Source organism: Mytilus galloprovincialis, chromosome 4 (assembly GCF_965363235.1).
Source record: "Mytilus galloprovincialis chromosome 4, xbMytGall1.hap1.1, whole genome shotgun sequence".
In the NCBI taxonomy this organism is placed as follows: Eukaryota; Metazoa; Mollusca; class Bivalvia; order Mytilida; family Mytilidae; genus Mytilus; species Mytilus galloprovincialis.
Genome location: NC_134841.1, coordinates 24,879,712 through 24,994,815, shown reverse-complemented (window position 1 = coordinate 24,994,815; position 115,104 = coordinate 24,879,712). Strand labels below are relative to the sequence as shown.

Sequence of the window (115,104 nt, the reverse complement as noted above, 5' to 3'; positions counted from 1 at the left end):
CTCATCGGATTTTGTCAAATGTGTTGACGTCTTTTCTATTATATTCATGTGTTATGGTAAAGCAAATTAATTTTCGCCTTCATTTATTAGATTTTATATTGTTCAACGTAATTTGTACGATGTGTTATGTTTGCAGTTAGATTCAAAACAAACCGGGCATAGCTATATAATATAGTTAATTGCTACCTTAGTTTGCTATTAATAAGTATTGCAATGTGCATTATTATTAAATGTAATATCAGTATTTAGTTCAAATATAATCTTAAATCAATCCTAACTCTATCTTTTTTTTTGGAAATAGTTTTAGTCATTCAAATGTGACGTCATTTTTTGTGTGCTGTTTCAGAATTTCAAATGTGGCGTCATTTTTGTCCCTTTTCACAACCCCGTATGTGACGTCGGGTGTGTCTATTTTTTTTTTTTTTTTTTTTTTTTTTTTTTTTTTTTTTTTTTTTTTGTGTGTTGGTTAATGTAATGTTTCCAGGTTTTGTTTTCTATAATTAGTTAATACTTCAGTTGTATCATGTATATCTTTTATATTCATTTGATAAAATTTACTGTTTGCAATAGCATAAATTGTTCTAAATAATAAGGATGTTCTTTTTCCCAAGCAGAAACCGTAGCCGTATTTGGCACAACCAGTTTGGACTTTTGATTCTCAGTGCTGTACAACTTTGTACTTGTTTTGACTTTCGAACTTTTATATCTGGGCGTGACTGGTAAGTCTTGTGTGGACGAGGCGCGCTTCTGGCGTATAGAATTTTAAACCTGGTGCCTTTTGTTAGCTATTATTCATGTGTTTTTTTTTGTTTTTTTTTGTCTAATATGTTCTCCTATTTATTTGTATTGTAGTCCTGTAATGTTATGTTGTCATTTTATGTTATATTGAACATTGCCATTAAAGCGGGAGGTTTGGCATGCCACAAAACCAAGTTCAACCCACCATTTTATTCTTTAAAAATGTCCTGTACCAAGTCAGAAATATGACCATTGTTATATTATAATAGTTCGTTCCTGTGTGTGTGTTACATTTTAACGTTGTGTTTCCGTTGTGTCGTTTGTTTTCTCTTATATTTGAGTGTGAATTCACATTACTATAAGACGTGTCACGGTACTTTTCTATCCCAAATTCATGTATTTGGTTTTGTTGTTATATTTGTTATTCTGATCGGATTTTGTCTAATGCTTAGTCCGGTTCTGTGTGTGTTACATTTTCATGTTGTGTCGTTGCTTTCCTCTTATATTTAATGCGTTTCCCTCAGTTTTTGTTTGTAACCCCGATTATGTTTTTTTTGTCCAACGATTTACGAGTTTTGAACAGCGGTATTCTACTGCTGCCTTTATTTTTTTGGTTCTGGTGCTTTAGCATCTGAGCATATGATGAATCTATAACATAAACTGTCATAATTATTTTTTGCAAAAAAAAAACAACATTTCAAGTCGTGAAAGCTTAAATTTTTACATACAATATAATACGTTACAATTGTGTTATACAGTGTAAATGAAGGTTGAATGTCATAATGTTTTAGAACATGTTCCGATACTTGTTGATTGAATATGCACGAGATTCAGTGTTACATAATGACAAACGGTCCAAATATAATACTTTTCATGTGAAATCACGAACTGCAACATCAGTTAAGTAACATAATATGTGGGAAGTCAGGACTTTATTTGCGTCTATTTCCTGATGAGAAATATTACTTTAAAAACGAAGCAGCTATGTTCCAAATATATATATAAGGTCTTGTACATAAATGAAGAATGAATGTGCATATGTTAGTCCATTTTTTTTCAATTCGAAAGAGTATCAACGACCTTTTCAGAAGGCGTCATCTCTGTTGTTGACTTTTCGAACCGGAAAGTAACCAACTCTTAAGAACAATTACTAACATTGAAAGTTTTCTAAGCTCTAATTCGAGCTTTAGCGCAATTTGCCCGAGTACAATCATATCTCTTTTAATTTGAAAACATTATGCTTTAAATTGTTTGGAGTCTTTTCAAATATGTATAGCTGTAATTAATACAGTTCATTTCCGCATATCAAATATAAACTAACCCTATGAAATGATAGAATGATTGACGTTTTGATATGCTTCAAGGACAAAATAGATAGAAACAGACTGATTAGTTTTATGTTCCAAGCAGCATTGTTTGTCGAATAGGTTAATTAGGTATATGTAGGTCTATAAAGTCAGACCAGAACATAATAATCTTATCTGACAATGGTTCCAAAATATACATTAAACAACACTTTATCATTGATTCTGATGCCTGTCGCGCCGTTTGATTTGTTAAGGTAATGTAATACAAAAAGTATGAATGGTTTTCAAAGGACGATTGATTCTTTTAAACAGATATGCTTAACAATAGAAGTTTTCAGTAAAAAACGTGGTTTTATCGAGAAAGATATATAATGTTGAACAAGGCTTGAAATAACCAATATTTTCTTATTCCCTAGAAGAAAACCAAAATACTGAACAACACTAACCCTATTAACCATATATGTTAGCAGGATATATGACCATAAAGTGCAATATTAAGGTTTATGACCAGAAAGTGTAAACTATTACCACGTTGTGTAAGATTGATATAAATGAAAGCAGGGTATTTGGCCATTTTCAGTTTTGAATAAGGTTTGTGTGGCATCGATCAATGACACCATAACAGGATTTCACGGGATTGTTCACTTGTCGTTTTTTTGTGTGTTCAAACTTAAGAAAAATAAAATCAACAGAAATGCTTCATTTTAGCAATAATGCTACACACCGGAGAATATAAATACAACATTCTGCTACAATATAATTATTTACTCACTACAGATTATTTGTACATAATGGAACGCTTTTAAATTGTATTGTCACTTTCAAGAAACGATGATATCATAATCCTTGCATGATTGTTTATCATTTGTCTTCATTTTGACCCTATGCAAGATAATTCTTTTTTTAAACAGACAACCACCGGAGTATTGATGTACATTTTGTAGGTCAATTTGACTAAATAACTTGTTATTTTCTATAAATGTTGGTTTTATTGTCCAGAGGCCATAAACATTTGTATTATAGGAAAACTTTAGAAAATGTCAATTTGCTTTATGTCATCTTGCACGCAAAATTAAGATTGTTGAGAAGTAGCTAATACGAGTAGACAGTCTTCGCGGTTTTTATTTCTAGATAACGACATTGCTAAACAATGTAAGGTTACAACCAAATTTATTTTGTCATGTAACTAGGCGTCTGGGGAACTATTATCTAACTCTAATAATTATGTTTTGTTCTTTATGTTATTCCCTGTGAAGTGTGTAGGTTAGAGAATAGACGGGTAACATGACCATATAAGACAGACGATTAACGTAACATTTAACCTATACATCCGTTATGTAGGTTACAAATTTGCTCAAAACAGGGGGAATCAAGAGGACCAATCAAAATCCATAAGAAAAAGACCTATTAACGTTTTTCAAAATGTTGACACGTTAAACAATCATAGTCATTTTATTTTGTCATTTCGAAGAATATTGTTTTCGTCCATTGAAATATGTTTTGAATCATATCTTTATTTATCATGATACAGTTATTAGATAGGCGTATTATCACCATGGCAAAAATAACCGTCTCCTACAAGGGTCCGAGTAATTGAAAGCAATGGGTTTTAACTAACTAATAATTTCATCGACGGCATACTTTGATTGGGTTTCATTTGGATTGTTCTATGCATAATGTAAAATTAAGGTGACTACGATATTTCAATGCATTTATTTCACATCAGCCATTATATTTTAATCAACTAAGAGTTTAGTCACATGCTTTTGTATATTAAGGATGTACACCTCTGAGGAGCCAAAAATTTCTAGAATTAAACTTTTTTTCTTAATCTGATTTTTGGATTTATAAGACTGTAACAAACATATTGGTGAAAAAAAAAATCATATGGTGGTGCACTTCTTTTTTGCTACAGCCCTATGAAAATGCCCAATTTTAATGATTTTCACATTTTTCATCGATTTTTACCTATTTTGGGGCTATATATATATATATTATCGAGAAAAAATCACAGTTCCACAATTAACCTTTTTTCATACTTTCTATGGAGATGAAATGGACCAATCTGAATAAATTTTACTTAAAAAAAACTATAGGTAGGTGTTAATATAAGAAAGTTTTATCATATTTTGACGCTTTTTTGTGCAAAATTTACCATGCTGTCAATTTTGTATTTTTGTGATTTTTCTCAGTTTTAAGAACGAAATGCATATTATTTCAACTTTTTTGTTATAAATGATTGAAAAAATACATATGTAAGAAATTTGAAAAAACCAAAATGATATGGGATGTACATGATTCTTGTAAAATCATTTTTTGTATCCCTAACCCATTTTCTCAAAATTTTGGCTAAAAATACTGACTTGATTGGTCGTAAAATTTGAAAACTTGATTACTCAAAAACCATTCATTTTAAATACACAATTTTTTCAAAGAGTTATGTTTGATTATAATATTTTTAGAATTCATTGATATTTTCCACTTGTATCACATGTTTTGTAAATAATTCAAGAACGAGATTTCAACGAGACTGAACGAGACTGAAAAGTCAGAATACATCCTTAAGACGAAATTTATTGTAAACAAACTTTTGATAATGAATGTATGACTATATATATTGTATGTCTTATATATTCGAGGTCACGTTCATACTCGAAGACTACAACAAAAATGTAATAAGGTTTATACTGTAAAGTGATCAAAGTTACTACTAGAGTTTCTCTGTACTTCTGGCGCAGCATGAGTTACTACTTGAAAGGTATAGGAAACTACTGGCGTGGTATCAGATACAACTGAAGTGATACGAAGTTTTACGTATACTACAATGGCATTATTTAATATAGGAGTTGCATTATATACTACTGACGTGATACAAAGTACTACTGTTTTGGCATTTATTACTGGAGTGACACGTCGTTATAATGAAGTGGTATTATGTATATCTGGAGTAAAACGAGCAGCTAGGAGGGTGATACAAGAAACAACAATATGGGCACGGGGAATGATACTACTGTAGGGATTCGATGTCCTTCTAGAGTGGCAGTAGGCGGTACTGGAGTGACATACCAACGATACAATTGGAGTGGCAGAATATAATATTGCAGTGGCAGAATATAGTATTGCAGTGGCAAATGTACTACTAGAATGTAGCTAGATACTCTTAGAACAAAGGGAGTCGCACTAGTTACTTTTAAGGAGTGACACTAGGTACTACTTGAGTTATACGTAGAACTACTGCAGTGACACTAGCTATAGATGGAGTCGAACTAGGTACTGTTTTAGTGATACACAGTAATGGAGTGGTGGCACCAGATACTATTGAAGTGATACTTGGTATTACACGAGTGGTACCAGGTATAAATTGAGTCGCATCAGTTACTACGTATACTGATACAATGTACGACTTAAGTGATAAACGATCATAATGAAATGGCTGCAGGTACTACTGGAGTTGTACATTTTCAATGTATATCATCGTATAGAAATATGTAAGCTTAACAAGATTGTAATAGCTAACAATTGTGTGACGTTACGATTTAAGAGGAAGTTTAACTGTAATAACCTAGTATTTACCTTGGTGCAAGATAACAATTCAGAAATATTTTAGACCTGTGCGAATATATTAAAAGTTATAAAACTGTCACCAGAACACTTTATCAGAGTAACTTCCTTGTTGTTTGCAGGTTGTATCGATAATTGGTAAGGTAAATATAATGTATAGATATATGTGATATTTGCAATGATTATAAAAGATGTTTTAAAAGTTTTCCTTTACATGTTAATTTCTTGTATTTCAGTGTTTTGTATTTGGTGTTCATTCACTCATGTGAAATATAAACGTCAATATCATCATTTTGGTTTGCTAATTTAGTAATGAATAGATGTAAGAACTATATGTCCAAGAGTTAAACTATTTTTTTTTCAAACTGTGTTTAAAATGTTTAAGTGTGATTTTATTTTCGTTTCTCTATATTGATGATATGAGCTAATTTAAAAGTATCACGAAAGTTAAAATTGACCCTCAATGTTTGATGCTGTTTAGTCAGGTCACAAAATTACAACTTTAACTTTAAGAAAAACTTGTGACAATATTATTAGCTTAATCCAAAATAAAATAATTTGGGGAACCTTCTTTTAAACTTTATGAAGCTATGACCCCTTAAATAACTTTATTTGAATTTTAACTTTAAAGGTCAATTTTGGTATTTTTTTTAAATAATTTTAATTGTTTTAAAATAATAAACCTTGGCCGCTATGTACGATTAAAAAAGTGTTTTATATGGATGAATTCTGTATCATTTACATTTAGGAGTGTAGGTGGCGGCCAAGGCTTTCCTAAGCTTTCATCTCTGAAAAATGTACAAAATCATCATATTTTGACAAAATGTCCAAAATGGGCTAACTTTGAAGAACATATATGAAAGGAACATTCTTTATTCAGCATTTAGGCTTTTAAATTATGCTCATTCACGAACCAAATTGTGACCTTTTTATGTTTTATAATATTTTAGGCAATTTTTTGCCATAAGTAAATCTTTTCTATATTTGTACGGTTTTTTGGGTTGTTTTTTTTTTTTTTTTGTACGTGTGTTTTGGTTTGTCTTTGTTTGTCTATGTTTTTATGAATGTACGCACGTGTGTTTTTGTTTGTTTAGGTTTGTATTTGTGTTTTCTTTTCTTTTCTATGTTTGAATGTGTTTTGGGGTTTTTTAGGAGGCGTCGAACGTTGTGGTTGATGTGGTCTGTTATGATGTCCAGTATTTTATATCATTCCTGTTACCCTCCTTAAGGTGGAATGGGAGTCTAAAATAAAAATGATAGAATTTGTTCATAATTTGCCAAAACGTAGTATAAACTTGAGAAAGGAAATGGGGAATGTGTCAAAGCGACAAAAACCAGACCATATATATTGATATATGTTCAAAAATATAATAAAAGTGATTTTCTTATTTTCTCAAGCTACAGGTTGTGACAAAATGGCAGATTTTGTATGGGGTTATACATGAAAAAAACATTTATATTTGATTAAAAGCTAAACTAAAATGATAAAAAAAATTGTAAAATAAAATTCGAAAAGATAGCTTTTCGACACTGCAGTGATAATATAAAAAGAAAAAAAAGGGTCCCGGTACGTTTTTTCCGGCTAAAACAAAGAATAGGAAAATTCCATGAGATTCTTTCATAAAATGCAGTTTTAGAGTTACCTCCCCTTAAAATGCAAATTAAAAAAACATTTAAAATAATCTTCTCCTGAAAAAGTTATAATCTTATAAATTCGATCTTTTAAATGAATTCACTTTAGTTTTCTGCAATCCTGCATCAAATTTTACTAATTTGTTTTAAAATCGGGACCTTAGGTTTTCTGTTTTTATAATCCAAGATGGCGAAAGACACCCATACAACTTAAGTATCATTAATTTTACGCATTCCTCCAAACACAAGACCGATTCAAAAGTCTTTTTAACTTATATTGAATTTATTTTATTTCAGACATTCCCAATGGATATTACACAATTCCCCAGCAAATTTGATGAATACTTTTACTACGTGATGAAAAAGACCGAGATGGAAACCCCGACAGAGGAAGTTGAAGAAATTAAGGGATCTATAAGACATATGATATCTCAACTCTGGAATGCAGCTCTCAGTCAAAAAGGAGATTTTATGCTGTCAGAAATTATACCAGTCGGGAGCATGGAAGAAGGAAGCAGACTTTACAAGGCTGATGAGTTTGATTTTATGATGATTCTGAAGATTGCTGATCTCGACGTTAGCAACCTTCGATTAGAAGTTGGCTGTAAGACGGGATACGTTAAATTATTTTCCAATAACCCAAAGCACCAATGGAAAGGACTTTTCAATAACGGGCAACTCAATTCTTGGAATTTTCGAACAAGTATATTGCCGGTTTTGCAAAAGGTCGGAGACATTCCACAGTTGCCAGGTCAGTTGAAATTGGCAAAGCGTGACTTTGCCGTTGTAGAGAAATACCAACATTTCATGCTAGAAATTATGGGAGAGCATGAGAAAGAGGCATGGAACCTGGCCCTCGAGTGGAACGGTACTGACATAAGTGTTGATACTATGCCGGCAATAGAATTAAACAAATCACAAGTTACTGATCTAGAAATAAGACTGGGAACATCTATCTTCAAAGATAACCATAGTGGAGACCGAGCTTTCAGCTACAATCAAAAGTGTTATCTGGTACCCAAAGGATGTCAGAAAAATGAGGACAATGAAGGATGTGGATGCTGGCTTGTAGATTGTGCTCCTTCTGAAGTGTCAATGTTGAAAAAGATGGACCCTGTTCACAAGAATTGCCAGAAATTTTTGAAATACATCATTGATGCATATCATGGTTTACCTTCGTATATGATCAAAACAACTGTTCTAGAACACACCAACGAATGCAATGACGCCGGTAATCAGTGTACCATCAAAATGTTACGCCATATATCTGATTGTTTAGACAACGCAATCATGCCTGAACACTTCTTGAAAGACCTAAACATATTTGGTTGGAAAATGGCAGACAAATTGAAAACAAAATCGCCTGCTGTTATGGCTATCTTATTTGAGCATCATAACAGAGTTTTTAAAATGCTCTGTAAAATGCTGCAAAAGATGGTCGCTAGTAAGAATTGGGTGGTACATCCTACTCCAGATCTCGACTCATGGACAGCAAGTGTACAAATAGTCGAAAACGTTTTACCTCTTAATTTACATCTCATCCTAATGCACGAATTCGTCGATGATCTAACCCCTCAAGTCGAAAAAGTTATTGAAGAAAACATGTCGTCTTGGTGCAACATTTCAGAACTTCGACTAGGAACAAAGGATTTTTTGGGGAAGTTGGAATGGGATCCTATTGAAGATTTCATAGAATTACAACGGGCATATCTTACAGAAATTCCATCATTAAAACCACTTCTTGGGAATAACAATCAATAATCGGTGTAGTAAAAAGAAAAAAGTATATTCAAGAATTATTTTCGTGTACATTTTTGACAAACTGAATAAACATGTTCCCAAAAATCATATGCTGATGTCAATTTTCGCATCTCTTGATATTAGTGTTGTACATTCTATTCAAAATACAGTGTACAAAAGGCTACATGTTACAAAAAGGATAAACCGATCTTCTGTGTGTGATATTTCAGTGTTTCATTCTAACTCGTTATTAATCCAATAATGGTCATCTGCAAGATGTCACTGTTTACATTCGTTTTCAAAGCATAAAAAATACATTACATTCTAAGTAGTTTTGGATGCTTTCCTCCTCTTAAGAAAAATAGTCTTATTTTGTTTCTTTACTTGGAACATAATCGACAATTTGTACGATATAGAAAATTGAACTAAAGTATAAATATATATTTTAACATTTATGTTTTTATGATCCAACTTGGTACATGTAATTCAAATTAGGTGTGCCATTTACAACTCATTTATATGTTACTATGTAAATTGTCAATGTATCTGATAATACATCTAGCAAAATTGGATAGCTATCAGATAAATTATTGTGATTAAACATTTATCTAACTGAATATAACAAAGGTTTATCAAATTAAAGCATCAACAGTGAATAATTCTATATATTTCTGTATGTCGTTTTCTTTATAGTTTTAGCATTATTCTGTGTTACTGCAAGGTATTTGAAATTGGAAACAAATCACAAATACAACTTACAAACATTAACTAAAACTATAAAATACAGACATTAGAATTATCCGCATAGCCTGACGAACTATATCCGAATATGCATTTTGAATGCAGCGGCAAAACAAATCAGTATCAAGACAATGGCATTAAAATAGTGTTGGCTTTAAGTTTTATTGTTCAGGGGTCAATGCCATAGTCCGAGTGTCCAGATTTGGGTATATTTGACTCCCCCCACCCCCAATGATGTTTTTGTATGTACAGTTTTGTCATTAAAAGAACTACGATGCAAAAGTTATGCACCATCCACACACCACACAGTGCTTTACTTCCATAGTGCACGTGTCAACGGTCAAATACGAGTTCATTATAATGCATCTGCAAACAAAGTTTTGAGTGTTACGAGACAGAAGTTATGTATTAGACGTATATCAGATAATGCCGACTGTACTATCATACGCCTCACATCCTCATTCCAATAATTCCATGACTCATCTGTATGCAACATTTTGTCAAACGTCAAGCTGTACGGTATAACAGTAATATACAGGAGACAAATCGTATAAGTGTTTGCTATCACATGAGTCAAAGTTACGATAGCTTTATTTTCAAGGTGCAAAGTTATGATCCTGACAAGTATGTGACAATGTTTTACTACAGAGGTCATAGGTCAAACTCAAAGTTTGTATGATGCTTCTGCATACAAAGTTCTGTTTTTTCTATAAGTGCTCCTCTTGAAGTCGACACAAAAAAACGTAGAAAATTGACAATAAACAACATCATAGTGAATAGTCTTATTTTCAATCAATCTAAAAAGGGTATTGACCATGCATGACCTGCTACTCTGTCTTATCTCATGTCAGATCTGCTATAGTGTTTGAGATATATTATCCAACAAAAGTATATTAACCCTTTCGTTTATTTTGAACAAAAGCCATCATGTTTGTTGATGGATATTATTTGAAAACCATATACTGTAAATTCAGAAATTAATGCGAGGTTTTTATTACTGCATTAAATGCGTAAAAGTTGTAAACGCAATAATTTAAACTTGCATTTTGAAATATCATATATAAATCAAACAGGATTTTTCTCAAAACCGTAAAAATAATCAAAGCGCTGTAAGCGCTGAAGGCAGTTAACCAAAAACCAGGCAAACGTAATTATGTGCAGTACGTGGCGGATCCAGAAATTTTCATAAGTGGGGTCCCACTGCCTGCCTAACAGGGGACCTGCTCCAGTCATGCTTCAGTGATTCCCTATATAATCAACCAAATTTTTTCTCAAAAATTGAAAGGCGGGTCACTGAAAAACCCTCTAAATCCGCCTCTGATGTGGCATCAAACATTCAGATATTGTACATTTATGTTTATCTAATGAATTAATTATTAAGGCAGATAATGTATATGTTATCAAGGTTTCAATAGCAATGAATATATAAATGTATATGTTTTATGGTGAGTCTGCAGTGGTACAAGTTCGCAATGATTGTAGTTGTTCTAGTCGGTAGTTAACGTTGGTTTTAGTTGACTGTTAGTAGAACGTGTTGACTTAGTACGAACATGTAATAGTATGAATGGACTGGTTTCCCTGTAAAGAAAACTGAGTATGTGTTCTATAGTACAATAGTTATGCGACACAAATCAGACAAATGTTCACTACTACAAGGATCAAAGGTGAGGTCTGACTGACCTGCCCATAGTAAATGTAAATGATTTGTTATATTGTCCCATACATGAATATATATGGTTTAGGGGTGGGGATCTCGAGGGTTTTCAAGTTCTAAAACAGGAAGGGGTAGGATGACTCCAGGGACTTCCCCTATATTTCATTTGATTTGTTATATTGTTCCATACATGAATATATATGGTTTAGGGGTGGGGATCTCGATGGTTTTCAAGTTCTCAAACAGGAATGGATAGGATGACCCCAGGGACTTCCCCTATATTTCATTTGATTTTTAATATTGTCCCATACATGAATATATATGGTTTAGGGGTGGGGATCTCATCGGTTTCCAAGTTCTCAAACAGGAGGGGGTAGGGGGACTCCCCCATATTTCATTTAATTAGTTATATTGACCCATACATGAATATATATTGTTTAGGGGTGGGGATCTCGACCGTTTCGTAAGTTCCCAAACAGGAGGGGGTGGGTCACCCCATGGACTCCCCTTATATTTCATTTGATTAGTTATATATATAGTCCTTACATGAATGTATATGGTTGAGAGGTCATCCGTTTCAAAGTTATCAAACAGGAGGGGGTAGAGTGGCCCAAAGGACGCCACCTATATATCATATGATTTGCCTACATTCAGGTAGTTATTTGTGAAAATAAAGTAAGAATCTTCCAGCTACTTTAACTGATCCTTCAAAATTGAGAAAAAAAAATACCCCTTCAAAATTGCAGTAATAAGTTTACACTTTAAAAGCATCTTACATGCATTATCAACATTTATCACTGATAAAGAAAATTTAAACTGTGACCAGGAACATATATATTGTTAGATCTACTGTTCCCAGCTGTCACATTGTATTGGATTTTGACTTTAAAATTTGTCAAAAGTAATTTTGAGTTTCTGTTTAAAATATTTTCTGCTTTTTCTTTCTTTTACGTATATCTTTTGGTTTTCAATTCTAGTGTTTATATTCATTTACCATGCATAGATGTATTTTGTCACCTGCCTGGATTCGCCAAAACCCCGGAATTACCCTTATCCGCTTCCGGAATCGGATCCGAAATTGTTATTGTCTTTTCACGGCAGCTATTGTCATTGTGTTCCAATGTTGTTTTTGTCAGTCAGATACGATTTTACTCGTATTAACACATTTTTTTGTCGGCGATTTTCTGTATACAGCTAGCGATTGAACAAAATTGACATCGCTGTCATGAATAATAATGATTAAAATAAGTTTTGAGATCGTTGATTTGGAGACTTTGGGGAAAAGGTTTGCAAAGCTATTTTTTATTTTCTTTCAAGTGGAACTGAGACTACTATAACTGTGATATAGTTGTCTCAGAGTGGAAGGCCCGTCGGTCGTGGCTAGTAACCAATTCGAAAGTGGAAGGTCGCGGACCTCGGACCACCGCTAATTTGAACCCCTGCCTCCAAATCGAAAAGATACGAATTTCGTCTTCTAATTTGAAATTGCTGCCAACAGCATGAACAGTTGAACTTATTGTATAATAGACTACTGACGTAGTTGTACTACGTATTGACGACTAACAATATTTCTACGACTTTTGCCATTTGGGAAATCTTAACTACTTGTCTAAAAAGATTTTCGGCGATTAAATATTTCGTACAATTGTTTTTTTGATATCTTAGCCTAAAGCACAAATGATAACAAACTACACAAGAATTCCTAATGAGCACTACTTCCTATGTGCAACTTCAAAACTTTTGGGAAAATCGACGACCATTTAACGTTTTTAAGGTAATATTTTTTTATATTCTAGAATAAAAAGTATTAAGAAAGTGTTCAATTAGTTATATATAACATAGTAGCAAGCTAGATAATAACAATGGCAAGTATTTCAGCATTTTTTTGGTAGACCACAAATCTAGGGTGCTCGCATAATGCAGATTAACTGCATAAAAATCACATTTAAGTCTACAAAGACAAAATCGCAACAAAAATCCACGCGATAATTTCTGAATTTACAGTATACAAGACACACAAGGTACCTTAAAGTTTGGTTACATATGGACGAGTACTTCTTTTTTAAAAGTTTATAAGCATGGACAGACCAAGGATAACAACGACTGACACAAGTGATATCAAATAGTATCTGGCTGAAAGGTAGGTGAGCTTCAGTGGGCAGGGGTTCACTTGATCCTGCATCTATAAACCTGTCAGGTCTGAAGGTATATGTCCATAAAATCTTAAAAGATCAATTTGAATGAAATTTCAACAAAAACTTCAGATTCTATAGAAATTTTAAATTACTTGTTATTGTTAAATTTGGTAAATCATATAGATCACAACTTTTTTTCATATTATTTAATTTTCATGGTTTTAATTGTGAAAGTTAAAGACTAAATTATAATCTAGGGAAAGTATTTCAAGACTGCAAAATCACAAAGGAGTGGGTTTTCACAAAATAACCTGATTCTAATATAAAATAATTTGCATTCTTCTAAAACCAAATGGAAAATTGTATAACAACAAAATTAATCTAACATATAATTATTTGAAGAGAACTCAAGTCATGTTTTTAGTTTTTTTGTTTAAATTGTTTTACATTTATTTCAGGGCCTATTAAAGCTTGCAATGAGGTATGGGTTTTGCTTATTGTTGAAGACAGAATGGCGACAAATGGTTGTTAATTTCTACATAAGTTTGTCTCTAGTGGAGAGTCGTCTCATTGGCAATCATACACATCTTCTGATCTTTACAGTTAACTACCAGAGCATCAACTTTATTGGATAAAATATTTTCATTGTTTTTATATTTCATGGTAAATTCCGTTAGAAAGTGAAATTCTCTATTTCCTCCTACATATTCTAACCTATAAATGGGGGTCAGTGTTATGTAAGATTGTCTGAGGATTAATGACAACGTCTACAAGTAATAATATACAAGGCAAATCTAAAACAATAAAATTACAATATAAATATGATCTCTTTAATCTTTAAAACAATAATAATTTTTGACTTTGATTAATAATCTTAAAATGGTATTACAAATGTTGACTGTAACAAGTCATACTCTGGAATGTTTCAAGATATGATATAATAATATACAATACCAATAATAACTATATTTTATATTGAATAATTGTAAAAATCCAATAAAATTTCTACTTTTATTTAGCATTGCCAAGCTCAATGTCTGACATACTATATAATATTCATTAGGATTTGGCACATGAGAGATGTAATGGCATAACTCATTATTGGAAAGGAAATTATAGAAACATAAAAAAAATGTCATAAATCAGAAGTACACACTAAAGTTTGGCCTTGTCTGTTATTACTTCAAATGAATAAAAGTCAATAGTAGTAAGTACTTTAGATTTAGTAGACCCGTTTTGAGAACTACATTTATTCCAATGGTCAGAAAATATTTAACAGAATTTTTTTCTGACATGCACATACATCAGTCATTTCTACTTATCATACTTTTTGAATTTTTCCAACAACTGACCAGAGATTTTGGGTCATGTGACCTTTTGACATTGGCAGTCTTGTAGTATTTTCATCAATATTGTGCAGCTATCAAAAGATTCAAAGTTCAATTAATCAAACAGATCACTTAGTTTTCAGTATCATACTTCCAATTGTTAACTAACAAATAATCAAACATAAATTGGTCTTTTCATGGTAAATATTTGTTTACCATAAATTTTGAAAACAATAAGAAGCAACCGAATGTTATATACAAATGTTTTAAACAGAATTGATCATGTGCAGATCTCTGGCCTTAGAACACATAGTTATAATGACTGCAACATTCATAGGTGTAGCTCAAATTTCTAAATTTATGAACAGTAGTTTAGTTTCAGTGAAATAATCATGAAGTCATGATCTTGTGAATTTGAAAAAAATAACCTTTCTCAATATTTAGATTTCTGGTCCAGTACATTTCTTGAGTAAGAAGTAGGTAATATTTGCATATATTAAAGAATGTAAACATTTTTAAAATCATCAAGGTTAGAGATATTTTTTACTATAACATACAGATTTATTAACAGTAATACTGTCAATTCATCCCAAAAGAAACATTAGTCTCATTTTCAGTTGTCAGAATGTCACAGACAAAAAAAGTTGAAATTGCATAAAACACTTTTTTATATTCTAATAGTAAATTGAAACCAGAAGATTAAACCAGTGTGAAAAAAGGTTCAATATACATCTCGAGCTCCTGAAAATTAGTTAATGCATAATGAATACACAACTAATTTAATATACAATATTTTGCACCAATTTATAATATAACAGACTCATTTACTCAACAACTCTGAACTCCATAAATAGATTTCTTAAATTTGACATTTTTATCACAAATTTTATATTGCACTAGTACTTTAGAGTGGTTTTTAACATTTTATAATTTCACCTGCATCAAAAGAGATCAGAGTCTCTGAATTTCCATATCTAGTATTGATATATTTAACATAGCTGTTTGATATAATACATTGCATGATATGTTAACAGTATTGAATTTTCAACATTAAATAAATGCACATACAAAATGTTATAACAAGGCCTGAGAATACACCTCAAAGGAAATACACAAGACTTTTGGTACAATGTATTGTTAAACACAGCAAGCAGAAGCTTAAAATACATTTTAAATGGTTTGGATCTATATGAAAAGAGTCTTTAGCAAATAGAGTACACAATTTATCAATATATCTATAAACATAATGCATGCACCTTATATATATCAGCTTTCAATAAAAAAAGCTAGATTATTTCTAATATACTACTTTTTTTACATTGGAATAATGGTAAGATTATGAATTTACTGACGCTGCATTTTCAAATAAAATTACCTAAAGTCTTTTATAACATAAACCTCTTTTTCTTGGTTGATTGTTTAATCAAAAGAGTAGGTTAGATAAGGCATGATACATGTTAATGAGTAAACATAATTTTGCATAGGACTTGATATTTGTAGCCCTTATCACACCTACCCCTTTACATAAAAAAGCATATCATGGTTACATATCCTTAAATTATACACGTCTTAATCACTTTCACAAAATCTTATTACCAACACAAAAATTAAATTACGTTTTTTTTTTGTAGAGCAAGCATAGATTTTAGGACAAAAAGTCTCCATTAATTTTCATGTTGTATCAACATTTGGCTATCCAAAGAGTTTAATTAAGAAACTGGTAATTTACATGGAAACTGTTTTCTATTACTTGAAATGCATTTTTGTTCATCTTTTTTTGTTGCTATATCTCTTAATAAACATAATTTGTATGCACATATTCCTAATTGTGGTGGATATCTTTCAGTTATCAAGTTATCAATATAAATTAAAAAAATGTTTACTTCTACACAATTCATAACATAATTATATAGCTTACATTGTAAAAGTCTTGTTTAGAAATTTGAACTTTAATAGAAAAATGCCCTTTTTTATGTAGTTTTAGAGTGTGATTTTTTTTAAATAAGAAAAAATATGACAAACTTCAAATGTTTTCAAGGGATATGTGAAAGTTGTAAGAAATTCCTGTATGTGAAATATAAAATTTATACTTGACATGTAATTATTCTAAAATGATTGAGTTTTAACCTATTTGAAAATTGTAACAAAATTGTGTGAAAGTGTGTAATATATAACATATGGCAGTATAATGACAATGAAATAGTATCAATCTGAGTCTTCTTCATCTCCATAATCTTGTGACGTTGTCCGTGGTGCAGCTGTAATAGACATGGTAGAGGTCAATAAAATACACAATAACATACATTTATATCATACACAATAATATACACAAAATAAATAAATAAATACTATATTGATAATAGTTCAAAGTTAATACAAAGACACAGTGTTCAGAAATGTTAACATATACATAACAAACATTACAAACTAGACACATCTAAAAAACTATTCAAAAAGCAAGTTGAAGAAGATTAAATCTCAGCCTTCCAAATAATGACTAAATTATATAATATAATCTGGTCCCTATGTCATAAAACTCAACTTGGTTCTTTGAGTACAAAATTTCTGCTGGAAACATTAAATCAAAAAAATTGATTTCTGAGTCTTGAGTATGATAATTGTGCTTGAATGTTTTATGACCACAAGGCCTGGTGTGTATATGAAATCTATGTAGTTATCCATATCAAATAAGCTTTTGAATTAAGAGTGTGGTAAAGGGGGGTGCTTGCACGAAAAAAAAACTTGAAATAAGACATAATTTCACGTTGAACGTGAAATAATTTCTTTAATGAATGTTGCACGAAAAATAAATACTTTTATGTGAACCGTTTGTGACTGAATCACTGTCTTCTTGTGTATATTAACTATTTGTTTTTCTTGATATTCCCGATTTAGTATACACATTTATGATATAATTGGTTTACGGGTTTTAAAAAAGTATTTCTTGACTATCCCTGCCAAGTGTTTGAATTGTATTTGAAAAATACCGAGCACGCAAAATAAGACTTTGAAAATCACGATGCACGTAAAATTAGATAAGTAGAACACGTTGAACGAGGCACCCATCTTGCACGACTGAAAGTCAAATAAAAATGGTAAAAATACGTTGAACGTGAAATAAAAAACGGCGATCACGTTGCACGAAAATAACCCTTTACCACCTTCAATTAAGAACTTCTTATTCTTAATTTTTTGTGATTGCATAGATGAACACTTGTTATGAAAATTAGGATATCGAGTCAGTGATTAAATAACAGAACCAAATTAAGATGTACCTGCTAATTTGAGTTGTGCTAATGTTTCAGGATCTTTAGCTAAATCATAAGGACGTTTTCTTTCATTATTTCTCACATCGACCTGAGCACCTAAAAACAAGGTTTTTTATTCGTTACTGATATCATGATCAAGGGTCAGAAAAAATTTCATACAATTCTGGTCATCTTTTTCAAACTGTCCAAATCATTCATAAATTTGTGAAATCAGAGACATATCATGCTGTCTCTGATGACATCAATTAACTTGAATTGTTGGTTTTTTATTGCATTTACCAAAAGAGGTTTATGGGCTTTTTAACTAAAAAACTCAGACAGATACATGCATTTGGACTACAGAGTAGTTTTATTTAGATCTCATCTTTTTAATTTCAAGCCTTAGAATATTAGATCAAGATACATTTAAGAAATTACATCATTCAGAACAGAAAAACAGTATTTAACTTTTATACGAGGTAATTCCATTACAATATAAATGTTTACAAACCTACCATGTTCTATTAATAATTTAACCACTTCTGGGTGACCTTTCCATGCTGCTGAGTGTACTGGAGTATCTCCTATTTTGTTCTAAAATTAAAATTATAACTAAAATATTTCTAATAAAAATAGTTAAAATGTTGTAATTTTTCATATATTTGTTTCTCATACAAGTCAATCACCTTTGAAAAGTTTTCAAAATTTATGTATAGGGAGACAGTGTACAAGTAAATGAAAATAACAGATACTTAACTTTTATAAAGCAAACCAGAAATCTCAGTCTGTACTTAAATTATTCATAATTTATCAAACAAATTTATTAGACCTAACATTACATACATAGTAACACCATATCAATTTCCTTTATTTGAGTCAAACTTGGGTTGACATGAATCTAAGTACTTACATGTCATTTTCAGCCTTTAAATAAACAAATAACCAACAACAATTCTGATTTCATTGAAACAAAGTCAAAGAGGAATAACCTGTGTTCCCAGTTTATATAACTTGTCATATATTCTAATATAAAGAGGATTTTTTATTTGATTTTTTGTGTATAAACACAACTTTTAAGCACCCCATTTAGGCTATTTCGTGGCCAGTTTTTATTGTCAGAGGAAGCTAGAGTGCCCAGAGAAAACCACTGATCTTCAATAAGAAAACTGACAATCCTAGTAAACTAAGATTGGAGTCGAGTGCACCTGCATGAACGGGGTTCAAACCCACAACCTCAGAGTTGACTGGCTAGTAATTACAGTAGTAACTACTAAGACCACTCGGCAACCTAGGCCCCTACAATATAAAGAGGACAATGACTTTAAAATCTAATATAAAGTAAACCAGTAACGTTTCAGTACAGTCTAGTTTAAAACAAAAAATCTATAAAGGACAAAAATTCTCAAAATCGTTTAAATCTTTATGACTAATGTAGATTTAACAGTATAAGTGTTTATCTTCAATAATGCCATGGGTGACATATACATGTATTTATATCTTACATAAATTCATTATGCCTACCTGAACATTTACTTGACAATTAGGCACAGCTAGTAAGATCTTTACACAGTCTATATGGCCTCCATGTGAAGCCCAATGCAGAGGTATTGATCCAGCTTTATCTAAACCATTCACCGAAACCTGTAACATACAAGATTTTATTAAATCTCAAATCATTTTACATCTTTATATCAAGGGAGATTGACACTCTCAATAAAATGACATAAGCCAATTCAGGTCCATTACATGTATCTTGTACCTCATGTTTAACACCACTTTCAACACTATTGCTCTATTTCATTGGGGCTAATTTTTATTTGTGGAGGAAGCTGAAGTGCCTGGATCAAACCACCATCCTTATGTAGGAAAATTAACAATCCTAGTCAATTAAGATTGGAGTCAAGTGCACCTTGCTCGTACAGGATTCCACTCATGAAATCAGTGTTTACTGGCTATTTTCTTTTTCTGAAACAGCAGTTGGACTACTTTCACCAGTCTGCCTTCGAGGCCCCTGTATTCTAGGAAGGTATGGTAGCCTGCTGTAGGTACATGTTTGGAAAAATATGCTTATTAGACTGTTGGTTTTCCTGTTTGAATGGTTTTACACTAATAATTTTTGGGGCCCTTTATAGCTTGCTGTTCGGTGTGAGCCAAGGCTCCATGTTGAAGGCCGTAACTTGACCTATCATGGTTTACTTTCACAAATTGTAATTTGGATGGAGAGCTGTCTCATTTGCACTCATACCACATCTTCCTACATTATATCTATTTGTCTATCTATTAACAATACAAAACTTACAAATTTTTAGATCAAACTTAGCAATCCAATTATCATGCCCTTATTTTTTATTCTATATTGAAAATTAAGGAAGTGATTCGTATGGATCAATCAAACTAACTTTTTAAAGATAAGAGTACAACATATGAATATACAAACCTCTACAGGTCATAATTGATGAACCAGTAATGAATAAAATAACTATAACAGATAGAAAAATGTGGCCTGATTTTTTTAAATACATTGTACTTCTAGTATGTTTCAGAAATTATAACACAATAGATGTAGATATTGGTCATCTTATTAAAACACTTCGAGTAATAAATTTACTTACATTATTATTCAAACATTCCTGTAGGAAAGGAACATTGCCTCTCTTTGCTGCTTCATGTAAAGGAAAATCTATAGATTCTGTACTAGATTCAACTAAAATAGAAAAGTGTTCAATGAAGGATAACTCTATAATTCTGGAAGTTATTGAATAATACATAAGATATTCTTGTATTAATACAACTCCAGTTTCCACACAAGCATCCCCATAGAAAATATCACTGGTATTCCAGTGGAAACCAGTGGTATACCATTGGAATCCAGTGGTATACCACTGGACAACACTGGAATGACTTATTCCAGTGGTATTCCAGTGGAGTTACCATTGAAATTCCAGTGGAAAGATGCATTCCACTGGAATTTTGAATAAATTATACCAGTGGAAAAAAAAATCAGTGGAATACCAGTGGGAAAAAAAATCAGTGGAATACCACTGGACCCCTGCGAGATGAAATTCATGAACTGATGATGAACCACCATGAACTGTTCATGAATGTTCATGAACAATGCATGACTGTTCATAATGAGTTCATTAAGTTTGTTCATGAATTTAGTTCATGAATAGTTCATAAAATGCAGTTCATGAATATTTTCTGAACTTTAATGAACTGTGAGTCAGTTCATAATGTTCATAAATTGTTCATAACACATGTTCATGAACATTTTATGAACTTTTAATGAATAAATGAATTCATTAAGTTCATCAATAAATTCATAAATTTGACTGTCATACAAGTTCTCATAAACATCTATACATTGTATTATGACATCACAATTAAAGTGCTTTTAGCATGACCTCCAGGTTATTCATTTACAGATCTTGAGATCATTTTGAGACAAAATTCAGTTGAATAGCAAAAGTGTAAATACATGTACATGTTTGTTTATCAAAAAGCATCAAAAATATAAATATATAAAAAAGAAGATGTGGTATGATTGCCAATGAGACAACTATCCACAAAAGACCAAAATGACACAAACATCAACAACTATAGGTCACCGTACGGCCTTCAACAATGAGCATTGAGCCCATACCGCATAGTCAGCTGTAAAAGGCCCCGATAAGACAATGTAAAACAATTCAAACGAGAAAACTAACGGCCTTATTTATGTGAAAAAATGAACGAAAAACAAATAACACATAAACAAACGACAACCACTGATATACTCACTTTTGCTGTGCTGCGACTCCCCAAAAGTTTAAAGAATTGAAACCAACTTTGGGACGTACATGTACATCTATACAGAGGGACAAGGGTAAAACGTATTGCCCCCTCCGCTATGGCAGAGGCAAAATTAAAAAAAAATCATACAGATTTGATTAGTTCCCTTTCACAGCATGCAGGTAGAGCCTCATATTACTTCAATACATGTGATACAAATGTGTTTAAGCTTAAGTAATTATAAGCAAAAGTATGTCCATAAAAAATATTTCCTTTTCATTGAACAACAGAAATTAGCTCAGCACCTTTTTCTTTTTTTTTTTCATACTACACCAGAAGAGTGTTACATTTTGAGAGTCATACAAAATTTGGGACTAACTTTGAAGTTTTGTAACTTACTTTGAGCTGGAGATGTTTCTCATGTTTCGTTTTTACAATCATGACAATGGTAAACTTAATTTCTTTCTTCTAAAGATGTAATTTCTGATTGTCTCTCCAAGTTCAAACATGTGCCTTTCTTAACCATCATACGGCACATAGAGGAACTTGGAAACAAAGCCCAGATTAATGACAATTCATTCTTTCCCAAACATTGCAGACCGGTGTCAATAATTATCATATTTAATGAATTACGTTTACCTATTGTAAAACGCTTCAATGACTTTGACAAAAGATTGCAATGCAGACAAATGATTACAAGTGACTGGGAATAGAAAAACGTCATAATTACGTCAGCAAAATGGTGGTTTTGACGCTTACAATACAAATGAAGATGAAGTAATATAGCTGTCAAAATAAAGCAGATTTGTTATCAGATAAGTAAATTATATATATTTTTGATTATTTTTTTTTGCTGAATAACTATTTGTTGAAGCATTATAATAATTATTGATTAATTATAATAAATATAAAACATATATATGATGAGCAAGATAATGTTAAAAAAAGAATATATGTCAACGAGGCTCTAACATTAAAGCGTGCGACTCTATTTCGAAAAGCAAGACAACTGAAACACGACAAGCTCATAAACAGCTGCTGGACTCATGATGGGAAAATTCTAGTACGGAACTTAACCAAAGACCAGACATTTCAAATTAAAACTGAGAAAGATCTTACTCAGTTCCTTAAACTAAAGATTTCTTCCGACGTCCCAGAGACTGATCACCAAGCTAGAACACCACGTCCAGCCTATGCAAAAAGTTCTAAGTCCTTAAGTGTCAGCGCAAACATATTTCGACCGTTAGCAGGACTGACGTCAACACCTGTAACCAACGAGGTCCCATTGAGAGCCCGCTCATCATCAGCTAACTCTATTACAAGTTATTAAAAACAATCTGTACATAATATTTCAAAGACAATCTGAATTATATTATATCTAATGCTAATCTAACTATATAAATTCTATACATATATTAATCAAGGCAAACTCCACAATTAAATTGAAATTCTTTTTTCCTTTATTCCATTTTTACAAATTGAGTTATTCCTCTTTGTACTAGTTTCGGCAAAATATCAAATTTCCGGTTCGATGAGTCATTTCATACCGTCATTTGGATCTAAAATTTATTCTAGACTGAAATCAAAACAATTCCATTGGCATACTTTCCCCTTTTTTTATCATCGAACATCATAACACACATGCAATAACTTAATGTACAATCCTTTTCCTATTTATCCCTAGCTGCATGTACCTCTACATGACCCAGTTTATAAAACTCCAACATGTCTGGTTTTTGGTGTGTTACATGTATGCAGTGAGTACTCCCCCTTCTCCTTTTCTCTTTCAATCATTTTTTATTTTATTGAGAACGAATAAATGCTGGATTTTATCCATTCAAATACCAGCACAGAGTGGTTATGGTTGTAGACTTATGCTGTCAAACAGTATGTATAATATTGATGTGACAAACTTTATGGGCATTATCCAAATAATTTGTAGTATGCTTACTAACTCATTTATTAGTGATCATGGATAATACTTTATTACCACTTTATAATGTCCATATTGATGATAAACCTAGTATCAGAACTGTATATATCTCCAACTTATTTTTTAGTCTTATTATTGTATTAATCTTACTACAAAGTAATGACATTGAACAAAATCCTGGACCAAACTCATCAAGATATAGCTATCAAAATATTCAAATAGCTGGTATTAATGTTAATTCCTTACTTTATAAAACTGACTTAATTCATTCAGAACTAGGTGAATGTGATGTGATTTGTGTATCTGAAACAAAACTGAAAGCAAATGTTGGAAGCACTGATTTAGTAATGCCAAATTTTCATAATCCTGACTTATTTAGAAAAGACAGGTTAACTGACGGTGGAGGAGGAATTTTGATCTATGTAAGAGACAGTCTCCATTGTAAACGCCGTAGTGACTTAGAAATAGCTGAATTAGAATCAGTTTGTGTTGAAATTGCAACAAAAACTGGTAGATTCTTAGTTGTATGTTTTTATAGACCTCCAAATGCACCAGTCACATCACTTGACCATTTTGAAAATTTATTAGATAATGTAATAGATACTGATAAAAATGTAATATTGCTTGGTGATTTAAACATAGATTTACTAAAAGCAAGTCCGACTAGTAGGATATCAAGAATCTGTGAAAGATATGGCATAGAAAATGTTGTTAAGGAACCTACTCGAATAACCCCCTCAACTGCAACACTCTTAGACCCTATATATATGAATAATCTTAGTTTACTAAGAAATAGCATGGTACTACCAAGTTTTTGTAGCGACCACTCTCCAACACTTATTGAGATTAATTTTTCCTCTGCTAGACAAAAAGCTTATTCAAAAGTAGTTTATGACTATGAGAGTGGTGACTATGCATCAGCAAACATGTATTTACAAAGAAAAAACTGGTGTGAATGCTTTAAAAATGTTCATGACATTAATAAGATAAATGGTCTAATTAACCAAGAAGTTCATCATGTCATGGACACATATATTCCCAAAAAAAAAGTATTGGTGAGACCCAGGGACAAACCTTGGATCACAACCAGTATTAAAGTTAAAATGCGAAAGCGTAACCGTGCTTACAAAAAAGCTAAATCAAGAAATTTAATTTCAGACTGGAAAAAATTTAAAGAACTTAGAAATGAAGTGATTGATCTAGTAAGAGAAGCTAAACGTCAGTACCTGATTAACTTGCATAATTCCCTAGTCGATAAATCAATCCCACCAGGGAAGTGGTGGAGAATAGCTAAGAGTGTTTGCAAATTTAAAAATAAAGAGAGTCAAAATTCTCCCATTAAGGTAAATGGAGAGATTCTTATTCACCCCATTGAGAAAGCAACAGCCATAAATGATTATTTTTGCTCAATATCTAGATTTGACACAGAACCTCAATTGCCTAATGTCCCACCTTTGGCACCATATGAGCTGTCTGACATAGTGATTACAGAGCAGGATGTAATTGACCATTTCCAAATTTTAAATATTAACAAACCAGCTGGACCTGACAAGCTACCTCCAAAATTTCTTAAGGCAATTTTCCCATCACTGGTTACACCTCTAACATTCATATTTAATAAAAGCTTACAATCAGGAACAGTTCCCAGTGATTGGAAATTGGCTAATGTATCAGCTATCTACAAGGGTAAAGGAGATCAGGACAATGTTTCAAACTACAGACCTATCTCGGTTACTAATTGTTTTAGCAAAATATTGGAGAAAATTATTTTTAAGTATTTACATAATTATATACATGATCATGCAATATTAACTGATCAACAGTCCGGGTTCCGAAACAAGGACTCTACTATAAATCAGTTACTTTTATTATATGATGAGATTGTAAAAAATCTTGACAAAGGGAAAGATGTCAGATTTATTTTTTGTGATGTGTCAAAGGCATTTGATCGTGTATGGCACATGGGACTTCTATATAAGTTAACAAAATATGGAATAAAGGGTAATTTGCTTAACTGGTTCAAAAGTTATCTTTCTGATAGACAACAAAGGGTTGGAGTAAATGGGTTTTTTTCTAACTGGAATACTGTCAAGGCAGGAGTCCCTCAAGGATCCATCTTGGGCCCTTTTCTGTTTTTATTGTTTGTGAATGACATAGTAGATGCGGTTACAAACAAAATAAAACTGTTTGCAGATGATACTTGTCTATATTGTGTTGTACATGATGAGAGATCAGCAGCTGAATCCTTGGGTCAAGATCTAGAATCATCAGATCAATGGGCAGGGGAATGGGGTGTAACCTTCAATGCAGACAAAACCAAATCTATGTATTTTACAAGAAAAAGAAATATTGATGTCACATCACTATGCATGAATGATGCACCTCTAGAAAATGTCTCAGAACATAAACATCTTGGTATAACCTTATCTTCTAATGCCAAATGGTCTAGTCACATACAGGATATTTATTCAAAAGCTTGTAAACGTCTTAATATTATGAGATATTTAAAACATAAGATTGATAGACAGTCTCTTGAAAGACTTTATATTGCATTTATAAGGCCTATTTTAGAATATGGGAACATAATTTGGGACAACTGCACACAAGAAGAATCAGATCTAATTGAGTCTGTACAACAAGCTGCTGCCAGAATTGTAACTGGGCTTCGAAAGGGAACTCCTAGATGGAAATTATATAAGGAATTAGGTTGGGATTCCCTCCAGAATAGACGTCAGAAAAACAAATTATTGTTTCTTCATAAAACTATTTCTGGAGATATTCCTAATTATATTGCTGCTGATGTCTTGTCATGTACAAACACTAATGACCAGTATGGTCTGAGAAAAAAAAAGGGAATTTAAAACTCCTCAGTGTCGAACCACAGCCTATAAAAACAGTTTTATTCCACATACTCTTGAAAAGTGGAATTCACTTGATGGAGAAGTTAAAAATATTTTAAGTTTCACAGGATTTAAAAGAAAACTGAATGAGGACATAAGTCCTTGTCCTGTTTTCTTTTCCACTGGTTCACGTAAAGTTAATATAATCCACTGCCAATTAAGAAATGAGGCTAGTGATCTAAAAGATCATCTCTTCTGTGATCATTTGTCGGACAGCTCTATGTGTGCATGTGGAGATCCAGTAGAAGATAATTTTCATTTCTTTTATGTTTGTCCATTTTACATTTATCAGAGATATGAGCTCTTTCGAAAAATAAGTAACTTTAAAAATGTCAATCTTGATGTCCTACTACAGGGTTGCTCAGACTTAAATATTGATGAAAACACAGAGATATTTACATATGTACAACAATATATTCATGAAACTGGAAGATTTTTATAATATTTCATGTGATATTATACTGTTTAGAATCCAGCCTATAACCACAGTGTACCACTCTTTAGTCTTAATTAAAGACAAACCTAACTTTTAACACAAAAAACAACTAATTGTGTTTAGCATCTTTTTGCAAATAAATTTATATATATTTTATTTTATTTTTTGTATTAGTAATTATATTTTCAAAAATCAAGAAATTAATAGTCATGTAATAAGATGGTACACTAAATTATTTATGTATTGCAAAAAAGGGCCAATCAATTCTTTTTATTCATATAAATAGAACAACTTTGTTGCAGTGAGCTTGTGAATTTGAGTAAAAATCACTTTATGATCTACTTGATTCCTAACCAACACTTATTATTTTGGTATAAAATTCGACAGCACCTTCAGTAGGTCTTGCTTTAACTTTGTTAACATAGTTATTTATATATGTATACACAAAAAATACTTCAAGAAGTGGAGGAACTGCCTCCCTGACTCACTGCAACAACGTATGATCTATTAACTTATCAGAAAATTATATACTATCATGCATGTTATTCAATCCATCTTGTATGGGAAAGGATTTGTATAGGCACTGCCTTTTGTCCAATCCCTTTGTTTAAATGTACATTTGATATTTGAACAATAAAATATTTTGAATTGAAAAATATAAAACACCAGAAAGTGAAAGTAACCTTTACATTTTACAGTGTTGGTTTAATGTTTTCCATTCAGGAATAACTGATAGATTTGTACAATATATTTTATTTCAAGGTAAACATAATTCATGCTTCAGCCATTCTTATGATTGTGTGTGGGCAAATTAAAAGGGGAAAAGGGGGGGGGGTACATTATTTGAAATGTCATGAAAAGGCAAGTAGTATTCATGTTATTAATCTTACTCTATTGATATTTTAATAAAAACAACAATTATTAAATTAAATTATTACATTGTATTATACCTGTTAGAAACTGTTTAATCTTGAGTGTTTATTTAAAACAAATATCAAGGACTTTTGATTCTTTGTGGAGTGATTTTTGATTTTGCAGGGGGAAACTTAGATGCATTTATTGATTAAAAGATCTGTTCAACTGGGAAGAATTTCAAGCAGAACAACTTCACCAAGATGTTATGTAGCATTTCTAGTTGGAAGTCCAGCAATTTCAATTACAGACAGGAAGAGAAGTTTACTTATGATAATAACACAAAAATGAATATTCAAGAAAATCCTTTTTAATAATTTCATGAACTTTAGATGAACAGTTCATGAACTACAAGTGGACAAACAATGTTCATGAATTAAATTACTGATGAACAGTTCATGAACACAGTAGTTCATGTGTTCATGAATGATTCATGGACTGGTATATTTCATGAACAAATTCATGAATCATTCATAAAAAATTCATGAACTATACATGAACAGGACATGAACTACAAATGGACAAGCGTGTTCATGAACTATAAAATCATGAACAATTCATGAATAATAAAAGTTCAAGAACTATTTTTGTTCATGAACTTTAATGAACCAAAGAGTTCATGAACACTTTCTGTTCATGAATAGTTCATTATTCACTGGTTCATGAACATGCATGTCCATTTGTAGTTCATGTCTAGTTCATTAACTGTTCATGAATCTTTTATGAACAATTCATGAATTGTGTTCATGAATCATTCATGAATCATCCATGAACATTCATGAATTATTCATAATCATTTCGCAGGGGGCACTATCAAAAGGAAAAAAAAATATCTTATTTTAAATGTACATATAATTAAGTTATAATTGAACAAACAATATAATATATAACAAACAACATGCCCTTTTTAAATTTATATAATTTAAGTAAATCTATATGAATTATAAACATAAATACTGATACAATGCATAGATCCCAAATGACATATGTACATTTCTAATTACAAAATAAAAAAATACAAAATTAACGTGTAATAATTGAACAAACAATATATATATATAAGGCCTAAAACCAGAGGCTCCCTGGAGCCTGGAGCCGCACACCTGGTAACCTGTTGGATACCCAACAGCAGCAACCGTCCATGTTTTTTGACAAATTGGAACAAAATGAGCAATCTTTCCCCTAGGGTCCAATGTTAAACTATGTTCCCTGCTGGTGGCCATAATGGATCAGGTGTGGACATGTCGGATACAATTTTTAAAGAAAACCACCTAAGGACCATTGTCACCAAGTTTGGTTCCAACTGGTACAGTAGATTCAGAAGAGGAGATCTTTGAATACATTTTCCCAAAATGGCATCCATCTTGGATCATGTGTGGACATGACGGATACAATTTTGAAATGGGACCGCTCAAAGACTTTTGTGACCAAGTTTGGTTCCAATTGGCCAAGCGGTTTCAGAGGTGTAGAAAACAATAGGGGCATCCTCAGGGGTTTTCTTCAGAGCAAGGGATGACGGAGATCCCTCTCAATTAATGCCCCTTCAAAAATGGTGTATTCTTTAATACAATTTAAGAACAAGGCGGGCTTGTGATTATATCCCCATCTGAACAAATTTTCTGAAGAAAACGCTGATCCTATGTCTCATAACTTTTTAGTTTTTTATTTAAATTGGAATTTTCATGCAGTATAATTTTTATAGTGTGGATATTATAATTGCTTCATTATATTTGTACTTTCAGTAGAAATGAATTTTTTATAGTGAAGATTAAAGAATGATCATACCACAAAGATTTATGGTTGTTTTTGTTAAACTGTGAGTTAGCATGATGCATGATTTACTGAAACCCTAATTTCCAAAACAAGTACTGTGACCGCAAATTATTCAATACAACAATTTTTTATTGGAATTCCACTGGAGAGAAATTGTCTGGCATTCCACTGATCTACTGGAATTCCACTGATTGACCAGTGATAATTCCAGTGGAATCTACTGGAATTCCACTGATTTACCAGTGATAATTCCAGTGGAATCTACTGAAATTCCACTGATTTACCAGTGAAGATTCCAGTAGATCAGTGGAATGCCAGAGAAAATACCACTGGAATTCCACTGGAACTTGTTGCATTCCACTGGAGTTACCACTGGTAAATCAGTGGAATTCCAGTAGATCAGTGGAATGCCAGACATTTTTTACCACTGGAATTCCACTGGAATCCAGTGGTTAATCCACTGATTTTGCCAGTGGCTTTCCAGTGGAATTCCACTGGAATTTTGTCATCTTTTTCTATGGGGATATAATGAGTGAAATAGAAATAAGTCAATTTTTTCCATTTTGTTTTTTACCATATTTTTGCTGTTTGATAAAAAGTTTAGGCTGAATTTAAACATGTTAAGTACCGGTCTTTGTAAGAATCATGCAGGTTCCTGTTGATGGGCGATTCATGACCCCTCTTCGAATGTCTTTATATTTTGTTTATGATGAAGGTATGGTATGAAAATAAGTTTTCTGTATTAATTTTTTCTTTTCAACCTTGGTTGCCATGGAAACCATCCTTACAAAATTTTGCCTAAATACGTCTATAAGTAGCCTTTGAAAATTGAAATATAATGAATTTTAAAGAACCATAGAAATAAAGTTAATCAATACAAACAATATGTATATTTACAGTATTGACAAACACAACCCCAAACTATACAAAAATGTTAAAATTTTGAATTTACTAAATAGTTTGTTTCCATAGCAACCATTTAAAAATGTGTTAAAATTCAAAAATGAAAAATTTCAAAAACTTTAAAATTTTAAATCTGTTTATCTCCCAAGACCAACAATACCATGACATGTCATTGACAAATTTTGAAAGACAACACTCTATATATTCAGAAAATAAAAAGAAAGTCGTGTGTTTTTTTTTCTTTAAAAAAATAATTTTAGTCAAAAATTGTCAATTTTCACCAAAATTCAGATTACCAAACAGATGAATACTGAAACATTTTGAACTTAAAAAGCTAAAAAACTTAAAAAGCATTCCTGACACAAATTTGGTAATTATAAATGAGAAAATATGATTGATAGAGATATTTTTGTAGAGAAGGACATTTTTTCTTTCTGGGCATGGTGCCCCCCCCCCCCCCCCTTTTTTTTCAAAATTCAAAAAATTATTAAAAAATTTAAAAGATAGAATTCAATTGTGAACATTTTGAGCATTAAAACATGAAATTTCTTCAAAGGGTGATGGCAATAATAGAACCCCCTACACCATTTTTATGTAGACTCTATTAGATTTTTTTTTAGAAATGGGGAATGTGTCAAAGAGAGAACAACCCAAACAGAAATTTAAAATCTTTAGATGCTATTTCATGGTCTTAAAATTGACTCTAAAGAACCTGAATCGATCACCTGTAATTTTTGGTTAAATCTTGCATCAATGATTATTTGTCCCTTCAATATATATCAATGAGTGGCTTAACAATTCCATTTAAATGTTCTTTGTATCTGTCGTTTTTTCTTCAAAAGCAAAAAATGAATTTTACCCCTATGGTCCATTTTAGCCATAGTGGCTAAGTTTCTTGAAGTACAAGGAAATAAAAAACTAAATTTATACAAGATTATAACTCCCAAGTTGGGCTGAAATTGATTAAGCATATTCAGAAGAAGATTTTTTTTAAAGGAAGCAAACTAGATGAACAAATTGTGAAAAAATTCTTTAAAGGGCTATAACTCCATAAGGATTCAATTGACAATTCTGGTCATATAAACTTATTTGTAGATCCTACTTTGCTGAAAGTTGTGCTGTTTACAGTTTATCTTTGTCATTAATAATATTCAAGATAATAACCAAAACTGCAAAATTTCCGTACAATTAACAATTTAGTGGCAGCAACCCAACAATGGGTTGTTAGATTCATCTGAAAATTTGCTCTTAAAAGGCTTTAGTGTTTGAGATATGAGCTACACACTGCATTTTACCCCCATGTTCTTATTTTACCCATGGCGGCCATGTATTTTTACAAAATAGAAAATAGAACACAAACTTTATTCTAGATATCCTAAGAATCATTCAGTTTATAAGTTTTACTGGAATTGGTTCAGTAGTTTCAGTGGAAATGTTTCAAATATTTTACACCGGACAGATGACAACGGAAGCAAAGTGATGGCAAAATTCACAGTTCCTTTGAAACGGTGACCTAAAAAAACTACGTCCGTTCTATCAGAAATAAACTGAAAATAAAAAATAAAAAATTTGTACCATCGAGAGCGCTAACAAGGCCACTTTTCATATATTTTAATATTTTTAAGGGTCATAACTCTTTAAAAAAAGTCAATTGTCCATGATTATAGAACTCATCCGAGATATTGTTGATATTAATCTAGTGTATAAGTTTTATTAAAAATCTGGCAAGAATTGTACCTGTGGGAGCGTTAAAGGGGCTATTTTCCATAAATTTATTATTTTCAAGGGTTATAACTGTTTTTATAAAAGTCGATTGACCACCAATATTTAACTTGTTTGAGATATTGCTTATAATAACCTAAAGTATTAGTTTCGTAAAAATCTGACATTATTTGTACATGTGCGAGCGCTGCAAGGACAGCCAGATGGGCACAAGGACGGTTGGCAATCAACATTTTAAGCGCACCATGTTTAAACGAAAAAAATTAAGTTCTTATTTCGATTTTTTTTAATTGAAAATTTTTTGGTCGTATATTGGTATCACGTTGGCGTCTTCGTCGTCCGAAGACATTTGGTTTTCTCACTCTAACTTTAGTAAAAGTAAATTGAAATCTATGAAATTTAAGCACATGGTTTATGACCATGAAAGAAAGGTTGGGATTGATTCTTGGTGTTTTGGTCCCAACAGTTTAGGAATTAGGGGCAAAGAAGGGCCCAAATAAGCATTTGTCTTGGTTTTCGCACAATAACTTTAGTTTAAGTAAAAAGAAATCTATGAAATTTTAACATAAGGTCTCTATGACCACAACAGGAAGGTTGGGATTGATTTTGGGAGTTTTAGTCACAACAGTTTAGGAATTAGGGGCCAAAAACAGGTACCAAATAAGCATTTTTCTTGGTTTTTGCATAATAACTTAAGCATAAGTTAATAGAAATCTATGAAATTTTAACACAAGGTTTATAACCACAAAAGGAAGGTTTGGATTGATTTTGGGAGTTTTGGTCCCAACGAATTAGGGACCAAAAGGGTCCAAAATTAAACTTTGTTTGATTTCATCAAAACATTAATTATTGGGGTTCTTTGATATGCCATATCTAACTGTGTATTCAGATTCTTAATTTTTGGTCCTGTTTTCAAATTGGTCTACATTAAGGTCAAAAGGGTCCAAAATTAAACTTAGCTTGATTTTAACAAAAAGTGAATTCTTGGGGTTCTTTGATATGCTGAATCTAAACATGGTCATAGATTTTTGATTATGGGCCCAGTTTTCAAGTTGGTCCAAATCGGGGTCCAAAATTATTATGTTAAGTATTGTGCAATACCTCTGCGGTCGTATAAAGCTGCGCCCTGTGGAGCATCTGGTTTATTTATAAAAATACTATTTTTGATATAACAAAAATAAAAAAATAAAATATTTTTTTTGTCTTATAATAAATCAGTGGTTTTGATAAGATAATAACATTCTGTAAAGATTAGACAAATGGGACAGTTTTAATCTTGGTACAGTGTTTCCAATTTCATTATCTATGGAAAATACATTGCCTTGTATCGTTTCTTTTGTGGACTAGTATACTATTGCGCAGAGTCAGATTATAATGGCTGTTACTATTTACCTCCCATGTAAATCGACATGTATCGAAACCTTTATGCAAACACTTATTTGTCACTATGTCGATTTAACTGTGCTAAAATTGAAATTGAAGAAGAACTACAGAACCTTTCTTTTTATTCTAATATATAATAATCTAACTTATCTAAAAGATTTGAAATAAATGCTGAATGTGTCCATTGGACACAGATGATGCTCCCGCTTCCATATCATAAAAGTTATAAACGGACATGACTGAAGACACTTACCAATTGTGTACTAACTTTTATGGTGATAAGAATTGTGTAAAAGTTTCGTAACATTTGGTTGAGGCAAACTAAAGAATGAAATACAAAACAAAAAATTCAGCAACTTTTTCCCTCTATAAAGAGGCATTGCATAGAACAGTGAAAGTTACACCACCAAAATTCAAAGTTGATCTGCATTTGGTGGTTTTAAGCATTGTGTATAATTTTAATAACATCTGGTAAAGACAAACTAAAGTTAGAGAACAGAAACGGAAATTCAGCAATATTTCTATTTGTAAAGGGGCATAACTCTTGGACGGTTTAAGTGACACAACCAAACTTAGTCTTGTTTTATGGTAATAAGCAATGTGATTAAGTTTCATAACATTTGGTTGAGACAAACTAAAGATAGAGAACAGAAACCAACGTTGGGACATACTGACGGACGGACAAGGGTAAACCTTAATGCCCCCTCCGCCACTGCGGGGGCATAAAAATATGTAAATATAACAATTGATTAAATTAGGCAAAATTCAAGAATGGTCATTGCACATGGTTGTCATAAAGGTTTGAGAATCAAAACAGTATACAATAGTTCGGACCAGCAAATTTTCCTTAGGGCCACAAGGAAAATATTTTTGAGAACCATATTAAAACGCGATTATTCTGCGGTATACAAATAATAATTCAGTTATTTAAAAAAAAATAAAAGACAAGCTGTCCTTTTCCACCATATACAATAGAAACATTGACAAATTCTTGCACAATTTAATGTAGATCGTTGGTATATATTTCCTCAGATAGAACATGTAGAATTTGTATGCCCCCACTGTAGCAAAGGGGGCATTAAGTTGTACCCTTGTCTGTAAGTACGTCCGTTTCAGACTTATACCCTTATACAAATGGAAAAAAATGCTGACTTTTTTGTTTCCGTTCTCTAACTTAAGTTTGCCACAACCAAATGTTTTGAAACTTACACACAATGCTTATTTCCATAAAATTCAGAACAGTTAGAATGTTATTGGTGTAACAGGTACTGTCAATAAGTTATGCCCCTTTAAAAATGGAAAAAATGCTGAATTTTCCGTTTCCGTTCTCTTTTTTTCGTCTGTCTGACATAGTTCATCTTACCCTGACCTCATTTTCTTAGAACATTGATAATGTTAAGTTAATATGATACTTGTATTAAAATCTTTACATAACACTTGCAGAGTTTCAAAAGTAATTCAATTATAAATAAAACCAACCAGACATTTCAGGGTGAGTCTTTTTGTTTAGTCTAGGATTAAAGTTTTTAAAACATCAATCTGTTTCAAAAACCAACAATGAGTTGCATTAAATTGTTACTGTAACTTCTTTATAGCCATTTTGAAAGAGAAAGGATCCTGAGCTATTTTTTTTTAAATGTTCATTAAGATTTGTTTTATAGATAATCATGTTATGCTCATTGTTGAAGGATATACGGTGATCTTCTTTTGTTTATTTCTATGTCTTTGCTCTCTGGTTGAGAGTTAATTGTCTCATTGACAATTACAACACATCCTCTTATCTTTATACATAGACTTACTAGTAATTAAGTTTTGGATTCAACTTTATTCTTTTTCACTGACAGCATCAGTCTTAGACACGACAACGGGTTATGCGTATTACCATTTTTTTTTAAACTTCTGAGAAATCTTACATATAAGATTGAAGGGAGGGGGTACATATGCTGCCCTCAACTTTAGAAGTTGTGTTATGCTTAAATTCTTAAAATACTTAGTTCACAAGTAAACACAATGAGATATTACATTTCTTTCAACAAATTTTATAATTTTGACAAAAAAAAAAAAAAAATCGAAAAAAAAGGGGGGTGCACCATACCCAGAGTGATGATTTTTCATTTTGTACAAGTATATCTTCATTTATCATATATTCTCGTTTAAAATTAACAAATGTGTGTCAGAAATGCACATATAAATGGAATGTTTTAGCTTTTTACGTTCAAAATTTTTGATTATTCATCTGATTGTTAATCTGAATTTTGGCGAAAATTGACAATTTTTGACTAAATTTTTTTTTTAAAGAAAAAAAAAAACACATGACTTTCTTTTTATTTTCTTAATATATAGAGTGTGGTCTTTCAAAATTTGTCAACGACATGTCATGGTATTGTTGGTCTTGGGAGATAAACAGATTTAAAATTTTGAAGTTTTTGAAATTTTTCATTTTCGAATTTTAACACATTTTTAAATGGTTGCTTTGGAAACAAACTATTTAGTAAATTCACAATTTTAACGTTTTTATATAGTTTGGGGTTTTGTTTGTCAATACTGTAAATATACATATTGTTTGTATTGATTAACTTTATTTCTATGGGACTTTAAATTCCCTTATTTTATATTTTCAAAAAGGGTCTTTTTTCACATATTCAGGCAAAATGTTGATTTGGTGGTTACCATGGCAACGGGCATAATACAGGGAAAATAAAGACAGAATTTTGACCATCTACCAAAGTTCTTATGATATAGGGCAAAAAAAAATAATTCTGTGACATGCCATGAATCACCTTCTGCATGATTTTTACAAAGACCGGTACTTAAACATCTATCATAATGAACAAAAAATGTTGCATCTTTTTTCGGATCATCAAACAAGGAACAATGAGGAAACTCATTTTAAACTGGAAAAATATCATGATTACTGGAAATGTGGTGGACTAGTGAAGTCAGCAAATTAAACAGAATGTAGAAAACAATAGTGATGACTTTTAATCTTTGTGGCACTTTTATATCAATAATTACAGTATCACGTTACTACATACATGACATACATGATATCATATGTACATTGTACAAGGAAAATTTTTTTTTATGTAGCTCTTTATTTCATGAATTCCTTTGATACTCAAGTATAAGTCATATCTAACCATAAGCCCTTTTCAACTTCAAAGTTTGACCCTCATATCAGTCAGACAAAAAAATTTGGGCATTTTTTTATGTTGCTTTAGTTATATGTATATATCAAATGGCCTCAAACACAGCAATTAAATTAAATCTTTTCAAAATTAGGTAACTTACTACAAAGTTTAATTTTGAATGATTCATTATGAGTTATATTCAATGAAAATACAAGCTAAAACGTTTAAACCCGCTGCAAATGTTTGAACCTGTCCGAAGTCAGGAATCTGATGTACAGTAGTTGTCATTTGTTTATGTAATTTTTACTTGTTTCTCGGTTTTTATATAGATTAGACCATTGCTTTTCCCGTTTGAATGGTTTTACACTAGTAATTTTGAGGCCCTTTATAGCTTGTTGTTTGGTGTGAGCCAAGGCTCCATGTTGAAGGCCATACATTGACCTATAATGGTTTACTTTTATGAATTGTTATTTGGATAGAGTTGTCTCATTGGCACTCATACCACATCTTCCTATATTTATATTATGTTTCAATTACTGGTTTGATAATTTTGTTGACACAGCCAACTGTTACTGTCTATAGATACGAGACACCAGTCCTCATGGTCCTATCTCATAGTCATTTGAGGAGGTATTACTTAATTGGCACACTCCTATCACCTTACTCACCATAGTTACTAGGTATAAGCCCTACTTTATTGCCACACTTTGCTTTCCACCAATCAGTACTGCTAGTCATATCTAATATATATAATGTATCACCTTCATCAAATGATAGTTCATCAGTCTGCAAAGAAATGAACAGTACATAGACTCATTCACTCAAGAGTTGTACCTCCCATTCAAATTCATAATCCCAAGATCTTATAAATTAAATAAAGGTCAAATTAAATATCAACTTTTTTTCATAAAAGGATTGTTATTTCATAAATATATGTATACAAACAATTATTAAAACAAAAGTCAAGCATACAAAACTTCATCTCTGTTCTGAATAGATACTACAAAGTGCAGCAGAATGGGTGTAAAGGAGAATTAAAAGATCAAATTTCTACATTTTTGAACTATAAAAAAATTGAAATTTACATGAAAATGTAAAACATTAAATTATAAACCAATGTTTACGTACAGACCAATAACTTACATGACTAATGATGACTTACATGTATGTTCAAAACAATATTTCAGCAAGATTAAGATCATGATATACTAAAAGATGCTAATACATATAAATGCTTACCTGCTGAGCAGTGTATGGATATAAAGAACGAAAAACTTTGACCTGACCTGAAAGTAAACAAATACATGTATAATGTGATACATTATAAAATGAAACAAAAGGCATGTTTTATAACTTAAGCATGTAAGGACGGTATTTCATTAGACATGTTAGAGGAATAAATTATCAGTACATATTGTGTAGGATTTTAAATTTTTAAAAAATAAGATGTGGTAGGATTAGGTACAGGTCATTTCATAAACTGTTGTTTGTACCTATTGTATTTTTAAAAAAACCTACTTTCTTTATCAATTTTATTAAGTAAGTAGGTCTTTTTTTCACATTCTTTACATTATAAAATATGATGATATGAGTTGTAGGTCATACATCATGTACATGGAAGAAAGGTTAAATAGATATTTTAATTACAAAATATAAAAACACTTATTGACACAATATTTGTTGGACGGGCAAATATCCATTTTCTTAAATGGAACGATCTCCGACATCCCACAGCAGGGCTTTCCGTTTACGGTGGCTTCAAGTGCCGGCTACTTACAGTCAGGGGTACTACTTGTACAAGTGTATTTTATTTACTTGAAGAAGTAAAAAAAAATATACGCATATAAGTAAATTTGTAGGATACTTATACAAGTGAATTTTATTTACTTGTATAGGTAAAAAAAAAATTGGCTTAGTTATGTCCCTTAGGCATTCAGATTTTTTTACTTGTATAAGTAAAAAAATCATCCTTTCTTCTTTTCTTGAATTCTTAAGATTTCTTTGCTCTAATAGAATTTTAAATTGTGTACCCTTTACAGATGTCTTTACTAATCATTTAAGTGTAATTTCATGGACAATGAAAATCCCATTTGTCTGTTATCTTCATAACACTGCTCATTTACAAGCCCCAAAGGAGCAATTTTTGATTGCCTTGCGCAAATATACAAGATCTTTGCTCAATCAGTTTCTTTGATGAATTTATGAGATGAAACATTGAACTTTAATGAAAAAATTTGAGCAAACCTGGGAAAAATCATTAAAGGCATGATTTTACATCTCAAAACTTGAGGATTTTTGTGGGATTATAAGAAAAATTTACTTATACAAGTAAATTTTTTAGAAAATTAAGGGGAGATTATTCAAACATTATTTATTTACTTATATGTGTATATTTTTTTTTACTTCTTCAAGTAAATAAAATACACTTGTATAAGTAGTACCCCTGACTGACTTAACTGACAAAAATATAAATTCAAAAAGAAAAAAATATCTTTTTTAAATGTTTACAGGCAGCCGAGAGACTATTGTCGCAATGTCGCGGTCATGATAAACAAGGATGAAAAGTCAGTGTTTACCTTGGGCTAGATATAGTTCTGACACATGAATTCAGGTCACTGATTGGTTGTCTATTTAAAGTCAAAATGCATCGTTTCTTTTCAAAGATAACAAGAGAGACGTTCCGGTGGTCATTAAACGATTACAATAGAGACGTTCCGATGGTCATTAACTCGTTGGCTTTTTTTTGGCTTTTTAAAACATGAAGACAATCAGATGGGATGACAACATTATGTTATGGAATAATATCAGTCAAATTAAAGAAAGTGCAGTAGATCATATTGTTCAGAATCAGGAATCTTTTGAAATTCATTTTTCAAAGCCCATGTGGTGTTCAGAGAATCAAGGTCAAAAACAAAAAAGTAGAATATTGTCGACTCGACCTCAAATAAATGACATTTCCAAATGATTGATGTATCCGACTTATTGAACAGTTTACAAAAAAAAGAGAATATCAGAGGTTATATCAATTTTATGTCAATGCTTGAGAAATAATTGTATGATTTAAATATGCGTAACAGTCTTTAGAGAGAAAAGGGGGGTCAGGTCATTTGTTTACAATTGCACATAGTTATGCAAAATAAATTGATCAAGATTTCTAACAAAACGGATTATTATATAAATGAAACTCCTGTAAAAGTAAATGAATTTTAAGCATAAGGTAATGAAAATAAAAAACTATAACATAAAAAAAAATGAAATTTCTTTGAGATTTTTTTTTTTATTTCTTTAAATTCATACATAAAAAAATGGTCATTTGAAAGATGAAATTAGGTGCCAGGAGATTGCGAGAATGCAGGATTTTGCTCTATTTATGCCAGAGCTATTTATGTCAGCAGAACCAGATAACAAGTAGAAAGTCCACAATACCCTTAAAGGATAGCCGGACAGAAAAACCCATACATCATCATCAGATAACTTTGGTCAATCATTTGTCAGTAAAACTGGTCAAGTTAAACACCTTGCATACTTAAAAACGTTGGTTAGTCTTGTACACGTTCGAAATCGTGCAAGATTTGTAATTTTGAAATAAAAACACAACACTACACAAACAATTTTAGGCAGATTGAGGGATGTCGGCCTGACAGATCAGTACAATTTAGCAAATTAACACAACTGATCACAAATTTAAATTGGAAATTGGGTATGACGTTTGAAAACAGGATCTGTACCAGGTTTTGGAACGGGTGGGGGAGGTCTGCCAGGTCGTGGTTTCGACATTTCTGTGAAGTTTCTGTAAGTTTTTTCTCTTCCTTAGGATGCAACACGGAAGTCGGAAGTTTACAATAACATCGTACCGGACATGCGCACTTACAGAAAGCCACGCCCACTCGAATCGAAAGTTCGAAACTGAAAGTAGAAATTCTCATGTGAGGGTCTCTATGGGTCTTCATTTCTGTTTATTTTGTTTTTATTTTTGTATGCCCTTTTTCTCTATTCGCATTTACAAGCCCATTATTTCACTCCCCATAATGTTCTATTTATTATTATTATTTTGCCTGTGACTGTTCAAAATAATATGTTATGTCACAGTTTTGGTCAAGTTATTTCTCAGTATATTATAATTGGGGGGGGGGGGGGGGCTATAATTGTTTGGCCCATTTATTTTCTATTCTGTGACGTGTCAACACCATCTCTAGTCCTATAGGTTCAATATTGGGGTCTCACTAATTAGCGACAACAAGCGCCAAGAAGCGACAACAAGCGACAACAAGCGACAAGAAGACTATTTAGCGACAATAAAACATTTTTTTTTATTAGATATTAATTATTGAATGAAATTATTAAAAATAAATTTGTCACAGACATCAAAGTATTATATTTTTAATGCATGAATTAAAAAAAAAACTGTTAATATCTATAAAAATAATAATGACAATAATTATAATAATAATGATAATACTAATAATAATTATAATAGTTTTTCTTTAATAACAATTCATAATTTTCTGAAAATACATATCAATAGTTAAGTATACTTATCTGAGACTGCATCATGCTCCAAAAGTGTTGATCCGTAAAACATACGATTTGCATTCAACTGGTGACCGCAATTGTGTACATTCCTATTTTATATACCATAATTAAAACATGCTTTTTTTTACAATAAATAATGCATATACAAATAAGAATTAGAAATTAGTTTTTTTTATCCCAATAAATCTTAACATAGTGCTGAAAACAGAATCTAAACAGTATATAAAATTCAAAGATCATGTAAAATGCATAATAATATCATTTTGGTATTCCACACATTTTTTACTTAAAAATAGAGTCATGGATATCTTTCTCAAAATTATTGTTTATCATCTTACATATTTATTGTTTAAGAGGGAATTATTTACAATATCAGTGTGTTTATTTTTCACATGTTCTGTGAAGGTTTAAATTACTATCACATTCATAATTATGTTTTTTATCATGCACATGCATATTTGACCTAGTTTCATGAAAAAGTCATACTATAAACATGCCATGTTAATGATAAAAATAGACAACATAATTCATTCTTTTATCATTCCAGACTTTTAAAATGATAAATAAGTACCTTTTACTGTTTTAACAGTAAGTAAAAAGACTTAATATGTGTTTTCAGCCAAGCCTAACATTTTTGTTAACAGGTAATTATCTCCCTTATCATCTATGGCTACACATTTGTACAATAATAAATTCCTTGAAATGGCATTATTTCAGTTGCAAAAAAAATAGTGTTTGGCAGTCCAGATAATTGTAGATTTTTGATATATTGTTTAAACTGTCCAACAATGTATTTCTATGAAAAAAATATTCTGTTGCAATTTGTTTAAGGTTAACTGCTATATTGATTAGACTATATAAAGAAATTTGTATGTAATGTTTTTATTTTAAATATATGAGCAGATATGTCTAATTAAAATGTTTTATTATATAGATAAACGAAGAAAGGAAACATTTGTGAGGCCAGAAGAAAGAGATTGTGAAGTTTATATTAGTATATTGGTAGATGAAGAAATTAAATATTTGTGAAGAAGAAAGAGATTGAGCTTCTTTTTTTTTATTTTTAAATATGAAGAATATGTATAAGATAATGTATGTATCTGTTTTCATCAAAGTCAAAGTATGAATAAACGAATGGAGATATATATGGAGCGGGCATAATGGAATATAATATTTTGATTCATTTGCTTAATACTATGCTCTAAGTGTACTCTTGTTATGTCAATACGATGCTTTATTTGTAGAACTCTCAGCCACGCTTTGCCATCTTTATTATTTAAGCGTGTTTCCAGACCCCACGACGAGGACGTGGTTCTACATTGGGGTCCATATAATTTTTTTTTTATTTTTTTTTAATTATTTTTAGTCATTATATAGTAATATGTACATTCCTATCTAACATAATATTTATACATTTTGTACATGGTGGTCCCATTTTGATAAGCCGTAGATTTTTACCACTAAGGTTCACTGTATTTTTGCCCTTTTTGAAGTTGTAGTTTTAGCATTTTTAATACGTTTCCGTTGGCAAGGTTTACGTGCACATGCACTTGTTTTGGGGATTGTCAGCCCACCATCTGTTGAAGTGGTGGACTCTGGGATTGCGTTTAACTTTCTCCCGTGAGTCAAGAATTTTTGCAATGCAAAAGCCTTTTCTTTTTCCGATTTAATCTGCCATAGAGCTTTTGTGCATTGAAAATGGCTTACTGAGGAGCTTAGCTCAAAGTCTCCATGTCCATAAAGTGCGCCATTGACAAGACTTTCTTGCAACTTTATTTCTTTGTGAATTTTATTAATTAACTCTGGAAGTTTCTCAGGCTTCCAATCTTGATTTAGTTTCAAGATGTGATTAATTGATTCACAACTATTGTTTTTCCATTGCAATGGAATTCTCGACTCTGTTTTTCGAGCATTGTACACGTAATCCCTTATAGTAGGAATAACTTTTTGCGTACGATATGGACCAACGAGGTCTTCATATTTTCTTTCAATATCAGTAACCTTAGTGGACAAATCTACCGTCGTATCTGCTTCTATCAGACCGTTATCCCCAAATAAGTCTGATAAAATTTGTTTTGCGTTCTTGTCATTTACGCCAACCTTTGTTCTCAAATGCCTTGTAACATTTTCACTCAAGTGCCTTGTGCACAATGTGAGTTCAGATGTTGGAAAACTGTCTTTGATAGCTTTTACTAAAGCCTTTTCCTCATCTGAACCAATCACAAGATTGCTATAACTATTAAGCAAGGTATCACTTATTGTTGTGTCAAGCACTGAGGCAATATGAGTAAAAAAACGTTGGTAGGTGTGGCAAGCACCATCCCAATGCAAATAACTTGATAGTAAAAAAAATATCCGATAAAAAACGTTGAATGTTATAAATGATATGAACCTGCAGATTCTTATGTTATAGGACTACGCCATATCTACTGTCATGATGTAAAGTGTATCTAAGCATGTGTAAAGAACAGATTTGAAATAAAACATATGATTAGTATTTGAGAGAAAGAGACCGAGACCTATTGACGGGGTTGGGGAACTGCTCTCGGAAGCTCTCAACTGTATTTACAATGAAGAAATTATAGAGGGATATCATATACAATATCGAACCATCCGCCAATGACGTTAGATATATATATGCAACTAGAACACACCCGTGATATCGCGGGTCCGTGACTGAATTACAGTATATTACTATACATAAGGCTTATTTTAGTATTGGTAATGTCATCTGATGAAGTCGTGCCCGATTAAAAGATACACAGCTTTCTCTGCTTTCAAACTCTTTCTGTGTCAGTGAACCCGTCGACATGGAATTTATCAATTATTGATAACATTAATTCTTTTGAAAACAAAAGGTCCTGGAATGGAGTATTTTTTAATCAACTGCATTGTCTTATATTAGTTATAAATAAAGTTGAATTCTTTTATTGGCTGTTGTACGTACGTCATGCCCGCTATCAAATTTAAAACTGTACCTATACGCTTTAATTATTTGAAGTCCAGAATTTTAGTATTCGTATAGTTATCTTAGAAAGTCTAACTGATTAAAATACTACAATAGGGAACAATTTGACAATGATTGAATTTAGTAGTGTCAACCCTGTGATTATGACCCGTGTATATACATGTAGCAAACTCCTAAATACACCGTTTGGTGGTGCGCCTGTCAGATGCGGAACGTACAGATAAGATCATAGGTAACAGGTGAACATACTATTGGTATCGGTATCGGATTCGACCCGGAACTTGTTTATTATTGGCAATACTAACTATGTGGAAAACAAAAGGGTCTGGAGAGGTGTAATTTTTAATCTACACCATTGTCCTGTATTAGCTATATATAAAGTTGAATTCTTTTATTTGTCGTTTTTACCCCATGACGGCTGACAAATTGGACCTCTTTATTTTAGTATAATAAATTATAGATAGCACTTCATGTCATTCAATGACATAAAACGTTTCGAGTCAGTATTTTTAACAAGGAACATCTAAAAGGGATGCACAATGCCAGATCTCGAATACAAGGAAATTGTTTTGCAACAAAGTAATACTATAATCTAGGTATTGTTTTAGACGATCTTAAAATAATAATTTAATTTAACACTTTTCCCAAGTCGTATACACAAATTAAATTCTTTATCTGTATAACTGAACTTTAATTGGATTTAAATTATACAGTATTTTTATTATAAACAAACGTTTTGGTCTGTTTAACACTAGATCTATGTTATGGTATTTAAACTGCTCTTTTAAACATTGACAATGGTAGAAATATATACCAAACGTAAATATGAATTACTTCTTATTGTTCGATTTCATTTATATGAAGGTTTAAATGTGTTTTCTCAATAACATTGATGACATAAAAGTGAATTTGTTCAGGTAGCTCTTTGATATTGACGAAATAATTAACACTTTTGACTAAAAGGCGAATAAACGGAATGGTTGCAGGTAAGATCGATTTGGTATTTTGATGCATTTTTTGTTCATTTTGAAAACAGAAATTAAGTTATACTAACACATAACTTTACTGTTCAAAAAGTTGTAGTTTTCTCCTTTATCAAAGACGTTTCAGTATATTTTGAGACATGCATCTTTGCAAGTTAAGAAGTGTTTAATGGACTGTTTTTTGCCTGTTCTTGTTTTCTTTTGGCCATTGTGTTGTCTGTCTTTTTTGAATTACCCCTTAGCAAATTATCTCGGTCCTTTTTCACAACTAATAAAACTCGTAATGTTATATCTTAGAAACTTCCAACTTATTAAACACGTCGTATTTATTTGTGTTTAAAAGCCAGCTGAAGCCCGTCTCAGGGTACGGGATTTCTCGCTGTGCTGAACACCATGGGGTGTTTCCTGCTTTTTGGGCGGGTTGTTGTGTTTACGACACATCAAGTCCACCATACCCATTCTCAATTGTATACCAAATAACTAATGCGGTAGAGATTTCGATAGACATTCGTTTTCTAAAATTTCCTATTTGGCTTTGCTTTTTCTACTTCAATATAAAATCCAGTTGTTATGTTTCATCAATGAGACAGGAACACGAAATGGACAAGTACATATATATAGAGCCCAACAAATGAAATTTAATGTATTAAAGCTTGACTAGGGGCTAACATACCGTCCGAACCAATGTCAATATGGCAAGTAAAAAAATATTTTGAGTCTACAGCAATGTTGTAGATTGAAAAAGGGGCGAAAGATACCAGAGGGACAGTCAAACTCATAGATCGAAAATAAAATAACAACTCCATGGCTAAAAACAAAAAACAAAAACCAGACAGACAAATAATAGCACCAAAGACACAACAAAAGCCTAAGCAACAACGGGGGTGATCTCAGGTTTTCCGGAAGGGTAAGCAGATCCTGATCCACATGTGGCATCCGTCGTGTTGCTACAAACGCGGTAAATAGTCTGAAAACTGAATGCAAATTTCAAATATGACCAAAAAAAAGTACATACCCCTAAATATTTACCTCTGATTATGCAAGCAACACTTTAATAATAATATTGAATTAGAAATGTTGATGGAAAATTATCAGTGTGCATGTGATCCGGGCCTTCTCCAATGTCCTTTTTACATCAAATTAAAGAAATATCGGACGATTTTGTTGAAAATAAATTTGATATTAATCAATCTTTTAAATTCAGGAGATCAATACTTATCTATCAAAAGTACTATAAAACTTAATAGCCATATAAAGCGTACTATTTCAATACACGGTGACGAAAAAATGTTCTATTTTTCACAGCTTGACAACGAATCTTATGGTTATATAATTTTCAAACGAAATGCACCTCTTCAATATTCGTCCGTACAATAGAGGTATTTCAGACACACCATTATCATAAAAGAATTTAAATCTCAATTAAAAACATCTGAGTAAGGTAAGATATTTAAAAGAGTGACAATATAATTCACAAATATCATGTAATTCATTTTTTTTAAAACATTTTATAGTTTGGAGTTCTACATTTATAAATAAAAAGAAAACATTAGTAGTTTTATAATCAAGACATTTATAAAAACTGTACTTGCATATATGCCTTAGTCAACAAATAATTTGAAACTTCAAATTTCACAAGACGTCTATTTACTCTTAATAACCTTACTTAGTATATGAAAACAACCTTTAGTTACATGAATTTGAATATTACTCTTGCATGACCCCTTTTTGACGTATAGCTCTTCATATGTTTAGGTTCTTATTCTTATTGGAATATTTATGCCCGCGTCACACTGTCCCGATTTTTACGCCGATGGCAACACGATAATGGAAATTTTCAAAATCGGGACTGATCGTATCTAGATCGGGCTATTCGTAGTGCTATCTTTAACCATCGTAGAACCATCGGCCACTTTTTCTAGGCTTCGGGGACAACTTCGGGAAGGGTTCTAAATTTTTTAACATGTTAAAAAATCCCCGAAGGTGCGTCCGATGTTGAGGGTTCGTATTGAGTTCGTATCACCATCTTCACCATCGTAATGTCACCGGGCATGCATCTTTGCACATCGTATTGCATTCGTGTTTCCATCGTTTCCATCGGGCAGTTTTGACATTACGATGTCTACATGAATGAATCACGAAGATACCCGAAGGTCTTACGATGGCAACACGACTTCGTGAAGACCTCGTAATCCCGTCGTGTTGCCATCGAATAAAAGTACGAAGGCGACAAGATGGAACTACGACGGCAATAAATCCAGCTAAATGTAAGTTAATTTTTGCGCTAAAATACATTTAAAGTTCTATGCGCGATATGCACTGGTCAGTCTAATACGACAGTTAAGAAAGACGTTCACAAAACATGGAGCTCATATCATATGATTCTATGAGAACAAGAAAGGCGACAGCGTTGTTTCTATTAATTCAAATGGAACAAGAAGAGCAGCTATTACAGGCTCGGGATTTACTTTTACAAGTAAAATATTATTTTTTGTCAATTTTTCATATCAAGTAACATAATGAAAATCATAAACGCGCCTCGTACACCAACACTGCAGGTACACGTATATAGGGAAACCAACTTTGTCTTCATTATTCTGATTTTTTATGTATCGTCTGAGTTGTTGTCACACGAATGTTTACTCCATAACCATTTTGTTTAGTATATGACATATTTTGCCGCATTTGTTGCTTTCCCCACATCCTTCCTTTTGTCTATATTATTATGATATTCTCCTGGAAAGAGCTCTTCTTGAATAAAAGGGATTAACGAACCCATTACCTTACCTTTAAGATAGATCAGTAAACATGGGCCTAATTGTGGGTGATTATTCAGACTAGTGCATACATTTTACAGTTCAAACAAGGCAATGCCGAGCGTGGCATCCCCTCGTATGTAACATATTGGGGACAAATATGGACCCTATATTTGTATATGACACATGCAGAAAATGGTAAATTGAATATGCATATTTGATACATGAACTATTTAGAAATCAATCAAAACATTCAGTAACTGGAAATACCTTTAATATTGTCTTTAGAACCAGCAGGTAAAAAATGAGCAACCAATTTCCTGTGTATTATGCTATTTCGAGGAGAAAAAACAAGTCCATCTGCATGACCTTGACCTTTGGCCTTGAACGTAAAAAATGTCAGATCATTACAAGGAGGAACAATATACCAAATGTGGTTAAAATCTTTTGAAGCATATTGGTTTTAGAGTGTCCACAAGGGTGATATTGCCTTGTATTACAACTGCCACTGTAACCTTGACATTTGAACTTTAAAGTCAATAGCGCTTAAGATATTCCTAACGAGTAACACCATACCAAGTTTTGAGCATTTTGGTTCTAGAGTGTCCATAATAATTTTATCTACACGCAACTTACATGTAGTAGGCGAGGGGATAATAAACTAAGTTTTATAAGAATTAGACAAAAAGATCGATTTCCTGCCATGCATGGCAGACTTGTACAGAAACGATATGTTGTCGAAATTCTGTTCGTATCGTTTAGACATCGTATGGCCATCACGCCATCATCGTAATCCATCGCGTAGCCTTCGTAATCCATCGTGTAGCCTTCGTGATCCATCGTGTAGGTTTCGGCTGAGATATGAAGCTTAAATACCCGTCTTCGGTTAACCTTCGTATGTCCATCTTTTGCTATCGTATATAATTTCGGCACCATCGTATAGACTTCGTTATTCATCGTGCTTGCTTCGGTCACTTTTTGGTATTTTAAAGAGATCGGGACCAACTTCGTACGAACTTACAATTTTCGCATTCGGGTGTCCATCGTATATAAAAATCGGGACAGTGTGATGCGGGCATTAGCGTTGAACTTTCCTAATGAAAGACCATCCAAGAATGAGCTTCGAACGCAGATATAGTACACTGCTATTTTCCTTTATTTTATTACAAGTAATCGATTTTGAAAACTTATAAGTATGATCTTGTATTTAGAATAAGCATCACAATTTTAACAAAGAGAATAAAAAGTCATATCTATAAATAGCAATTTAATTTTGCATTTACGGGTGTCACTAGTGGAGCAGGAACTGATCGCCACGGTGTTGATTTCTCTAAAATATTGCATTCTGATTTATTTTTTATTTTTCTTGTTCTTTTTGTTTATTTGTTTGTTGTATATGTGTTTGCGAGTGTCACATGACACGTATAAACCACACGCTCCTTCTTTCTTAATGAAATTTGGTTGTCTACATTCCCAAGTATTAGATATTCGATAATGTTTTTGTATAGATTTACAAGTACGAATTCCATGGCCTTTAATATAGTTGATCATGATCTACTCTCACGGTTTGTTAAAAGTAAAATTGGAGGTTTATTGACAACTTAAACAACACATTACATAACTTATCAAGAGACCTGCACTACTTACACATATAAATCTTTACAATTTAGGCATGAAATCAATACACATCATTAATAATGAAAGAAATCTCAATTAAATATTTAGTTATCTGAGAATCAAGGTAAGATGTTTTAAAATTTTCAGTATTTATGAATCTTAAAAATACAAATGACCTTTGACGTATTTTATATATATTTTTTAAACTGTATATATTGAAGCAACCTAGCTACAATCTGTTGCTATATTCTCTTTTAGGTTTATAGCATATATATCAAATGTATGAATACGTTATATTAATTCATACACAACATGGTTGATATATAAGTCATGGAAAAGCATTTGTTGAAATTGTGATTTTAATTATATTTCATTCATTGCGAGTACATATTGATTTGGTACTTTTTCTCCGTTGTCTTTATCAATAATTGTTTTTGTTCTTAGTACTATTCTGATGAGTCAAGACCTTGCCAATAAATTGAATTTATAGTATGTGTTTATGTTGTGTTAATAAACCACTGTCTCATTTGAAGGAGTCGAGCGTCCATAAAACGTTTTATACTGCAACTAGTTGTGTTTATTTCCTAAATATAGTAACACAGCTATGTTTTGTACAATGTCAATTTCATCATGGAACACTTTTTCCTCAGTCAGGGGTTCATTAAGGAATGAATATAAGTTTAGAATTTGCGTCAATTTTAAAAATATCTATCAATGTATTAATTTAAGTTGCAGTATAAAAACAATATTAGGTCCATGTCATAAAAATATAAACTTTTTTGTACTCGGCACAAAACTGGGGAAGTGCTCGTCCTTTGGTCTTTAGTTGTTTCATTGGCAACAATGCTACATTTTCCCTTACATTTACATAAAAGATCACTAGAAACGAAATATACATGCACGGGTTATGTTTGTCTCATATATCTTATGATAGTATGATACTAAACCCCTAACGGGAGCGATTTTCTTTTGTTACATCTTTTGATATCGGATTCGGACTTCTCAAGAATTGAATTTTAATGTGCGTATTGGTATACGTTTACTTTTCCACATTGGCTAAAAGGTATAGGGGAGGGTTGAGATCTCATAAACATGTTTAACCCCGCCGCAATTTTGCGCCTGTCCCAAGTCAGGAGCCTCTGGCCTTTGTTCGTCTTGTATGATTTTTAATTTTAGTTTCTTGTGTATAATTCGGAGTTTAGTATGACGTCCATTATCACTGTACTAATATACATATTTTTAGGGGCCAGCTGAAGGACACCTACGGGTGCGGGAATTCTCGCTACATTGAAGACCCATTGGTGGCCTTCGGCTGTTGTCTGCTCTATGGTCGGGTTGTTGTCGCTTTGACACATTCCCCATTTCCTTTCTCAATTTTATTTACTGGTGTTTCTGCATACATAATGTACAATTGTATCGACTCTTGGTGATTTCTACAGCTTTATGTGATATAGATACATTGGTGCCTTTCATTGAAGACTTATCCAATATCTCCTTTTATTTATACACCTTAAAACGGTCGAGCTATTTAGCAACTGGCATCATTTCATCATTCGGCATTTCTCGGCAAATTCGTACGGAATTTGTAATGGTTCAATCTAATTAAAAACCGATCTCTCATCGCTCCTGTTTCTGATATGTCGCGTGGGAGATCTAACGAAACCGGCTTTGAGGTCACATGTGAGTGAACTAAAAGTTATGAATTTATAAAGATATGCAAATGAGTTGACGACCTTTTAATAAGCCAATCAAAAAAGTTTATGAATTATTTTAACTAACGATTTCGTCGTAAATAAAATGAGTTACATCCCTTTGCCTTACGTTAAACTTCCAAGATTGTGGAAGACTCAACTTCATTGGTCGAAAAAGACACACCTACGAGGTCACTCACATGTGACCTCAAAGCGGGTTTCGTTAGATCTCCCACGCGACATATCAGAAACAGGAGCGATGAGAGATCGGTTTTTAATTAGATTGGTAATGGTTTAACGACTGGAGATATATATACCAAAATATAGTATGTTCCTTTTCTGACTTTTTATACATATAGATAAGCATAAACATAATGATAAATTTCCGTTTATGTTTCAGTGACGGATATTAGATGAAATGCCGAAGATAAAAGTAATATCATCTTTGGAAACATCAGAGAAAGTTGTAAAATCCCTTCTGTGTTTGGATAAACCTGTCATTGGAGTGAACTGTAAAGGTGCTGATTTGGGACCACATGGTATGTGTTATTACTAAAGAGAAGAAATAATACATGTATACTAATGATCTGTGTTTTTTCATATCCAATATATATGATGTATTGTTCGCATGCATGCTTTGTAAACATCGTTATACTCTTGATCAACTTGAAAATCATCCCTTTTGTATATTTAAGCAAATAAAATAAATTTAAACAAAAGAACGTTCTGAAACGGTCAGTCGAAGTGCTTGCAAAACTCATCTTGATATTTCTGCCAACAATTTTCATGATAGATCCGGGTTGTGGGATTTATTAAACTCGTTATTTTAGTTTGATACTTGATGTTTAATCAACATTTAATTGTTTGAGACAATATATAATAATCACCAAAATATTGCATTATCGTAAAAACACGAAAAAAAGGCATTATATTAAGTTATACCACATATTTCTGTCTTCTGGTATTGCTATTTTTATGCATCATTTTTTTTAATCTTTCTCATAGGTAGGATAACGCAGGTGACAATTAGTACCTGTTGTGATGACGTTTACATCTTTGACGTTAGACGCCAACCAAACATAATTATTGACGGAGCTGTAATAAGACTATTCCAATCCCGAGAACTAGTCAAGGTAAAATAAACGAATAGTGTTTAACAAAAAAAAAAATACTACAAGAACTACAATTACGATGTGAAATGAATAACATCTTGACTAAAATTTCTATCTTTTTATTCTCAAACACGAAGAAAGTATTAACTGTGCAATCAAAACCAAATTTCGCAGAAAACCAGACAACACCTCACGAACTTAGTCCCATAACTACTACATAAAAACATGGAACATCCAAGAGAGATACTCTTGAAAGTAAGCATATTATGTGGGAAATGTGATTTTTTCCTAAGACTTAGTCACCAATGTCTGGAAGGAATTTATGTAACGTCTCGTTCTTTTTCTAAAACGTTCGTCGGAAGATACGAAGACCTTTTTGATAACGATTCTGTATCAACTTCACAAATAATAAGCTATGGACTTTAATTGATTTTGTAAATAATGACTTATAGTGCGAGGTTTAAATAGCTATAAAACATGTTTAATCCACCATTTTCTACATTAAAAAAAATGACTGTCACAAGTCAGGAATATGATAGTAAGATGTTATCAATTCGTTTGATGTGCTATAGCTATTGATTTTGCTATTTAATGGGGGGCTTTTTGTTTTGAATTCCCTCGAAGTTCGGTATTTTCGTTATTCTAGCATATGGAGTATATGTGTCCCAATTGATACGTTACTCTAGAGCTAGCTCAAAGTACGTTGATTTTGTTGAACGAGGAATACTGCTTTCTCAAAAGTTGCTAAGACAGGGTTATGAATCCATCAAATTAAGGTCATCACTCAAGAAATTTACGGTCGCCATCATGAGCTGATTGGCCATTATGACAAAAGTGTGTCAGAAATCATTTCAGATATTCTTTCTCAGTCAAAATAACCTTCCATCATTACCGAACTGAACAAAGAAATAACACGACGGGTGCTGTATATGGTGCAGGAAATGCTTACCCTTCCGGAGCACCTGATTTCACTCCCGGTTTTTAACGGAGTTCGTGTTGTTTCTTATTTATTATTTATTACTGTTGATGTAAATGTCCTTTGATTTTTTGAGTCTTTGTTTACTCCTTGGTTTTGATTGATAGTGTCGTCTACTTTTTGTTTTTAAATACATGTCTTTGTTTCGTCTTTTTTAAATTTTATTTCAATTTTGCTTTGGAATATCAAGATTATTGTCGCCATCTTAAATCGCAGTGTTCTTCAAGGATTTTGACAGAATTTGTTAACTTTTAATATTATACTGCAGTTAATGTATTTACATAAATGTTCATCTAAGAACGACATTCATTGTAAAACAGAAGACAGAATACACCAAAGGGAAAACCAAAAAATTACAAGTTGAAGACAAACCATGTCATAAAACATAAAACGACACAAAAAGACAGCCTACATATTAACGATTACTACAAAGACTGAACAACGTTTAAGAGTAATCATGGTTTTACACATTCTAGCTTTGATTCCTATTATTAATTTTATTTATGAAGAGAGATAACCCAGATAATTGAATTGTATGTTATAGTAATCTGTAGGTTTATCTATTTTGATCCTCCGTAGAAATAAAACGAGTAGCTTTAACTATGCTTTTTAATACATTTGTTGACGTATTTATTAAGCTCCTTTCGTTTCTTTTTTTCAAAATTGTATCCTTAAATTTTTGTAGCTGCAGCTTAAATAAGCTCTACGATATATTATTTTTATAACATCCTTGGAGATGACAAGATAATTTCAAACACTACTATTTAGAAATGCCGGAATATGCAGTCTTCTATTTGTATGTGCCCAGACTTATTCTACAATTATTAACAACCATAGACCCGTTCTGCTTTTTACAAATGCCTTCTCTGGTATGTGTTTTAATATCATCTTATTCATTCAAGTTTCATGATTTAGGTAATTACTTTTGTCATTTCAGGTCTTCCATGATTGCAAAGCAGACAGTTCTGCATTAAAGAAAATTTACGGCGTTGATATCAATAATTATTTTGATATACAGGTATAAAATCCTCACAATTTCATGATATAATCTTAAAAATGATTAATTATCACAAGATAATTTCTCTTGACGATTTGAAGTCCTTAGTAAATAAAGGCAACAGTAGTATACCGCTGTTCAAAATTCACAAATCGATTGAGAAAAAAACCCAAATCCGGGCAACAAAGCAAATTCGAGAGAAACATCAAATATAAGAGAGCAACGACACGACAGAAAGACTAAAATACAACACACACAGAAACGAACTATAAAATATAAAACCCTATAGGAAAATAACCATTGATTGAAAATTTCAAAGCTTTCACATAATTATATTGACAGAGAAACGTAAATTGCATAGGCAAGATATGATAGTCAATCTGTTAGAAAAACACACTGGACATACTATTGGCTTGGTACAAAAATATGATTTTTTATTTTGCATGTTCAGAAATATTACTTATAATTGTTAAACGTCTTGTTCCATTTGTGGATATATTAATGACTGCATGACCATTATTGAAAATGGATTAGGACTTAGGTATTCGAACTTAACTTTAAGTTAACAGTCAAATGTTCAAACTCAACAGGATGTTTCTGTATGGCCCCCAGTTATATATTGATTCAACGATTACTGTTTCATGTATACGACTCTTATATCGATTAGTTCGGACAAATACTAACAGAAAATGAAGAATATATCATGCAATCATTCTCCATGTATTCATCCAGTTTATGTGTTGTGTGATTTCCCTTTAATAATTATTCAAACATAACGATATTCTTAATTAGGTTACAGTCAAACGCATTTTCAGACTCTATATTAGTAAAGTAAATACAGAAACTATAATTAGTTAAACAATCAAATTTATTTAAATGTAAAGTTGATTTGTGTTAAACATTTGCAGTTAGCATTTTCCACTATTTTGGAACAACATGGCTTCCCACCAAGAAAAGTATCACTATCGTATCTGTGTGATAGATTTGGAGTTGATAGATTTATGCCAGATCGTGCTCAACAGGTATGTTAATTAAGGTGACAGTAGTTAACCGATGTTCAAGTATCTTACATTCTTTTAGAAGAGACAAAATGAAAATAACAAACGAAATCTGAAGTAATCGCAGAAACCCAAAAGTAGTGAGACTGGAATGGTCGATATGACTCGCAGCAACTGCTAATCATGCATCCCCGCCATGTGAATCAACACGAAGTCAACATATATAATTACCGATAGAATAAAATATCTTATGATTATTCAGGTATATAAATAGCTATAAGACCGAGCTAGCATGTCACTACTGAGTTGAGACCTCGACACATCGCATCGGTCAATCAATTCGTGATGATGGCTGGAAAACTTGTTGGATTTTCCTGATAACTCTTTTCAAACAGTTTTTCGTGTGAGGAACATCCCTATAAATGTAGTCCGTAAAGTGTAATAATACACACCCTTCAAGTATTGATTGAATGATCATTTGTAAACGACATATCAGGTAAACTATTTTAAACTTTATGTCTTCCTAAAATGACAAAGTTTCTTTTATGCATAAATGCCACTGTTAATTGCCACTGCCACGTTTGTGTTGAAATTGTATAAGTATAGTTTGTTTTGACTGTAAAATTGTTGTACACTAAAAGAATTATTTGTTCTCCTCTTATATTTGATGCGTTTCCCTCAGTTTTAGTATTCTCAATCGACTTATGAGTTGCGAACAGCGGTATACTACTGTTGTCTTTATTTTGCAGATGAAAATGACCGACATGAACTATTGGGCATTAAGACCATTAACCAGTGAAATGATTGATGTATCTTCAGCTGATGTGCTACCATTAATACCCGTGTACCACTCTTTGACACAGTAAGTATAGGAGAACAACAATTCCTATTCAACATATATTACAAGGTTAAAACGTCAAATATAGGCCTAGTATATCCTTTATAATACGTTTTACAAGATTAAGATAATGCAATAAGTATTAATTATATTGAATGTAGTTAATATTTTTAATCTTTAAATAGCTACAGTATTAATAGAATCAAATGACTACAAAGGATTGTTCCGTAATGCCAAAGTTATGTTTAAGTGTCAAAATAAAGTGAATGAATAACGTAACACACCTACACACTGTTTTTGGTTATGGTTTTCAATTCATCTGTAAAAGAATCAAGCGACAGCGGTTCAAACGACAATATTTCAGACTCAATAAGAAAACAAAAATGATTAATGATCTCTGAGTAATAAAGATCTGCATTGATAGCAATATAAAACAAATCTAAAACAATATATAAGCAAATGCAAAATGTGTTTCAATAAGAAAGGTGTAACATGAAGACAGTTGGTATTTGTTGGTTTCATGTTGTTACATCGATCAATAGTTTTATAGTGCAATGCTTTTGTTATTGTCCGCATTGTCCTTATCCTTTGATTTAAGATACTTTATTGCTATTTATGGTATTTGCCTTTTTTAAAACCACATGCAACACTCATTGTGATGAATCCTTTCGATGTCAATGATGCTGGTTCAGTTTGTTGTATACGTGTGTCTTTTCCGTCAAAATAAAAAAAAAAATTGACACTGGATGTTAAAACAGCCGTCCATCCATTTATAAACTCGTTAGAATACTTGATGAAATAAGCATAAACATGAATGTAAAACACATCTTTGTGCAATTGTGTACTTTCAGGGATTTATCTCCAGATATGTTCAGCTGGTTTGAATGTCAAAGTATCGATAGTAAATTCTATAATCCTAACAAAGTCAAAAGATCAGTTCCAGTGTGTGAAAGAATGAAGAAAATAAAACATATATGAATTAGATTAAGTATGTTAGGTTCATATTATGTGACTATTAGATTTAGTGAAAAGAAAATGGGAAGTGAAATAATTCGGACAGCTTTATAATTCTACAAATTGGTAACAATTGCAAATCATAAGTCTTAGAACTAAATCATTCACATCATTTAATTTTCATTTTTATCATAGTAATTTTAAACTACATTGAACGGAACTTGTTGTGCTAAAAAGAAGAATCGTTTTACTTAATATTCTATTTGTAATAAATGTTGAAAATAAAATATGTGTTGCTTAGTTTGATCGACTTCAGAAGAGAGCATTCGTTTTTTTTAATTTTCTTTGTTGTGTTTTTATGCCCCACCTACGATAATAGAGGGGCATTATGTTTTCTGGTCTGTGCATCCGTTCGTCCGTTCGTTCGTTCGTCCGTCCGTTCATTCGTTCGTCCGTCTGTCCCGCTTCAGGTTAAAGTTTTTGGTCGAGGTAGTTTTTGATGAAGTTGAAGTCCAATCGACTTCAAACTTGGTACACATGTTCCCTATGATATGATCTTTCTAATTTTAATGCCAAATTAGAGATTTTACCCCAATTTCACGGTCCACTGAACATAGAAAATGATAGTGCGAGTGGGGCATTCGTGTACTGAGGACACATTCTTGTTTCCTTATAAATAACAAAATTACTAAGGAAAAAATACAAATCGCAAAGTCCCAGATGCCAAAATCAAAAGCTCAAACACATCAACCGAAGCGAATCAAAAACAGCAGTCGTATTCCTGAATTGGTACAGTCATTTTCTTGTGCATAAAATGCTAAATTAATCCTGTCCTGGTTATGACAGTCGAATAAAAATTTACTATACTGACTACAATGTGTAAACAATACAAACAGAAATATCAATAGGTATAATTGGTTATCAAAGGTTACATGTTTATAATTTGATACGACAGACGCGCGTTTGTCATCAGTGATGCTCTGATCAATCTAGTTAGAAAGCCAAACAAGTATAAATATAAATGATAGTGTTATATTCTAATTCACTATAAAACAAAAACATATGTCAACCAGAAAAGAAACAAAATAAAATATAGACAAAGCACATACAAAGAAGTTGAAAGACAAGAATGCAAAAAAATGACTACAGAAAAACAACACATAAGTACCGAGCAACGCCAAAAATATATAACCAAAAACGGAACTAACAACAAAATGTAATAAAATACAATTACAATGTGAGAGTGCATTATAAATTTGATGAATATATATTACGTCTGGTCAATAGAAGCCTCCACGTTAATCTAAGAAATGCGCATCTGGTGCAGTAAAATTGGTGTTGACATGAATATCAATTATAAGGTATTTTTTATATAAATTTCCTGTTTAAAAAACTTTGAATTTTTCGAAAAACTAAGGATTTTCTTATCCCAGGAAAAGATTACCTTAGTCGTATTTGACACAACCTTTGGAATTTTGGGTCCTCAATGCTCTTCAACTTTTAACTTGTTCGGCTTTATAACTATTTTGATCTGAGCGTCACTGATGAGTATAAAGTAGACAAAATGCGCGTCTGACGTATTTTAAAAATCATAATCCCGGTACCTGTGATAAAATGTTAATACAAATAATGATATAACCAATGTACAGTAACTATCAGTTTGTCGATTCCTCTGCTGGAGGACTTCAATTCCCAGAGGGTATCAAGAACCTAATAGGCAGTTCTCAGTAACGGCATGAAAGTTGTTTTATCTGAGTTTGTTATATAATTTCAAAATCATTTTAAAGTAAGGAATGCATCTTCTTGTGCACAGCTCTGATTCTTTGGAGGAATTTAGTTTTACTTTTGGTCATTTTTTGGTTTTATTAACCTTTACACGTTTGTAATGGATTTTAGACTTTTTATGATGTTGGCCTCAAGCATTCTGAAAATACATCAACTGACAAAATACGTATCTAATATTGAATTTGTTGTTACTGTAAGTGTTAATAATTTAGTGGTTTTGTTTGATTCAAACAAGAAATATTGGTTCTTTTCAACTAAACAAAATGAGCAAAACAAAGATGAATCAATTGACATACTGATAGGAGAGATTTACTTGGTCATTCACACTGAGTTTTACTCAAATGAACTGAAATCTGAAGTTTGATGGCGTCAGATAAGTTATTACAGTCTTAAAAGTAAATGGGAAAATAACAACAAAAAAGACATATAAACTTTAAACATATCCTTTGCTTTTCTATTATATTTTTTAGAAAAAGTTCACAACAAAAGACATAGTTTACTTATTCATTTCATGGATACAGTCAACGGCATTCGGAAATGTTTTGCCAACATTAATATACTTTATTAAGCTTTGTGTAAAATTATTGCCGACAATTTCATATTTTTTTTAATTGATTGATGTGTTAGATTTCTATAATAATGTCATTTATTTGCTTGAAATTTTTCAACAGCTTTTTTTAAGAAGTTTATAAGAATATCTAAAATTTTGCGAATGAAACTTCCAATAATTTCACCAAGGTTTTGTTCTACATGATCATGTGTTTCTATGACATTTTCAATCCAGGATAAGTATGAAGTAACTTTAGTGTAAACGTCAGGAAACGTTCGACATGATCTATCTCCCCAAGATGTCACTCCATACAGAACAAATTGGCCATTAATACTGCATACAAGTGGTCCTCCGGAATCTCCCTAGATATAATAAAAATTAACATTAATGTTTTAATGTTTAGGTGTCAGTATGCAATGAGAAAACTATGAGCTGTTCTAGAGAAAACCGGTGTAAACTAAACGAAATAATGGCTTTTGTGTTCCGTATTTGGACGTTTTGTATACTGGGTGAATATATAGATGCCATGTAGAATATTTATTGCATTTGTTGTTAGTTGTTTTTTTTATATTGATAATATAGAAATCAAATGATGGCACTAATATATATTGAAAATTACACTCCATAAATCAGGTCTGAAGCGCTATTCGGTATTTTGAGTTAAGTTTCTTAAAATTTCTTAATCATCATCGGTATATTTTAAACCTGACTGAATCACGAGCTACTGAAGTGATTACATTTATTTGGGATTAACAGTCTAGCAGCAGTTTGAAGCATTTCGTTTTTATAAAACGGAAAGACAAAGATGCCTAACTACCTGAATATATGAAGAGCTGTATGAAAAAAAGGGTCCTAAAATTTACAGCAATTACAGCAAACTACAGCTTAGGTATATTTTGCTTCAAGAAGGTTGATTTAACCTGAGTAATGACTGCTTAGCTGACGATACCTTTGTGGACAGAAAATTGAATACGAGGGGGGTTGATAATACTGATAATCTAATGCCAAAATTTGAAGATATAAAATATTGCTACTGTAATAGATTACCATGGTAAGACAATATTCAACCAATACTTGATAACTTGGTGAACGTTTGTCCCCTGAGCAAAACGACAAACATTACCAGGTAATCTAATCAAAATATCACAATATCATGTTATCAACAAGACTATGATCATATTTATATATAAAACATCACCGGCAATATTCTGTATTCATTGGTTAATTTGAATATTTCATATGCATTTCACGGTGTTCGGGATGTTATTCATACATCAGACCGTACTAATAACCGGAATTTTGTATACACAAGGTCCTTCATATCTGCGAAATCAGCAATGTATCTGCTTAATTTTAGAATTATTCCAAATTATAATTCAGTATGTGTTCTTCAAGTATCACCAGTCCTTAGCCATTCATTTGATACCTTTATAACTAAACTATTATATTCTATATAGTATTGTATTTACACCTATGCATAGGAACTATTTGGTTTTACACATTGACAGTATTTTTTTATCGGGTCCGATTTGGTGATGTAACATATGACAAAGTCTATTTATAGTGTATTATCATAGAATTCCGCTCAAGCCGGTGCTAGAAACCATCTTAAATTCGCCTTTCCTTTGTTTTTGTGTGCCTTTTTATCTGTGCATGTACTGCTTTTGTGTCATGGATGGGTACCCCATAGCTTTGGTTTTTCTGTTAAGAAGGATACACATTGTGGAGAAAACAATGCATCAAAAATACTACCTGGCATGATCCAGTGTTGCCATTTCCTGCACAAATGTGACTATCTAGTATATCTCCTTCCCAGGATTGATTACAGTTGGCGATAGATACAATAGACACATCTAAATGTTGAAGATGACGTCTATCAGCACCACCTATAATAAAATATGAATGCGGAGTTAACTCAGATTCAGTTTATTGATCTGTATTCAGTAAATGAGCCTGGCTAACAATAAACGTTTGGTACTGATTTCACACGTTTCTCGAAATAACTTCTTGAACAAAGAGTTGTTCAAACATTGTTGTAGATATAATGTTATGCGACTGTCATACAAATTATAGGTTTAAGCTAGCTACAAAACCAAGTTTAAGCCACCATTTGGTACATAATGAAATGCTTTAACCAAGTCAGGAATATGACAGTTGGTATTCATTCGTTTAATGTGTTTCAGCTTTTGATCTTGCCATTTGAAAGGGACTTTCCAATTTGATTATCCTTGGAGTTTGTTTTTGTTTGAATTTTGTTTGTTTTTGTTTTTGTGTTTTGTAACAAATAATATAAAAACGTTCAGGCTTCAAAAAAGGAAATGTCGAAACAGACGCCAAACTTCACACGAGGAAATTGTAAATTAAGTTTAAAAACATCTACATAATTCATAATCTGAGATTTTCTTCAAATATAACAAACATTAATGTTAATGCCAGCACTCTAGCTCAGGATGCATGGTAACATCGGAGAAAAACTAACGAATAGATAAAATGAACTCAACGCCATCGTTAAAACTATAAGAATAATTTTATGTCTTTGACATTAAATATTCTACTAATATAGATATTTGTCTTAGGTAAACTTAAATACTGCGAGGAAGCATGGAAAAAACTTGTGCTTTCAAGATAAAATTACTGACTGAATGCATCATTCATAATCGGAGTCAAACAATTCGTAAATTGATCTCCTTAATTGGTTAATACACATATAGTATATACTCGTGTTTATTGTTTAATATGGTATTGTGACCTCTAAATCTCTTTTTGTAATGTTTATAGGTTTCATAACGAGTGAGACTATGGCGAGTTTATTATTATTGAAATTAAATAACGAGAGTTGATATCAAGCGATATTTATTTCTCACAAGTTGTTAAACCTATTTCTCTTATGGCAAAAAGTTGTATGTGCGTGGCCTATTTGTTGCGAGTTGTGTTGCTACGGCCGTTTTTCTTTGCAACGCGTACTGATCTGTATACTTTTTGTTTTTTTATATATTTAAAAATGAGATGACTCAGTTTAATTCAAACGATATTAAATTATCACAAGCTGTAAAACGTATGGTAAAAAACAAATGTTTTCATGATTATTTTCGTTGCGAGAGTTGTTGCTACGGGCGTCATCTGTTTTACCGGAAGTAAACAATCAGTTGTCAAGAAAAAAAGTAGTCCCGGCATGACCTTTTCCAGTGAAAAATGACCTGATCAACGGCCAATGAAAATATTGGAAATTTACGAGATAAGCCAATCAAATTAACGTAATTTTGATATCACTTTTTCATATCACACTCCGTACGGTGTGATACGAAAAATATCTATTCACGTGGGAGTTAGATAACAGGCCCCAACCATAAGAGAATACATGTTACTTTATTTATGTATCTTATTGCGATATAATCAAGACACCTTTTTCACAAATAAGTGGTCTGTTGACCGTCCATGCCGTCAGTAATAGAGTATTTAACATAATAAAGGGAATTGGAGTTTTATAAAAGTCAATTGTTTAGACACAACAAGAACATTTTCGTCTTCGTTTTGGTGTGCAAAGTAACGATGTTTGTTCCAAATCAACGGACATACCATACACATAATTATGTTATGACATACAAAACACTAGAATTTCGTACGTGATATGGATTACCTTTTGTAGATCCCCATCCGCTGATGTAACAATCAAAATTGCTGTAATCATCATTAGTGAGATTACTGGGCGGGAGACAGGCAGTTCTAATGTAATGATCAGAAATGTCGACAGGATTCACGAGTCGTATCAAGGCAATATCGTAGGGAATTCCAGGAACATTTTCAATGTAGTCTGGATGCTTTGGTGTTACAGATAAAAATAATTCCAAATGGTAAGTATTCATGTTTGTTACACTTATGTATAAAAACTTATTCTCCAATTATGAAAGATCTAGAGTAAACCGATGTTAAAATTATTGTACCCTATTTTTGTATCATTATGAATCAACATTAATGCAAGTGGGAACAAATGTTTGGAATATATCAAATGATTTCTTAAAATTAAATCGACTAGTTGAATGATGAAATTTATGATAATTACTAAATAATACTTATGTCAGACCGTTCTTCCAACAGCGTTTATTGTATATAGTATTACATGATGATTTTTTTTTTATTAATATTCGTATGTATTCCTTTTGATATATATTAATCCCATTAAGTTACCCGGGGTAAGAAATATGGCTACCTAGTCCACAACCATTTTACCGGAAGATACCTGTTACATTTTCGTATATTCAATGTATGTCTACTTTATTTAAATTAATGCAATTTATTTGTGAGAAAACTCCCTGCATGTTAAAGAACACCCATAGCAATACGTGACCGTGCTGCATCTGCAGCATTTCTGCATTATATCCCTTGATTTCAAGTGGCAGTCAGATTTGTTTGTCCCCTCTCAATGTTTCTTTTCGTATATATGTCATATAGTTAACACGTTTGTGCCTTGTATATGAAAGTTTTACTACACGTAAAGCATGCAACTAACGTCGACCAATTTCATGTTCAAAATAACCTAAATAAAATTACATTGTGTATGGTTTTTTTTGTTTTTTTTTCTCAACAAGGTTACATTATAAGTCCAATTAATGGAAATAAAACATCTTCTGTTTTTACTGCACGTTTAGATATGTTTAATCAAGCCAGTATCGAAAGCAAAACAGCAATAGAGTTTTAATTTAAATCTATGGGTTTGTTCGTTGTATGTTAAATCAAGTACTTACAATGATCCAGGTGTCTATCTGTACTAGCTCTTCGTTACCAGTCACAACGACTTGATGGTGTTCCCCAAGTGTTATATTCACTTCAGCTTTGCCTTTGCTGAGGTAAGAGCAAAGACAAGTCAAACAAAAACTAATGTATTTCAGTTATATGTGCCTGTCCTTAGCCAGGAGCATATAGTCAAAGGGGTCTAATTGATTGTCATCGATCATAATTGCTTTTCATTTAATGTTATTAGCATAAATAATGGCGTGGCTTCTCCTGTTGCATTGTTGCAAATTTTGTATTCTTTGGTCTTTAATAGCTCATTATAAGGAATATGTTATACTCATTGGTGAAGGTCGCAAATTGACTCAGGGTTGTTGGTAGCCTTGGTCTGTGACCGGTGGTTGTCTCGTTGGCAATTATTTATAATATTTGTAATGCATTTTGTTTAGAAAAAGTTTCACAAATTAAGAAGTTATAACATGCCCTGGTTGCATGATTATCCCGTTTAAGCATGTTCTACTAAGGTGTAGTAAAATTGAGTAAGAGTTGAGAGGGAATATTTGTAAACTAAGGTTGGTTTGGTATAATCTAGAGCATGTTGAATGAAGGGAATCAAATTAAAAAAACAAAAGAAATATATTGAAAATAATTTTAAATATATATAGCACAGGAAATAATGAAAACTATAATTTGTGGTAGCAATTAATTAGTGAGGACTATTATAATTACGTTAAACGAAAAATATACCGTTCCAAGCAATGGGCAGCGGTAACGATCCATTGATTAGATATAAGGGTCCCACCACAAAAATGTCCATCTTCATCATCTATACTGACCATCCAAGGCCATTCTCCCTCTTCTGCAAACTGACCTCCTACTATTCTAGATGTTTGAGGGAAATCTTTATTTGTTATTCTTGTGACTTTTCCACAAATGTTGTTTTCTAAAATTAACATAGTGCATTCTTTGGTAGTTAACTTCCACACTTCTTGATATCTTATTGACAAGTTAATAAAATAGTTTGGGAATATCTATACATTAAATCCCGTTGTCTACAAGTACTACGTGTATCATATATCAAGGTTGGATATGTGATTTTTCTTTGAAAAATATAGATATTGATAAGTATTTTATCTTTTGTAATTTTTCCTCTTAGCAACAAATCAAGCTGATGACAATATTAGTAAAACTATATAGATCTGTACATGACAAAATGTCGGACTGTATAACTAAAATACCGAAATCCAAAGGCAAATTCATAAGTCGGAAGTCCATTAAATCTGACCCAATCAAACAAACACTAGCATACAAAGAAACGGACTATTTAATAATAACTGTCACATTCCTGAATTGGTACAGGACATTTTAAGATGACATTGTGGGTTGAATATGATTTTAAGGATGGCCAAACTTCCCGCTTATAAGGCAATTTTGAAAATACCACAAAATAACAAAACACTACGATACAGGAATACAGAAAAAATGCGCACTCAGCAACGAAGCACATAAATAAATGTTAAAGCCACAAAAGATATAACAATGACATAAGAAAATGGCCGTGCTATTTTAATACATACCGTAAAAATACACTTTTTCGATAAAATAAAAATAAAGTAAATAAGTACAAACTTAAGGTAAACATAATAGAAACAAGGGTAAACAAATAAAATAACCAGAGAAAATCATTAGTGTCCAAATTGCACCTCAGGACCTACCTGCACCAGGTATGACAAAAGTTAAAAAAAAAAGTCAACATCCGATGACGGAATGCATAAATACAGAGTCCCGTCAAAAGTCATGCTACCAAAAGAAACGTAATGGCACGGAGACAAATAACGGAGAAAATAAAGTTAAAGCAAAAAGATACACAACTTCAGCACCCATAATCCTGAACTCAAGACTTATTTGTGAAATATGCACTGAATATGTATCTCTGAAATCTTGATACTTTCCGATCAACTTTTTGAGAAAACGGACGAGACTTCCTTTGACAAAACTCTGGCTAAACAATTATTTGCAAAGACACCGATGACGTTTTGCAAAGTCTAGGTGGCAGTTTGAATATCGCATGAGTTTAGAAATGTATACATTATTCGCGGTTGAAGCTGATACATGTGTATTATTGCTAATTAAAGTAAGGACATCTTATTATTTCAAGCTTAAAATCATCTCATGTGTCATATATTCTGTTATTGAGACGATCGCTGTTGTCAAATTTGAGGTAACTGTCAACAAATGATGCGGAGGAAGAGTATCTGTTTTCATTGGTTTCCTTAATTTCGTGTTCAAGAGGAATGGGACCCGATTAGATAAATCAGAAAAATATGGATTGAGAATGAAAAGAAAGTAATAATATACCTGTATGAAAAATGAATAGTAGAGGTTTTTGGTGTTCTTGTTTTTAACAAGTGTCTGGAAGAACTCCTACTCATAAAACAATAAGAAAATGTCGGCTAGGAGATGTGCACCAATTCAACATTTGAAGTCATTGAGAAACTTCAGTAAATATACTTATCACTTGTTCATGGTTAATGTCACTACGTGAATAAATAGAGTTCCACAATTTTATTACTTAGTTTATAAAGTTAATTATAAATACTTATATATGATATCTAATAAAAAAAAATAACCGATTATACTGAATTTGGCTCTGCATGTACAGGGGAGATCACTTATAACTTCTCATTGAATCTGGCAGAATCTGTCAGAATAACTGTTCTAGTATGTAGAAATGTCATCCTGACACCTTTTAGACAGTTCTAGCTAGAACAGTTCTAACCCATAACTGATTTGGTCAGTTCTACCTTGAGGAATGTAAATTAAGGAATCTAAATTAAGGAATGTATCTCCCTCATGCAAAGCTCTGATTTCTTTCACGGATTTGGCTATAATTTTTGGACCTTTTGGATTATAGCTCTTCATCTTTTATATAAGCTTTGGATTTCAAATATTTTGGCCACGAGCATCACTGAAGAGACATGTATTGTCGAAATGCGCATCTGGTGCAAGAAAATTGGTACCGTTAATTTTATTACTACCACTGGGTCGATGCCTCTGCTGGTGGACTATTAGTCCCCGAGGGTATCACCACCCCAGTAGCCAGTACTTCGGTACTGGCATGAAAATACGGATTTTTTGTGTTATTAAAATTTACTGTTACAAAATGATAGAAATTATCATAAATTAAGGAATGTATCTCCCTCATGCAAAGCTCTGATTTCTTTCACGGATTTGGCTATAATTTTTGGACCTTTTGGATTATAGCTCTTCATCTTTTATATAAGCTTTGGATTTCAAATATTTTGGCCACGAGCATCACTGAAGAGACATGACTTGTATTGTCGAAATGCGCATCTGGTGCAAGAAAATTGGTACCGTTGATTTTATTACTACCACTGGGTTGATGCCTCTGCTGGTGGACTATTAGTCCCCGAGGGTATCACCACCCCAGTAGCCAGTACTTCGGTACTGGCATGAAAATACGGATTTTTTGTGTTATTAAAATTTACTGTTACAAAATGATAGAAATTATCATAAATGAAGGAATGTATCTCCCTCATGCAAAGCTCTGATTTCTTTCACGGATTTGGCTATAATTTTTGGACCTTTTGGATTATAGCTCTTCATCTTTTATATAAGCTTTGGATTTCAAATATTTTGGCCACGAGCATCACTGAAGAGACATGACTTGTATTGTCGAAATGCGCATCTGGTGCAAGAAAATTGGTACCGTTAATTTTATTACTACCACTGGGTCGATGCCTCTGCTGGTGGGCTATTAGTCCCCGAGGGTATCACCACCCCAGTAGCCAGTACTTCGGTACTGGCATGAAAATACGGATTTTTTGTGTTATTAAAATTTACTGTTACAAAATGATAGAAATTATCATAAATTAAGGAATGTATCTCCCTCATGCAAAGCTCTGATTTCTTTCACGGATTTGGCTATAATTTTTGGACCTTTTGGATTATAGCTCTTCATCTTTTATATAAGCTTTGGATTTCAAATATTTTGGCCACGAGCATCACTGAAGAGACATGACTTGTATTGTCGAAATGCGCATCTGGTGCAAGAAAATTGGTACCGTTAATTTTATTACTACCACTGGGTCGATGCCTCTGCTGGTGGACTATTAGTCCCCGAGGGTATCACCACCCCAGTAGCCAGTACTTCGGTACTGGCATGAAAATACGGATTTTTTGTGTTATTAAAATTTACTGTTACAAAATGATAGAAATTATCATAAATGAAGGAATGTATCTCCCTCATGCAAAGCTCTGATTTCTTTCACGGATTTGGCTATAATTTTTGGACCTTTTGGATTATAGCTCTTCATCTTTTATATAAGCTTTGGATTTCAAATATTTTGGCCACGAGCATCACTGAAGAGACATGACTTGTACTGTCGAAATGCGCATCTGGTGCAAGAAAATTGGTACCGTTAATTTTATTACTACCACTGGGTCGATGCCTCTGCTGGTGGGCTATTAGTCCCCGAGGGTATCACCACCCCAGTAGCCAGTACTTCGGTACTGGCATGAAAATACGGATTTTTTGTGTTATTAAAATTTACTGTTACAAAATGATAGAAATTATCATAAATTAAGGAATGTATCTCCCTCATGCAAAGCTCTGATTTCTTTCACGGATTTGGCTATAATTTTTGGACCTTTTGGATAATAGCTCTTCATCTTTTATATAAGCTTTGGATTTCAAATATTTTGGCCACGAGCATCACTGAAGAGACATGACTTGTATTGTCGAAATGCGCATCTGGTGCAAGAAAATTGGTACCGTTAATTTTATTACTACCACTGGGTCGATGCCTCTGCTGGTGGACTATTAGTCCCCGAGGGTATCACCACCCCAGTAGCCAGTACTTCGGTACTGGCATGAAAATACGGATTTTTTGTGTTATTAAAATTTACTGTTACAAAATGATAGAAATTATCATAAATGAAGGAATGTATCTCCCTCATGCAAAGCTCTGATTTCTTTCACGGATTTGGCTATAATTTTTGGACCTTTTGGATTATAGCTCTTCATCTTTTATATAAGCTTTGGATTTCAAATATTTTGGCCACGAGCATCACTGAAGAGACATGACTTGTATTGTCGAAATGCGCATCTGGTGCAAGAAAATTGGTACCGTTAATTTTATTACTACCACTGGGTCGATGCCTCTGCTGGTGGGCTATTAGTCCCCGAGGGTATCACCACCCCAGTAGCCAGTACTTCGGTACTGGCATGAAAATACGGATTTTTTGTGTTATTAAAATTTACTGTTACAAAATGATAGAAATTATCATAAATTAAGGAATGTATCTCCCTCATGCAAAGCTCTGATTTCTTTCACGGATTTGGCTATAATTTTTGGACCTTTTGGATTATAGCTCTTCATCTTTTATATAAGCTTTGGATTTCAAATATTTTGGCCACGAGCATCACTGAAGAGACATGTATTGTCGAAATGCGGATCTGGTGCAAGAAAATTGGTACCGTTAATTTTATTTAGACAGTTCTAGCTAGAACAGTTCTAACCCATAACTGATTTGGTCAGTTCTACCTTGAACTGATTAAGACAGTTCTACGACTAGAACAGTAAGTTGGTCAGTAACTTCTTCGGCTAGAATTGATTTAGTCAGTTCTATCCATAGTTTTAAGAACTATTTATCTTAAATATAGATCAGTCAAAAGAATATAATATATATTTTGCGTGTGGCTTTATCAACGATAATTATAACACTGAATGGTGACCAATGAGACACCCTAACTGCAGTGACGTTATTTAGAACTGTTTTATACAATCCGGACAGGTTTGATCAATTCTACGGCTAGAACAGATTTAGACAGTTCTGCTGACATTTCACCGATTAGAACTGATTTAGTCACTTCTGCTGACAGTTCTATGACTAGAACTGATTTGGACAGTTCTATCTAGAATAGTTTAAGACAGTTCTACCCTAGAACTGATCCTGACAGTTATACTCAGAACAGTTCTATGTAGATCTGTTCTAGGACAGTTTAGAACAGTTATATGACAGATTATTCTGATAGTTCTAATGACAGGTTAGAAGTGATCTCCACTATAACATGGAGTTTAGTTTTGCACATGCATTTCTGCTGTCAGCGCAAAACAATTTTATTTTTACATGTAGATACGAGATATCAAAATATCAAACCTTACTTAGAGATCAGATTTTCTTTTGGTCAATATGATTGTTAGTAAATGTATCTGTAAAGATTTCATAAGTTAGTATAACCGCTAAATTTGGTATTTTTACCTGGCGATGGTGGTTCCGGATGTGTCGTAGACGGGGATGGTTTACAACATGTCTGACTGTTACGACAGAGAGCCCACGTATCTGTAAATCCTTTACATAATGATGTATCATTCACACAAATACCTCCCCTAGGTGTGCAGGTATCAATATCTGGTAATGGAGGGCCTGGAAAACTGTTACCTGAGAAATAAATCATGCTGACTATCAGTAGATGGTCAAACAACTATTTACATTTTACCAGAAACAAAACGATGTGGTAGTTAGTAACTATAGGTCACCATTCGACCTTACACAGTGATTGAACAAACCCAAATCAAATATTGTTCTCTATAAAAGCCATACCAAATAGTAAATAAATCAATTTAAATAAGAAAACCTACGGTCTTATTTATGATGAATCCATAAAACTAAAGCAAATATGACAGACAGGGACCAACATCTTCTACTGAATAAAACGCCCCTGACTTGGACGAGGTTTATAACATGAAACGGTGATAAACTCCTCCCTAACCTAAAACAGTGCTGTAACAGCACCTGATATACAAACTGTTAATTCAGTTGAAAAGGTTTAACTTATAAAATCCTCATGAAGCACAAAATTCAACTAATTAAAAGACAACATAACAAAAGACGCAAAACAGTACTAAGAGCCTGCGAGCCACGGTATGCTTACTTCATTTAACAGTCGGGTTTAATACGTAAGTTCGCACCTTTTCATAAAGCTTGAGAGAATTTGAGCTTCAGTTGTTAGTTTTTTTCTTCTTTGCCACTCAACCTATATTATTAACCAATGCATTTGATATATCTCGATCGTTTTGGTATAAAGAATGGTGTCTTTGATGGTCCCTTTTATCGCCTCTGTAAGGCTTTTTGAGGTGATCATCATGATGTTTTGTTTGTATTTCAGGGTTTTGTTTTAGGAAAGTGATTGTTTTTATTTATTTATGACAATTTGTATGCGTTGATCATTGGAAATAATGTAGTTTTTCATTTTTTGTTGACAAGATATACTTGTATCTATTGTTATAACAAATTTTTATGTAAATTATTTTATTTTTTATTTGCAGTAATTTATCTTCTCTGATTTCTTTGCATTATATTTCATGCGGGTTTTTTATTTTTATTTTTGTGTGTAAAATAAGTATAAAATAATTCAATATTTAGGATTGTAACTCTTTCAGACAAAGTTGACAATGATCATTTTCTTATTATGCATCGTGTATGTGTAAGATAAATATAACTTTGGAACGCATTTTAAAATCATAGTTTATGTTTTTGCAGAAATGTCAGTCTTTCGTTAGAAAGTAAGTTATTGAAAAATGAATTTTGTGGTTTTCTTCAAAACGAAATTGAGAAACTTCAGGAATGCAGTTGTTGCTTTTTTTGAATGCGTGGCACACTTGGTATTAATTTTCAAAATACATAATTCATTATTGAAATGAATGTAAAAGACAATGTGAAACTATTATTTCTCAACCAAAATAAATTAACATGATATTTTAATCATGATGCATGTTAAAATTACTGTTCATCCAATTTTTTTTTTTATTAAATCGGACACGTGACTCATTAATTTATAAAAGATCTTAAAATATTTCCGTATAAGCTTACACACATTCTTAAGTATTTCTTTCTTAACTATGATTTGAATCAAAAACTAAAAATTTGGAAAAGATAAAAGAAAAAAAGAAGAGTACAGTTAAATTAAGTCTTTGAAAGAATAGTTTAAAATTAAGTGAATATAAGTATGACTGACCGTCTGTTATAAGATGAAGGATAACCAAACATACAATAAGACTACAATGCATGTTCCTTCTTTGTTCAATTCTATATCTCATTCTACCATACTGTAATTCTTTTATGATATGTAAATAGGTGCGAGTATATGATAGTAATAAACAGTAATTGTTTTGTATTTGTCATAAATGTATGAGTATTTGTATGGTAGATAAGTATTGCATGTCATGTTTGCTTTATTTTGGATTATTTTGATTTAGTGCCTAGTAAGTGTAATTGTGAAATATTCAATTTTTGTTCATGTGTGCACATGGGCTGCTTTTTATATTATATTTTTTCATGTCAAAATTTTCTGGTCTACTTTATTTTCTTTTGTCTAGGTTTCAAGAAAAATTAAATACATGTTTTTTGTGTTTTTGCTTGAAAATGATTGTTTAAAATAATCAACCAATTTAAGATTTTGAACAAGAAAGCCATCATACATGCCTTAGTTAACTTGAATAAAATTGACAATGGAAATGGGGAATGTGTCAAAGAAACAACAACCCGACCAAAGAGCAGATAACAGTCGAAGGCCACCAATGGTTCTTCAATGCAGCGAAATATCCCGCACCCGGATTAGACGGTCTTCTTCTATTTCCGAATGGGAAGCTGATTTTATATATTGATGGTAAAGGAGTAATATAAAGAAGACAAATATGATAGATATATATATATATTGGAATGTTTTTTTGTATAGGACTGTCTGTTCGTCGTTCGGCCTGTAATATTTTAACTGTATTCATTTGGACGTTGAAGGATTTGACTCTGAACTCTGATTCCCCGTTTTATAATTTACTAGAAGATTTTACGTTTTATTTTTTAGCCATGGCGTTGTCATTTTATTTTCAATCTATGAGTTTGACCGTCCCTTGGATATCTTTCGCCCCTCTTTTAAATGTTATTTTGAAATTGAAATCTTGACACTATTTATATATTCTGGTATTTAAAAAAAAGATGTATAAAAAGATGTGGTATGATTGCCAAAGAGACAACTTTTCACAAGATTACAGAGAAATTAACACATATAGGTCACCATAAGGCCTTCAACTATGAGCAAAGCCCATATCGCATAGTCAGCTACAAAAGGCCCCGTTATGACAAATGTAAAACAATTCAAACCAGAAAACAAACGGCATAATTTATGTACAAAATAATGAATGAAAAACAAATATGCAATACAGCAACAAACGACTACCACTGAGTTGCAGGCTGCTGACTTAGAACAGACACATACATGCTGTAGCAGGGTTAAACATGTTAGCCAGCGACCAACTAACCTAAAAACGTTGTGTAACAGTACAACATAAGAACAAACTGCAAAACCCAGTAGCAAAATGCTTAACTCACCAGATGGATAGAAAAAGAAATTTATCTTACAAATACACAGAGTGAACGTGTCTGGGTACATACTTGTACATCCCTCTTGATAGGTACATGTACATAAATCTTTGCATTTTCTTTATTTTATCTCTTATACTCATTGGATGGAGAGTTGTCTCATTGGCACTCACACCACATTTTCCTATATCTATGCGCTACCTACTTTAACTAATTTGCTCATTTTGGGCACTTGCAATTTGGATGGGAAAATAAAGCATGTTTCTGTGTATCTCTATATTTTTAATAAATTACACTCACTATTTGAATCATGCGGTGCAGTTGTAAATGTGACGACAAGGTTTTCACATGTTATTTTTATCTAGTAAATGAACGAATGGATTAGATGCGCAATAGTTTCATAAAACTTTTAGTAACAACATTTCCTTTAAAGTACAAATAAGAAATTGATTTCACCATTTAATAAATTACCGCAGACGACTTCGAATCGACCTTATATGAATAGAACACCCGGATGTGGATATGTCGTACCTAACGTTTCCTATTTATGTTAAAGATAAATTTCTTTATAAAATCTAAAGGCTTTATTTGTAAGAACCTGATAACAGAAGTACTGTTTAAACCATGAATATATCTATTCGTAAACATTATGGAATATACTTTACATGGAACGATTTTTTGTTTTTGTTTCATTTTGGCCTGCATGCGAGGTAAATATTGATACAGTATATCATTTTTTTTTGGACAAAAACTTTTTTTATAAAGTTAAATTTTAATTATTTACCGATCTAGACCACATACCGTAAATGTAGTAAAGGGTTAACTTTTCAGCTTCAGATGGTTATTGTTAGCTGTTTGCTATCGTTCATTGTTGGATTTTACCAATGTCATCAATAACTAAGTAGAGACTGACAAATAGATGTTTATTTCTTTATTTAACAGTAAAACTTTCGCTTGGTGAAATCAGTTGCGACTTTAATGAGGGAAGTATGTGTTCTGGTTGGACCTTCGAACAAAACTCGACAATATATGCTGCTAACTGGACCATCTGGAAAGGTGCAACTTTGACAGCGAACACTGGACCACAGAGGGACCATTTTAAGAAAGGTTGTATATAATAAAATGAGTTTTTACAATTTCTGAATAAAGTGCTCTTCACATGAGCCCCTATGATAACAGAACACGGAAAATTGAAGTATGACCAAATTAAGATGATATTAAATTCAAAATGGCGATTTCGGAAAAATATCCGAATCATTATAACAATTATTTAGATTATTACATATTTAACGTATATACATACATTTGTATAAAGTAAAAAGACCATTTTACACAAAGTGTTTGTCAAAATAAATATGAGACACGGCCTTACCCTGATAGATATTTTACCCACATTATCATAATTGAAAAGTATATATCTTTAGTTAGCAAAATACATTTTTGGATAAATGCAAGAAAGTTAACAACCAACATGAATATATTTAAAACATTGAAAGTTTAAAAATTTAAATGTTAAATATAATTTTTTCAGCTAATGAATAATTTGAAAGTTTTAACCGTTTTATGTAACATTTTTATTTGAAAGTCTTTATTTGTGACCCTCAAAACGAATGCTGGTGCGTTGCCCAAATTCACTTTCGTCTTCTTTCACATTTGCCACTTTTTTTAGTTCGAAACTCGTTTTCTCTCTAAAAAAAATATATCACAATACACACATTCATGATCTTGAAATAGAAAGAGGGAGGTATATTGGAATTAAAGCTGAAGACAGAAAGTGTAAGCTATGTAAGAACGCAGTTGAAGACGAACTACATTTTCTTTTAAAATGTCCTGTTCTAAAAGATACTAGATCTCAACATCTATCTAATTTAAATTCTAAATTCAAAAATTTTTCAAGATTACCTGATGAAATGAAATTTGTTTGGATTCTTTCATCTGAAGATTTGTTTGTTACTTCAAACTTATCTAATTTATTGCACTCCCTTTTTGAAGAACGAAAGAAAATTATAGAAAATATTGTTGTTTAAAAAAAAAAAAATAAAAAAAAAAATAGAAGAAAAAATATATATTAGAATATAAATTAAAATTGATCAGGAGTTGTCTCCCATAGACCTAGAACTATCCTAAAGATTTATGTAATTTCTCCAGGTCACAGTGGCACCCATAACAACTATGTTTTGTCAATAACTTGGTTTATATCAGGTTAATTAGTGTAAATGTGTATTCATGTGGTTTTTTGTTTAATTGTACTTTAATCATTCTAATCATTTTCTGTGCTTTATTTTGTAATTCATTTGATTGTATAGCTCAAATTTTGGGCACCATGATTGGTTAATAAAATTATCTTATCTTATCTAAAGAAAAGCTGACGTTTAGTTTATGGCACGTTATATATAGGTCTAGGACCTAGGTCACCGAAAGTATCACGACCTCGTCCTAAGTTACTAATCATTTGTGTTATCTATTTTGTAGATGGCTTCTACATCTTTATGGAAACTACAAGTAAGAAACATCGAGACATTGCCATGTTTTATTCTCCTATCATAGAACAAACAGATCAGGTTGTCAATGTCACATTTTGGTACTACATGCATGGAATATTTATCCAGAGTCTCAAAGTATATGTCTTTCCTGATAATGGAGACCAACAGCTTGTTAAGGCTATTAATAATGAACAAGGAAAGCAATGGAAACAAGCTGTGGCATATTTGGAACATATGGGGCCTTTCAAAGTAAGTAAAATATTCTAGGTCTTTTGTGACAGTATTTGTTTTGAAGCATAAGGTTATACAAGTTTAATTTTCGACTTAATACATGAATTGAATTTGACTTTTAAAACGTTCATGGCATCTAGATGTATTTGTATCGTTAACCCATCTACGTATACACAGCATTTTTTTTTCATTCATTAATATGAACGGTAATTTCTGTTTAAAGATATTCCTATATTAATGTGAGCCACACATCAACCCAAATCCAGCATTCCATATGCTGATCGTTCATCTAGAGGTAACAAAACAACCTTCAATAATACAAAAAAACTGGAATCAGAATATAAAACAAACAAAATAGGCATAGGCTAGATAGCTTACTTGACAACACAGTCGCGAATAAAAGAATGTTTTTATTTAAATGATAGAAATATGAAAATATATGTTTAAAAACTGTTGATTTTGAAAAAAAGATGTTCTTGTTCTTTAATATCATCGAAAAGGTTTTTAATAGTTTTCATATAATATAAATTAGCACGATGAAATGCAATTGTCATAGTACAAAAGTTGTATGTTCAATCACGTAACTGTTAAGGTAAACTCTTTATCGATGCATTTTAAAGATAGGATTCCAAGCAATGGTAGGAAGTGCTGTATCGGACATAGCGGTTGATGATATCACAATAACAGGAGCAGGTAATTCCCTAGTATGTCAAAAACGTTCTTAGATCGTGAAAGGCTTGACTAGTAAAAAAAAATAATGTAACCATTTGACTTTATAAAAACGGTTTAACTAAAGAAAATGATAATCATAAAAACTTCCTGTATTGAGTTTCAAATGAAGTTATCTTTTCGGTAGTATGAATGCCTTAAAAGGAATACTGAGTTGGTTTAAAATATTAAAATAGGAGAGAAGGTGTTATGTTGATAAAATTGGAGTTTAGAGAAACAATTATACTTTTAAGAAAGCAGGTATTACTTTCATTCCATCTCTCAAATATTAAATTAAGACAAATTCAATGTTTAGTTTGTTTTTTCTTGTTTTGCAGAAATATACCCTCGTTCCACTACTATTGGTAAGTTTTTTCTATATCATTATTCCACTCCAGTTGGCATATTCTTTTTATAGAATTTAATTGGTATATTCTTAGAAATAAATATTACTCATGCACCTTTGTTGTTAATTTCTTATTGTACAAATATTTATTTTTTTAGTTTAGAAATTTATAAATTTGCCTTGCATTCAGTATGTCATTATTGTAGAAACAGAATATAATGATAATGAAATCAACACGTAAATAATTTCATGCGTCCAAAGCGCTTTTCTGGATTTACCTTCATCAGAAACGCTCAAAGCCGAACATCTGAAAGCTGAGGAGGTACAATTACTTAAAGAGGTTTATCATTCGTATACCCCTCTCTGTAATTTTTTTTCGGATTCTAGATTTACCCCCTTTTTATTTCCCCTCCTTCCTTTTGTAAAATGAAAATAAAGAGATACATGATTGACAATAAAACAGCTATCCGCCCGTGGCCACAGGCTGGGGAAGTAAGCATTTACAGATCCCCATAGTGTAGCATTGAACATTACACCCTTATCATATAGTTAGCTGTAATGTCCCTTTGTGACAAAATATCAAACAATTCAAACGAGAAAATTAACGACATAATTTATGCTTTTAAACGAACAACACATTTGTCAAACGGCGGTCACAGAATCGCAACCCTTTGGGTTAAAAGAAGTTATGTTTATACCTATCGAGAGTAAGAGCAAAGTGAAAGAACTTGTAATTTTGCTGCATGATTATACAACTATTTCATAATTAATTATCAATGTAATTTTAAACTTTCCAGAAACATCAACCAGTTTGAATAAAGAAAAGAGATTAAATGAAAACGAGACTGAAGATTTTTTCCCTTTACCATATATAATCATATGTGTCATAGGCGGTGTTTTGTGGGTCGTTATTCTCTTTCTTTTATGTTGCTGTGTACACCACGCAAGTCGACTTCAGAATTCCAAAAGGACTGTGGGGTGCAACACTTCACAACACATTTATAGTGATGACCAAGTGGGAGGTAAACAGAATACTTTACTAGGGGCCAATGACGTAACCAAATTAGATCAAGTAGAACTGACATTAGATCCTCTACAATTAGAGAGTAACCACTACGAATTCATCTTAGACAAGTGTGAGACTAAACTCTGATTTGTAAACTTTCACATATTCATATGCATTACAGATTACAATTTCTGCAATAGTGTATGCATATATTTATGTAAGGGTTTCACTGACTTATGAACTCTAGGCAATTTCACGAGATTCTTTACATTTAGATTATTCTTTTTTATCTTCAATTTAACTCGCAGGTTATCAGCAGATGAAGTGTATATATTTTATTTTGAGTATATTTTAATTTTGGCAAATTATTATGTTGATACTAGCGTGAAAAAAGTAAACCATCCGAGAATATCAAATATACTGCAACATACATAAACAGTTCCTACAAACTATAATTCTGTTCTAGAATTCAATTAGTACAGTTTTGCCATTTCTTAAGAGAATATGAAAAACACCAGTAGGCGATGTTTGAATACATTTATCAGTAGTTTCAAACGAACAAAACGCAATTATAGGACCAGACCAGTCGGTACACTGTTCACGTGCACTCGTATGTTGCTTTACTTCGTAAGTATGTTGACATCTAGATGTTGCACGAATTGTTGATCTATACGATGTGACTGTGTCTACACTAACTAGCAAAACCTAAGTCGTGGTTTACCATCTTCTTCGTCTGGTCTGCTTAGTATCAAACAAAATATGATTCCGAATATGGCAGTTTTAATTTGCCGAGTGGGAATTCACGTTGCAATACGACGTAATTCGGTAAGATTTTGTTGTTTCTGTTGTTTACGTGTGGGCACCTTTAAATTTACTGTTCTCCGAGATACCAACTATTTTTCGACGTGAAGCAAACAAAGATTTCCATGAAATCAGAAGACTTGATTCATTCTTTTTCTCGAAATATGTTGCACTAATACTGTACGCATATGAATTACGCCAAACTCTAAATGAAATATCCTTTTTCGTTCAACATAATAGGCGCAAACCAGTGTATTGTTTGATGTACAGAATTTTCATGTAACACTTACATCGGAATATTTTTCGTCAGATGTACTAAACATTAAACATTTTTTAAACGATCCATACACATGTATACTAATTTAATCTTAGACACATGATTTTTATTGGTTATTTATTGGCTTTCAGTAACTGCAAGTACTCTCAGATTTGTGATTTGTGTCTTTTGTGTTTTTGTTAGCGTTTTCATGTGCTTTGTAATCAATCTGATGAGTTAAGCCCTTTTCAACAAGTTTTTATAGTTGTACTTATGATGTACAGTTACACCACTGTCAGAAGTTAAGGGTATAGTGCCAAAAAAATAGGCTATGTTTGTGTTTGTTTTTGTTCATTAATATAAAAGCACTTATTTTTTTTCGTTTGATCTGTTTACACAATGTAACTCTGATTATGTCATTTTGAGGTATTATACAGCTTACTATGCAATATGGGATTTGCTCATTTTTGAAGACCATACGGTGACATATAGTTGTTTAAGATTTCTTTGTCATCTTACTCTAGTTACTCTAGTAGCCAATTCTATCATTGGCAATCATGCGAAATCATATTTTTATAATGACCAATCAGAAAAGTATTGGATCGTCTCGAATATGCTTTTCTACACAGAAATAGAAAAAAATATAAAAATCTGAACATTTGTATAATGATACTAATATAAAACAGAAAAACAAGCATTAAATTTTACGAACATATTACTAAAGCTAGAACGGGTAACCTTCTATACAGTGGAATACAATGTATAATCTGGTCCAATTAGCTGTTAACGCCTGTCTTGTCAATTTCGCCAGAAAGTGCAACATCGCAATCAATTTCGTCAGATAGTGCTTTATTGTTTATACCCTTCTTCGTCAAGCTGTATATTTGATATACAGCTAAGACAAGACTGATAAGGTCCCAAATAAATAGAAGGAATGTAACAGCATCGTTTACACCTTTATGTATCCATACGATAAGGATCACACAAATAACAAAGATGTCTGCTAGAATGACTATAAACTTATAAATTATTAAAAGACAAAAACGGAATCTCTTGGCATTCGTTCCCTCTTCAAGACACAAAACGAAGCACGCTTTGCAACAGTTACAACAGTTTCTACAACTGTATGAAGTTTGCACCATGAGAAATACAAACATTGTCATCACCAAAATATTGAAAATCCATTGAATTGGTGCCGGGTCTATGTCAATGGTCAAATCGCTTGCCACATCGGATAAGTTTCCTTTGGCTCCACAGGTGTCAGCAATATATAGCGTAATACCAGTTGTGTTTTTCGCCTCGCATTCTCTGGAATACACCGCCGTCATTGCAGCAACACTACCTGCTATCCCGAACCAAAATCTTATCAAAAAGATCGTATTTATGCTGCAGCATTTATTTAAAACTTTCTTAAATAGGAAGGACGTTAAATCTTGAGCAGCATCTTCAAGCGTTTCCAACGTGAACGTAGAGCGACAGCAAGCTACTACTTTTTCAGCTAAAATATAATAGTGATAATAAGATTTCAATAATATTTTTTGGTTTTTTTTTCAGTAACTTACTTTAATGTATGCTACTAAAATTCATTCAAATAAAACTATATACTTTATTCAAATAAAACTATAAAATTTTCCGGACTATTATTTCTGTTATAGCTACAACACATACGGTATTGAGAGAAATGAAGCGTCTTTCGTTCCAAAAGATTAATTAATAGAAATATCAAACGTAAAATTAAGCAAACAGAAATTAAAGTATTCATAACGAAAAAAAGATAACTATATCTTGAAAGTAACTTCTTCTCTTTTCCTTTCGTTCTTCATTATATCATTCATTGTTTTATAAAATAATTTATCAAAATTTGAATTACCAAATGAGTCATTACTGAAATAAATCATTATTAGTGATATAATTTATGAGCAGGGTATTCAATTTTACTAATGTAAACGTTTAGCTGAAATTGTTTAAAAAAAAAATGTCACTTAAATATTAAAACAATGATCATAATTTGTTGATTATGATTTGCAAAACTTCTTACCGTCCATGATACATGATATGATATGATTCCTATAAAAATGCAAACGAGCCGAACGCAGACGATCGGTCTAGTGATCAGCTCAAAGCACCACTGAGTGTTTATATTGATACATATTTAAGTTCCAGGAATAAGGATGCCTTTTAACAATCCGTTTTTGGCAATCAGGAAAAAACTGTGTTTAGTATTTCGATGTATAGTAACTTTTTTATTTTTGATTTTCTCAGAAAAAGACTTTATATGTTCCGACATTTATGTTTTCCCTATTGCGACAGGATGAGGATTCTTGAAATTTGATACAATCACAATCAGTTAAGTACTGATATATGTTGCACAAACCTAGTTAATTAGATTTAATATCGTGCCAATCTTTAAAAAGTATTGAAGAACAATAAAATGGCAAATATTGAACATTATATTCAAATTCAAATTCAAATCTTTATTGCCATTAAAACTACATATTTACAGTAATTCAATTCAATTCAATACTTTATTTACGTCTCACCTTATGTATAAAATACATTTATAAAAGATACATTTTGTATACATAAGCCAATCTGTACAGATTTATGAGAGACGATAATCACTTAAAAGAATATGTATATGTACATAATAAATATTAAACCTGAATGGTAAAATTATACAACAAAAGTATTTAGTTATTATTTACAATATAAAACTTCTCGGCGTCGTTTAAGAATAAAATTACAGGTTTTGGCACATAATCTTATAATTATATCTTGATTCGAAAATAAAAATACCATTTTCCGACAATCTGTAAAACTATTAAAATGTTCATCAATTTTAAGAGACTCAGTAAAAAGAACTTGTCTAAGATCATTATAAACAGGACAATGTAAAATAACATGATATTCATCTTCGACAGTATTAAAACAATTAAAACAATATCTCTCTTCCAGCGGCAAATTTTCATACCTCCCAGTTTCCAGTCTAATAGGAGCCACCCCACATCTAAATTTTGCAAAGGCGCTTCTTTCACAAAAAGGCATTAACAGTTTGCAGTAGTTTTCTACAACATACTCCTGCTTAAAAATATTATAGGTTCTCAATTTATTACGCCCATTTCCCCGTCTGGAAGAGGATGAACTAACAATACTTTTCCATTCTTCAATATAAATATCAAACATTCTTGACATGACTGTATCAATAAACATATTTTTATTAATATTAGTGTTTGTACATGTATTACAAAAGTCAACCAATTCAAGTTCCGTGAAATGTTTTTTAACAATGAAATTCCAATTTTTCACAATTCTATGTTTCAGACTGACCTCATCTGCCCATATGAATATTTTCCTATTAATACGATCTGGCTCCATATTTACTAATCTGTGCCAGTGTCTTGCAATTACTTTCCATTGAGTATGGTAAATTGGAATCCACCCCATGTCTCCCATAATAGCTGGATTAGGTGTATATTTACCAACACCAAGGAAGAACCTACACGCTCTCATTTGAATCGCATTAATAAATGAGAAATTCTTGCAGCCCCAAATCGCGGCACCATATTCAACAATAGGACTCACAAGTGCATCAAATAGTTTTTTATAGACGCCATATGACATGCCACCAATAGCTTTACACTTAGCTATAATTAGACCTAGAGCTCTGTTTGCTGACCTAGCAACTGCTTTTGCAGTAATACTAAAGTCTAGAAACTCATTTAAAACAAGGCCTAGATAAGCATATTCGCTGCTAGTAGCAATATTCATATCCCCACATTTAAAGACGTGACTTGATCGTTCAAATGAGGTCGCTCTGAAATGGACAACATTACTCTTACATGAATTAATAGTCATTTTATTGTCAGTACACCAATGATATAACTCATCTAAGAGGTTTTGTAACTCATTCTCAGTATATGCTAACAGTACGATATCATCAGCATACAATAAAATACATACTTTTTCTCCCCCAATGTCAACACCAAAATCAAATGATTTTAAGTATACAGCTAATTCATTTATAAAAATGTTAAATAATAAAGGAGAAAGTGGACAACCTTGTTTTAAACCACAGTTCACAATAAACCAATCTGTATTGAGTTATTGACTCTGATCGAGCACCTGACCCCATTATAAAGGGACTTAATAGCCATACACATTTTTACATCAACCCCCAGAGATGTGAGTTTTTCCCATAACAATGTCCTATTAATCGTATCATACGCCTTCTTAAAATCGATAAATGCACAAAAGGTGGATTTTCGTAGTTTTTTGCGAACATCGATTAAACTAGTAAGTGGAGATATTTGATCTATGGTACTCCTTCCCTTCCGGAACCCATTTTGATCATCAACTAAGGACTTATTATCTTCAACCCATTGAGACAACCTCAAGTTTAATATGTTACAATATAATTTATATGAAGCTGGGGCTAAAGCAATACCCCTATAATTTAAGGGGTCTCTTTTATCTGACATGTTATTTTTGGGTATCGGATTAATAATTATATTATTCCACATCTCTGGGACTTTACCAGTTTTAAAACACCAATTAAACAATCTATGTAAAAATATAATACAATTCTGGTTACATAAAACATCAGCTGGAATATTATCTACACCAGAGGCTTTGCCTTTTTTGCTTTTACATACGGCATTAAAAACCTCTTCAAACGAAATTTCTTCTGTTAAAAGAAAGTCGCTTTCTGTCAAAACGGCAGGGGTATGATCGACTGGAATGTTCCTATCCGTAGTAACCTGGTTACCTGTTTGATTAAGTAGATCGGCATAGTCCGATTTCCACTTTAACAAAACATCATCAACATTTGAAGATACATTACCATTTGCGTCTACAACTTCCCTTGGTATTAAAGTTTTGCGTTCCGAAGCAATTCCTATCTTGCCTATCTTCTTCCAAAACGTTTGTTGATCAGTTTTTGATTCCAACAATAATTCTTGCTGCAATGTGTACCAGTACTTACGTTTTGCTTTTTGAACCTCATGATCGAAAACCCTTCGTTTTGACACAAAACTGGACTTTAACTCAACACTAGACACACGAGACAATTTGCCCTTTTTCCATAACTTTTCTGCACAACACATATCATTAAAAAATACACTTAAATTATCATTCCACCAAGGTTTTTTAATTCTCTTTCTCTTATTACAATACGTACTATCAGACATGACAATTACTTTTGAATGCAATTTCTGATTCATTTCTTCGCTGACAATAGCACAAAAATCAGTATAAACTTGATCAATATTACATTGGGATACTTCATTTGTTTCAAGACCATTGATAGTATCTAAAAGTCGTAAATGTATATATTCGCCGTTACAAAAAATTGAAGGTATGTTTTTTACATCAAACTTAATAAATTCAGGACTACGATTTCCTGAGGTATGACACGACGGTAATGAGGCACCGATATTTAACTCACAATACAACAAAGAATGATCGGGTATCGATCTCGCATCCAACCCAGTCATATTAAGCTTAGATTTTATAATTAAGTCCGAAGCTCTAATAACTTTGAAGTCTTGAAAAAAATGAAGATTTTCATAGCTAGTAATACAATAATCAACAACCGATTGACCCTTTGATGAAACACATGTGAAGTCATTGTTTGTACCAACTCTACCGTTCAACATACAACAATTGCTACTTGTTAAAAAATCAATAAATGTAGTACAGTAACTATTACGTGTAAAATCTATAACACTTCTCATATTTATACAATCGACTCCAGGAATGTAATCATACTCATCGCCACATCTACTATTAAAGTCTCCACAAATATAAAATAAACCATCATTTTGGAATTCATAAACTTTGAAATTAATGTGTCAAAAAATAGTTCCTTGTCTACTTGCCTAGTAGAGTGATCAGGTGGGAGATAGCAAACACATATATTAAATCTAAAATTTGACAGCCTGTGATGCAGGTACAACCATAAAATACCTTCAAAAGATTGGTCTAAAATACCAATATCAAAAATTTCAGTTAAATAATCTTTAATTAAAAAACCAACTCCACCTGACCCACACTTGGCGTTTTCATGTATGTCATTTCTGTTATGACCAAACCATTTAAAATCATTTACAAACAGTACTTCATCTTTCTTTAGATGAGTTTCAGCTATACCTAAAACATCAAGATTTAAACATGAAATTGAATTTAAACGAACATTAAAATTGTCAGAAAATGTATTTTTACTCCATCCGTTGACATTCCAAAAACCTATTTTCACCTATCTCCCTCCATGGTATTGATTTGAATTGTCTTGCATGTAATGTTCACTGTCGTGTCTTGGTGATCGGCGGTCGAAGCTTTCATTGTAACTACTACGTTGTGTGCGGTAATCGGAACTGTCCCTTTGTCGGCTGGTTGAAGAATGACGATCGTAACTTCCAGTGTGACTATTATGTTCACGACGCCTATTTGAACGAACATTACTTTGGGAATCTGAACGGGCGGATTCGTCAACAAGTCTAGATCCTCTCACACGTAGATCTGGGTTAACAGATTTCAGAGTTTTAGCTAGAACTCTCATATTTTCAGATTCAATGCGTTGTTGCAGGGTCATGTCAGGGTGTATATAAATGTTACTATATTGTCTGCTGACTTTAAGTTTATTTTTAGCTGACAAGATACTCTCTCGGTCATCTCTTGATTTACATGAGACAACTACGCCATCCCGGCCAGACTTGTTGATTTTACGTTCAACATTAAATGTACATATTCTCGCTATTTTTAGACCCTCAGTGAATAAGGCCGCTACTTTTAATTTTAGGTTCTCATTCCGACCCTCTGGAAGATTTCGAATTATCACGTTTTTTGAAATATCTTGTGCTTGGTTTGTTGCTCTACTACCTATTTCACCTACTGTTTTAGAGACTCCATCTAACTTATCTTCAACTACTTTAAGATCTTGATCAATATCTGACCTCAGTGCATCTACAATCTTATTTACATCCTTACGTATTTTTGATGACTCACTATTTACCCGTTTATGTAAAATCTGATAAAATGTCTGGGTCAACTTTTGTTCTAATTTCTCCTCTAAAGTACTTATTCGATCATTAACGTCACTAAACATTGTCCGCATATCTGCTGATAATTTACTTATCATTTTTGTCATGACAACGGTGTCCGGAGTGAGTTCTGTATCAATATGTATGTCTGCTTCGACATCAATATTTGGAGATTTGTTTTTTGTTGGTGCACTTTTTTTTCTGGATGTTTTGCCGATTCGCCAGTCTGTTTCCGTGCCTTTTTACTTACAGGTACTTTTATAACTTCAGATGCTATTTTGGGGGAAACTGTGCCACTAGCGCCACTAGAATGTTTGCGTTTATTACTATTCTCAGTGCGATCATTTTCAACGGAGATAGACTAATCATTATCATTATAAATAACGTCATGTGTTATAGATATCAACTCACTCGTATCTAGGTCTACCGATTTCATTGTGTTGTAATAAGTGTCTTTTTTAATCTTCTGATCGTCTAAGGGAACGATACGGGCACAGAGTCCAAAGTCCAATACCAAATTACTCCGTATAAATCCTTTACGATAGTAAGCACTGAAATGCCTAGTGAGTTATGTTCATCTGTGGTGTATGTAATGTTTATAATATGTGACAAAGAAAAGATTTTTGTCAAAAGTCAAAAATATTCAAAACTCACATACGACGAAGATAATCCTCCTGTCACAATATCCACAACTTTTCAAATATTAAAATGCAGTTTTAAGAGCTATTATCAACTAAAACAATCGGAGCTCAAAACATTACAACCATATGCAAGGGCTACAACTGTAATCTCCTAGTATGTGACACAACATAACAAAATGAAAAAAACAAAATAACAACAAGATCATTAATATACACAATAAAAGTAAATATTTTAAGAGTCCCCTGTCCTCAGTTCAATAGACTGTTTTAAAAAGGATCCTAGCTTATTTACCTGAATGTGTGAAATTGGGTTGAGTAAATATGTTATTTTATCTCTGTCATTTAAATTTATAAAGTGGATATTCTCATTTATCAAAAAATCAAATAAACTTTTCTATTATTATGGTTTCTATTACAATATAAAAAGAAATGAATTTCAGCTTCAATTTGTTTATAGTTTTTGCATAATCTTTCTTCTCTTGGTATTCTAAGGTATCTTCCCTTTTCTATTAATAAATTATGGTCACTTAATCTAAATTTTGTTATCAGTTATTATATTCAAAGATCTGTTTGTACATATAAAGTTATTTTTATTTATTCGGGTTGTTATAATGTAGGACAGAAAGCTTCAAGACAAAAACCAAAACTGCAAGGTAGGCATGGTCTACATTCACATCACTTAAACCTTTGGTGAATACTACATAGTCTCATTTATAGTGATGCGACATCTCCTTATTTATAAATGTTTTTTTTTTTTTTTTTTTTTTTTTACAAAATATTTCTTTCTTTAAATCACCTTTGTATGTATTGGAATAATTTGGTTTAAGCAAGTTGTTAACACAATTATGTTTTTTTTTATTTATGAATATATAAACACGATTAAATTATCATTAAAAAGACGTTCTTCTCTAGCTTTGATTCGAACTCCGACTACTGGGATATCGAGACAACACCGTGTCCAGGGCTCTAAAACACTTGAACACATAGACAATATAATAGGCATAGCGTTGTCTGCACTTTGGGTTGGTTGTTGTGTCTTTGACATGTTCCCCATTTTTATTCTCAATTTTATAGAGAATCAACCAAACAATGTCAGAGTAGATCTAGCTCTGATCATTGCGCGTCTGGCGTATAAAGCGTAAAATTTTAGTCCTGGTATCTACAATGAGTTTATTCACTACCTCTCCAACCGGGTAAGAACCTGTATTTTTACTACTTCTCACGTCTACGTCAACATTAACTAGCAATACGCAAACGCCTTATCCTCTTCTATAACTATAGGTGATTAAAAGCAGCTTTCATTTCCGTGATGTTACGTTCTCGTTGGTATTATACAAAGACAACTAAACACAATGCATGAAGTATAACGACATCATATATCTATATTTTAATCAGATTGAAGTGTACAGGGATTATCATCTTATCATCTCTGTAGTATAATGTCCACATGATGATAATGATTGTGATAATGTCAAGATGCGATTTTGTTTTAGAATACACTCACTGTGATTTACATAATGATATGTCTGTGTATGTGCATTGACAACTGCAAATAATGCCCTGTCCATCTGATTTCTTTTGATTAAGAAATACAAGGCGTTAGAATAAAGTGCCTAGAAAATCAACATTATTATGTTAGAGTACATATTATTATTTACTTCCTCCCAAACGGGTTTGGAACCTGTATTTTTAACATTTTCATTTCTACGATTACACCGAGGAATCTACAGTGCATTACTTAGAAATTGTAATCAAATATTTCAAGATAAAGAAAGACGAATTTTAAATTGGTTAAAAAAAAAAAAGGATTACAAAAAATATGTGATAAAATGTGCTGTGTACAAAATCGTGGTTATTATTTTTGTGATAGCATATGACATTAGACATTATTTGATTTACCAATCATTGGCCCTTGTCGGGCATTTAACATTAGAAATTTGTGACGGAAGAATTAATGTGAAAGATTTAAACTTCGTTCTCATAAACTGAAAAAAACCCAACACAAATGTCTTTTCAAGTTAATCATTTCTTTTTTTTTTCGCGTGCATTAGAAGCTTGGTTGCAGTCAATTATATCTGGACAAAGAATATTTTATTTTAGAAATGTCCATGTATTGATTTTATATTAATTGTTAACACAGGTCGCTGCTTGATAAAGTGTTTTTAAAGCGACAAAAAGGATATATTGATCAGCTTTGTATCAAATTTAGATCCTGTTTCCTACAGAGGACTAATCAGCGTGAAATCACCGGTGCACTCATGAAATACTTTCAATATTCCAACAATTATGATATAAATCACAGTGTATGTGTTACATATGAAATAAGTAAAAACTTTTGATAGATATCTACATGTATGATATACACAATTAATGTACTTATGCGTCATTTTTTTTTTATCTATCTGGTCTTAATATGTTTTCAAATTTGATAAAATCAATCACTTCATATTATTAACCTCATCAAAATTTTTGAAATATCCTAATACTATGTAATGTTTTTTTTTTTAAATTTTGTTCTTGAAAGTTAAAATACCGCAAATAAAGGCAACAGTAGTATATCACTGTTTAAAAGTCATCAATCGATGGAGAGAAAACAAATCCGGGTAAGAAACTATAACTAAGGGAAACACATCAACTATAAGAGGATAACAACGAAACAACAGAACACTAAAGTGGGAAAAAAAACACCACGACAATACAATATATATAGAAACGAACTATTAGATAACAACTGTCGCCATATTTCGGACTTGGTTCAGGACATTTTAAAGACAAGTGAACGTCACCATCTAAAAATGGACAATTAACTTCATTTTTATTTATCGTAAATTTTGGCAATGAGCGCCCTGTTCGGGATAGTTATATATAAAGATCCAGGAAAGGACAGAGTTCATTGTTAGTATTAGCTTTATGTAAAGTCAGTTCGGGAGGATAACTCTCTTTAGTATACATAGTTCACTTGTCACTATCTTATGGTGTTTAAATATCTTAATGTGTTCGATTCGCTCGTGTATGTAACAACGTATTTGATTTTAACAAAAGAAATCTCTGTATAACTGAAATATTATTACAACAGGGGTTTCGATTTCACAAACCAGTCATAACATTTACTAAATTTTATTATCGGCACAAGTACATCATTCGTAAATATTAATCAACATGCGTACATCTTATACGTCCAAGTAATTCACATCGAACCTTTTATGATGATGTATTATCAGCATTCACCTCAAAAGCTAAACAAACCTTTAAACAGATTTATTCAGAAGGGATATAGTTACGACAATGTTGTCAGGTCATTAAAGATTGCAAATGTTGGTATTGATATTAATTCACTCATAGGGTCTTTGCGTCAGAATTAAACACATTTATTCAAAAACCTGTTGTTGGTATGATACGGGGTTCTTCTCTTATAGTTTATGATGGTGTGATTCTAAACCCCTAACAGGAGGAATTGTGCTTGATTTTCAAATGATGAAATCATACTTTTTCAATTAGTTTAAATGAGGTCTGGAGCTGCCATTAGTAACTGCTACTAGTCCTTTGTTTTTTTAGGTATCATTGTCATTTTGCATCTTTTGTTACGTATTCTGACATCCGTCTCGGACTTCTTTTAAACTTATTTTCACTGTGTGGATATCGTGTGATTGTTTATTTTACATTAGCTAGAGGTTCAATGTATAGGGGGAGAATAGAAATCACACAAAATATGTTTCACCCCGCCGTATTTTTGCGCCTGTGCCAAGTCAGTATTATCTGGCCTTTGTAAGTTTTATACATTTTTTAATTTTAGTTCATTTATATATTTTGGAGTTTAGTATGACGTCCATATTCAAAGAACTAGTACACATTAATCAGGGGTCAGCTGAGGTCCAACCCCGGGTGCGGGATTTTATCGCTGCCGTGAAGACACATCAATTTAACATAATATATTCGCTAATAGGGCAACGTGAAGATAACTGTACGAAGATTATATTTTTTTCTGCATTTTTTTCATAACCGTTCTTTAACATGTTTTTTTTTTCACTTTTCAAAACTTTCACTGGTGAAAAGATACGGGGAGTATAGAGTTGTGAAAATTCCGCTTCTCGTAAATGTACCTGTCCATTCAATCTAAACATCGTGGGGTTGTTTTTTTGTCAAGTGGCCGTTTTGTAGTTCATTTCTCTTTTGCTTTATTAAAAAAAAAATAAGTCTCAACAATATTTATCATTTCTACATTCAGGAACAATTTTGAGCGGAGCATTTGATATCGACTGCTAAATTGAATGGAAAAAAACAACAAAACATTAAAGATTTATATAAGCTACAATTTTGTATGGAAAAGTCTATAAGTATTGAGTTGTTATTCTATTCCATACTATAAACATTCACATATCGACCATTCGAATTAATCAAAAATATCTCGTTGCTAGTTTTATCAAAATCAAGTCCCATTGGTTTTTGGAGCGTATCACTGGTATCACATAATTCGCATTCTTCCACAACAAAATTGATCTTATAGATTTTATTTTCACCACAAATAATTAATATAACGCTGTCTTTACTGAAAGGAGTAAGGAATTTCATCAAACTGTATCCCGGCAAAGGTACACTTTTTACCGCTGAAGTTTTAATGTTCAAGTAAAGTACTGTATGTAACTCTCGCCCAGCTACTGCGACGAATTCATCCCCTACTAAACAGAGCTGAACATTACCAATTATTTCCTTAAATGTTTTACTGACAACTCCATATTGATCCATTAGTTTAAGACCTTTTTTCTCACAATTTACGATTAGTTTGTTTTTTATCCATGCTATACCAAAACAATTGTCCCCCATGTAAATCAAATCAATGAACTCAAACGTTTTACCATCAATGAGAACAACTGCCTTGTATGCAGAAACAGCTAACATGCTGCCATTGGACGCAATAGAATTGGGAGGATATTGCAGGCAGAATTCTCCTTCCTTGGTTCCATTTCTATTATAGAAAATCAATCGTTTTTCTGATGATCCTCCAACAACAACGATATTTTTCGAGAGCACGTTTATTAAGCGAAAACTGGACGACTTTGTATCCATAGGGTTCAAGGCAAATTTACTCTTGTACATGAGGTTGCATTTTGATTGGCGCTTAACCTTTTCCGTTGTTGGTAAACTGACTGTATTGTCTATATTCACATTATTAGATTCGTTTCCACTTATTATTTCTTCCTCTTCTACTGTTGAAGATGCATTCGTCTCACTTTCTTCTTCTTCAAATTCTGGTGAGTGCAAGTTTAATCTAGGACTTTCATCTTTGTGAAAGGATATTTTTTTAACCATCCTTACACAAAGTGTTTCATTATCAATTGCGGATCCAACTTTACATTCAGTTACAACATTCCTATAAGAAGATATGAAATTTTCTACCACGGATTGGTCTTGTTTTGTTTGTTGTTTACTCTTTTCGTAAAGTAAAAATAATGATGTATTACATTTTATGTTAATGTCTACAATGGTATGTAACATGTGTTGAAAATTCTCAAGGTCAGACAGTTTTTGTAAATATGTATCTTTGCGTTTTCTCAACTCTTCACTTTCTTTGTAAAATTGACCCTCTATATCCGATTTAATATTAGTTTCGAATACTTCTAAAGCCTTGAGCACTTCTTGACGAGTTGTTTTCATTTGTTCGTATAACGATTCTTTATCTTCATTAAGTTTCGAAAGATTTTCATCCGTGGAACTAGAAAGAATATTTAGAACCTTAATATCACGTTTTGTTTTTATTTTTAAGTTTATAAATTCATCTTGTAGACTTATTTCAGCAACATTTTCCTCTATTTTCTCAATTCTTTGGCATCCAATATGTTCATTTCGTTTACACAAAATACAACAGGAACAGTCATGCTCACTGCAAAAATATTCCAAATCTTTTTCCGGGTGATTCGTGCATTTCGTGGAAGGCATATATGGTAATAATGCCTTGTATTTTACACTTGTTATCAGAATGTGATCTTTTGTGGCGGTGAGCGCTTTGTGGTAATTACAACATTCGGAACATAAAAGATCCTGACATGACATACACCACTGTAATGCCAGACATGTTTTACCCAATCGACTACACGGCTCACAAGTGCTTTTATCCATTTTGTCTATAAAAAAAAAATTAGAAATATAAGGGAATGATGTTATTGATCTAGTTACTAGTAAAGCACAACTTTCTCTTCACTATGGGTAAAATTATAAGCTTTTGAAGCAAACCGTAGTAAAACTTTCAGGGTGACCGGGAGTAAAGAAATAAGATACCTTGACAGTAAAAAAATCTGTCAAGGTACCTTATTTCTTAGAGTTTTTAATTCGGCATTTAAGACAGGTGTGCCGACCACCTTCTTTTGAGAGCCTACCACCTTTCCATTTTAAAAGATGGTCCGCTTTTATTTATTTTTTATCAAATTTCGGATTTATTGGTTCCGCACTGTAAAAAATTAAATTCTGATCGTGTCTTGTTGATGTATTTACATTGCCTAAAATGGCCTATCGTCATTCTTTTATTAATCCGGGGGAGAGAGAGGCAGATGGTGATAAGGAAACCTCTAGGCCATATAAGTCAACTAAAACGGATAGTTGTATCGAAATTGTTGAAATTGAAAAAAAGCATAAAATCAACGGAAAAGGCACACAAGCATAAATAAATACGAACAGGGCTACGAATGGCTAATCGTCACAGAGGCAGGATATTACTGTTCTATTTACCAACAATTTAGCACGAAGCGAGGAACAGGACAAAAACCTGGATCTGCATTTGCAGGAGGAGGGAGTCCTGACAAAGCCATCTGGATATTTGACAGTTTATGTGACTACATCTATTTATTTTGTCAATTCCTTCAAATGTGAATTCAATACTTATCTTTCTTTTTGTGACCCCCACTTACAGGAAAAAAAACCCCGGTTGGATATGATTACAAAAAAACAACACCTGGTTGAGAATGTTTTTAACAAAACACCCACCTTATCTTAGTATAAAAAGGAGAACACTTGGTTGACTTCTCCAATACGATAGTTATACCATGCTAAAGAGGGTCGTGTGTTTGGCTTTGCAGGTTAAGAAATGCATCGCGTTGGAGAATGCAATGCCACTGCATGTCAAGGGAACTCCTGCAACCACTCTTTGAGGAGTCTGTAGGTAGTTAATTGGAAGGCAAAATTTAAAATTGTATTCAATATATCATATTAATATATGTTAAATGAAGAAGATGCGGTATGATTGCCAATGAGACAACTCTCCAAAAGAGACCAAATGACACATAAATTAAGAACTATAGTCCAAATGAGCAAAGCCCACATTGAATAATCAGCTATAATATGTCAGGAAATGATAAATGAAAAACGAGAAAACTAACGGCCGATTTCAAGTACGAAATAATGAACGAAAAACAAATATGTACCACAGCAACAATCTAGTTGTGTAATTATTAGAAAAACTATCAGTTGAAATTGGCTTAACTCATGATATGGATACAAATCAAAATATATAGACAAATACACAAAGTAGACGTGACTAGATAATAATACATACCCCTCCCCCTATAAAAACCCAACAAATAAACAAACAAGCCAACATTACTAAGTACAGATCTGATAGTAAAAATGAGAATGGAAATGGGGAATGTGTCAAAGAGACAACAACCCGACCAAATAAAAAACAACAGCAGAGGGTCACCAACAGGTCTTCAATGTAGCGAGAAATTCCCGCACCCGGAGGCGTCCTTCAGCTGGCCCCTAAACAAATATATACTAGTCCAGTGATAATGAACGCCATACTAATTTCCATATTGTACACAAGAAACTAAAATTAAAATAATACAAGACTAACAAAGGCCAGAGGCTCCTGACTTGGGACAGGCGCAAAAATGCGGCGGGGTTAAACATGTTTGTGAGATCTCAACCCTCCCCCTATACCTCTAACCAGTGTAGAAAAGTAAACGCATAACAATACGCACATTAAAATTCAGTTCAAGAGAAGTCCGAGTCTGATGTCAGAAGATGTAACCAAAGAAAATAAACAAAATGACAATAATACATAAATAACAACAGACTACTAGCAGTTAACTGACATGCCAGCTCCAGACTTCAATTAAACTGACTGAAAGATTATGATTTCATCATATGTACATCAGGCACAATCCTTCCCGTTAGGGGTTTAGTATCATACCATCATAACATATATAAGAAGAACATAACCCGTGTCATGCCAACAACTGTTTTTAGAATAAATGTGTTTAGTTCCGATGCAAAGACCTTATCAGTGACTCAATACTAAAGCAAAAATGTGCAATCTTTAATGACTTGACAACAGTATCGTAATTATATCCCTTCTTAATAAGTCTATTCAAAGGTTTTGTAAGTTTCTGAGGTGAATACTGACACCTTTGTGCTTTATAAAGAATATTTCCATAAAAAATTGGATGTGAAATACCTGAACGTATTAGAAGTCTGCATGTTGAGCTATATTTACGAATGATGTCTTTATACCGATGATAAAATTTAGTAAATGTTTTGACTAGTTTGTGATATCGAAAACCCTGGTGTAATAATTTTTCAGTAATACATACATTTCTCTCGTTAAAATCTAAAACATTGTTACATACACTAGCGAATCGTACAAGTTGAGATATATAAACACCGTAAGATGGTGACAAGGGAACGTCACCATCTAAAAACGGATAATTAACGATAGGAAATGAAAAATCATCCCTTTTATCATAAATTTTAGTATTCAGCTTTCCATTAGTGATATAGATATCAAGATCGAGAAAAGGGCAGTGGTCATTGTTAGTATTAGCTTTATTTAAAGTAAGTTCAACAGGATATATTTCATTAATATACATACTGAAGTCGTCATTATTGATAGCCAAAATATCATCCAAATATCTAAAAGTATTATTAAATTTGTTTATCAGATGTTGTTTCGATGGGTCTTTGCTTATTTTTGTCATAAATTGTAACTCATAACAATACAAAAACAGGTCCGCAATAAGTGGTGCACAGTTAGTCCCCATTGGAATTCCGATAATCTGACGATATACGGAATCCCCAAAGCGAACACAAATGTTATCTAGTACTTGCAGCTAGTTCAAAGCCAATAATAACTTATTAAAAAAATCATGTATGAAGGACACAAATAACAATCAGTACAAATCCAGTACGCACCTTAAAAGAAAAACTGAATTACCTAAGGTCGACTTTGACTGAAATTATAAACGTAAACTTGAAGTAAAGCGTACAAATCCTCTAACTACTGACCTGGGAATGCACTTGGAAACTATCAGTCTACCATCAATGATATCAACTCGGTGCTATTGAATGAAATTACACTTTACATATCGTTGGTCTGAAGTCTCATGTATAAATAAATTCATAGTGTCAAGCTGTGTTTCGCGCCTTTATTCCTGCGTCGATCTGTAATGCAGAGTTCACGTGGTTGGCTTTTATTATCTAATCTCGTCCTGCATATGCCCTATTAAATTGCAAAATTACGTGTATCAAATAACAATCAACCATATTGCAGTGCCTATTTCGCTATAATCAGTCGAACAAAGTTTTCTTTCACTGAAGTAAAGTAGTTTATCTAACGAAGGACCATGGTTTCAAAGGTATCTTATCTTTTTAAACTCACCGTTAGAATATTGGCTATAATGTCACATTTCTACTTGTGAGTGTTAGCTTTGTTGTGGTGATGTTAACGTTTTTATTGTTGGCGATTATTTGCATATTGTTTTTAAGGATGCACAAGGTCCAGGGTTGAGACTTGTGCATACTACTGTAATTTGTGCATATCTTTCTTTCCCTTTCTGCTTTATTCTTAAAAATAAATTACCCGGATGTATTACGTGATATGTTATAAAGTATAAAAATTTCATCACAATTATGGATTTTTATTTGCTTGTTTATCCGCATCTTTTTTGTTATCGTTATTTGAAAAAGTTTCAGTCGGAAATATGTAAATATTAAAAACGGATTTAAAACTTACCATCTAAGATTATTCAATTCAACAAAAATGTTATTACGGGAAGTAAAGTGCGTGCTTTTTACGTCATTCATTATTGATTAAATTGTTTGCATTTGTATAAAGGGTGAACATTTTATTTTGAGGTCATGATATCTATATTGCTAAATTGTTCGTGTATTTAAACAAACTATAATAACCATGAAACATAAACATAAATCACTATAGTGTCATTGAACTATTATCGAATTGTGTTTAAGAAATTTTCCTTTATATTTATAATACAGATGACTAAAACAGACAACTGTCATTATTATGCTTTTTAAAGAACAAATATATTTATTTTAATGCATTACATGTTTAATATTTGCATTTTCATTAAATGAATAGAATAAAAATAAGAAGATGTGGTATGATTGCCAATGAGATAACTATCCACCAAATTACAAATGAAGTGGATGTAAGCAATTATAGGCAACCGTACGTCATTAAAAAAATAATGAGAAAAACCCATAGTCGGGTGATTAAAAGGCCCCAACATAAAACTCATTTTCCCGCATGTTAATCAAACTAATATTGTTTATTGCATTGTTTCATAGATCAAACTTATTCGTTCAGTGTATGTTTACTTGTTTTTATTCAAACGTCTTTTTGATCGAATTAAGCCAGATAGTAGTCAAACATATATAATTAAATAATTCCATAATCACCATTGAAGACCCTTATCAATCTATGCGTTCAGCGCTTTAAACTATTAGTCCAGATGCGTTGCGTTAAACATGTTTCATGATGGCATGAAAGTAAAGTAAAACTGTGCTTTTTACTGTTCAAATTAACTAAATGTTAAGGTAATTGTATATAATTGTGATCTTTAACAAGAACTTTTATTATCTACAAATATGTATGTATTTTTTAATAAATTGTTTTAATTTTTGAGAGAGAGGAATGCATCACTTTTCAAGTTTGACATACCACAGATGTTTGCAATGTTCTTTTTACATATAAAAATGGACTGTGTTCAAGATTTTGGAAAAGATTTGTTTACAACTTTGGCACGTTGAAGAGGAACTAAATAATCGAAAAAAACGGGGTTGCTGGAGTATGATTGACTATATCCTTTAAAAAGTTAAAAATGTATACAGAATTAGTCAAATCTATCAAAAACTGTGTTAAAGTTACTATAATAATGAGGTAAATATACCCATCATAGACACCAGGATTAAAATTTTGTATTTGCGTCAGACGCGCATTGCGTCTACAAAAGACTCACCAGCGAAGCTTGAATATAGGCCAAATATAGTATAAAGTTGAAGAGCATTGAGGACTAAAAAATCCTGAAAGTTTTCCCAAATAAAACTAAGGCAATCTATTCCAGAGGTAGAAAAGTTTTAGTATTTCCAGAATTCAAAGTTTTGTAAACAGTTAACTTATAATTATGACCATATCAATGATTATTCATGACAAGACAGAAGTGCTGACTACTGACTTAAATTTCCTCGGTATACTTCAAAGTAGTGTTCTGAAACTGATAACAAAACATCGTAATGAGCGTAATGTCGCCCCTTTTTTGTAATTTTGTAAAACGTCATTTGAAAAAAATATTTATGTATAGGTTCTACAGATTTGATGATTTAATACAAATTTAATAACTTAAATGGTTTTCACCAATATTATGAGCTTTCTCCACAAATGTGTATCTTTTTTGAAAGAATTAATTTAATAATATTTCAGAAAATGAAATGGATATATATTTGCATCCTTTGTGCAAGTCTAACATAACACAGATGTGTTCAAATTTTGTAAAAAACCCCATCTGTGACATAATTCGGGCTTTATGATTAAAAAGTAATTTTACAAAAATACTGAAGAAAGTCCCTAATCAAATGGCAAAACCAAAAGTTCTGACACATCAAGCAAATGGGGAACAACTGTCATATTCCTGACTTGGTACGGGCATTTTCTCAAGTAAAAAATAGTGAATTATACCTCGTTTTATAGCTAACTAAAAAGATACATGTGGAGACAGTTGTCAAATCATAAGCCTCATTGATATGTTCTCCCTCTAAATACATAATAACTGACCTTTGTCCCAGTGTTTATTTTATTTTACCTCCGTAACATTAAATATTGTAAATGCTGCATATACATATTTACAAATAAATAGCTTCTGGATCTGTTACAATGATTCCTGTTCTTTCCTTAAGCAATAAAAGTTAATGTTTTTATTCACTTTGAGCAAGACTTACATCAAGAGGTGTGTTCTATTCATTTATTTAAACCCTGGTATGTTCAACAAACATGTTTATAGAGAAGAGATCCAAAACAGGGGCAAAAGATACAAGAGGGACATTCAAACTAATAGATAAAAAATAAATATACAAAGCCATGGCAAAAAAAGAAAAAGACAAACAGACAAATATTTGGTACAAACGACACAACTTAAAAAAATTAAGACTGAGCAACACGAACCCCACCACAAACTGGGGGCGATCTCAGGTACATCGGAGGGGTAAGCAGATCCTGATCCAAGAAAGTATCTGTTGTAAATATACATGGTACTTCATAAATTCAACTAATGACAGGTAAGAATAAGTATTGTTGTTTTGGGAGTATGTTGATATGACAGCAACCAAACAACATAAAAAATCAACAGACATCTTGAGTTTAACAGACAGTCTTACAAAATAAACATGATCTTAGGGTCAAATATTAAGCTGGCATGAGTCTAGATAAGATGTGAGGAATGAAACCATTGAAGATCTGTTAAAGATATCCAAAAAGCTGTTTAATAATTCCATGCATTTAAGCAGATTCTGTACCACATGTGGCACACATCCTCTTGTTAATGTTATTACAAACCCGGTAAATAGTCGATTTGGTTGGTCACATTCTTGAAAAGGGAACGGGATTGTAGTTACGGAATACGTATCATATCCGATATCATCTGTGGAAATTTACGAAGGGATGATTTCAACTTCACCATTTGGGACTCTTGGTTCACTTCGGTGTTGACATAAATTTCAATAATGTGGTCATTTTTATAAATTTCCTGTTTGCAAAACTTTGAATTTTTCGAAAAAAAACTAAGGATTTTTTTTATCCCAGGCATAGATTACCTTACACGTATTTGGCACAACTTTTTGGAATTTTGGATCCTCAATGCTCTTCAACTTTGTACTTGTTTGGCTTTATAAACATTTTGATATGAGCGTCACTGATAAGTCTTATATAGACGAAACGCGCGTCTGGCATACTAAATTATAATCCTGGTACCTTTGATAACTATTTTATAGCTTCATATTGAGCAGATTCGGGGGGCTTCAGTTAAGCACACAGGCTGTCGTTTTGGTCAACATTTTAGGCCAGCTGAACATATGTAAAGTCTACAATCTTTTATTTTTTTATCATAATTATTGTACAATTTATTTCCAATTCATATTCATATATCATTCTACTATACCATCCCTCACACTAATCTGTAGGCAAGTTTTAATTTAAGAAATTAAGTTTTCATGACGACTTTCAATGACTTTACTGATCAAGTCTACATTTTTGTGAATTTGTTTCCCTCTTTTAAGCAACCTTATAAATACAAGTATTCATTAGTCTGAAAATTCAAGATAGACTATTGTCCCATCAACACTATTGTATTTCATCTTTTTCCATAACTTCTATCGTTTCAGTATCACTCTCAATATACAATACTTCTAAATCTATTTTAGATGGACTTCTGTGAAACGCAACTGTTCTCGTCAACATTAGGCAACCTGAATGTTTATCAATGTCCAAATTTTGCATTCTGAACTAACATCTGCAAGAGAAAAGATCAAATCTTTAACTGCACTTTCTTTCAATTTCAGATTATCATTCATTTGTCTTTGAAGTAAAAACAATTGTTGGTTTGATTTGATTTCAATAATTGCCACGTTACCAATGATGTGTTTTTCTTTCTTAAGCTCGTGAAAAGTTCTTTCCTATTTTTATCCAATATAGAAATGTTCGTATCGGTAATACATGTATAAAAAATTATGTAAGTTTTCTCAAAATCTTTTCTATTTGTTGAATCCTATCATTTAGTGCGTGAGATGATTCTTGTGTATTTATGTCTTCAATGATTTCCTCTATTTTCTGAATATTGCTACACTCAAAGTGATACTTTCGTTTGCATAAAGCACAACATGTACAATCGTGTGTCTTGCAATAATACTCTCTCTACATTTCATTCGAACGGATGCTATAAACGGTAGAATTACTTCATACTCCTCAACTGTAATAGCAGTGTGGTATTTTGTAACACTGATTACTTTATGGTAGTTATAACAACGTGCATATAAAAGTTCGTGGCATGCAGAGCACCATTGAAGTGCTAAACAGTTTGACTCTATTCGACTACATGGGTTACAGTTATGTCCAGACATATTCTATTCGTATGACTTACGAACTTATGATTTTCAAATTTCATGTCTAGTAATCATAACTTGATCTTCTATATATATATTCTTGTTACTGAAGTAAGAGCAATGAGTTAAAATAATACGGTAGCATTATTTGACGTACTGTGTTAGCATATTGAAATAAACTAGGCAAAATAAAATTATTAGTCAGATTCTACAGGCAAAATAATCAAAATCTTTTGAATTTGTATGTTTAATTTGCACCTTGAAACTTGTCGGAAACATTAAAGATTGCTTGATTGTTAGTTGCTTAGCGTCCAGTGGTATAAATAAACCACCGACCGTGCAAGGGCTGTATAGCCAGTCAAGGTCGTTAAAAACTTTCATTTGTTGTAAATAAACTATAACGTGTTAGTTAAGTTAAAAACAAATCAATGGCATGGTTATTGTGTGCATGTTTTTTTCAATGTGACACCTTGTTGAACATGTATAGGAAAGTGTGTTAGGAATTACTCACATGGTACAATTTAAACCGAATGCTTAAATAAAATTACTTCTACACACACTTCACAACTAAATCTCAGCACCTTTGTTCTTTCTTTTTTTCTGTAAAATGAATTTAACTTCGAGGAAGTTTGAAAAACAAATGAAGTCTAAGCCTAGCCTCGGATTCCTCCACAGTCATTCTTGTAATAACCCTTATCATAACCGTAAAAATTATATCCAGTGATGAAAGCTCTATTGGTATACTTATGTGTAAAGTAATATAAAAATAGAACTAACACAAGTATGTATTTCAATCTTATTTCTTTTTTCTTTCTATTTGTTAATGTCTTTTTATTATCATTGATCATTTAGCTTTTTTCCAAAATATAACGTGATATTTACCATTTTCTAGTGAAACTCAAAACAAAATTGTATTCATTATACTGTGAAAATATACATGAAAGTGACATGTGTAAATAAATTATACGTCTGTCTTCAAAAGATGTTACACTCCACAACACAAAGCCTATTCTTATTTGTTTTTCTTTTTAACATATCGCTTATTATGTGTTCCATATTTCAACCACACAAAAAAAATCTGAATAAATCGCATTCGACAATTCACCGGTACCGTTGCGAACTATACATGATTAAGATGTCGCAGAAAGGTGATTGCCGTAGATAACGTAACTGTAAGACTCTATCTTATTCGGGCCGCTAAGCATTACATATTATTTCTTTTTTTACAGCATAAAATAAAGGTATTATAAAATCTCGATAAAGTTATTTTGTTAAGATTTTACCAGGCTGATAACTTTTGCCGTGTAAATGTTCCATCTATTTGTTTATGATTACAAACCTTTTAAAAAATAAATATTTATTCAATCATACCGGGCAGGAGTGACGTATATTTTAATACAAGTTGGAAATATCTGAATGCTGAATACAGAAAGGGTCATTGCTTCACACAAGTTAATAAGCTTAACAACTTGAACAGCAATGTTTTGGTTAGCGTATTGTTCTTGCGATTCTGAAATAATACACATATTCTTATTTATATTTGTAATATTGATGGAATGTAAGATCGAATGAGTTGATATTATAGAAATCTACTGGTCAACATATAACATCCCTGGGAATCATGTGTTATATAATCTATTCTAATAAACGTAATCATTTGGAACCTTATTGTTCAACGCACATTACATGAGATAGACACATAGTCTTTTGTTTGCTACCTGGTTTCATGTCGTTTTATATCAGATTTGTGAGATTCGAAATTTCAATATATATATAGTTCACCGGGTTATGTTTTTTTTCTTACTGTTTATGACGTATTTACACTATTCATTGGATGTTGGGCCTAAAATAAAATTTCATTTGTTTGGCATTGCCGCCCGACCCACTGAAAAACTTGCCGCCCAAATAATTTTATTAACATTTCAGAAATTTATTTTTTTTTATTTAAAAAAAAATCGAAATTTTGCCAGAATTTGATCGTATCCGCCGAGTTTGTTCCTGGCTTTACTTATTTCAAATCACGATCTTAAAAGCGCTTGCCTTTCACTGTATTGGGAGCAAACTTTTAAATGACATGGAATAGAAAAAGTCTGCCAAAAGTAATGTCAAAGAGGCCGGCAGGGGAAAGCATCTCCCTATGCTGCAATGCATTGGTTAAGGGAGATGGATTTTATCAAAAATCAAATTTTCAGCTATATTTTGAAAGAACCGTTCTCAGAGACCTTGTAGAGGACTCAAATTGAATTGTATCTTTTGTAAAGCAGAAACAGATGATTTCTGCTCGACTTTGTCGCTTCATGGGGTAGAAGCTTTTCACCGGGACATCACAGAACAAATATGTGTGGCTCTTACATTTGTTGAACTTATTAAATATTTGAAATTTATCATTGACAAATTTTCCCTTGAACCAGAGAACAAAGTTTCTACTATAGTCAGAACCACAATGATGCATTCAAGATAATTATGGCTGTAAGCACCAAAGCTTAAAGACCAAAATGGTCCCAGATTTACAGGTTTATAGTAGTTTTGTACCAGTAGATGCTAGCCTGGTACAAAACATACATATTTTAAAGACTAGCATCTTGTGTCAATTGAAGTACTTCCCCCTTTTCTTGCCTGTATTGTACTAGTGATGAATGAAATACCCTCCTTTTCCACAATTCTAAGGGCTCATTAATTTATCTGTACTCATGTAATGCATGTTCAGATTTCTGTTAATCAAACAAGCATTACAACCCATAATTTATTTATCTGCAAAAATTGTCTGTCCTGCTGCATATTTCCATTTTGAATTTATCATACGTTTTAAACCTAGCCCTGAAAAACCTTGCACTTGGATAAAATTAGTATAAACACCATGTCTATTTGTGCCAACCTTCCAAATTTTTAATATTTTGATATCCTAATTTGGTACAGATCCTTTATCCTCAAAACTTATCAGAGGCAGTACATGTAGGTGTGTTTGTATGGTAGTTCGTCACACCTTACATGTATGATTACTAGCCTCTAGGTATTGGTTTGAGCCCTAGTTGGGCAGTTGCAAAATTAAGGTTTGATTTTCATGTCATATGTGATAAGGTTAACCAGTTTCCTTCAGCAGGTTGGCGTTTTCCTTCAAGTACTACGGTTTAGTACACCACTAAAACTGACTGCCATGAAATTACCCATATGGTGTAGAAAGTGATGTTTATAAAACCAAAGCAAACAATCAAAGTTTTAAATCTTTGTCCATTTGTACAAGGAGCCGTAGTGGTTGAGCCATTTAACTTATGGTAATTTTACCAAACTGTGACCACAACTTCAAGATGTGACATCAGGCCTCTGTTCAAAGGGCAGTCTCACAATAAAAGTTCAATTTTCACGTCATACATTTTATATGGTTTATTCGTCAGTTTCCTGCCTCAGTTCTGTGTTTTTTTTCTGGGTACTTTGGTTAACTCTACCAATAAAACTGACTGTCTTACATGAAATTATCCATATGATGTAGAATGTGACATTGACGGTTGACCCCTTTCAAAGAAACCACCAGCATGTACACACAACAATGCTGCAATGCTTTAGACAACATTGATCTAGAGACTTCATGATTTACATGTTTAAATCTTTTAAATTTAAAAAAAAAAAAAAAAAAAATCCCTACCTACCTACCCACCTGCTGATAGTGTGGGTCGGCAATGCCAAACAAACAATTTTTCAAGGGTGGCCTTGAATGGATACTTTTTGATAATTTAGTATTAGATTCATAATTTGTTTTAGTTGTTATTGGCTTTGAACAAGCTGTCAATAGCTTTGAGTACTCTCAAATCTGTACTTATTGTCTTTTTGTTGTTGGGATGAACAAGTCACCGGCCACGTCCACTCTGTGTTTTTGTTGGTGTATTTATATTTGTATCCATCTGGTGAGATAAACCCTTTTCAACTGATTTTGTATTTCGTTCCTATATTGTACTGTTACTGCCCCAGGTTAGTGAAATCTCGGGATCCCGATAACATGTTTAACCCCGCTACATTCGTTTGAAGCTGTGTTACATGTTTGTTTTTATTTTATTTTATTTGTTTGTACATTAATTAGTTAGTTTTCTCGTTTGAATTGTTTCGCTTTTGTCATTTCAGGGCCTTTTTAAGGCTGACAATATGGTATGGGCTTTCACGCTGCATTGAAGACCTATTGGTGACCTTCTGCTGTAATACGTTGTCTGTTCTATGGTCGGGTTGTTGTCTCTTTGACACATTCCCCATTTCCATTCTCTATTTTATTTGTTCATTGTTGAAGGCTGTACAGTAACCTATAATTGTTAATGTCTGTGTCATTTGGTCTGTTGTGAAGAGTTTTCTCATTCGCAATTATTCCACATCTTCCTTTTATCATATAGAAACCATTGTTGATAAAAAAAAAATGTTTGTGAGCGCTAAATCCAATGACGGTCACATAAGTGGGAACACACATGAAAACTTATTTTTATTAATAGATGTCTAGAACGGTTTTATGATAAATTCAGAAGAAACCGGTCTGGTAAAAAATGTATAATTTCTAACGACGAATACAGTACATTATAGTATAGGCATTTTGATTAATTTTGGGTTCAAATATGCTATGCGAATAAATTTCGGGAGTACCAACGGCAATGTATTGTACTGGATGTAAACCTCGTATCTATTAATGTGCAGCTAAAATGAACACTTTGCAAATTCAATCAGACCTTATTCTGATGTTGTGACCAGATTTCGTTACACAAATTATCTATAGAGTTTATTGAGTGAATGACTTATCGATCTAACTTTCACCTGTATTGATATATAAAAATCTCTCAAATAATCTCCGATATAACCATTGAAACGAGAGGCCTTTAAAACAATTAAAACATATGTACAGTAATCATCTTTTACACTATAAAATATAACTGTAAACCTTGAAGGCTTTACAAAATTCTTCCATAGTTACATACATTTTGCGAGGATCTTTGTCTGTAGAAATAATTAAATAAACTGAATATACTTTTTTTTCTACATCTGTGATATTGTTATCGAGCCCGTTAATTTATATATAATCCAAGTATAATTATTGCTCTTTTGCATGAACATGTTATGAAATGTTATCAATTGCACACTGTAATCATATCTTTGAATATTTTCTTCTTTGTTCATAAAATAACTATGATTGCTAATCATTCAAACATAACTCAATATTTTAACTTTACATTGGTAAGTACGTTTAGTCATACATTCTATCAATACTTATATTTTGGCATTGAACAAAGCAATACTTTCTTCATAGTGTATATGTAGTCTTTACAATAAATCCATTAAAAGGGCACCTTTTGAAATTTGCATCTAGTTACGAACCTATAACTCTGTGGATACGTTGGTGCTGTCTATATAAAACAAGAAGATGTGGTATGATTGCCAATGAGACAACTGTCCACAGGAGACCAAAATGACACAGACATTAATAACTATAGGTCACCGTACGGCCTTCAACAATGAGCAAAGCCAATACCGCATAGTCAGCTATAAAAGGCTGCGATATGACGATGTAAAACAATTCAAACGAGAAAACTAACGGCCTTATTTATATAACAACAAATGAACGAAAAAAAATATGTAACACATAAAAAAACGACAACCACTGAATTACAGGCTCCTGACTTGGGACAGGCACATACATAAATAATGTGGCGGTCTTAAACATATTAGTGGGATCCCAACCCTCCCCCTACCCTGGATCAGTGGTATAACAGTACAACATAAGAACAAACTATAAAAATCCGTCGAAAAAGGCTTAACTCATCAGATGGACACAAATACAAATGGACGTGGCCGGGTACTTGTACAACCCGACAACAAAAAGACACTAGGAACTACTCGCAGTTATCTGACAGCTAGTTCAAAGCCACTAACAACTAATAAAAAAGCATGCATTTAAAACTAAACTGCCTTCTTGTATTTGTACGTTTCATTTTGAATTTTCAGGCCATTCGATTTCTCTTTTTGAATTTTTATCATATTATGTCATAATGGGACCAATTATTGTTACCTATACAGATAGGTTTTTGTTCATGCTTGAAGGCAACAATTGGATTCTTTTCGCATTAGCAATCATACGTCTTTTTACAACCGACAATAACCTTGACTTTCTATGACCTCTCATAACAATGAATAAAATCTATAATCATGTGGACAGTAAGATATATATTGTCATTTGAATACAAATTTATTCAATTTTGTTACACACGTCCACCAACTCACAATCTTCAACAGTATTAATTACATGTACGTGACGATTGCAGCCGCTTAAGTGTTAATATTTTATGTAGGAATATCAAATAGCCTTTATGATATTCAAAACTCAATAGGTTTAACAGCTATTCTATTAAGACCCTGTGAGTGAAATAATTTTATAGTGTAAATTCGCAGCACCTCTTTCCTAAGCAATTCCATGATAATAGATGAATAACTTCAATATGTGTGTAACCTTTCTGTGTAGTTTAAAGGGTCTGATTTTAAAGATTCAGAATGAATTTATTTCACAAAATAACTTATTAGAATCAGCTAACCCACCGAACATAATGAACTATGAATTTGCACTTCATGCAAACAAAGTGAAGTTATCTACGGAGCCCGGCTAGGGACATGGAAAGAAATAAATATATATTGTGTGTAGAATTCAAGTAAAACCGTTTTCTCTTGACCTTGACCTCATTTCATAGATTATTGAACAAGGTTCGGTTTTCGTGGTTAAGTCGACATCTCCGATACCATATGCAATGGCTCTTCTATATTTTGTTCTATGAAACGTTTTTTAAGTCCAACTGGATGGTGTTATCTCACCTTGACCTCATTTGCATGGTTCAGTGGACCAGCAAAGTTAACCTTTTGTTTTTTGGTCTATTTCTCAGATACTATAAGCATTTACATGTAGTTAAATATATTCGGTGTATAGAATGTTTGTAAGGTGTACATGTCTATCTGGCAGTAACCATCTGATCTTGATCTTATTTTAGTGGTTCCGATGATTGTTCCATGTTTTTTGAATATTGTTTGATCTATTTTCAGATACTTTACGGAATAAGTGAACTATATTTGGTTTATGTAATGATTAAAAAGGTTACTATTTGTCTGGTCGGTATCATCTTACCTTGACCTTATTTTCATTTTATTTTCTTATTCGTGCCCTCAAACGCAAATAAAGTATTTATGAACAAAAACTCAAACACATATCTATGAGAAACAGCTAGCCTAGACGAGTGCAGCAAAGTTTCGAACAAAACAAAGGATGGGCCAAAAATGGACACATTGATTATATATCAAACACCAAGATTTTTTTGTGACTGACAACCTTTCTTCTAAATTTTCTTTAACATAGTCATCTTTAGCACGATCACTTTTCCATCTACCGTGTTTTTTGAAAATTCTATCTCAATTTTTGATGCGGCAGCTGCCGTAGCTCCACCAGATCTCAAACTGTGAAGACCAAATTTAGTCTTGTCTAAACCTAACTTATGAAGAGCGGACAATAAAATGTCTCTAGCGGAGGAATACGATATTTTCCCTGACTAACGAAGTACATAACTGTTGTTACTTTTACAATAGCTTAAACCTCGGAATATATATTCCGTACTACTGGAAGAAATATTTGCCAATCTTAAATACCTGTGTAGCATCTGTGTTGATTGGACAAGTGATGTTATAAGTCTTAGAAATGAGAACATCGTTACCCTCTCTGTATACATCTGTTTTACTCTTTTCAAGAAAAAGTTCCACATATGAATCATAAAAAGTTATGTTGTTTCTTTTCAAATTTGACAATTCTGAAAAACGTAAAAAACCAGAAAAACACAATGAGCACATACATGCTATTCTCAAATCTTTTAAAGAGGAATTTTCATTGCCATATAACAATACAATATGTTTCATAATTTCCGGAGTAATTGGCTCTTTTTTGTTTACAGTGTGACCTATTAATCTTAAAGCACCTTCTTTGACAGATAAAACTAAGTCTGATTTACATGGATATGGTAACCCGGCGAGCCGGTGAGCCCAACTAATAGCGTAAAACATTTAATAATCTTGTTATGTGAAAAGTAAAATCACAAAAATACTGAACTTAGAGGAAGATCAATTGGGAAAGTCCATAATCACATGGCAAAATCAAATAACAAAACGCATCAAAAACGAATGGACAAAAACTGTCATATTCCTGACTTGGTACAGGCATTTTCAAATGTAGAAAATGGTGGATTAAACCTGGTTCTATAGCGCTACCCCTCTCACTCTAATGACAGTCTCATCAATTTCCGATATTTTTACATTGATGCGTTAAATAAACAGACACAATAAATATAATAGTCAAAATATGGGTATATCAGTCATCATCGTTTAACAATTTGAAAAGGAACAATTTAACAGAACACAAAAACATCTACTGACTTAGCAGATTCAGTTAAATCTATTAAATACAATGAAACATGAGTGTCAGAACCCAGTAAATAGCAAATTCCATTAAATACACACCATTTAGTCCAAGTTTCAAAAGCATATTTGTAGTTTTTTGTTGTATTCTCTGATCTAAAAGAAAGGCAAAACTGTGGCAACTTAGTTGACAACTGTGAAAGGTGACTGTTGAAAGAATTCTTTGGTAATGCTTCCCATCTACCAGTATGAAAAATAGCTGAAAAACGTATACATTGTAATACATATTAAAATGAGAATACTGATGTTTGATGATAATCAATAAGCCCTGTCTACTATAATTTATATAGGAACATGCTTTCCTTAATCATGCCAACAAGTGGCTATATCAGCTTAGTTAAAAACATAAAATAAATAACAATCTTCAAGCCATGTCAACTCTTCTTCTGTAGGACCATGCTTTTCCCTGACCATGACAACAACCGTTCATGTCAGAATATACAATGAATACACAAATAAATTTTAATCAATCTGAAAGCCTTGTCAACTAGAATGCTATAGGACCATGCTCTTCTGAGACCATAACAATATTTAAGCCATGTCAACTATACTACTGTAGGACCATGCTCTTCCCTTACCATGACAGCAACTAATCATGTCAGAATATACAATGGATACACAAATATCAACAAAAAACTTTACTTGTTCAAGAAAAACAGAATAGTCATTAACATTGTTTTCATTACCCCATTTAGAAAAATGTTAATCACAATTTAAATATCATTAAATACCGGTTTAAGATCGTTGGGCGCCTTGTCCTTGGGTGTTGTGTTGAAATGTGTGGACCCTGTTAAGTGGGCAGTTCTTGCGCCAATGTCCAAACTGTTTACACTGGTGACACATGTCATACTGGGCCGGCTCACGCCGACCATAGCCTGTACGAAAGGGCTGTGGAGGTTGAGAATAACGACTGTAAAACTGAGAATAAGAAGGATTCTACACAGTTTCAGCTGGTCTAGCATTTTAGTTTGCTCTGTTGCTAATGTTGTAAGGAGAAGGGCGGGTTTTGGTTCTCTCTTTAATTGACTTAACCGCACGACTTTCAGCTTGTCTAATCTTCTTTTCGTCGTCAGAGTTATCAGCGATGGTATTTGACTCATATTCGCGCAGTGTAGTCCAGTCCCCTGTAGAGCTATCTGCGATCCTCATCGACTTATTCCTAGCTTTAACTTTAGTAATAAGCTCAGACACAATACTGTTAGTGGGAGAATCTAAAGAGGAGCCCTTCTTTTGAATTTTAAGGAGCCCCGTCAGAATTTCATCAATGGAATGATATTGAAGACTGTTCTCTTCTTTCTTGAATTTAATACCGACTTCTTCTTTAAATTTACGTGACAAATTGTCTTGCTCGGAAGCCATATCTGCTTTTAAATCTACAAGTTTGTAATCTAGGTAATCACGGAACAAATGAAAAGCATCTGCTATATCAGAATGTGGTGCAGGGGGCTGTGACTCACCTCTAGGTTGGACATTAGTTGCGGCGTGGTCCGTATCAATATCCGACATAGCTTATATACAATTAAGCCAACTTCACTGCACTAAGACTGAGCTTCGAATGGTCAAGCTATGAAAATGTATTTTCAATGTTAACTTTTACCGCGAATGACAAGTCCGTGCTATCATACAAAGAACTTTAAACTCTTAACTTCGTTAAGGTGACTTATTGTTATGCTAAAATAATTTAAATATTATTGTAAACATAAATACATGTTCCCAATATAACAACAAACCCATGTGCTATCGATAGTTAATAAGTACATGTGTAGTGGTCAATTTAAAATATCTCAGATTTAGTCTGTTTTCAGATACGATAGTAAAGATAACGCACAACTGTAGTTTATGTATGAAATGATTATAAATGGCGTATGTCTTATAAGGTTTGTTTCTGAGATACTTTTAGCAATTGTTTAACTAAACTGGTTGTTTGCAATGATTACTGTCTGAAAGGTTTTTTTTATCTTGACATCATGTACATTGAACATTAAATCTTAACGGTAATTTTATGTAATGCATCGGGTATAAACTTCCTTTTTTTTTACATTCAATATGATTTCAACTATGTTCATAAGAACAGGTGAGATATTTCAGTGAGCCTACTTTTTTTTTATATATTAGATCTATGCAGACTTATATATCATATGTCAATTGGTTGTGCATTGATGGATAGTATACTTGACCAGGGAACATTATTTCCATTTTTTGCAACTGAATTTTAACTAGCTTTGGGAACCCGAACAGCGATACTTTGTTTTTTTTAATGATAATGTTCGGGACTTTTCTTCATTTAATGAAAAAAGTAAAATCACAAACATACTGAACTCCGATGAAAATTTAAAACGGAAAGTTCCTATCAATTAGCCAGCGAATAATAAGATGCATCAAGCTAGTGAACAATAAGAAAACGCCCCAAGCTGATCACTCATACAAACAGAAAACCTGCAATAACACGAAACGTCCTTTGAAATAATATGACAATCATTTCTATTAGGAAGAATATAAGAAATTCCGTTTTAACACAGACAAAGTTTTTTAGTTATTCGTGCATTTAATATAACTATTTATTAAGCCGGGTATCTATAATTCCTTTTATCTAATATTTTCTCCTTTTTTAGTGTTTTCTGATTAGAAATGGGTTTGTTGTCTTAATACAATAAATTCTTAGACTAATCACACAGTCACATTTTAATTACGATCAGTAAATTTTGGATCAAAACCGTACTTAAATAATGATGATCAAACGTAGTAATCTTTAATAAAGAACGTGTATGTGTACTTAGTTTTAAATCGATTTGACTAACTTTCAATTCAACAATGATATCTTCCAGATAAACCACATATTAATCAATTTAAGTTGATGACACTACAACTTCATGCTAAACTACTATGACAAAACATTTATGATAAAAAGAGACGGACGTATGGACGGACTTAAAGACTTTTACATATAATGACTATCTTATATCGTCGACGGGGCATAACAAAATCAAAGTCGTTTATTGAGCAGCATGTTAGTCTTGTGTTAATCAACACCAACAAATTTTGAGAATTGCAGACATAAAGAATGATGCATAAGTAAAAATAGTAATTTTGAAATTGTTACAAGACAAAAGGTAATCCAATATGGACAAAGTCTACATAAGTTCGATAGTAACCTCGCTCTAATGCAAATTCTGTTTCAAACCGTTTCAAAAACACATATACAAAATTGCAGCTTCAAACTCATCTGTTGGTAAACCAATATTCAGACGAAATAAACGTAGCTTCTTCAGTATTCGTTTTAGGTGTCGATAAGAAATAATGTAGTGATGATTTTAGAAAATATCGAGTATTTCTAGCCCATTTCAAAAGAACTCCCCTTTTCCACTCTGATTTTGAAAAGGACACATAAATGCACCGTACCATGTGTCAGCTTAGTGATTTTGAGCGCGCAATAAATTATTTTGTACGCACAATATATATTTAAGTTTTGCGCACAATATATTTAAATTGTGTTAGTTGTGCGTACAAGATATTTAAATTGTGTGCACAATAGATTTAAATTGTGTGCACAATTGATTTAAATTATGTGCACAATATATTATATTGTGTGCATAATATATTGCATTGTGCGCACAATATAATTGGTTTTCTTTGCATGTCCCTAGCGGGACTCCGTAGTTATCAATGTCACTTTCGTTTATAAATCTATTCTAATTGTAACTTCTTTTTCTAAAAAGCAACAGTCATAAAAGCGATTATTGATGCATACATTTGATTAACAGTATCCGGTCGATTTAACGTTGTCATAAGCCACAGCTACCGCTACCTATCAAACATGTAAATGTAACAAACACTCTTATTCATCAGGTATAATTCATTGCTGAATTTGTTAAATTCAATTCCATACAGGTGGTCATTTTCACAAAGGCCGTTTTAAACAAGGATCCATTTTTTATGGTCAATGTTCACTTTGTAAACCTGATTTTTTGTGTTGGTAATCAATAACGTATTACCCCCAAAACTGGTCATACAGTTCGGAACCTTAAGTCCTGGTACATACATAGTGATCATGCTTGAAGTTGATGTATTTAGGAAATCTATAGAACAACACCCCTGTTTTGCTATAGCAATAGTTCTAATATTCAGTAAACACAGTTGCAACTTTCCAGTAATTTTTTCAAATGTTTTAGAAACATTTCCTTTCACATCCATCACTTTAAGTCCTTTACTCTCACAATTAACAAATAAATGATCACTCATGAAGGCTATCCCAAAGCAATTGTCATCCATGTTAACAGTTTGCATGCAAGTGAACGTTTGCGTATTTACAAATACGATTCCTTTACAGGTCGTAACGGCTATTGTGTTGTCATCAATTTTTGCAATTGATCTCGGAGGGTATTGTAGATACATCTTTCTTTCTGTGTTACTGTTAGTGTTATAGAACAACAAAACCTTTTCTTGCAATGTCCATACTACTACAGATTTATTGGAAATAGTTTTTATAAAATGCATAGTTTGGGAATTTGTATTAGTTGATTCCAAGAAAATGCTTCTCTTATATTTAATCGTATATCTAGTTGATCCTTGCGATATTTCAAAATCTGGTCTTTTGGTATCGTTTCCCCTTTTCTGAAATTTGTCTTGTGGTGCCATTTCGTCTGCTTCAACAGTAAAAGAAGCTGTTTCTTCGTGTTCATCCTCAATAGGTAATGAATGTAGGTCAAATTTACAGTGGTTTCTGCTAAATTCTATCGTTTTTGTAAATTTTACACTTCCCAACTCTTTATCAATATCAGTTCCAACCCTGCAATTCGAAGCTACGATGTTAAATGAAGCAGCAGAGTTCGCAACAAATAATTCGTTTGAATTCAACTTATCCTGAATGTTTCGTTGTACTAAAAACATATGTTTATTTGATTTCATATCCGTTTCTAA

The 115,104-nt window shown here is 32.3% G+C and overlaps 4 protein-coding genes and 2 long non-coding RNA genes across 10 annotated transcripts; 2 read left to right on the top strand and 4 right to left on the bottom strand.

The window, feature by feature from the left end:
• Positions 1–16,596: 16,596 nt before the first annotated feature.
• On the bottom strand, positions 16,597–40,807 carry LOC143071691 (osteoclast-stimulating factor 1-like). Its single transcript, XM_076246174.1, has 8 exons — positions 40,677–40,807; positions 38,188–38,234; positions 37,617–37,734; positions 20,697–20,788; positions 19,606–19,725; positions 18,600–18,678; positions 18,112–18,201; positions 16,597–17,094 (listed from the first exon to the last, which is right to left on the bottom strand). Exons 1-8 carry the CDS (start codon positions 40,723–40,725, stop codon positions 17,042–17,044), a joined length of 648 nt encoding a protein of 215 aa, XP_076102289.1. The 5' UTR covers positions 40,726–40,807; the 3' UTR covers positions 16,597–17,041.
• Positions 40,808–45,283: 4,476 nt separating this feature from the next.
• On the top strand, positions 45,284–57,671 carry LOC143071690 (piRNA biogenesis protein EXD1-like). Of its 3 annotated transcripts, none has more exons than XM_076246171.1 (7): positions 45,284–45,435; positions 51,897–52,035; positions 52,502–52,629; positions 54,522–54,602; positions 55,490–55,603; positions 56,329–56,441; positions 57,269–57,671. In XM_076246171.1, exons 2-7 carry the CDS (start codon positions 51,915–51,917, stop codon positions 57,393–57,395), a joined length of 684 nt encoding a protein of 227 aa, XP_076102286.1. In that variant the 5' UTR covers positions 45,284–45,435; positions 51,897–51,914; the 3' UTR covers positions 57,396–57,671. The 3 variants fall into 3 exon arrangements, with proteins under 3 accessions (XP_076102286.1, XP_076102287.1, XP_076102288.1); XM_076246172.1 differs by lacking the exon at positions 45,284–45,435 and adding an exon at positions 46,746–46,873; XM_076246173.1 differs by lacking the exon at positions 45,284–45,435 and adding an exon at positions 49,867–49,929.
• Positions 57,672–59,672: 2,001 nt separating this feature from the next.
• LOC143071686 (chymotrypsinogen B-like) lies at positions 59,673–72,576 on the bottom strand. The gene is made up of 7 exons (XM_076246166.1): positions 72,476–72,576; positions 70,720–70,899; positions 65,182–65,377; positions 64,449–64,545; positions 63,344–63,524; positions 61,459–61,592; positions 59,673–60,068 (listed from the first exon to the last, which is right to left on the bottom strand). Exons 1-7 carry the CDS (start codon positions 72,555–72,557, stop codon positions 59,799–59,801), a joined length of 1,140 nt encoding a protein of 379 aa, XP_076102281.1. The 5' UTR covers positions 72,558–72,576; the 3' UTR covers positions 59,673–59,798.
• Positions 63,409–79,752, top strand: LOC143071687 (neuropilin-1a-like). 3 transcript variants are annotated; one of them, XM_076246169.1, is made up of 6 exons: positions 63,409–63,557; positions 74,779–74,943; positions 76,309–76,568; positions 77,171–77,243; positions 77,597–77,623; positions 78,402–79,752. In XM_076246169.1, exons 2-6 carry the CDS (start codon positions 74,826–74,828, stop codon positions 78,755–78,757), a joined length of 834 nt encoding a protein of 277 aa, XP_076102284.1. In that variant the 5' UTR covers positions 63,409–63,557; positions 74,779–74,825; the 3' UTR covers positions 78,758–79,752. The 3 variants fall into 3 exon arrangements, with proteins under 3 accessions (XP_076102284.1, XP_076102283.1, XP_076102285.1); XM_076246168.1 differs by lacking the exon at positions 63,409–63,557 and adding an exon at positions 74,397–74,546; XM_076246170.1 differs by lacking the exons at positions 63,409–63,557; positions 77,171–77,243 and adding an exon at positions 74,397–74,546.
• Positions 79,753–80,311: 559 nt separating this feature from the next.
• On the bottom strand, positions 80,312–81,960 carry LOC143071688 (uncharacterized). Its single transcript, XR_012976950.1, has 2 exons — positions 81,706–81,960; positions 80,312–81,165 (listed from the first exon to the last, which is right to left on the bottom strand). It is a non-coding gene; the product is annotated as an uncharacterized LOC143071688 (long non-coding RNA).
• Positions 81,961–91,629: 9,669 nt separating this feature from the next.
• On the bottom strand, positions 91,630–97,418 carry LOC143071685 (uncharacterized). Its single transcript, XR_012976949.1, has 3 exons — positions 97,343–97,418; positions 96,616–96,829; positions 91,630–93,464 (listed from the first exon to the last, which is right to left on the bottom strand). It is a non-coding gene; the product is annotated as an uncharacterized LOC143071685 (long non-coding RNA).
• Positions 97,419–115,104: the final 17,686 nt, after the last annotated feature.

Bases quoted from the DNA above. Each gene is read 5' to 3' on its own strand.
- LOC143071687 (XM_076246168.1), top strand. From the start codon at position 74,486: ATGGAATATACTTTACATGGAACGATTTTTTGTTTTTGTTTCATTTTG. The intron at 74,944-76,308 runs GTTGTATATAAT...TCTATTTTGTAG, and splicing joins GAGGGACCATTTTAAGAAAG to ATGGCTTCTACATCTTTATG. The intron at 77,244-77,596 runs GTAATTCCCTAG...CTTGTTTTGCAG, and splicing joins TATCACAATAACAGGAGCAG to AAATATACCCTCGTTCCACT.
- LOC143071691 (XM_076246174.1), bottom strand. From the start codon at position 40,725: ATGTCGAAACCACGACCTGGCAGACCTCCCCCACCCGTTCCAAAACCT. The intron at 19,726-20,696 runs GTAAGTAAATTT...TGTATGTTACAG, and splicing joins AGGAATGTTTGAATAATAAT to GTTTCGGTGAATGGTTTAGA. The intron at 17,095-18,111 runs GTACATCTTAAT...TGTCTATTACAG, and splicing joins AGCACAACTCAAATTAGCAG to CTGCACCACGGACAACGTCA.
- LOC143071690 (XM_076246171.1), top strand. From the start codon at position 51,915: ATGCCGAAGATAAAAGTAATATCATCTTTGGAAACATCAGAGAAAGTT. The intron at 52,036-52,501 runs GTATGTGTTATT...TCTTTCTCATAG, and splicing joins TGCTGATTTGGGACCACATG to GTAGGATAACGCAGGTGACA. The intron at 54,603-55,489 runs GTATAAAATCCT...AAACATTTGCAG, and splicing joins ATAATTATTTTGATATACAG to TTAGCATTTTCCACTATTTT.
- LOC143071686 (XM_076246166.1), bottom strand. From the start codon at position 72,557: ATGAGATATAGAATTGAACAAAGAAGGAACATGCATTGTAGTCTTATT. The intron at 63,525-64,448 runs GTAAGTACTTGA...GTAACACCAAAG, and splicing joins AGATAGACACCTGGATCATT to CATCCAGACTACATTGAAAA. The intron at 60,069-61,458 runs GTAGTATTTTTG...TATTATATCTAG, and splicing joins GCAACACTGGATCATGCCAG to GGAGATTCCGGAGGACCACT.